The sequence below is a fragment of the Engystomops pustulosus genome, chromosome 3, assembly GCF_040894005.1.
Source record: "Engystomops pustulosus chromosome 3, aEngPut4.maternal, whole genome shotgun sequence".
NCBI lineage: Eukaryota > Metazoa > Chordata > Amphibia > Anura > Leptodactylidae > Engystomops > Engystomops pustulosus.
The window spans coordinates 128,582,847-128,727,025 of record NC_092413.1 but is presented as its reverse complement, the minus strand read 5'-3'; the positions used below and the strand labels follow the sequence as shown (position 1 = coordinate 128,727,025).

Sequence of the window (144,179 nt, the reverse complement as noted above, 5' to 3'; positions counted from 1 at the left end):
CGGAAGACCTGAGGCTACCATGGAGACGGATCTCCGCCCCCCGATGACGTCACGGGGAGCGGCGATCCCAGGTAAGATGGCGGCGCCCATGCGCCGCTATCTTTTTGAGGCTGCCGGCAGCTGTGCGGGTGTTACCGGTAAGCCTTTGCTGCAATATGCAGAAAAGACTTACCGGCTATGGAGAGGGCTCAGCCCGTGAGCCCTCTCCATGCAGCGCGACCAGGTGGGGGCCGCAAAATATTGTCCCGCGGGCCGCAGTTGGCCCGCGGGCCGCGAGTTTGAGACCCCTGATTTAAAGTTTTCATGTGAGAACAATGGAACAAATTATAACCTGACATCTACTGGAAGAATGAAGAGACCATCACACAAGTCTGTGATTGGGTGAAATCAGCATGGCAATCAGTAAAGGATGAAACAGTTGTGAGATCTTTTAAAAAATGAGTCTGAAGATGGTATTCTATATGAACAGAGTGAAGACAGTAAGATCAGTGGTAGCGAGCAATTCAGCATTCTACATTCAGAAGCAGTGATACAGATTTCTTTGGGTTCCCTGAAGACTAAAAGACTTTCCTAATTTAATGTCTCTCCTCATTTGACAGTATTGCTAGTTCTTTATGCTGCTCTTCATGTTTCAATTGTTGAAATTGTGTTCTGTTACTTTGTTAATTATTTTAGCCAATATTTGGAGAAAAGACATTTTTTTCTTATTTTTCCTCCTAGGTGTGTCTTATGGTCCAGTGTTTCTTATAGTCCGAAAAATATGGTATTGGAAAAACTTAAGTGATCACACATTGTTTTCTAAATTTGTTCTTCAGTTTATCTGTGCCTAACGTTAAAGGGGTTTTTCCAGTTTTGGCATATAAATGGTGTACACTTGTATATAGAATTTTCTAATATATTGTGTGTATTAATTCCTCACAGTTGCCTAGATCTCTGCTTGCTGAATTCAATAAAAAGATTCATTGCTAGCTTTTGATGGATACAAATTTCCATAGTCATGTGACATCACTTAGGTGTGACGCTCAATCAGAGCTGTGTATCATAAAGAGATGTGCACCTATGTGACGTCGTAAGACAAGGTTTTTATCCACAGGAAGGAAACAGTGAAGCTTCCTAAAGAATGACAGCAAGCAGAGATCCAGAAACCCATAAGGAATTGTTTTAGAAAGTAGATGGGAAAATTGTATAACTTTTCATCATATAAACACTAACACTGATTTGTTGAAACCAGACCACCCATATGGTTAATTTTGGAAAAGCAGATGTTGGGATCACTGCAGCCGCTTATAGTTGTTACTATAAATCTGCCTTGCAAAAAAGGTGCAATTTAGGTAATAAAAATATAATAAATAATTGTTCATTGAACAAGCTCCTTAATATCCTGCAAAGTTAAATATGAATAAAATGAATGCAGTAAATGTAAGATTAACAATTTCTGTGTGTCACCTTCAGATTTATTACAGTCAAGATGACAATGGAAATTTTTCAGAGCTGTGAAGCATGACAGCAGAAGGAATTTGGCAATTTCAAATTAAACAGGTATACAATCATTTTAATGTTGTCGTGAAAACAAACAGACACATTCATGCAGCTCCTTTGAACAAATGTATCTCATACAATAACAAACTTTTTTTCCAGGTGCAATTGGGTCATTGCTCAGACCATTATAGCATAGAAATAATTTTCCCAATAACAAGAACTTTTAGCAATGCCACTAATGTGTCATAGTACCGCACTCCCACAAGAAAACATCTTGACAGTTAGTTATTCTACATTTGACAAGTTACAGAGTTCATCTTCCTATGACGTGCACATATCATATCATTGCTGTAATTAGAAGTGAGTTGCTACTATCTAAATGATTAATTTCAATCTGCCCTTGTGCTACAGATAATTCTCCTTACAATTTATCCTATGTGGTGAAGCAAGGAGGAGAATGAAAGTATAAATAAAGTTTGCCCAATTAACATATTTTAATAAATAAAGGTTGCTTTTTACAGTGGATGTGTCAAAACATTTGTGGGCCCCCCCTCCCCCCGTCACCGCTGACTCTGCCCCACCTGTGCTGGGACTTTAATGCTGTAGGGTAGGGCCAGCAGGCTCAATGTGATGATGTCATCATGTCTGCCGGGATCACTGCATACAGCAGCAACAGTGGAAGAAGAGAAGATGAGAGCTGCTGGGGAATGGGGATAGAAGAGATTTTGTCGTTTGTTATTGTTTCATTATGCTGAAGCAGGGAAAAGAGAAAAAGGTGGGACCACAATATAAAGTGAAGATTAGGGTGAGGGTGGCATAATCTGAGAGGAAGATGAGGGGCCACAAATTAAGGTGGGCACACAGGGTGAAGGGGAGATGAGAGGGACATAATATGGGGGGTTGAAGGTGGAACAATATGGGGCAATGAGGGGACACACAGGGTGAAGGGGAGATAAGAGGCACCAATATGAGTGGGGGGAAGGTGGTACATGACATGAGGGAGAGAAGAGAGCCACAATATGAAGAGATGAGTAACCACAATAAAAAGGGTAGATCTGTAGCTCCAATATCGGGGGGAGGGGGGAAGTGCAGTTTGCACTGTTTATAGTAAATGTGCCCCATTTTGAAGTCTGCCTAAGGCCCCTTTCACACTGGCCATATATTCAGCCAGATACAGATCCCCATATATGTCCACTGTGCACCGCAGTGGATATGTGTACCGTATTGTGCACGAGGAAAAGATAAAACATGCTCTATCTTTCCCGTATGTATGGTTGTGTAATGTGCATCGCTATGGAGAGGAGAGGGGCTCCACATTAGTGTGGAAGAAGTTTAAGAACAGGTAATATTTCCATGTAGCATTTGGTGGTCCCCCAGAATCAATTTCCCTAGGAGCCCCATTCTGATACTGATGGTTTCCTATGTAAAGACAGCATGTTGCAAGGTTAGGCTTATTCTTTAATGCTGCTTCATTATAGGAAAATAAGAGCTTAGACTACTAAAGATCTCATAAGGTGTCTTACATCTGAACAACATCAAAAGTGCAACACATCAATTGCAACAACCCCAAATGTAAAACTGGATTCAGATCTAGGAAATCTGGAAGCCAGGTTTACTCCTTAAAGGGAACTTGTCACCAGGGACCTAATTTTCACTAAAGACAGGTTGCAGAAGCCCATCACACATGCAGTGCAAATCTGCCTCTCTGCCTTTTCTAAGCATTTGCATTACAATACAATTGTGTGTAATAATTTACCTTGCACCCTGATAAAATCCTATGTGTAGTCCCAGGGGTTGGGCATTGGTTTGGCATTTTAAAAAAACAACATGTGATATTAACTCCTCAGTTCTTGGCCTCCACCTTTGTGCTCCTGTACAGCTCCTCCCTCCGGCTCCTTCACAGATGTCACAGTCTGGTGAGCTGACATCTGTGGGAGAGGGAGGAGCTGTACAGGAGCACAAAGGTAGGGGCTAAGAGCTGAGCAGTCTGCAGCACAGACAAGTCACATTGATTTTTTAAATGAATCCAAACCAAAGCCCAACCCCTGGTACTTAACAGAGGACTTTGTCAGGATGGAAGGTAAGTTATAACACATAATTATATTGTAATGCAAATGCTTATAAAATTGAGAAAGGCATATTTGCACTGCAGGTGTGATGAGCTTCTATAACCTGTCCTTAGTGAAAATGAGGTCCCTGGTGACAGATTCCCTTTAACCTCTTGTTCCTAAAAGCATTCTTTGACAATTTTCAAAATATTTGCAAGGTGTTTTATATTGCTGAATGACGTCAATGCTGTTAAAGGGGTTGGACACTTTTTAATAAATCTATTCTATAAAAAATATGTCTGCACATATATATAACTGTGTTTTTGCCTCCTTTTCATAGCTTTAGGCTGTACTTGTTCTCAGCATGCTGCCCTCTGCATATAGTAGGATGAGTCATAACCTATACAGCAGAGCTCAGGCATGTAAACAATGAATCACAGAGTGTGCACACAGTACAGAAGTAATTAGCTGGAATGCTGAATTACTTGATGAACATTCAGGGATTATCCACAAGGCAGTACAGGCACATTGGCAACTTATGTAAAATAGTGGCCAACCACTTTTAGAAATACTACTGCCATTAAAAGTCTACTTCATCTATGACAATGTATCAGGCCTCCTGCACACAACTGTTTATTTCCACAGCCAGAAAAAATGTCTCTAATGGCCATTTTTTAGGATTGTATGTCAACCGTATTTCCCACATGTGGTTGCAAACCAGGCCTGTTTGTATTCAGTGTGTCATCTGGTTTTCGGACCGCATAAAAAAAAAGTAAAGGTTGTTTACTAGCAACCCAGAAGACACATGGATAATACACTGGGGCCCATTTACTAACGGTCACGCTGCTCACTTTTTTTGGGGATTACACAACTTGCACAGGTATTTAACAAGTGTCTGCGCTGGGTTTCTGGTGCCCGCAATCCTTATTTAGCGCAACTGTGGTGGCTTCCAAGCAACGCAAATTGGGGGGTGTGCTGTCAGATGATCCGATTGATTTGGACTCAAAACGGGATTTAAATTGTGTCGCAATGCCCAAGCACTTACATGCACCACTAAAAAGATGGTGAACTCTGTCAGACCTGAGTGGGGAAGCGACACATGCAGGATATCAAAGGCCTGAACTCAGCCTGATTAATGCCGGACAATGCAATTGCGGTGAACTCCAGCGGCCAGGTATGTAAATGTGCCCCACTGTGTGTCACAGTCAAAGGATGCAATTAGGATACAATTCTGGTACAGTAGTTTATCAAAAAAAAACTAAGAATTTTCCATGGCTAGTAAATTAATTACAGCAAAGATAATTTTCCCGGCTAATGTTTTCACAAATTTGTTCTGTCCTTTTCCACAGAGATCAAACAATGCTACTGATATTATGGATGTGCATCACAATGTTGATCAACAAATTCCTTTCTATGTTGTGTCTGTGAAAATCTCTTATAGCAAACAGATGCTGTCCATGTGCTGTCTATTATTTCCTATATACCTATATTATTATACCTATATTATTTCCTATATACGTTAATAGCAGTAACTGATTTGTAAAAAGGAGGCACTTAGAACATTTTTCATGAACCTATGGTCATTTGATTCTGAATGAAGTAGAAAACACATAGTAGAAAACGCAATTCTATGCAGAAATAAAATGACACCAAAACATTAGAACATCTATTAGCATTTTGTGCATGCCAAATAAAATGGAAAGAAACTGATGCATTTTAAGTATGACATATGTTTAACTATAAAATATGAATATTAAATTATTCAGTTCCAATATTCTTGTTATTTTTCCTTATGAAAATTAGGTACTGTAATGCCAAAACGATAAGTTGAGATTTCATAGAGAAAAGGTATTATGGAAAGATTAGCAACTCTTCTTTGGGATACATTTATCTGAGCTTGTACGCCTGAAATCTAGCATTCAAGTCCTGTAAAAGACCCAATTCCTAGCGCACAGACAAGAATCCTGCTTATTTCCCTCTTTATGCCAATCAATGCCAATGTCAATGGCGGGGCTTGAAGGGGGGCACGAGTGGTGGCGAAGTGTTCCTGGCGCTGGTGCTTCAATAATAATCTTGCCCTGAGTGGGGCCCTCTCTCGAGTACAATCCTAGGTGGAGGGGGGGGGGGGGGCTTTTTCAGCAAATAAATGTGATGAAAGGTTTGGCTTATACTCAAGTATTTGCTGTATTTTAAATTTTAACTGTGGTTAATTGTAGCTTTTTTGACTTTACCACTTAATCTTCCAGAATCATTTTATTAATTTGGATACATATTTGTATCTCTTTAATTAGTTTTCATCCAAAACATACTGGTAGGTTGTTTAGATTGTGAGCCCCATGGGGACAGGGACCAATTTGCCATGCTTTGTGCAGCGCCGCGTAATCTCTAGGTGCTATATAAATAAAGAATTATTATTAAAGAATTATTATTATTGAATACCCTCCATGTGTATATAATAAAAAATCCTCTAATGAATTGGAGATTTGCAGAGCATATATTTCAACTTTTCTTTAGTCTAATAAATGATCATTTGTTTTTGCAGATATTGTGGCACATGCACCTTTGTTTTGACTTGGCGTTTTCTTCCATGCATGTGCACTTCTGAAACTTTTCTTACTCCTTAGATAATCTCCCTTATGATCTTTGCCATTGTATAGTTGTCTGCAGTGCCGTCTGAGATATCGCCAGATGCAAAATGTTAAAGTTGTGACTTTTTGTAGAAAATCACAAACCCATACCTGCTCTTGTCAACTGTAGGAAAACTGTTTGTGACGTTACTAAACTTTTATTCAAAAAGTTGGAAACTCACTTAAAACCTTAACTCTGAATTATTAGGGGAAAACACCTGACCAGCAGGTGTAAAAAAAATAAAAATAAAAAAATTAGGGACAAAAGGCAAATAAAAGGGACATGTGCCCGAATGCCTGTGTCATGTGTCAGCTCCTGTTTCCAAGCCGTACTCCTGCTGTCACCACCAGGCTCGGACTGTGTCCTGCATCTCTGTTACCTTGGCTGCCCTGTGGGCCTAGTCACACCTGTGGAACGACCTGGTGGCACCCCACCGTGGCAAGACCACTTTGCGGCGGGCTCTGGTGAAGTCCAGGTGCTACTTAGACTCCTGTCCTGGGTGTCGGCTAGTACCATCTTCATCTCCCGTGGTGGTCCAGAAGGTCCACAGACTCTTCCCAAAGCGACTGAGACAGTTTGTCCCTACGAACATTGTGACACTCTGCCATGAAGCTGTATGAGAGGTCCAACTCTCTGTAGAAAAACATTACCCAAAACATGACACTTCTTCCACCATCTATCACTGACACACTTTGGGTTCAGTCTATCCCCAATTTATCGACAAACAAAATGTTTTTTTTTATCAGATCCAAATAAATTAAACTTGCTTTTATTATAAAATGAATTGTGGATATGCTCTCCTCTGTCCACACAACATGGCCCTCATAAAGGTGAATCAAGCCTTTTCATTCTTTCTGCCAATGAGAGGTTTGGTCACTGCAGAGTGGGCTTTCATTTCAAATGCTCTTAAATGTTGAGACACTGAGTGATGAGACACTTACCTTGCTCAGTGCTGAACTGTAAAACAATTTCAGCAGCCATGTTCAAATAATTACCCATGAAGATTCTATGCAATATTCTGTCCTTTTTGCATTTGTCTTTCGAGGGTGAGCAGCCATCTTGGGGGAATTTAATTAATTTGTGATTTTGTAAAGATGCAATATTCTAGAAGTCACAGACTTGGAATGACCAACTTCTTCTGCTGTGGCTGATAGGGTCACACCTTTCGCATTCATTTGGACAACCTGCTGCTGGAGGTTTTTGACAGACTTTTTGCAAAGTTAGTAAAAATGAGAACGTTAGGCTGCCAGCTGAAAGGGGTTTGTCAGATAATTAAGGAAATTAGCACCAGGTGCTAGATTAACAACAATAACTTGTAGTTTCTAAAAGTGTTATGTGCTTTAGAATATATACAGGCAGTCCCCGGGTTACGTACAAGATAGGGTCCGGAGGTTTGTTCTTAAGTTGAATTTGTATGTAAGTCGAAACTGTATATTTTATAATTGTAGATCCAGACAAAAAAAATTTTGGCCCCAGTGACAATTGGAGTTTAAACATTTTTTGCTGTAATGGAACCAAGGATTATCAATAAAGCTTCATTAGAGACACCTTACAGCTGAGCATTGCAGTCTGGGACTATAGTAAAGCATTCAGAGAGCTTCACCAGAGGTCAGAGGGGTCTGTCTGTAACTCTGGGTTGTCTGTAAGTCGGGTGTCCTTAAGTAGGGGACCGCCTGTATCCAATTTAGGAAAAAAAGCTCAAAATATTGCTTTTTACTCTTGTTAGGATATATTCACATAGGACTACACAATGACATTGACACTTAGAAAATGATGTATTGTTTTCTAATTTTCATCTTCAGCATAGATGACTACGGTGCCCCGAAGTCCTGCTCCCTGCACACTGTTCAGTCCAGGAAACATGGCCAACCACATGGTCTGTATTTCATGAACCAAATATAACATGCAGAAATTTTATACATAACTTGCTGTTCTGAAAAACAATAAAAATTTATTAATAAAAATGTACACTGTTGTTTACCTCCAATTTCAGGGACTACACCCTCAGAGACAATAATGATGACATTAACATATGTAAATTTAGAAATAGTTGATAAGCTATTGTAGTTTTATATGCCAAGACATTGTAAATATTATATTCTACAAAGTTTTCCTTAATATTGCCTTCAATTTCAGCAACACAAGAAATACAAGTTTAATTACTTCATTGCTTAGTCATGATCACACCTCTCTAAATCACCATGCATTGTGAAATGTCTCATTCTGAAATATTTACAGCCCCCCTTGACATACTGATGTTATGCTCATTCAAGTATGAAAACACATTTTCCAATTTGGCACAAGCAAGGTCAAATGAAGTATATTAACAGGTTAGCTCTATGTTCACTTGACCATGCCACATACACTAATGAGGCAGCTAATAACAATGTAAAGACCTTGGATTTTAATGATGCACACCATTAAAGTAGGCATGGGGGCAGGTTTATAAATAGTCAAGAATTGCACTTTAGTTTTTTTGAGTGTCTTTGGAGCTTTGTTCAGTGAATTTAGAACATTGGATATATTATTGTGCCTTGATAATTGTAGTTAAATGATGTTGCAGTCTTTGGAGTTGCATAAAAGTCACAACCAGATCCTACGCCACAATAAGATGGTGAGATGAGGGGCCATTATATGAGGATAAGATGACAACGGCCACAATATGAGGGTAAATTGAGATGAGTGGCCCAATATGAGGGAGGCCACAATATTAGGGGGAGATGATAAGGAGCCGCCAGATATGATGGGGATATGAGAGGGGGCACAATATGACTCACTAATAATAATAAACATGAATACCTTCATAGAAATTTGCTCGCAAAATCCGTCATGATAAACCAGGGGCATGTACTTCTAGATCCAGACAAATTGACTGTGGTAATCTTCTTATATTTGTTATCTATGGCCTCCTTCTTTCTAATGTCAACATTTAAAATTATGTTAAAGAGCATGCAGGGGTGTGCCCCTGCGACCCATGTCTCGGGTAACAGGTGCACCCATGCTCCCCTGTGTGCCCCTTCACGTCAGTTACCTTACCAGCGGCAGCTTCCTATGATCCGGTGTGAGCTTCCCCACCTCCTAGTGTGCGTGAGCCGCCTCTGCGAGACTTTAAAAGCCAGCACACCGCTAATTGGTGCTGGCCATCCGATGACTTAATAAATAGCCAGACTCTTCCCTTTTGTCCTGCCGGATTGTTGTGCCTGTTGTGCCTTGTGCGCCTGACAGAAAGCTTAGACTCCGCTCCCTGGTATTAGCTTACATCATTGTCTGCTGTGGTACAGTGCGTCCAGTACCCCTGAATCCTGACAGGGACAGCATAACAACAGGATTAGGGATCTTTCATCATGTACTTCCCCATGTGGTCAGCAGCTACTGGAGCAGAAACATTTAAATCAATGTATAAATGTGTGTGCATAAGTCTATAAATGCTATAAATGTGTGTAAGAGTGTATAAACATGTGAGTATATAAATATGTATATTTTCTGAATGGGTAGGGGATCCCATTTAGAAGTCTGTCCTGCCTCTCCTAGTTATGTCCCTGGCTGTTACACTGTGTAGGAACACATCTCACCCTCCCACTGCTCCTTCAGCACTTCCCCCTTCCTGTGCCTGATGTAATCTCACTGCAGCAGAGGGAGGGCACAAGTGCTCCTTGTGCACTGTAAAAGTCTGTGAATATGCAGCATGGAGGTGGTCTGATAGCACGCCTAGGAGACTCATTAGCATCATTTTAAAATTTGATTTTAGAAGAAAGGAGGCCATGTATAACAAACATAAGATGATTACCAAACTCATGGTGCTTGGAGCTTGGAACAAGTGCCCCTGGTTTGTCATGAGCGATTTTAATGGTAGATTTTTTTCAACCTTTCCTCTCCCACATTGTGCTTAAACTTCCTCTGCTGCAGTGAGATTACATCAGTCAGAGAGAGGGAGAAGTGCTAAGGGAGCAGATGGAGAGGGAGATAGTGTAACACTTTGTGAAGCAATAGCACAGAGGGGCTCTGGTAACACCCCAGGAGCAATTCTGGCTCATAAGCATAAAGTTGATTTTAGAAGGAAGAAGATAAAATAAGACAAAAAGATGGTAGATTTCCTTAATATGAGGGGAAGATGATGGAGCCACAATATGAGCAGGGAAATGAGGGGCAACAATATGAGTGGAAGATGAGGGGCCAAGATATGAGGGTAAGATGAGAGGGGCCACAATATGAGTGATGACAGAGGTCACAATATGAGAGATGCGCTTGAAATGCATTTTAAAGCACAATTCTATTGAATCAAACATGGTTGTGGACTACTTGTGAGCCCCTGAAACAGAGGCAGCTTTCTCATACTTGAAATTCTGATGTCTCACTTGTGCCCATATACAGGAGACTGGCTGGCTATATACAGGGGCTGACTGGCTATATACAGGGGCTGGCAGGTCTTACCCTGTGCAACTTTTCTAAGTGCGACTATTTAAGTGCACATAATTATTCCAGAATGTAGCTGTAATGGCAGGACACAACAAGGACGGTGAGCCCTGACACCAAGACCCCCAATCTGTCCCTACCTACTTATTGGGTCCCCACTAAATGGAGGCCAATAACTGGGCGTGAACACGAGTGAACATGTAACAATACAGACAAACAAACACAATAAGGCAAGGTATACAATCCGAGTCAGCAGCAGCAGGGAATAACAATAACCAAATCACAATCCAAATAGAGAACACAGGCAAGAAATCAGAATCCAGATATATGCAGTTCCCAGACTCGCCTCCAGCAGCACACTAGAGGAACTGTCAATCAGGCTAGTAATCCTTGCTGGGCAGGGCTAAATGCAAGGTGCAGGGTGTGGATCAGAAAATCCAAGCCCCAGTTCACAAACAAATCAACACCACCTATTCTTCCAACTGCGGATAGTATGACGTTTAGGCATGGACGTCACAGTAGCATTATAGAATATGGCCTTGTATTTCATCATCATCATCATCATCATCATCTTCAATATCATCAATGTTCTTATTGTGCTGGTGTTCAGGATGAATGTCACGTCACTTCCGCTTGTCTGTATGTCTGTTTGTTGGCCAGCAGGGGAATCCGGGAAGTCTGGAACGCCGTGCTGTGCCATGTCTATGTCCCAGTATCTGCCCAGGTTCTGTAAAGATGGATCAGTGAGGAGGTCGCTGTTCCGTACCGATGCCTATGCTCTGCTCTCGGAAGAGCTTTACCTGATCAGAGATTTGTCTTCTGGTGCTCGTGCTTCACAGCAGACTCACTATCACAAGGTTCTTCTGCTGCAGTCATCTGAGGGACCTTGTTTGCAATCCCGTTGTAAAGGTGGTCAGAGGGAGCAAAGGAGCTGTCTTGACTGGGAGCTTCGATTTAGCGATATGATGGCTGCCCATCACTATACAGAACCTGCCATTATGCAAGGGCTCTCTAAAAGTCTTTTGGTGCAGGATTATATGTTACCTGGGCTGAATATTTACACGCTTTAATGATTCTGAGTAACACCAGGACTAGTGTTTTACACCAGGATGTGCACGGGTGGCGACTAGAAGATTCATCGTGTCCACACAGCTGTAGGCGGATTTTGGATGCGAGACATGTCAGAAAAGGTATGGGTCCCTGGGGACTCCAGAACCTTAGCTCCAGAACAGCTTTCCTGTTATGCGGTCAATCAGCGGGTGTCATGCAGTCTTTTGGTTCCCAGATGGGGGTGTTCCCAGCATGGATGGTGCAGGGTGGCCCCCATCAGGTTACAGTCGAGTTTGGATATGCATTGGTGAAACTTACCTAAGAGGTCAGAATGGGCACCGCCTGTACCAAAGCAGGTGCAACATCCCCCACCGGGGCCGTTGGAGGGAGCCACAGGAGGGATCCTCAGCCTGGATGCAATGGCAGGCTGTGAGATAGCTGTGTCCTAAAAGGCTGCTTCAGCTTGTCCTGGGTTGCTTCAGGTATCACCCTGGAAGGTATGATGATACCCCTTTCCTCTCTCTGTCTTACTCACTACACTCTACAGTCTCACTGCTTGGTCTGACTGGCTAGTCTTTCTGACTGAATCCTGTCAGACTCACTTCTCTGACTGAACTGACTGTTGGAAATCTCCAACCGTCACTTTTTCTCAGCTCTTGGTCATGTGGTGGTTACTCCTCCAATTACATCCCAGCTTACAATACCCTAGGATAACACATGTGATTGGATGACACATCTTACATCACATCAAAGAATTAACTCCTGCCTTGCCAGGCAGGATCTACCACTGCAGTACTCATCTGTGTTATCTAGTGTTATGTAGTGACATGCTGTGGGGCTGATCAGACCCTACACAGGCTGCAAGCTACATGGTGGGACGTATTCGCAAACACAGCTCTGCCTTGCATCGGCGAGGGTGTTGCACAGGTTTATGGTGTAATCTCCAACTGTGGGTCTCCTCCGTACCTCTGCTGATGTCCTACCTGTGTCTGCGTTTCTAAGCAAAGATGTGCTTAGGAGGAGTGCTGACATCCTGCCAGTACTTTGGATTTTAAGTGAAGACATGTCTAGGAGGATTGACAATATTCACAGCTGTTCTTCTGAAATAAGTTAAATTCTTAATCACACTGACGTTGGTAAAGTCAACTTGAAAGTGTGTGATAAGCCCAACGAAGTTGTTTGCACAATTGATGATTAATTTCATTGTAACAGTAGGACAGTCAATCAAAAAGTCCTCTACATGATACTCGCTGATCGACGAATGAAAGTGCGCAAAGTAGCAGAGGCTGCAGCTGTGTCGACCGGAATGGCAATTAAAATTTTACATGATAAGTCGGCAATGAAAAAATTGTCGGCCCGATGGGTGGCGCGATTGCTCACAGTGAACAACAAGTGGCCAAAACAATGGATTTCTCCTGGTGAATCTGCTCCAAAGAAGGCGAAGACGGTCCCATCGGCCAGAAAGGTATTGGCGACGATTTTTCGGGATGCAAATGTCGTCATCCTCATCGATTTTTTAGAAAAAGGAAGAACAATCACTGGACGAAACTACAGTGAGTTATTTGACAAAAAATTGAAGGAGACACGGCCACATTTGAAAAAAAGAATTTGCTGTTTCAACACGATAAGGCACATTCATCCGGAGTTGTCGGCGCCAAACTGCATGAATTGCGTTATGAATTGCTGCCGTACCCTCCGTATTCACCCGATCTGGCTCCCTGCAACTTTTTCTTGTTCCCTAACATGGAGAAATGGCTTGCGGGAAAAGGTGATGAGACCATTTAGGGGATGCAGAGGTGGGAGGAAGTGTAAAATGTCAAAAAGGGGTATGAAACTGTTCATCCCATCCATATTGATACGGATTGTTCAGTCTATAGTGAACAAAATGCATTAGTTGCAAGGCATGGTTATGGATAAAAAAAGCTACTTCCAACTGTTGTTTACTATGTTTCTCTGAAGCATTTGCAACATCCCCCACCGGGGCCTAGCCTTTTCTTGGGGCCTGGAGACAGCCTGGGCCCGTAGTACCTGAGTGGCTGGCGGTTGCGGCCTAAGCACGCTTGTGTCACGGTGCTTGGTATGGGGAACCGGAGGGCTGTCCTACAGCCTGGCAGGTCTCCAGTAGGGTGGTGTTGGCAAGAAATGATGAGGGAGAGGCTGCTATAGCGGATCTCCCTGGGGCAACCCTTTGGTGTCTAGAGTATGAGTCTCTGTGTGGTGGACAGGGTGCCCGTGATGGTGACAGCCGTAGTAGCAGGGACCAGACGGAGGCAGACGTTGAACAAAAACAACTTACAGTTCTTTATTGGAACCGATAGGAACCGCAGCAACGTGCCTTAACAAAATGGTGGAGTGCTGAGATGCATTTGGAGGGATCCACAGGAGGGATCATCAGCCTGGATGCAAGGGCAGGCTGGGAGGTAGCTGTGTCCAAGTAGGATGCTTCAGCTTGTCCTGGAGTGCTTCAGGTATCACCCTGGAAGGTAGGATGATACCCCTTTCCTCTCTCTGTCTTTCTCACTACACTTTACAGTCCCACTGCTTGGTCTGACTGGCTAGTCTTTCTGACTGAATCCTGTCAGACTCACTTCTCTGGCTGAACTGACTGTTGGAAATCTCCAACCGTCACTTTTTCTCAGCTCTTGGTCATGTGGTGGTTACTCCTCCAATTACATCCCAGCTTACAATACATTAGGATAATACATGTGATTGGATGACACATCTTACATCACATCAAAGAATTAACTCCTGCCTTGCCAGGCAGGATCTACTACTGCAGAGTTCATCTGTGTTATCTAGTGTTATGTAGTGACATGCTGTGAGGCTAATCAGACCCTACACAGGCTGCAAGCTACATGGTGGGACGTATTTGCAAACACAGCTCTACCTTGCATCGGCGAGGGTGTTGCATACCCCCGGGGCAATTGAAAGAGCCGCCCTCGGCTCGACTACAGACTGATTGGGGCGCAGAGGTAGATAGGGGCACTTCTGTGAAGTGCAGGCTACATGATCTGTAGGGACAAACCGCCCATGGTCCTGGAGACAGGCACCTGGGTTGGTGTCGGACTAAGACAAGGACATGTGTGACAGTTGGTTGCTGACGCCATTAAACCAAACTGTACAGCAGGAAAGGTGTGGTGTCATGTACTGTAATCCACTCCTTGCACCGGGGCCTGTATATTTGTTATATAAACACTTCTTCCCTGGCGACAAATATATAGTGTATATATGCATTACATTGGCATATGTGACACAATAAAACATTGTACAATGTACAAGTACCTGCCGACTGACATTCTTACCCTTGTATGAGTGGCATCCAGGTGCTATCTCTGTAACACCCCCGGTCCCCTAAGGACCCGCAGTTTACGGACTACCCCCACTTGCAAAGCTTTGGTTTGAGGCATAAGATAGCGGTCAAGGTTTACAGATTAGACGGTCCGACACAGCCACACTACAATCTGAAAAGCCTATAAAAGGTTAGTGCAAACTACTGACATAAATTGACAGTGTGCAAACATGTTGTGAACTCACATTGGCTTAGGAGCCCAATGGGTACATATCTTGAACGTTACAAACGTTACAGAGGTAGGCTACTCAAGGTAGCAGAATAAAATGTCTCTTTACCTGACAAGGAAAAGGCATAAAAGTGCAGGCATAATGTCCATACCTAAAAGGAAGGCATTAAGTGCAATATAAGAAGTCAATAGCAATGACATAGTAACTTTTCCCTGGTAGTATCTGGCAAAAGTCTCACAGAAGGTCTCTAATGACAAAGTCCATCTTCTGGGTACAGCCCTTGATGTGGGGAAAAGTGCAATAAAGATGCAAAGGGTCTCCTCTATGTGTAGAGGGACAGAGTCCTTTGTAGGAATCTTCTGCTGTGGCAGAGGAAGGGGTGCTATCATAGCACATGACAGTAGGCAGTTCAAGGAATGTCTCTTGACTGAAATAAATAAGGGTGAGAGTCCCAGGAAAGTCTCTGGCTCTATAGGGTTAGTGGGCACTCAGCCCAAATGGGATAGCAATAATAAATATACATATGTACAAGATACACAACACCTGGTAAGGCTTTCAGCCCATCAGGGGTTACTCAGAATCTTCTTCGGTGGTAAGTACTTCGGTGTCAGAAAAGCGTACCTGCCTCCTCCTTCTGTGTGACACCAGTTGGTACTCCTGCAGGTACGCAGGAGCTTTACCTTTTGTCTCCCTTTGAGACCTCCGAAGTTCCGGCCTGGAGAAGATAACAACCTCCTCATCGTCTTCCTCTGAGTCAGGCGCTGGAGTCGGAGTCTCAGCTGCCTCTGATGCTTCAGGGGTTGCAGACACTGGAGCCGGATCATCCTCTACAGGCAGCAGTATTGGAGACTGTGGTGGGGATGATGGTCTCTCTGGGGTACCTCTTACTGGAGTGGAAACAACAAAACAGAGTTGAGGCACAGTCACAAGTTCTAAGAAACTGGGGGTAGGTGAACACAAGGAGGTCTATAAGTTGGGGGTCGAGGTGAGAGGTGTGGACATAGGGGCAAAAGGACGAAGACATCTCTTCAGCCGGTTCCTATGTACCCGGAGTAGTGGACGGTCTCCTCTTGAAATCTCGTAGACTTCAGGGGAGAGACTGTCCCTAACTAGGTATGGCTCACGCTCCCAACGCCCATCTAGCTTACTGGTGGGATGGTTGTTGCGCAGCCACACTCGATCTCCTGGGGCAAGAGGCTCAGCACAGGCATTACGATCGAAGTCTCTTTTTTGTTTCTCTCGGGCCTCTTCCAACCGCAGATCCACAACTTCTCTGGCATCCGCCAGGCGCCTCTGGAGTTCGTGAACCCAGTCAGTCTGCGGGAGTAAAGACTGGGAATCAGGGGACTCCATGTCCCAGGTCATATCAGCAGGGAGATGGCCGTGTCTCCCGAACATCATATAATACGGGGTGTATCCTGTGGAGCAATGAGTGGTATTGTTGTACAGGTACACTAATTCGGGCAACAGTTTTGGCCAGTCAGCCCTTTTTGCAGGGGTCAGAGTCCTCAGCATGTTGATTAGAGTCTGATTCATCTTTTCACAAAGCCCGTTGCCTTGGGGATGATAGGCTGTGGTCCTCAGCTTTTTGCAGCCATATAGAGTGCACAGCTCCTGGAAGACTTGGGACTCAAATGCTGTTCCTTGGTCCGTAAGGATCTGGTCCGGACAGCCATAGGGGAGGATGAAGCTCTTCCACAGGGCCGCTGCGGTGGTCCTTGCAGATAGATCTCTGACAGGTACTGCAACCACAAATTTGGTATAGTGGTCGATGATCGTGAGAGCATAACTGTGACCAGATCTGCTGGGCTCCAACTTCACATGATCCAATGCCAGGATCTCTAAGGGCCGTTGGCTCACAATGGGATGTAGAGGGGCCCTTTGATTGTGTCGCTCTCCTCGAGCGATGGCGCAGGCTGGGCATTCCCGACACCAGGCTTCGATGTCGGGCTTCATGTTGACCCAGTAGAAGCGCCTTCGGAGGGTGGCTTCAGTCTTCTGAGCGCCAAAGTGTCCGGACTGGTCATGGTACATATCCAGTACTATCTTGGCGTCCCTCCTGGGAATCACAATCTGGTACAGCCGGTCATAAGTGATAGGGTCCAGAGTTCTTCTCTGTAGCAGACCCTGGTGCATGTTCAGAGTCTTTCTCTGGCGCCACAATTGTGACAGTTCTCCATCAGCTCTTCTGCGGCGGATTCTTTCAGGCACTCGCCCACTAGAGAGATAGTCCATTACTTCTCCTATGGCGCGGCTATCAGCCTGAAGACTTATCCAGAGGTCCTTTTCCGCAGGGGGCTCTGACTCTTCTCGAGGAGTAGCTGGCGCTGCCTCTGACGGTAAGGAGTAAACTCTCTGGGCATCTTGACGCACAAACCGGGCATAGAACGCTGGCATCTCGACATCTTCCCACTGAGCATCCGTGGAGGGTCCCTCCCACTGGTCAGGGAGACGGGACAGAGCGTCGGCATTGTCATTGGTCTTACCAGCCCGGTACTTGATGGTAAAGTTGAAGTTGGCAAGTCTGGAGGCCCACCGTTGTTCCAGTGCTCCAAGACGAGCGGTGTTCAGATGCGCCAAGGGGTTATTGTCTGTGAAGACAATGAAGAAGGATGCAGCCAGGTAGTCCTTGAACTTTTCGGTCACAGCCCAGACTAACGCCAGAAACTCCAACTTGAAGGAACTGTAGTTCTGGTCGTTTTGCTCCGGTTCTCGGAGGGAACGGCTGGCGTAGGCTATGACCCTTTCAGTTCCGTTTTGGAGCTGGGATAGTACAGCCCCTAGGCCTTGCTTGCTGGCATCAGTGTATAGGGTGAAAGGCAGACTGTAGTCTGGATATCCCAACACCGGAGGCTCAGTCAACCGTTGCTTGAGCATCTGGAAGGCAGCTTCTCGTTCGGCTGTCCACTCAATGGATACTCGGGAACGTTGGCTCTCTTTTGGCAGGCCTCTTAGAAGTTCTTGCAGGGGAGCCGCCAGCTGGGCAAACTTCGGGATGAAACGCCTGTAATAACTGGCAAATCCCAGGAAGCTTTTGATGTCCCGTATGGTTGATGGGGTAGCCCAGTCGTGGACAGCTGCAATCTTCTCTGGATCCGGCTCAATTCCATGAGCGCTCACCACATGTCCCAGGTACTTGACGCTAGGTTGTAGCAGGTGGCACTTGGATGGCTTGACCTTCAACCCATGTTGGGTCAGGATTTGGAAGACTTCAGCCAGATGGTTGAGGTGGTCTTCATAAGTCTTGGAGTAGATGATGATGTCGTCCAAGTATAGCAGGGCGGTCTCGAAGTTTTGATGACCCAAACATCTCTCCATCAGCCGTTGAAATGTGCCTGGGGCGTTGCATAGTCCGAACGGCATGTTGTTGAACTCGAACAGGCCCATTGGGGTGGTGAAAGCCGTCTTCTCTCTGTCTTCCGGCGCCATGGCCACTTGCCAGTAGCCACTGGTCAGGTCCAGGGTAGAGAAGTAGGCAGCTGACCCTAGGGCTGCGAGGGATTCCTCGATTCGAGGCAGAGGATAGGCACCCTTGTGGGTGATATTGTTGATCTTCCTATAGTCAACACAGAATCGAAGGGTTCCATCCTTCTTTTTCACAAGGACCAGCGGGGCAGCCCATGGGCTGTGACTCTCCCGGATAACGTTGGCTGTCTTCATCTCTTGTACCAGCTTTTTCACCTCTTGGTAGCGGGCTGGAGGTATGGGCCGGTATCGTTCCTTGATAGGAGGATGAGAGCCAGTAGGAATGGTATGTTGGATCAGGGTAGTCTGCCCAAAATCCAGTGGGTGTTTGCTGAAGGCCTGGTGGTGCTTCATAACGACATCCAGGACACCTTGCACTTGGTCTGCAGGAGTAAAATCGTCGTCTCCAATATTGAGCTCAAGCCACCAGGATTGCTCGGCAGGCTCACCTTCAGCACTTTGCTTCAGTTTCAACTGTTGGGAGGCAGACAGAGAGGTTTCCACCAAGTCTTCAGGATGGACGCTGAAGAGAGTGACTACGGCCTGGTACTTTCTCAGATCCACTGGGGAGTCTCCCACATTTAGTAGTCGAATGGGTACTTGTCCTCGGGATACAGTGACTAGGCTCCGGGCGGCTAGAATGGGCAGGTCTTCATCAGCTGGTAGAGGTTCTACTATCGCCTGGTAGTCTTGACCTTGGACGCCCATGCAGGCTCGACACCATACTAACGTCTCAGTCCCAGGTTGAAGGCGGACAGGTTGGGGATCCTTGATCCGGGCTCTGCAGATTTCACCATTAGGGCCAGCAAACTTCTGTTGCGCCGCTAGAACCTGCATAGTCTCCTGAATTACCTTCCGGGAACCGTTGGGCACTGTTGGCAGGGAGTCGTGGAGAGCCTTCAGCACTTCAGGGTAGCAGTGGCGGAGGACATTGGTACCCAGTACCAGGGAGAAGTTACCGTTTTCGGGCACTCGTGTCACCACTACGCCCTGTCTGGTTAACTCAGTGTCTCCGATGGTTAGCGTGGGCTCCCAGTAGCCATGGATGGGTACGGGTTTTCCGTTCGTAGCAATAATGTTCAAGTAAGCCTTGGGAGGCTGGACTAAGGATGCTCCTCCTCGGCATTTCTCGAAGGCAGCACTCCGGAGGGTGGTCACTTGAGAGCCGGTATCAATTAAGGCCGGTAGGGTAACTCCGTTGATTGTTACATGAACCATGGGGCGAGTCCCCACGAACCTGGGCATCCAGTTAGCATCTCGGGGACTTACAGGTTCTTCCCTTGGAGGTCGTCCCTTAGCTCCAAGGGTTTGTCGTTTAACTGACGACATCCATCCTCTTCATGCCCATATTTATGGCAGTAGCTGCACCGCTGGCGGGGTTTCTTCTGACTCCAGGTGCTTAACGACTTCGCTTCTCTTGGTCGCTGTTTGGCCGGAGAGTCACGAGGGGTAGCTGACCGTACAGAGTTCTCTGGAGGTTTCTTCCTCATAGCGGAGACAGTCACTTCCAACTGGGTCAACCGATCGAGTATTTTATACAGGGTGTCCGCCAGATTAGGGATCTGTCCTGCTAAGCCAGCAACTTCCGTAGCCGCAGGAGTAGGTGATGTTGACTGCGTTGGATGGCAAGCTAGAGCAGAGTCCTCCATTTCCACGGATTCAGGCTCTTTCTGCGGTCCAGTAGGCGGTCGGTCCCCTAATATGTCAATGGCAATTTCCTTAAACTCAAGAAAGGAGGCCTGGGCATGTTGAGAAGAGATGATCTTTAGTTGACACCTTTGATTTCTATCAACAAGTCCATTAATGAATTGTTCTCTCAGGGTTTGATCAGAGGTTTCAGCGTCTTTGGGATCAAGACGGGTTATGGCCTTCCATGTCTCCTGTAGGGAGAGGGCAAAGTCTCGGAGGGACTCTTGGGGCTTCTGTCTTTTCCCGAAGAATTGCTGCTTCAACTCTGAGGCAGTACACTTGTCAAAGGTGTTGCGCAGCCTATCAAGAATTTGGACCACATTCTGACACTGTTCTTGGGGCCAAGACTTGACTTCCCGGAGAGCGGGTCCTTTCAACTGCCCGGTTAGGATGCCCACTTTCTGTTCCTCTGTGAACGGGTACAGGGCGAAGGTGGCTAACAACTTGTCCCTGAATTCAGGGAGAGTGTGTGATTCTCCCTCGTAGTGGGGTAACCAGGGGGCCCCTGGATAGTATGGCATAGTCAGAGGCATCATGGTGGGGGTCCCAGGGACCCTGACTGTAGCAGGGGTGAAAGGACTCTCTGGAGGGCTTAACATGCTCCGGTACCCTGAGGAGGGACCAGGGGACGGGACCTGCTCCAGTCCCGTATCTTCGTCCTGGGCGGACATGACTGGCCTAGCTGAGGGAAGTCTGTAGGGTTACACAATGTCCGTTGCTATGGGCGATGGCTAGAATGGGACGTGGGCACTTTAAGACACAGTCACTATTCCCTGGGAGGTGAGCCAATAACCTAGCATCGGAAACAATCTCTACCCCCCTTTAACTTCCCCAGCGGTACTCACTCAGGATCAGCCGCGGTGACAGGACAGCTCCGGTGCATGAAGGACTCCGTTCCCCATGTCCGGCAGGCAGCAGGGGCTCGGTGATGCTCAGCGGTGTTCTCCTCCAGTCGCAGGACACGTGCGCCGGAACTCCGGATGAGGCGCACGCTGCTGGCAGGCTTCAGGCGCGGCCTGCGCCGAAATCCAAGATGGCCGATTAACCCTCTTCGTTGCCAGCCGCACACGCTCCAGCTCCTCCTCCACGGTGCTTCGCGCCACTCGCGCAGGGGGCGGAGCCTAGTGACGACTCTGGAGTTCCCACCAGTGAGGATTTGGCGGGCTGGAAATACTTGCTGCGCCACAGCCTTGTGAGGTAAATGCTTCAACCGCTCTGCACCAACTGTAGTTGAGCTAACAGAGTCCGTTGGCAGGGATTAACCCCCTGATTGCTGGAGTGATGCTTGACAGCGCTTGGCAGCAGTAATAAAGTCAATGTGAAATATAGCACAAAATCACTTGGGCCTATACCCGAATGGTAGCAGGGTTAGGCAGCACAGTAGTTTTTCAATAAAGGATAGTCTCTAGTGCCAGAATAAGGCACAGAAGTAATGATCCTGTGTTCGTGACGCCACTTGCAACATCCCCCACCGGGGCCTAGCCTTTTCTTGGGGCCTGGAGACAGCCTGGGCCCGTAGTACCTGAGTGGCTGGCGGTTGCGGCCTAAGCACGCTTGTGTCACGGTGCTTGGTATGGGGAACCGGAGGGCTGTCCTACAGCCTGGCAGGTCTCCAGTAGGGTGGTGTTGGCAAGAAATGATGAGGGAGAGGCTGCTATAGCGGATCTCCCTGGGGCAACCCTTTGGTGTCTAGAGTATGAGTCTCTGTGTGGTGGACAGGGTGCCCGTGATGGTGACAGCCGTAGTAGCAGGGACCAGACGGAGGCAGACGTTGAACAAAAACAACTTACAGTTCTTTATTGGAACCGATAGGAACCGCAGCAACGTGCCTTAACAAAATGGTGGAGTGCTGAGATGCATTTGGAGGGATCCACAGGAGGGATCACCAGCCTGGATGCAAGGGCAGGCTGGGAGGTAGCTGTGTCCTAGTAGGATGCTTCAGCTTGTCCTGGAGTGCTTCAGGTATCACCCTGGAACGTAGGATGATACCCCTTTCCTCTCTCTGTCTGACTTCTCACTACACTTTACAGTCTCACTGCTTGGTCTGACTGGCTAGTCTTTCTGACTGAATCCTGTCAGACTCACTTCTCTGGCTGAACTGACTGTTGGAAATCTCCAACCGTCACTTTTTCTCAGCTCTTGGTCATGTGGTGGTTACTCCTCCAATTACATCCCAGCTTACAATACATTAGGATAATACATGTGATTGGATGACACATCTTACATCACATCAAAGAATTAACTCCTGCCTTGCCAGGCAGGATCTACCACTGCAGAGTTCATCTGTGTTATCTAGTGTTACGTAGTGACATGCTGTGAGGCTAATCAGACCCTACACAGGCTGCAAGCTACATGGTGGGACGTATTTGCAAACACAGCTCTACCTTGCATCGGCGAGGGTGTTGCACATTGCTTCATGAGAATATTTTAGATGCACTGGTATCTCTGCCAGGGTTTAGTCTAGGCCGGGGTGGGGGTATTATGGTGTATATTAATGACGCCTGGTGTCCAAAGGGACAGGTAAACATACGTGTTCAGCACTGCTGTAAAGATATTGAGATACTGGCAGTAGAAATTAGACCTATATACTTGCCTTATTTACGGTAGTTGTGATGATTGCAGCATATATTCCTCCATCTGCTAATCAGGAATTTGCTGGGAAATACCTTGCTTCTATACATGCTTCACAGGGTATACTTGGATTTGGATGATCCAGGGTCTCTGATCAGGATATTTTTTGATTTTGGAAACACGTTTATTAGAATAATCCCAGAAAAAAAAACATTTTTTTGGCGCACATTTAACTTAGGCCGCGCGACACAGTTCTGTCAGACTCTGCATGATAAATGTGTGGCATGGTCTGACTGTGCACCAGAACACCCCTTTCAGTGCAGAATTTTGTGTTGGGTATAGTCCAGCCACAATACATATGAGTTGCAAGCGACACATATGTGGCCTGGGCACTTCTTAAATACATGTGCAAGCAGTTAGCACATAAAAGTATGCGCAAAGTCTGACAGAAAACTGGTGCAGGGGCTTTCGTAAAAGTGGCCCAAAGTAAATATGCAAATCCAATCTGCAGTGGGAATGGAGAGGGCTCATGGGCTAAGCCCTCTCCATACAAGGTGGGCGTTTGCTGCATATTGCAGAAAACACCCACCGTTAACACCCACGGTCGGTATTTGCACCGATCGCGGGTGTTAACACTTTAAATGCCTTCCGCAAAGCTGCCATCTTGCATTTGATCGCCATAACCCCCCTCCCCCACATGATGTTATCGGAGGGGGGGGGGTTGTGGCAAACAGTTGCCATGACAGCCTCAGCTCTTCTGAAGACCCAAGTCTGTCTGTTTTTAACCTATTTCACATTGTAATGAATGAGGAGGAAATTCCCAATATACTGCCATACTGTAGTATGGCAGTATATGGTAGGATCAATCAGACAACCTACTGTTAAAGTACCCTAGGGGGTCTGAAAAATAGTAAAAAATTAAGTTTTAAAAGTTAAAAAAAATTATATCAGAAAAACCTAAAAATTCTAATCACCCCCTTAAAAAAAGTAAAAATGATAAACGTTAGGTATCAAAATATAATAATGGTTTTTCATGGCGTTAAACCCCAAATGAGTTGCAAGCGACACATACGTGGTCTGGGCACATCTTAAATACATGTGCAAGCAGTTAGCACATAAAATCATGCGCAAAGTCTGACAGAAAACTGGCGCAGGGGCTTTCGTAAAAGTGGCCCAAAAACTACAGTAAACAACTGTGTATAAAATGTAAATAAGCAAATCCAATCATAATATTAACGACAAGTGACACACTACTACGTCACTTGTTGGCTGCAATGGGAATGGAGAGGGCTCACAAGCTAAGCCCTCTCCATACAAGGTGGGAATTTGCTGCATATTGCAGAAAACTCCCAACGTTAAAACACCCACGGTCGGTATTTGCACCGATCGCGGTTGTTAACCCTTTAAATGCCTACGACAAAGCTGCCATAGTTTTTCATGGCGTTTAACCCCATATCGGAAAATAGCGCCCAAAGTCAAGAATACCACTTTATTGCCATTTTAAAAAATTATAAAAATGTCATAAAAAGCTATCAAAAGGCTGTACAATCCAAAAAATTGTAGCATTAAAAATGTCATCAAAAGTCACAAAAAATTACACCACCCACAGCTCCGTACACCAAAGTTTGAAAAAGTTATTAGTTAAAAGTTTGGCATCCCCATGATCGCACCGAACCAGAGAATGAAGTATACATGTCATTTGGGGGGCACAGTGAAAGCGGTAAAATCCAAGTCCACACGAATACTGCGCAAATGCGGGTTTCACCATTTACACTGCATTTGGAATTTTTTTAACGCTTTCCAGAACATGGCGTGGAAAATTAAATACCATCACTATGAAGTACAATTTGTTATGCAGAAAAGAAGCCCTTTACAGCTCTTTACATTAAAAAAAGTTATGCATTTTTGAAGGTAAGGAGTAAATAATGGAAACGCGAAGATGAAAAAGGGCCTAGGCGTTTAGGGGTTAACTTTTGTCCACCAACACATTCAGGGGCACTTCACCATTCATATAGGTTATATAATGACAAAAGCAAACATTACTGAGTAATAAGATAATCATCTGGTTACAAAGCAAAATGTTTCAATCTTCAAGTCAATAGGGGTGACACAAAAGGTAAGAAGTGCTTTCTTCATAATACCCTGCAATGTTTTATAAAACAAGATTCATAAGCCAGTACCTAGCTTGTGTCTGTCTATGTACAAAGTGCATATGGGTGCAGGGATTGTTGGGGTTAAAACACAATATACTATAAAGCATTTAATGACTACTATTATCTTGCATAAATACACTTAGACTAGATCAGTGATGGCGAACCTTTTAGAGCCCGAGTGCCCAAACCTCAACCAAAAGCCACTTATTTATTGCAAAGTGCCAGCACAGCAATTTAAGCAGGAATTTATTTCTCCTTGTTCATTGACAACTTTCAATCGTTCTGCCTCCTTAAGACACCAACGCAGTTGAAAGGAGGAGGGCAAATTCACCTATCATTGAAGGAAGGTTCTGCAGGAAGATTCTTTTGAGTTCTGTCTGGTGAGCTTCATGTTGGGGTGATGGCCTGGGTGCCCACAGAGACGGCTCTGAGTGCCACCTCTGGCACCAGTGCCATAGGTTCGCCACCACTGGACTAGAGCCTTATTTATTCATGTGATCAGGAAAATTTCTATAGTTCATATCAACATCCATAATAAATGCCCATTCAACGACTATTATGACTAGTACAGAATGATAAAAACAATTAGGTGAAGATTCAATGTGAATATTGAATCCGTAGACAACTGTATACTGTAAAAAAAACACATGTCATTGGGCTCATTAAAATGAACGATGAACAAAACTGAATTTGAAAAACTGAATAATATGTTTAAATAAACGGTTAAAATGGGTCTCAACTAATCTAAAATACTGCTCATAAAAAGCTCACACATTGCAAAATAGATATTGATTTTCATGTAAGTCCAGAGAGCCGTGTGCTGTATGTGGCTACAGTTTTAATAGCCTCTACTTTGCAAAGGCCTCGTCTGAAACAATTGTTGTCAATTTCTGAAAAATAGAATTACAGAACAAAACAGAACCAGCAGAGGAAAAGCAAATATGGCACTGACTTTGAATCCGGCCAGAATACAGGAGTGTACATACTGAGCAAATATAAAAAAGCTAAATACTAAAGTAATGTCCTGGAGTTGGGCCATTACAAAATCTGGTCCCTGTAGTTCCTGCCCAATGGACCTTGTGATACTGATCACCTCACTGTACTTCCCCACCTCAGATTCTCTGGTAAAGAGGCCTTTTTCCTATCCCAGGATCCCTTTAATGGCAAACTTCTTCCTCTGGTTAAGCTGCATTCCACTACCACAGTGCCACCAAGTGGCTAAAACGGGACATTGGGTTTGCAATGTTGTTACTTTTTACAATTAAAAAAGGGTTAATCTTTTATGTATGTAAACATGTATCTTCCTGTGAGTTACCAGGCTTGTGATAGGCTGGCATCCAGGAAAGTTCCAGATTATAAATTTGCTCACTGTCTGGACTTCAGTGTCTTTTGAACTCTCTGAAAAACTACAGTACAGATTGATGTCATGCTGCTAATTCAGCAGAGCCAAACAGGCTGCATAAGAGATTCTCCCCAGCAAAGTTGACCATTGGTCCATGCTGATGTTCCTGCATGCCACTGGCACTCATTATTGGCAATCTACATCCCTGCTATCCTCCATAAAGAGCTGTGCAAAAATTTGTTCTTGGTTGGTTGTACTTGGTTGGTTCAATCAGGGGAATACAAAATGTATACATGTTTTAATAAGGTTTAATACATTTAAAAAAAATTCAACCTAAAAAAACCTTTTTTGCCATTTTATAATACTTAGTTGTACTGACCTGGGTAAGGTATAATTTTTTGCAAGCCGAGCTGACATTTTCATTATTACTATTATGAGGAAGGTATGACCTTCCGATCACTTTTTATTACATTTTTATGTGTTGTAAAATTGGAAAAAAGTGGCGTTTTGGGAATCTTGGTGCTATTTTTCGTTACAGGATTCAACGCTGGGAATAACCATATTAAAATTTTGACATGACGATACCTAACATGATATGATTTTATGATCTATGATTTTATTTGTTTATTTTTATATCAGTTCTGGGGAAAGGGAGTGATTTGAACTTTTAGTTTTTCTTTTAAACATGTTTTTACTATTTTTCAGCCCCCTAGGGTACTTCATCCTGATTGCTCCTACCATAAACTGCAATACTACTTGTACATGAACATGTACACATCACATATGTAAACATGCAAACCCAAACAACATACACACATTACATACACATAAAATACCATAAACAAGCATACAGTATATACACACCACACATAGAGCATATACACATGCAATATCCCAGATGCCGTGGCATCCTGATACTGTGGGCCCTTTAGCAGCTGCTATAGATGCTATCTTTAGTTACAACTCTTCAGAGAGCACATTAAATGTGTTCCCTGCTGTTTTCATATACAGATCATGTATAGAAGTCATATAATGATAACAGCCCATTATATATATATACCGTGTTTCCCCGAAAGTAAGACAGTGTCTTACATTCTTTTTACCCCCAAAAGTCCCACTATGTCTTACTTTCGGGGTATGTCTTATATTGGGAAAAATGTCGATTTTTGTTTTAACCATAAAATTAACATTTATTAACAACCTGAACAGTGTGGGAGGTTATACAGTGTAAGGGGGGGGGGGGTATTATACAGTGTTGGAGGTTATACAGTGTATGGGGGGGGGGGCATTATGCAGTGTGGGAGGTTATACAGTGTAAGGGGGGGTATTATACAGTGCAGGGAGGTTATACATTGTGAGTAGGGGCATTATACAGTGCAGGGGGGGATGGGTGTTTTAACACAAACCATAGAACTGTGAAAGCAAACACACTGACACACACTACATGCATACATTATACATGTAAATAAACATGCACACAATGTTCAAATATAGATCAGACATCACACCTACCTACACACTACACAGAACATACATACTTTTCAGTGTCACTGACTGCAGGGCTGAGTTGAGGCTGGTCCAGGCTGACATGTGCTCCCCTGCTCCTCTCCCCCTCCTGTTCCGACTGATGTAGCAGAGTTTAGCAGCTACACAGGAGGGGGAGGAGCTGCTCCAGTAACACAGACGGCAGCAGCCAGCACAGAGCAGGAAGCTTCTCCCTCCGCTCCATGCTGCAGAGTCCAAAGAGTGCAGTGCTGTCTCCTCTCTCCTCATGTGATCGGAGCCTGTGCGGAGTAGCTGAGCTCCAGTCACATAATCTTCTATCCGGCAGGAGCTACAGCAGTGACATGAAGAGGCTGCAGCACCCGGCTCCGTCAGCTCTAACTATGTCTTACTTTCGGGGTACGTCTTACATTAGCCTACCCCCCTAAAACACCCACTATGTCTTACTATCGGGGAAACACGGTATATACACTCACCGGCCACTTTATTAGGTACACCATGCTCGTAACGGGTTGGACCCCCTTTTGCCTTCAATTCTTTGTGGCATAGATTCAACAAGGTGCTGGAAGCATTCCTCAGAGATTTTGGTCCATATTGACATGATGGCCTCACACAGTTGCCGCAGATTTGTCGGCTGCACATCCATGATGCGAATCTCCCGTTCCACCACATCCCAAAGATGCTCTATTGGATTGAGATCTGGTGACTGTGGAGGCCATTTGAGTACAGTGAACTCATTGTCATGTTCAAGAAACCAGTCTGAGATGATTCCAGCTTTATGACATGGTGCATTATCCTGCTGAAAGTAGCCATCTGATGTTGGGTACATTGTGGTGATAAAAGGATGGACATGGTCAGCAACAATACTCAGGTAGGCTGTGGCGTTGCAAAGATGCTCAATTGGTACCAAGGGGCCCAAAGAGTGCCAAGAAAATATTCCCCACACCATGACACCACCACCACCAGCCTAAACCATTGATACAAGGCAGGATGGATCCATGCTTTCATGTTGTTGACGCCATATTCTGACCCTACCATCCGAATGTCGCAGCAGACCAGGCAACGTTTTTCCAATCTTCTACTGTCCAATTTCGATGAGCTTGCGCAAATTGTAGCCTCAGTTTCCTGTTCTTAGCTGAAAGGAGTGGCACCCGGTGTGGTCTTCTGCTGCTGCAGCCCATCTGCCTCAAAGTTCGACGTACTGTGCGTTCAGAGATGCTCTTCTGCCTACCTTGGTTGTAACGGGTGGCGATTTGAGTCACTGTTGCCTTTCTATCAGCTCGAACCAGTCTGCCCATTCTCCTCTGACCTCTGGCATCAACAAGGCATTTCCGCCCACAGAACTGCCGCTCACTGGATGTTTTTTCTTTTTCGGACCATTCTCTGTAAACCCCAGAGATGTTTGTGCGTGAAAATCCCAGTAGATCAGCAGTTTCTGAAATACTCAGACCAGCCCTTCTGGCACCAACAACCATGCCACGTTCAAAGGCACTCAAATCACCTTTCTTCCCCATACTGATGCTCGGTTTGAACTGCAGGAGATTGTCTTGACCATGTCTACATGCCTAAATGCACTGAGTTGCCGCCATGTGATTGGCTGATTAGAAATTAAGTGTTAACGACCAGTTGGACAGGTGTACCTAATAAAGTGGCCGGTGAGTGTATATATATATATATACAGAGGTCGCACTAACATTTTTCCAAAAGGGTAAAAATACTCCTCTCACCATTTTTGAGGAGTATTTTTACCCGAGGAGGAGTATGAAAATTTTGGTAATACACCGCACACATAGCACACTCACAACACAGCACACACTGCACAGCACGCACACACTGCACAGCACGCACACACACACTACACAGCACGCACACACTACACAGCACGCACACACTACACAGCAAACTCACAACACAGCACACTCACAACACAGCACACTCACCGCTCACAACACAGCACACTCACCGCTCACAACACAGCACACTCACCGCTCACAACACAGCACACACTACAACACAACACAGCACACACTACAACACAACACAGCACACACTACAACACAGCACACACTACAACACAGCACACACTACAACACAAAACACGCATGGCAATTATTTTGGGGGGTAATGGTGCCTCATCACGCATCTATGACGCGTGATGAGGCGTTAATGCGACCTCTGTATATATATATATATATATATATATATATATATATATATATATATGGTTATATATATATATATATATATATATATATATATATAGTTATATATATATAACCAGTGATCTGTACCATTGATTTGTACATACAGACATGCAGAGAAGATGCACATGGCATCTTCCCTGCGTGCCTATTAACCCCCTCTGCTCTGAGAATCCAGGTGACATATTCACTGACATCACTGGATGCCCAGGATAATGGGGCATCAGGGGACAGATTGTATTGGTCTGTGTGACAGCCCAATCGGAATCCTGCCAAAGGCACCATGTTCATGCAGTGCCAAACAGGCAGTTCATTCCTGTGGCCGGAGCTATACTGAATTATTGAGCTCTGGTCACATGATCTTCCATCTGGCCGGTGTAGCCTCTTAATGTTCCTTCACTGCTGCAGCAGGTGGGACAAAGCCATAGGTTTTTTTTTTTGTGGGACAAACTGTACTCCCTAGTAATATCATTTAACCCCTTTCCGCTGATTTTTTTAGCATTTCCATTTTTGAGCGCCTCTCCTTTAAAAATTCATAACTTTTTAAAAGGGTAAAAGCACTTCATAAAAAATTCTAAATACACCACCATTTTATTCTGTAGGTTGGTACCATACCAAATTTGTGTAGGTTTTATTAAATATTAAAATTATTTTTAAAATTAATACCTTTTCTACAAAATACATTTCTTTGTTTTGTCATAGACACTAATAACGTTTTCATACATGTTTATGATTTTGTTTATTTATTATTCATATCAATTTTAGGGGAAGGGTGTTATTTTAACTTTTTACATTTTTTAAAAATGATTTATTAGGCCCCCAGGGTACTTTAACCCTATGGTTCTATGGATCTGAAGGACCCTATGGATCTGATCACTAATACTACTGTATTGCAGCCCATGGCCTTATAGTAAATGATCTGTATTGGCCAAGTGAAACTCCAGGCTGTCATCGAAACAGATGCTCGGCCTCCAATGACACGGCTGCAGCTGCAGTCTGTCTGGAGAGAGCTCAGCGCATGAACCCTCCCCATACTCCCTTTGCTTATGCCATCATAATATTATGTCCATTTTCAGCAAGGAGTTAAAGGGGTATTCCCAACTAGTCATTCCTATTTAATTTACTTCCTCCTGATGCCCTGCTTGCCTGCAGCCATCCTGGTCCAAAAAACGAGCAGAAGCTAGGCTGGTTGGAAACTGTTTTTCTTTGGACCTGCATGGCCATCACTGCCTAAGTGTAGCACTGGCCAAAATTTAGGATAGACTATCATATGTTTTATTGTTACCAACAGTAGATGGTGTGATGTAAAACCTGTTGTGATGAATCAGCAGCATGGGACATTACTGAAGTAGGAAGGTACATCCCAGGTTTTCTCCCCCATAACCCCTTAAAGGATGGCATAAAATGTTCCAAATTCTTATTCTGCATGATGCTAACTGTTCCAGAATATAGAAGAGTGCAATCACCCCCGGTCTTTGTATGTATACATAGCGCTCCCTGTGCGGCCTCTGTCTGTGGCCTGTGTAAGCATTACATGGACCACATCCAGGACCTGCAGTGGCTGCCGCTCTGGCTGTGATGTCACTGCTGCGCTTATGTAAAAATACAGACCGGGGGGGACACACAACTGCCCTCTTGTTCCCATGCCAAACCCCCAGCGCGTCCGGGGGCCGGCTTCACTTACCTTCCCCGGCTCCAGCGGCGTCCTCCGCGCGCCGGCTCGCTAAGATTTAAAGGGCCAGCGCGCCATTAATTGGCGCTGGCCATTTCACTAATTCTATATAAGCCTGCCTCTTCCTGCAAGCCCTTGCTGGATCTTTGTGCCTCACAGCCTGAGAGAAAGCTACTCTGCGATTTGTCTGCGATTCCTGTGTCTTCTGCGTACCTGAGTCCCTCCGTGTTCCAGTGTTACCTGACCGCCTTCGTGTTCCTGTGTTACCTGAGCTCCTCCGTATTCCTGTGTACCAGTGTTCCTCCGTGCTGCTGTCCTGTGTGTTGTGTTCCCGTACCCTTCTGCTTGGACCTCCTGTTGCTGACTCCGGACCGGAGGTGACGTTGCACCTCTGCCGCCTGCCCTAACCTTGTGCCTGGACTTCGACCACGAGATTGTCTGCTGTCTCTGTACTTCTACCTTGGCCGCCACTGCAGACAAGTTACGCCTGAGGAACGACCTGGTGGTACCACGCCGCAGCTTGTCTAACCCGCTTTGCGGCAGGCTCTGGTGAAAGCCGGGTACCACTTAGACTCCAGTCCCAGGTAGTGGCTTGTGTCTAGTCTGCAGTGGTCCAGAGTATCCACACCTGCAAGCCTGACACCCATGCAGGGACACATAGACACCTATGCCGCCTGGTGGCGGGTCGATGACCACACATGTGTGGCACCGTACCATACCGTGCACAGGGAATAGATCAAGCATGCTTTATCTTTCCCCTTGCTTACGGCCAGGCGCCATGCAGCACTTCCTCCTCCTCTCCAGCGCACGTAGTGTGAATGGAGCCTTTTGTTTAGAAATGCAATTGGTGCATCAGAGTTTCTCTCAATCACATGTGCACAATGCAAAACTTGTGGTGCATTTTCCCAATCACAAGCATTTCAGTGTAAACAAGATTCTACTGGGCCCTGGTGCAAATTTTGGATCAGGGCCTCCATATACCTAAACTTTCACTGCCACACATGCCCTGCACATTACACTTGAGAATACACATACATGTTACACAGAATTATACTCATAGAACCATACTCTTTATATACCTTATATGTAGTGTCCAGCACATTCCCTTATTCCAGCAGCCCTGTTAATGAAATGTCCGCAGAGACCCCCTTAATGAAATGTCAGCAGAGATCCCCTTAATGAAATGTCTGCAGAGACCTGCTTAGTGAAATGTCAGCAGAGCCCCCTTAATGAAATATCAGCAGAGACCCCTTAGTGTTATGCTTACAGCAGCCCCCTTAATTAAATGGCAGCAGAGACCCCCTTAATGAAATGTCAGAAGAAGCCCCCTTAATTAAGTGTCCGCAGAGGTCCCTTTAAAGAATTGCTCATAGCAGCCTCCTTAATGAAATGTCAGCAGAGAGCCCCTTAATGAAATTTCAGCAGAGACCCGCTTAATGAAATGTCAGCAGAGACCCCCTTAATGAGCTGTCAGCAGAACCCCCCTAATGATATGTCAGCAGAGACCCCGTTAATGAGATGTTAGCATACGCCCCCTTAATATTTCAACAGAGGCCCCCTTAATAAAATTTTAGCAGACGCTCCCTTAATGAAACCCCCCCCCCCCCACAAAACTCCGTACTCACTTCACCCAGTGATCCCATGGCTTCCTCTTCTCTCTGGTAGTAGAGAGGGCAGATGCACAACCATCCGTGCACTGTAGCCGCACACACTGTTGGATGCGGCGGTAGCGCTGCGGATGCCATCTTCAGTGTGCGCAGGTATGGCACATAGACTTGTATCTGCCTGCCTGCTCTGGTATTTTAATCAATAAATCAGTGATCCAATTGTATGAATGTCAGACTACGGGCCAGGTCCATCGCCGGGCCTGGTCGCACCTGCTGCAACCGCGATCATTACGCCACTGACTCCACTGTGCTGAAATTGTGTTCCTAAACGTAATTCGAATGCAGCCTAAAGCAGTTTTTTTTTAATCTAAAGCTAGCAGTGAATCATTGGAGAGACTCCACCTGGGTCCAGTGCTGCTCTTTACTAGTGATGTGCTGGTGGTTGTGGGCAGTGGCCTTAGCTTGATGGCACCAATAGTAGGCATTGCACTGAGAGTGCCTAGGGCAGCATCAACACAAATACGGCCCTACTATTGCCAAGAGATAATTAATGCTAAGGATTTCAGGAAAAAATTAGAGAACTTGCCATGTCTGGCAACCACCCACAATGCACTGTTAAGCTCATTGATATACTGTTTGAAACTGATTCTCTTTAACCACTTGTGGAAGAAGCCTTTTTCAATACCGGGTTTTTGTTTTTTACTCCCTGCATTCTAAAATCCATATCTTTTTATTTTTAGGTTTTCAGAGCCATAAGAGGGCTTTTTAGCCATAATAAAAACTAAGCGAAAGTAGATTCTTGCAGTCTGCTTAGATAAAAATATCTGTACTGTAGATCAACTATAAAATTTTCCTTTTAAACAGAAAAGCACTTAACCAGGAGGAGAGCATCCTACATTCAAACCAAAATCCATATGGAAGGTTTCAAAACTGCAATGTGTTTCGGGATTCAACAGACCCTTTTCCAGGCTGTTTATGGTTCAACAGTAGTTTGTCTGTTTTGAACATGCTATGTGTGTAATAACTGATAAAGTCACAATTATTGTAGTGCATATACAGAAAAATGAACATTTTGAGGGCAATAGTTCATGCAACAATCAGGGTGCTGTTCAACTCGGATAACTATGGAAATGTAGAATAAAAATTAGATGGCCAAACAGGGTCAACAGTAACTGCGGAACATGGAACAACAAATAGTGAGACAGACAACAACCAAACGAAAAAGAAGGGGGGTGTTTCAATGAGATATCGAACTGGAACATATTGGGTGCGGTTATCCATTTGTCAGGGTATGACTACTGTCCACCACAGAAGAGGAAGTGCCAGCAGTCAACCAGGTGGTACCAGGAACACATCAAATGTGCCATCATTGCCAGCTCATAACTCATCCATATGTCTAATTTAGTTTTTTAAATTTAATAGCATTTTTATTAAAAAATGGAAAAGTCTATTTTTATAATTTGTAGTACATATTTTTTTTAATTTTCAAATGAACTCAAAATGAAGATTATTAATTCATTCGTTATTTTGTTTTGGTCGTTTTGCAATATAATATGTATAGTCTCGGGCAAATAGGGAGACTATGGCGGTGCTTTTTGTAGTGTAGTGGGGGGGGGTCATTATATGGGGAAATGTGAATGTATTTTTATATATAATTATGTATTTATATTTTTTGTGAATGTGTGTTTTTACTTTATATGTCCCCCATGAGGTCAGAAAAGATATGTAAGGGATATTTTTCAACTTTTTTTTTACATTTTTCTTTATTCTTTTACAAGTTTTCCCCTGTAACTGGGGCATCTATAAGTTCCAGGAAGAACTGACTAGCTGTCACCGGTGATGCTGATCAGAGCTGTACTGGGTCTAATAAGACCCAGCAGCTCTGATTAACTCTTTAAACCAGGCGGTCACGTGGTCACGCTAGCATGGAAGCAGTAAAAAACTGCAGTACAAAACTTTAGACGTCCCTGCAGACTCCGGACTACATAAGCGGGCGGCCTGAGAAGAGTTAAATGTCTTAAAACAACAACAACAACAAAAACAACTAATGACAAAACTGTATAAACCACTGTGATTGTACTGACCCAAAGAACAAAGGAGGTGAAACACCCCTGCCAATACATAGGCAGGCTAGTAGTTGCGATCAGCGCCCCCTCCAGGTCAGGAGCATTTGGGGGGAGTTGCGAACCCTCTATGAAGGTTCTAGAGCAGGGGTCCCCAAACTCGTCCCCGCAGGCCACATGACCGTTTCTAACCGGCGCCTGATGTTTGGAGCGCCAGCACCAGGGCCTTGCGCCCTTTGACAGTCGGGAAGGGGCTTCCATCCGTCCGGACAGGAAGCTCCTGCCCGTCACTGTATAGTGCTCGATGCGGCTGGAAACGGCCGCTCGAGCACTATTACTGTAGCGATGTGGCCGGAAGACCACCCCAGCGCACATCGCTCTGTGAATTAGGATGCGCGGCCGCGCACCCCTTCCTGCCCGGGCGCAGCAAAAAGATAGAAGAAGCGCGGAGGTTGAGGTGAGTACACCTAAAACGGCAAGAGAAAGATTGTGGCGGCAGGGGGCCGTAATATATATAACATTAATTATCAGGGGCAGCATAGGAAATAATTAGTTATGAGTGGCAGAATAGGAAATAGTTAATTATTAGGGGCAGCATAGGAAAGAATTAATTATGAGGGGCAGAACAGGAAATAATTTTGAGGGGCAGCATAGGAAATAATTAATTATTAGAGGCAGTATAGGAAATAATTATTAGTGGCAGTATAGGAAATAATTAATTATGAGGGGCCGAATAGGAAATAATTAATTATGAGGGGCAACATAGGAAATAATTAGTTATGAGGGGCAGAATAGGAAATAGTTAATTATTAGGGGCAGCATAGGAAATAATTAATTATGAGGGGCAGAACAGGAAATAATTTTTAGTGGCAGTATTATTAGTGGCTCATAATTAATTATGAGGGGCAACATAGGAAATAATTAGTTATGAGGGGCCGCATAGGAAATAATTAGTTATGAGGGCAGAATAGGAAATAATTAATTACAAGGGGCAGCATAGGAAATAATTAGTTATGAGGGCAGAATAGGAAATAATTAATTATGAGGGGCAGCATAGGAAATAATAAAAGGTGTGGGGCAGCATAGTAATTAATTAATGGTGGGGGGCAGCATAGTAATTAATGGTGGGGGGGCATAAGAAATAATTAATTATGAGGGGCAGTCTAGTAATTAATGGGGGGGAGCATTATTCAATAATTAATGGAGAGGGGTTCCAGTATATTTAATTAATCGACCCATTAATTAATTAATTGGGCCAATATATAAAAATGGTTCACAAGGGGGTGCAGCATATTAAATAATTAATTGAGGGGGTCCCAGTGTATTACGGCCCTCCAACGGTCTCAGAGGGACAGTGAACGGCCCCCTATGTAAAAAGTTTGGGGACCCCTGTTCTAGAGCCTGGACATTATGTAATTGCAGCTGTAGCCTATGTCTGGAAAGGCAATAGTTAAATGGGTACAAGTTGTTATCCAATTATTTGGCTGTATTGTAAACTGGAGTGTGATTGGAGAGCTGCTACCACCTGACCTGGGGGAGTATAAAACCCATGTGCAGGGGGAGCACATGGTCTTAGTTGGTCTAATCCCAGAGTGAACAGAGAGTCAGTGCACAGCACACCTTCAGTGCTGTCAAAGAAACCGATCCCAGGAACTGAGTCAGGAGACTCTAATCCAGAGCTTCAGCTTCCACAGTTTGGACGCAGCTCCATCTAAATTCTCCCCGCCTGCATCTGCCATCAGGCTGGTGAGCTATTCCTGCGGACTACTCTCCATGACCACTCCAGTACCAGAATCCATATCTGCTGTTTGACCATTTTGGCCCATTGCCTGCTACCTGTTGTTCAATAAAGAACCGAGAGTTGATTTGCACAAAATTGCCTCTGTCTGATCCCTGGATATGGCTGCCACCACCAAGGGCTCCCCATCCATTACGAAAGGACTTATCTATCCTACAGACACGCAGGAGTTGCCCAAGGGAGAACCAGTACATCAGCCTCTCCCTCCATATTTCTTACACACACCACCTGCTGGAGACCTGCCAGGTTGCAGGACAGCCATCCCGTCCCCATACCAAGCACAGTGACATCAGCGCGCCCTCAGCTGAAATCGCCAGCCATTGTGGTATTCTGGGCCCCAAGAAAAGGCTAGGCCCCGGTGGGGGATGTTGCAGGGGCATGTTATATGATCCACATAGCAAAAAGTTATAAATACAAAGCTTGCGAAAATATAGCTATTACGTTTTTAAATCAAAGCTTTTTTCCAGCCTCATACATCTCTGTAAATGGGAAAATAAAAAAGTTATAGCTTTTGGAAGAAGTGGAGTAAAAAGCAGAAACACAATAACATAATAGGAGTCCTGTAAGGTTTAGTATGACACAAGGTCCATATTTCTACTTGCACCAGTAGAACCACCATGGCCCAGTTCTGTGTAACATGGGAAGAACTTCTAGAGATTCTGAATGAGTCTGCTCTATAGTGCAACCAATGTTATTGGGGCACAAGGGGAAGAAAGTCTGGTACCTTGCATATGCTACACATTCCTACCACTGTGAAATAAACCTAAGTACTATAAATAATAGAGGCTCCTGAAGGTTCACTACAGGCATTCTTATCCTCTCTATAACATGTACAGACAATTAATTAATTAATATAGCAGGGTGTATTCAACAACAACCCTCCCTAATAAAAGTGGTATGCTCCACCAAGCAACCATTACAGCAGCAGGTGGACAGAGCACACATCAGTGAGGTGAGGGGATTATCTATTCCTCTGTCTGTCAGGGAAATTTAACTCCTGAAACATCTAGAAGTAGAATATAAAATGAGAAATCTTATCTATATAGAGCACAACATTGAGGGGAGAGAGGGATCTTCTTACCACATGAGCCTGACAGGATGTAGTAACCATGTCATGGAGGGAGGAGACATGCTTACCACATGATGGGGCTGTCATGTAGAGAGGGATCTGTATATTACACCAGCCTGTCATGTAGAGAGGGATCTGTATATTACACCAGCCTGTCATGTAGAGAGGGATCTGTATATTACACCAGCCTGTCATGTAGAGAGGGATCTGTATATTACACCAGCCTGTCATGTAGAGAGGGATCTGTATATTACACCAGCCTGTCATGTAGAGAGGGATCTGTATATTACATCAGCTGTCATGTAGAGAGGGATCTGTATATTACATCAGCCTTTCATGTAGAGAGGGATCTGTATATTACACCCGCCTGTCATGTAGAGAGGGACCTGTATATTACATCAGTCTGTCATGTAGAGAGGGATCTGTATATTACACCAGCCTGTCATGTAGAGAGGGATCTGTATATTACATCAGCCTGTCATGTAGAGAGGGATCTGTATATTACACAAGCCTGTCATGTAGAGAGGGATCCGTATATTACATCAGACTGTCATGTAGAGAGTGATGCTTATCTTACGCCAGCATGTCATGTGGAGGGATCTGTATATTACACCAGCCTGTCATGTGGAGGGATCTGTATATTACATCAGCCTGTCATGTAGAGAGGGATCTCTATATTACAACATCCTGTCATGTAGAGAGTGATCTGTATAATTACACCAGCCTGTCGTGTAGAGAGTGATCTGTATATTACACCAGCCTGTCATGTAGAGAGGGATCTGTATATTACACCAGCCTGTCATGTAGAGGGATCTGTATATTTCACCAGCCTGTTATCTACAGAGAGATCCTTATATTACATCAGCCTGTCATGTAGAGAGGGATCTGTATATTACACCAGCCTGTCATGTAGAGAGGGATCTGTATATTACACCAGTCTGTCATGTAGAGAGGGATCTGTATATTAAACCAGCATGTCATGTAGAGAGGGATCTCTATATTACACCCGCCTGTCATGTAGAGGGATCTGTATATTTCGCCAGCCTGTTATCTAGAGAGAGATCCTTATATTACATCAGCCTGTCATGTAGAGGGATCTGTATATTACACCAGCCTGTTATCTAGAGAGAGATCCTTATATTACATCAGCCTGTCATGTAGAGAGGGATCTGTATATGACACCAACCTGTCATGTAGAAAGGGATCTGTATATTACACTAGCCTGTCATGTAGAGAGGGATCTGTATATTACACCAGCCTTTCATGTAGAGAGGGATCTGTATATTACACCAGCCTGTCATGTAGAGAGGGATCTGTATATTACACCAGCCTTTCATGTAGAGAGGGATCTGTATATTACACCAACCTGTCATGTAGAGAGGGATCCTAATATTACATCAGCCTGTCATGTAGAGAGGGATCCTTATATTACATCAGCCTGTCATGTAGAGAGGGATCTGTATATTAGACCAGCCTTTCATGTAGAGAGGGATCCTTATATTACATCAGTCTGTCATGTAGAGAGGGATCTGTATATTACACCAGCCTGTCATGTAGAGAGGGATCTGTATATTACACCAGCCTGTCATGTAGAGAGGGATCTGTATATTACACCCGCCTGTCATGTAGAGAGGGATCTGTATATTACACCAGCCTGTCATGTAGAGAGGGATCTGTATATTAGACCAGCCTTTCATGTAGAGAGGGATCCTTATATTACATCAGTCTGTCATGTAGAGAGGGATCTGTATATTACACCAACCTGTCATGTAGAGAGGGATCTGTATATTACACCAGCCTGTCATGTAGAGAGGGATCCTTATATTACATCAGCCTGTCATGTAGAGAGGGATCTGTATATTAGACCAGCCTTTCATGTAGAGAGGGATCCTTATATTACATCAGTCTGTCATGTAGAGAGGGATCTGTATATTACACCAGCCTGTCATGTAGAGAGGGATCCTTATATTACATCAGCCTGTCATGTAGAGAGGGATCTGTATATTAGACCAGCCTTTCATGTAGAGAGGGATCCTTATATTACATCAGTCTGTCATGTAGAGAGGGATCTGTATATTAGACCAGCCTTTCATGTAGAGAGGGATCCTTACATTACATCAGTCTGTCATGTAGAGAGGGATCTGTATATTACACCAGCCTGTCATGTAGAGAGGGATCTGTATATTACACCAGCCTGTCATGTAGAGAGGGATCCTTATATTACATCAGCCTGTCATGTAGTGAGGGATCTGTATATTAGACCAGCCTTTCATGTAGAGAGGGATCCTTATATTACATCAGTCTGTCATGTAGAGAGGGATCTGTATATTACACCAGCCTGTCATGTAGAGAGGGATCTGTATATTACACCAGCCTGTCATGTAGAGAGGGATCTGTATATTACACCAGTCTGTCATGTAGAGAGGGATCTGAATATTACATCAGCCTGTCATGTAGAGAGGGATCTGTATATTACATCAGCCTGTCATGTAGAGAGGGATCTGTATATTAGACCAGCCTTTCATGTAGAGAGGGATCTGTATATTACACCAGCCTGTCATGTAGAGAGGGATCTGTATATTAGACCAGCCTTTCATGTAGAGAGGGATCCTTACATTACATCAGCCTGTCATGTAGAGAGGGATCTGTATATTACACCAGCCTGTCATGTAGAGAGGGATCTGTATATTACACCAGCCTTTCATGTAGAGAGGGATCTGTATATTAGACCAGCCTTTCATGTAGAGAGGGATCTGTATATTACACCAGCCTGTCATGTAGAGAGGGATCCTTATATTACATCAGTCTGTCATGTAGAGAGGGATCTGAATATTACATCAGCCTGTCATGTAGAGAGGGATCTGTATATTACATCAGCCTGTCATGTAGAGAGGGATCTGTATATTAGACCAGCCTTTCATGTAGAGAGGGATCTGTATATTACACCAGCCTGTCATGTAGAGAGGGATCTGTATATTAGACCAGCCTTTCATGTAGAGAGGGATCCTTACATTACATCAGCCTGTCATGTAGAGAGGGATCTGTATATTACACCAGCCTTTCATGTAGAGAGGGATCCTTATATTACACCAGCCTGTCATGTAGAGAGGGATCCTTATATTACATCAGCCTGTCATGTAGAGAGGGATCTGTATATTAGACCAGCCTTTCATGTAGAGAGGGATCTGTATATTACACCAGCCTGTCATGTAGAGAGGGATCTGTATATTAGACCAGCCTTTCATGTAGAGAGGGATCTGTATATTACACCAGCCTGTCATGTAGAGAGGGATCTGTATATTAGACCAGCCTTTCATGTAGAGAGGGATCCTTACATTACATCAGCCTGTCATGTAGAGAGGGATCTGTATATTACACCAGCCTTTCATGTAGAGAGGGATCTGTATATTACACCAGCCTGTCATGTAGAGAGGGATCTGTATATTACACCCGCCTGTCATGTAGAGAGGGATCTGTATATTAGACCAGCCTTTCATGTAGAGAGGGATCCTTACATTACATCAGCCTGTCATGTAGAGAGGGATCTGTATATTACACCAGCCTTTCATGTAGAGAGGGATCCTTATATTACACCAGCCTGTCATGTAGAGAGGGATCCTTATATTACATCAGCCTGTCATGTAGAGAGGGATCTGTATATTAGACCAGCCTTTCATGTAGAGAGGGATCTGTATATTACACCAGCCTGTCATGTAGAGAGGGATCTGTATATTAGACCAGCCTTTCATGTAGAGAGGGATCTGTATATTACACCAGCCTGTCATGTAGAGAGGGATCTGTATATTAGACCAGCCTTTCATGTAGAGAGGGATCCTTATATTACACCAGCCTGTCATGTAGAGAGTGATCTGTATATGACACCAACCTGTCATGTAGAGAGTGATCTGTATATTACACCAGCCTGTCATGTAGAGAGGGACCTGTATATTAGACCAGCCTTTCATGTAGAGAGGGATCTGTATATTACACCAGCCTGTCATGTAGAGGGATCTGTATATTACACCAGCTGTCATGTAGAGAGGGATCTGTATATTACACTAGCCTGTCATGTAGAGAGGGATCCTTATATTACATCAGCCTGTCATGTAGAGAGGGATCTGTATATTAGACCAGCCTTTCATGTAGAGAGGGATCTGTATATTACACCAGCCTGTCATGTAGAGGGATCTGTATATTACACCAGCCTGTCATGTAGGGGTCCTTCTTACTACACCTGTAGCTGGCACAAGCACAAAGGGTTCCTGTGTCTGGCACACACTCATAGGAGCACCTATATCTTTTTCACACTCCTAGGGGTTCCTGTGGCTTTCTCACATTTGTTGGGGGTACTATCGCTGGCACTCACAAACACATAGGGGCTCCAGTGACTGGCACATTCTTAGGCTAGATTCACACACATGTATGGGGGACATATATACGGCCGACGTATGAATGGCCGATATACGTCCCCCATACACTTCTATGAGCTCACGGTACAGGAGCGGTATGGTGCAGCACACGTGCGGCACCGTACCGCTCCGTAGCCCATAGAAAGATAGGACATGTCCTATCTTTCTATGTGATACAGGGCCGTGCGCTGTATATGCCTATGGAGAGGGCCGGGGTGAGCTGCGCTCATTCCCTGCTCTTCTCCACAGCGCCGATGTATGCCCCATATACCCCGTGTGCATGTAGCCTTACAGAGACACCTGTGGCTTTCTCACACATGTAAGGTTACTTGTGACTGGCACACACATAGGGGTTCCTGTGGTTGGCACGTACTTGTAGGGGTACCTGTAGCTGCCACAAACATTGGGGTTACTGTTTCTGGCTAACACTTGTAGGGGAACCTGTCGCTGGCACACACACATAGAGGTTCCTGTGGCTGACACACAGTTATAGAGGCACCTGTGGATGGCACTCACACATAGAGGTTCCTGTGGCTGACACACAGTTATAGAGGCACCTGTGGCTGGCACAAACTTGTAGGGGTACTTGTAGATCGCAGACACTTATAGAAGCACCTGTGGCTGGCTAATACATGTAGGGGACCCTTGGCTGGCACACACACAGTGGTCCTGTGGCTGGCACACACATGTAGGGGTACCTGTAGCTGGCACACTCAGAGGCACCTGTGGCTGACACACAGTTATAGAGGCACCTGTGGCTGGCACACACATGTAGGGGTACCTGTAGATTGCAGACACTTATAGAAGCACCTGTGGCTGGCTAATACATGTAGCGGACCCTTGGCTGGCACACAGATAGTGGTCCTGTGGCTGGCACACACATGTAGGAGTACCTGTGGCTGGCACACACATGTAGGGGTACCTGTAGCTGGCACACTCAGAGGTTCCTGTGGCTGGCACACAGTTATAGAAGCACCTGTGGCTGGCGCACCCATGTAGGGGTACCTGTAGATCGCAGACACTTATAGAAGCACCTGTGGCTGGCTAATACATGTAGGAGACCCTTGGCTGGCACACACATAGTGGTCCTGTGGCTGGCACACACATGTAGAGGTACCTGTGGCTGGCACACACGCATAGTGGTTCCTGTGGCTGGCACTCACTTATAGAAGCACTTGTGGCTGGCACTCACACGTAGGGGCACCTGTGGCTGGCACACACTTATAGAAGCACCTGTGGCTGGCACACATTGGGGGCACTTGTGGCTGGCACACACATGTAGGGGCACCTGTGGCTGGCACACACATGTAGGGGCACCTGTGGCTGGCACACACATGTAGGGGCACCTGTGGCTGGCTTACACTTGTAGGGGCACCTGTAGCTGGCACACACATAGTTTCCTTGCACATTGCTGGTGTTGAGCCTATACATATTGGTGTAGTCAATAGTAGTCATATGTATTGTGGTACAATCACTCCTCCCCTTCCTGTGACCCCGATGGTCAGAACAGAACAGATGCAGTTGGTGAGGTCAGCATGCCACTAAACCTGATGATAGTGGTTAGATATCATGTCTATTCTGTTTTACAGGAGAATATGATGGATATGCAAAGCTCTCTTCAGATGACAGCAAAAGTGGCTTTGGCAATGGCGATTATACGGAATAAACCAGAAGGAATGAGCAGCCGGCAGTACACGGAAGAACTGGCCAAAAGTCTGTCCGATCAAGGGGTGAACCTGAAGGTGAAGGTAAAGGAGCTCGAGGCTGAAGTCTTACATTTGCGGCAAGAACTACTTTTACACAGGATTCACAAGGAACAAGTAATGGAAAATGGTAAATAACCAAGGACCATTGCTATAATTTAGTTTATTAACTTTCTTGTATATTAACGATTTGGAACGACTGACTGTTCTGCTTCTTGGTGCAGTGGGAGGATAGAGATGGAAAATATGGAAACAGTTGGAGGAAGGGTAAAGTCTCTCATGCCTTGTGGGTGTATACGTTGGTCAATGTACCCCTGATATTGACATAAAATTACTTTTTATATTCCAAAACTGTACGTAATTCATATAAGGCATGGAGAATCTTCCGTGCCATAACAGGATGGTTGCCAGATGGCAGGCTTGACAACTTTCTGTGCTTTGCTTACATGTATTTCTAATTATAGATATAACATTTTAACCCTGCACTGCTTCTAGGAGGGAAGAACTATGTAAAGGAGCACTATACACAAATCCCTGAATGGGAATCGCCCATTCACCAAATTCACCAATTTTTACCTAATTAGACTACCAGCCCCCTCAGAAAGGGTATATCACATATATTATACTATAAGACAATACATAATTCTTGTCCGTTTAACTATACATATTGGTTCTATGGTACTGAGAAATAGGTGGGAACAGAATTTTTATATGGTGTTCGCATCCCCAGATAATTAACTGCCTGTATCTCTGGTTCTGTAGCTAACAGAACCGCAAGCCTGATACCATTTGAAAGAGTATATTATTAAAAGTTTAATAATAAGGCTTTAATATCTAATGTGACATTCCATCTGTCAGAAAAAAAGGGAAAAGACGTCAGCTCACCCTGATGATGTATTTCATAGCACCTGGAACCATCCGAGCATGGGATCACTCCGGCTTGGAGAGGTATAAAATATAAAACGAAAAACACGATCCAGCTTCAAAGGATGCAACAGGAATCCATATAAAATTTTCAAGGCTTTATTCCATCTCTTTAAAAACCATAGATTCGGCCATGGGATACAACAGCATAAATCGTCACAGCATGAATCGTCTACGCGTTTCAGGTGTTAGACACCCTTAATCATGACTAACCTTGCAACGTGTTTTCCGGTCATATAAACCAAATGCACTAGGTCACATGACCAGATGCAATCAATTGCAAATGTGTTAAAAAAACTACAAAGACATTGAACATCAAGGCATACATAAAATAAGAAAATACAACTTGAAACATGGAAATCTGGAATGCAGAATGGTGATTAATAATGACATATCATATCTAATCTTTTATTCATCCCTTTTGGAATTCTAGTGTCAAGGGTGAAGATCCAGTATGTTTTGCGGTTCAAAAGTTTCCGCCTATGGTCTCCACCCCGCACTGGTTTCCACACCCTTTCAATGCCGGTAAATACAAAAGAACTGCAGTCCCCATTATGCACCACTTGGAAATGACGAGATGCCATCGATACATTAACTGTGTTTACATTTGTGGCCTCAAGCAAATGTTTTCTGATGCAAACCTTTAAAGGACCTCCAGTACAACCCACATACTGCACATTGCATGTTTTACACATGATAACGTAAATCACATTTACGGTGTTACAATTTATAAAATTACCAATATTATATTGCATGTTCGTGCTGCAAGAATGGATAGTTTTTGAAGAACTTGCAGCAGAGACACACATTATGGCCACACTTGTAAAACCCTTTCGTAGACAACCAAGTGTTCTTAGGTTTCTCAGAACTGGAGGAAAAAAGGCTGGGGGAAAGAATGGAACCCAAAGTTGGGGCTTTTCTAGACACAAAATTAACTCTATTTTCCAAAATTTTTGACACACTTCTATCCGTGTGTAATAAAGGTAAATATCGTTTAACAATACCTACGATGTCTTTGTATTGATTGCTATATGTCGTAGAGAAAGTTATTGTTGTCTCCTGTGATGCACGGTTTTTCCCAGAATTTTTATTTTTGTTTTTGTATACAAGGTCCTCTCTATTTATGTTACCTACAATATGTCGTGCTCTGTTTAACATCCAATTCGGATATTTTCTTTTGTGGAGCTTGTTGCACACCTTTTTACTTTCCAACTCAAAAAAGGTATTATCTGAGCAATTACGTTTAGTTCTTATTAATTCCCCAATGGGGATATTTTTTATGACATGTGGTGGGTGACAGGATGTTGCCTCTAGAATGGAATTAGTGGCTGTGGGCTTCATGTATGGAGATATATGCACAACTCTGTCACCTCTAAGACTGATGTCCAAAAAATTGATAACATTTTTATTATAACTAAATGTGAATTTAAGATTCATATTATTCTCGTTAATATAGTCGACAAAGGCAGCTATACCCTCCCATATCAGGAGGAGATCGTCGATATAACGACCATACCACCTGATATGGGATAGACACAGGTTGGCAGAGGAGAAAAGGAATAATTCCTCCCAGTAAGACATGTATATGTTCGCCAGGGAGGGAGAACACCTCCCCCCCATGGCTGCTCCACACTTTTGGATGAAAAATCTTTTGTCAAAAAGAAAGTAGTTATTTTTAAGCAAGAAATTCACTTCACTTGCACAGAATAGTTGCTATATTTCTCTAAATGGTAACCTAAAGATGTCAAGACCATGTTGTGTTCTAGAGAAGGATAAAGACCAATTACATCACATGAGAGCCAATATGACACAGAATTATTCCAGGGATGACCATTCAAAAGAGAAACTACATGTTTCGTGTCTTTGAGGAAGCTGGGTAGGGAAAACACCAAGGGTTGCAATAAGTGGTCAACCCACATGCTAAGTTTTTCACTGACCGACCCTATACCTGCTACAATGGGTCTCAAGGGGGGAGGGAATATTTCCTTATGAATTTTTGGGAGGGAGTGAAAATGGGGACCACCGGATTTTTAACCAGTAGATATTGTGCTATTTTTTCAGAGATGGCACCCACTTCCACTCAAAAGTTTCTCCAACAAAACCTGGATGTTTCTAGTAGGGTCATGGGAGATTTCTCTATATACAGAAATATTTTCTAATAACTCAAAGTTTAATTTTCTGTATAATCCTGCATTGATAAGAACAATTCCCCCACCCTTATCCGCCTGGCGGATCAGTAGGTCACTATTGTTTTTTAGTTCTTTTAATGCTAATTTAGACTTAAATGAGAAATTCCCATTGCATAACGATTTCCCTTCTACAACATTCCTATTTAACGCTACTAAATCTCGCTCAATTTTATCCTGAAAATCATTTAGTATGTCTGGACGAGACTGTATGGGATAGAAGTCAGGATTAGACATTTTAAAGGTAATGTTAGGATCAGAAACGGCATGTGTAAAATCACAATTTTCCCCCTCTAGTTGTCTCAGGGTAACTAAATGTAATTGGTCCTGGAAAGAATTCATGTTAACATTAAGACTTAGTATATCACCGCTAGATGTATTTTCACTTATATTAGTATCACAGAGTGTGTCATCAGTAAGCATTACATGATCAAAATGACTATGCAACGTAATGGCTCTTGCAAACTTATTGACGTCCAATAGTGTGGAAAATAGGTCAAAATTACATGAGGGAAAATAACCCAAACCCTTGGACAACACTGATATCTGTTCTGAGGATAATACATAACTGGACAGGTTATACACTGGAACCTCTTCTATTTTTGTTGTCTCAAGGGATACCGTTTTTTTATGTTTGAGTCTGGCTCTCCTCCGTTTTTTGGAGGTCTGCTCTTTTTATTATTATTTGCACCACTCAAATTGGCACCCTTCTTTGGGGTTGGGGGGTTGGGGTTTTGTGTGAACCCCACCGATGAATCCGAAAAGTCCTCCGATGTTGCTGGGGATGACATCTCAACGTCTGAAAAGCTAACTTTGCTTTCAGAACATTTTTTCCATCTGCATCCTATAAAAGTGACTCATCACAGGCAAATATGATTCTTCTCTGTTTAATTTCACATGACTTTGATGGAAATTATAGAATGGACAATTTATACATGAGGGTGGTAAAAGTTTATATTTGGCCCTGTGTTTATACTGCATGTTATAAAAATATGCTTTTACTTAATATATGACAATTTTTTATCTTAAATTTATAAAACCTTGGAAATGGTATTATAATTCTTATATGCATTACAGTAGCTTGAAAGGTCATGTTCATAGAGTTATAAGGGATAACGGGGCTCATTTACTAAGGGTCCGGATCGCGCATTTTCGCCGGGTTTCCTGAAAATTTCCGATTTACGCCAAATTACCCCTGGATTTTGGCGCATGCGATCGGATTGTGGTGCTTCGCCCCCAGCTTTCACGCGTCAGAAATGGGGGGGCGTGGCCATCGGAAAACCCGACGGATTCGGAAAAACCACGGAATTTTTTAAAAAAATTTGTGTCGCAAGAATAGCACTCACATACACCGGGACGAGGCAGGTGAACTCTGGCGGACTTCAGCGCAGCAGCGACACCTGGTGGATATCGGGCGCACGACCTTAGTGAATCCCGGCAAAACCCAAATCAACGTCGGACAACGTGCCGCCGGATCGCAAATGGACCAGGTAAGTAAAAGAGCCCCAATGTGTTTGCTACAGGGGTTGTTGGTCCTAGCTGCACAAAGTATACAGTGAGCTCCCTCTATTGATGGGTGCAGATAACCACCATGTTACCTTCAAATTATTGGTGTTAATCTAGCACCTGGTGCAAATTTCCTTAATTAACTGACAAATAGAGATGGGCAAGTCTTTTCGAACGAAGTGGAATTCGGTCCGGATTTCAGGGAAAATGCTTTTCTCCTTTATTTTTGCGCGAGCACAATGGGGCAGATTTATCAAGCAGTCTGAAAGTCAGAATATTTCCAGTTGCCCATGGCAACCAATCACAGCTCAGCTTTCATTTCACCAGTGCTCATGAATATTTTAAAGGGGAGCTGTGATTGGTTGCCATGGGCAATTGGAAATATTCTGACTTTCAGACTGCTTGATAAATCTGCCCCAATGGGTTACATGGGACAGAGAACTCTGGGAAGAAGAAAGGAACACCCTTGATCACATGTGCAGACCTGTAAGCCAATCAGCGACCGGCAGGCTTATGTGATGTCACACAGCCCTATAAAAACAGGCGGCCATTTTCAATCGCGGCACTTGACACTGTATGTGCTGTTTTAAGTGTCTAGCTCCTTGTACTGTACTGTGCTGTAGCGATTTCTGCTCCAATCCTAGGGTGTCAGTTTTGGGGGATCTGTATACCCCAAATAGCAGGGGTTTTTTTTTGTTGCTGAAACGCATAGGAAGAAATTTGTGTAAAACCCACATAGTTTCTAGAGTGATTTCTGCTCCTATTCCAGGGTGTCAGTTCTTCTGTATACCCCAAATTTAAATTTTTTTTTGGTAGATAAAGTAAATCCGTGTCAAATCTACATAGTTGATTAACCAATACCCAGACAGAAAGGTGGCAGGTGGAGCAGGCAGAGGTCACAGCACAGTAAGGGAATGTTGCAGCAGGAGTCAGTCTGTGAGGCCAGGACTGCTGTTGTCCTCTAGCGGCATTGTGTTGATCAACAGCCCATTGTTGTTGATTGGTTGACTAGGTCATCCACTTCCTCCCAAATAACATCTGACAACCCCAGCCAAGAGTCTGTGAGTTCGTCAGATACAACCCTTAGTTGGCATGGCCCAGGAGCAGGTAAGCGGCGCTCACCTGTCCTCAACCATCCTCTGTCCTGTTCATTTCCCTCAGCCAGAGATCTACTAGGTGGTCTGGGCTCAGCGCCACTATACAGCGTGGATGAATTCTTTAAGGACAGTCAGCAGCTGTTTGGCAGTGAAGAGGTAGGGCATCCATCCACTGCTTTGTGCAGTAGGCGGGAATGTAGAGAGTGGCATGCGAGGTTATGTTGCACTTGCAAATAGTCAGGCTGTGCATACTAAAACCGTTGATAATAGCAGTGACAGGGAAATACAAATCGATAATGATGTAGCCGATCGGAGTTGGGAGCTGGGTGAAGCCAGGGATTCATCTTGATCGTCGAGAGATGAGCGTGTCAGCTTGTGAAGCAGGGAGGAAGTCGCTATTGTGGGGGTGGGTCAGCAGGGTGGCAGCAGTGCGAGGACGGGAGCCAAACGGCCGTGAGGTACAAACCACGCTTTGCAGGTCCAAGTAAGCAGTGGCACAGGGGCTCAGCGAGGCAGTGGTGTTAGTAGTCACTCAGTGCAGAGTGTTGACAGTAAAGTCACAACCTCGACGGTATGGCAGTTTTTTGTTATGACAGCAGAGGAGCCAAGTGTGTGTATGTGTAGAATCTGCGGGCAGAAAGTGAAGCGTGGCCAGGGAGCTATCCTTGGCACCACGGCCCTGCGTCGACGCATGCAGCGTCACCATCCAATGGCCTGGGAGAAACGTGGCTCAGATGTGGAGGTTCATCCTGCCGCCACAGCAGCAGCACCTAGTGGCACACATACCAATTCAGCCAGTCAAGGCTCCAGCACCTCTGCCGAAGGGAGCTGTTTATCTTTGACATCATCTCCCGGTCCAGATGCTCCTGCTCATCGCTACGCATGGTACCAGCAGTCGTTGAGCCAGGCGATTACAAAGAGACAACTGTTTGCGTGCAGCCATCCTCAGGTGCACAAGCTGACCGTGCCCATGTTCAATTTGTTGGTACTGCAGTCCCTCTCTTTCCAAGTCGTGGACTCTCTACCCTTCAGAGAACTAATGGCTTGTGCCAAACCAAGGTGGAGAGTTCCAAGCTGCAATTTTTTTTCCAAAAAGGCAGTGCCAGCCCTTCACCAATATGTACAACAGAAGGTGGGCCAGTCCTTGAGCTTATCAGTTTCTTCCAAGGTGCACGGCAGCGCGGACATGTGGATCTGTAACTATGGTCAGGGCCAGTACATGTCCTTTACAGCCCACTGGGTGAATGTGCTTCCCGCCCAGCCACACCAACAATTTCCACAAGAGACGGCGCTTTCTCCTCCACGTTGTCAAACTGCTGCTCCATCATACCACATGTGCAGGGTACAGCGGTGTCACCAGGTTTTACACCTGGTTTGCCTGGGCGAACAAAGTCACACAGGGGAGGAACTGCTTCGAGCCATGGTGACAGACAATGGGAGGAACATGGTGTCCGCGATGCACCGAGGAGGGATGGTCCATGCGCCCTTCATGGTGCACGTGTTAAATCTGGTTGTCATCAAGTTCCTGAAGTCTTCCACCTGTTTGCAAGACATTCTAAAAATGTCCAGGACACCGTGCATGCACTTCAGCCATTCTTACAAAGCCAAGCACACCCTCCTCGAGTTGCAGCGTCAGAACGGCCTCCCCCAACATAGTCTGATACGCGAAGTTTCCACCCGTTGGAATTCCAGCCTCCATATGTTAGACCGCTTGTATGAACAGAGTAAAGCCATTAATGTTTTTTTGATGATGCAAGCAGACCTGAGTACTCCCCTGTGTAACTTTGATGTCAGCCACTGGCAGCTCATGTGTGACACCTGCGTTTTGCTCAGGCCCTTTGAAGAGGCCACGTTATTGTCAGTCGCTAAGATTGCGGGATGAATAACTTCATTCCACTGCTTCATGTTCTGGAACACAAGCACAGTCTGGTGAAATCAGTGGTTTTTCCACTCAGGTGACAAGAGAGGAGTAGCAGGAGCATCCGGAGGAGATAGAAGACGAGGCAGATGATCCAGAAGCACTGTTGCAGTATACAGTGGAGATGGAGGCCAGGAGTCCCTCAGAGTCACTTACGCAGATGGCCCGCAGGATGCTGCTTTGCCTAATTAGTGACAGCCGAATAGTCAACATCCGGCATAGGGATGAGTTTTGGCTCTCCACCCTTCTGGACCCTCACTACCGGTCAAAAATGAGTGACTTTTTTCCAGCTGCCAAGAGGGAGGAACAACTGGTGTACTATAGAGAAATGCTGTGCAGACAGTTGGCTGCTGCCTATTTGCGCCATTGTCCATCCTCTGTCATGTCTGACCGACGGATTCGGTCACGTAGTACTGCCATGGCTGCTGTGGGGAGGGAGGGGGAGCATCCTCACCCGCCTAGTGAGGAAGGTAGCTGCCACCAGCAGCAGCTGGACATGGAGCAGACCCTGCCTGGTGGCCTTCTTGGATGGCACTTTACCACCCCAGGTAGAGGATCCCCTGGACTTCTGGGCAGCCAAACTTGATGCATGGCCGCAACTTGCGGAGTTTGCAGTAGAGAAGCGGTCCTGCTCGGCCAGTAGTGTGGCAACAGAGTGGGTGTTCAGTGCGGCGGGGGCGTTACCCCAAGGAGAACCTGCTTGTACACCCGTAATGTGGACAGACTGACCTTTGTCAAGATGAATCGGGTTTGGATCGGCCAGGATTTCAACACACCAATGCCTTATGCATCTAATTAGATCAGCCATGACGTTTCCCCCAAACGTTGAGAAATGAGTCTGAATTCTAACTATCTGCCTCAGCCACGATTCTGATGCTGCCGCCCGCCTGATGCCACATATCTACTGCCAGTTGCTCCTTCTGCCTCCCACCATTCCAGGGACTGCAATTGTCACCCGCCTCCACACTGTCATTCTGCCACTCTGTGGCTTACCATGTTGCTGCCACCTCCACACTCTGTAATTGTGCCACTCTGTGGCCTATCATGTTGCCGCCACCTCCACACTCTGTCATTGTGCCACCCTGTGGCCCCCCATGTTGCTGCCAGCTAAAAAATGTGTCATTGTGCCAGTCTTTGACCTCCTGCTGCTGCTTCTGATGCTGCCACCTCCACACTCTGTCATTGTGCCACTCTGTGGCCTCCCATGTTACTGCCAGCTAAAGAATTTATCATCATGCCACTCTCTGACCTCATGCTGCTGCTGGTGCCACCTTTGTAGTTCTTTTTTGGCAAAGACATAATAATTTCAGGAAAATATATTATGCATGTGGCGCCTCTAATATTCAAATTTAAATTGAAAATTTCAACTTCAAATTAACTTCAAACTTCAAATTCGTTTCAAACTTCAAATTCGTTTTAAACTTCGTCATTGTGCCACACTGTGGCCTACTATGTTGCTCCCACCTAAAGAATTTGTCATTGTGCCACTCTCTGAACTCATGCTGCTGCCGCCACCTCAACTACTGTCATTGTGCCACTCTGTGGCCTACCATATTGCTGGCACCTAAAGAATTTGTCATCATGCCACTCTCTGACCTCATGCTGCTGCTTCCATCTCCACACTTTGTCATCTGCTGCCAACTAACCGCTGTCTCCCTGGAATACCCTATGATGTCCATAATGCTGTTTTGCCTCCACCACTCTATGACGTTGCCACTATGTCTGGTTTTCCCCTTCATTTCATCTGTCAGAAGGAATGAAAAGCTTCAGGATTGATAGCCAAAAGCAGGAGTGGATACAGAACATAGAGGACACGCAAATATCCCATTTACTGATCATCTCTGTTTTGGATCCACTCCTGTTTGTTTTTGCCTTTAGCAATACTAATGATTGATTCTTGACCAATTGAAAGCGGACACTGACTGATGAAATGAAGGTGACGTCAATGCAAATTTACTTCCATCACCCTCTGCACTCTTTTGGGGGGTTTCTACATGTATCCGTGTTTAACAGAACAGGTTTTGTAGTAATCTATGGAATCATCTGATGCCAGTGTAAAAAGAGTGCACTCTTTGATGTTGTAGTGGGATCTTTGCCCTCAGCTCAGTCCTTTCGAGCTGGCACAGACGTTATCTTGTCAGGCTGCGTTCCTGCTTCACTTATTTCTTCAAGTTGGCGCCTGTAAGTGTCCATGGAATTGAAGAGTGAAGCGATTCTAAGAGCGGCGGCTGTCATGTGCATGTCATATTAAAACACAGCATTGTTTGAAGACCAAACCACGCTCCCTATGCATATTTAAGCATGGCACAATGTTCTACAGGCTCTCTGCAGCCAGGAAATACCTGTTTTTTAATGTGATTCGTCATGATTCAATTTGAGACAAATCAAATTTTTTCAAAGAATTCGGTGAATCGGGTCAAACCGAATTTCAACAAATTCGCCCATCTCTACTGACCAACCCTATTTAACTGGCAGCCCAACTTTCCAGTTTGCACTGACTGTGCAACAATGGTGGTCCATAGTGACTAAAATCCTCCGGCAGCAGGTTGTACCAAGGGGTGACCCTATAATCCATAGCCATAGACTGCATACTATAGCCCCCACCAACCTCCATGACTGGAACAGAGGACATCATTAAAAGTCTTTTTTTAGAAGAATGCTGACTCTAACCCTGTGGATAGAAGTATCAGTGGAAGGTGCTGTGGGTGATGTGTGATGGGGCCTTTAAAATACTCTTTATATTACATTGTTTAAAATGAGTACATTTCTGAAAGGACAAATACAGAAAACAGGTAATGACAGTTTTTTTGTAGTGATGTTTTCTTCCGTGTATTCTAAGAGCTGTAAACAATTTTTCAATATCTTTATTTTTGTATGTGAATGTCCTTCAAACTCTTCTTTCATTTGTGTTCTGCCCGTTTGTTGACCCCAGACTGTCTTGTATTAGCATGCATTGTTTTTGTGAGGTTTAAGATGTGTTATGATCACTGTTTACTTGACCTCATCTGAAAACGACTTGCAAAGGACAAATATTACACAAGCTAGAAATGTGAAGAATGACTAGGGAAACCCAAGAGCTGGGGAAGATAAAAAATGATTTTCTTGTAGAAGTCAGATAATACAATAGCCAGGGATACTGTATTCTTGATGCTAAATGAATAAGAAACATCACTTCACTTGTACAGTAGGTAAAGGAGACATCACAGGCCATAATGACATTAAACTGAAAAACAGAGGAGGTCTCATAAAATTAAAGGGATTGTATGAGAATAAATAAATTCTTGCCGCTACTGTCCATATTTTTGGGTGGTAGAAAAGAATATATTTTTACACTTTGCTGTTTTTTGCCATTGCATCGTTTATTAAATGGGGTAATAATTTTAATTCTTCACAGATGTGGTATTTTGGGTCACAGCGATGCCTACTTTGGTAGATTTATCATTAGGCAGAATCTTACTCCAGGGTTTAAAGGAAATCTACCACCAGGATAAAGAATTGTAAACCAAGCACACTGACATACTGGTGAGTGCCCCTCTGGCAGGTTCAGCTTTTCTTTTAGCTTCTTAGGACCTTGTTTTTGCAATAAAAAGGCTTCACAAATTATACAAATGAGCCCCCGGGGCTCCAGACTCTATAGATGTCAATGGACCTTGGTGCCCCGAAGGCTCATCTGCATAATTTTTAAAACCTCTTTTTCTTAAAAACAAAGGCATACGAAGCTACAAGAAGAGCAGCTTCTGCTGTAGTGGGCACACACCAGTATGTCAGTGTGCTTGGTTTACAATTCTTTGTCCTGGTGATAGATTTCCTTTAAAGAATGACTTAATATTTATTTAGCTTTCTTATAGACAGCTTGATAAATGTGGCACATGTGGTGTTAATGTCTGTATTGGATATGCAACATTTTGGTTAAAAAGTCACAAATTTGGCACACACAACGTTTTCCTACGCCACTAAGGACAGTAAATTTGGGCCTAAATTTGCCACTTTTGTAAAGTCACACTTTCTGAAGGTGTCTGAAATGAAATGTGGAGCAAGCTAGAAAAAAGTTGCAGATTTGGCGCAAATCAGTAGATACAACAATTGTGGGACATGTGAAGACTTGTGTAACTGCATTGATACTTCACCCACTGAGTTTATGACTTTATTTACAGGCAGTACCCCTACTTAAGGACACCTGACTTACAGACGACCCCTATGACCTCTGGTGAAGCTCTCTGAATGCTTTACTTTAGTCCCAGACTGCAACAATCAGCTGTTAAGTGTCTGTAATGAAGCTTTATTGATAATCATTGGTCCAAATACAGCCAAAAACTTTGAAACTCCAATTGCCACTGGGGAAAAAAAAAATTTGGCTGGATCTACAATGATAAAATATACAGTTTCGACTTGCATACAAATTCAACTTAAGAACAAACCTATGGAACCTATCTTGTATGTAACCCGGGGACTACCTGTATATGTGTGTTTTAGGGAAAACACATTTTTATTTTAAGGGAACCAGTAATCAGCAATTGTCCTAGTAAACCACTACCAGTATGTTGTCAAACAGCTTAATACCTTGTAGTACTCCCAGTACACCACACCCAGTGTGGTGGAATCATCCAGAAAATCATCTTTGAAGTGAGATGTGAATTGGTAGTATAAAGTCAAGGAGGAGGAGAGTTTAAAACTGTAGTCTCTGATCGTCTCCTCCGCTGTGATTTACATCAGGCCTTGGGCTTCAGGAGATCTGGTTAGTGATGTCTCTGGTTGCAGGACATTCAATCTAATAAAGAGAGAGCTTTACTTCACTGTTAAACTCTCCTCCTCCTTGACTTCAAAGTGAGATGTAAACTGGTTGTATAAAGGATCTGGATGATGCCACCACACTGGGCCATACAATCTACAGAGACAGTCAAACAGACTGGTGGAAAATTATCTTTGCAAAATGTATCTAATCTTTATGGTCGCCTTACAGCCATTGCAAATCAAATCACAGCCTTGCTTTTTCTTTAAGATAAAAAAACAGCAACTGCTCAGTATTCTTCATGTGTGATGATAAAGGTTATAAATGTGACTTGGGTGTCATACAATGATTGTCAGTTTGAAATACTGTAGTGCTTAAATGTTTTTTGAGATTATTTTTCCTTAAAATGTCATTAATATGTTTATATTTTTCTTTACAACTTTCAGCAAACATTAGTTTGACACCAGATCTGCAGGAACGTACAGGGGATCTGGAACCAGTGAACCTATTACAAGATGATTCAGGATGTGATATTTCTAATGAAGATGGGGTGGACGCATTGACAGCATCTCAGAGTTCTAACAACTGTGACCAAACGTGCAGAAATCTGTCATTTTCTGCATCTCCTTTAAATCATCTTCCAATTATAAAGAGCTTTTCATTTGGGGAGGAACAGCTGTCTAACCAGATACAGTTTCTTAATCATCTTCTTGGTCTTGGAAAACTGACAACAGCACAAAGCCATGTAACAGATTTTACAAAGTTTGGAAATGACTGCACTGTGGTAACGGATTCAGTTTCTGGATTATTGAATGGTTTACTTAGCTTTTATAAAAATCCTAAACCATCTGTTTTAAGAGTTCAAACAGAAGCCTTTAAAACTATAACAAACCTCCTTACTAATTCACACCTGCCCAAAAATATTTTCCAAGTGTGCATGAACAGTTTAGAGGATTTTGAAAGGCGTCTAATCCAGAGCATTTTATCAAATGACAGCATTGACCGGGTAAGTGATTCTGTTATTATATATACTGTATCGTGTATAATTTATGCGAAAATATTGATCAGAGAGTTTTCTGGGTACATAAAGAACATGCCTAGAACTTTAAAACAAAGCAATTGAAACCTGTCGAGCACAGGCTATGCATTGGTAGGACACTGGAAGGGTTCCTATGGCACCGGCAATGTACTGTAATGGAGGGAGCCTGGTAGAACCACAGAACTATGGCTGTAATGCACAGCTGAGATTCTGCTGAAACTCCTGGGGTCATAGTTTACTCTAATCCTGTCCGTTTAACCACTAAGGTGCCATGGAGAGCCACTATGACATTTAAAGGGAACCTGACATTTAAAGGGAAACATTACCACTTCAAAGCAGTTTTCAAAGTATATTAATGTTTGGCTGGTTAAAGCCAGAAAACTGCATTTAGTCACCAGAGTCCCTGTGTGATCATAATAATTATCTCCTCTCCCCTCTTTTAGCTCTCACCCTCTCCTCCCTCCCTCCTTCCAACAGACGTGTGCTGACAGAGATTTGCTAGGAGCACAGGGTCAGCTAACAACTGCATATGGGAGTGAGGAGGGATGGAAAATGAGAGGAGATAATGATGATGATAACAACGGGTCTCGGATGCTCCTGTGACTCATGGCTGGCAGGGAGCAATGTATAAAAGTGAGTAGCATCATTTATGTTTATTATAAAAACAAGGAACCTGTCAGCAAAAATTGACTACCACTACTAGGATTTTGTCATGTAGTGTAATACCATCCCGATCATGTTTCTTTCATGGTCCAGTGTGGTGGCATCGTTTAGGAAATCTACTTTGAAGTCACGGAGATGGAGGGTTTTATTATTTTAGAAGGTCTGATTGCTGGAAAACAAAAGCTGCAATGATATTACAGTCATGTAAAAAAGGGGTTAGAAGAAAGTTTTCTCATAAAGTAGTCCTAATCTATGTTAAAGAACATTTAATGCTAATGTAATTAATTATACTTATGTGACTGGGAAAGTGCTATAAATAATGATTTTCTTTGAAGTTTGATAAAGCTGTACTTAGAAATACTGTCCCAATCTCTTCTAATCACTTTCTTATAAGCGATTATTTCTGTAAAAGCTAGCCTGAATATGCGGGATACATTGCACTGAGATCCTTAGGGGGTGAACAATGTAATAAAACAGACGTAATCCTTTATATTTCATATTTCTGCCTTTTAGAAAAAACTCCAGTGTAGCATAAAATCAATGCTTTCCACCGTATTGAAATATAACTCTGCAGCCTGAGCCGACATACATTTTTAAAAAGTATATATTATTCTACTACTGGACGGTGTATGTTCTTTCCTCTGATTTGTAGACTTGTCACTGGAGCTGCTCTAAAGGCAAAGAAAAATGGCAGATTATCTTTAAAGAAATGATTATTTATGTCTCCATGAAAATAATTTCCTGACAGTCACAAATGTGTTATCCTGGTGCTTCATGAATGAGCATGACAGCACTACTGGCATTGTATCTGATCTGTGCTAGGATACCTTGTATTAAGTCATCGTGAAATTTTACGTCCCTTATTATGGTAGCATTGAGAGTATTACTACAAATCTAGTCTTTTTCTTAAAGGAAATATATCATCAAAATCCAGCATGATAAACCAGGGACACTTACTAATAGATCCTGGCATCATGACTGTGGTGAGGTGATCATCTTATATTTGTTGGCTTCCTTCCTTCTCAAATCCACTTTTTAAATTATGCTAATGAGTCTGAAGGGCTCTGGGGGCGTTACTAGAGCCCCCTCATTGCAACAGATTCACAGGCTGTTACAATGGCAGAACATGTCTAGCCCAACCCCCTGCTCTCTCCCTTCTCCCTCTGCCTGCAGTAGCAGAAAGTGCAGGGTTAGGGGAGACCTGCTGTGCTCAGTGTTAGAGCCTGTGAAGCTACAGCACAGTGGGGCTCTAGTAACGCTTCTTAGAGCCCTTCAGACTCATTAGAATAATGAAATAGAAAGTTAATTTTAGAAGGAAGGAGGCCATGGGTGACAAATATAAGAAGATTACCACAGTCACAGTGCCTGCCTGTTTATTTTTATGACCCGGGAAAAGGTGTGATGTTTCAAAATGTTCAAGAAGAAAGAATCCAATTTGCTACATTTGCTGGTAGAATCAATTTTACATTCAAAGCCATTATTTTATGACTGTATCATAGTAGTTCTTGTCTTTATTCCTTGGCAGAATTCCAGTAAGATGCCTGTCTTATAGCGAATGCATTATTTTCTTTTCTTCCGTTATATTCCAGTGTGCTGACGTCATGTTACAGCTTTTGCCTTTAATATTCAGTAATATTCAAGTGGGATGACATCATACTGGTATTTTCTTTCCTAGAAATAACAAATTTGTTATGATTTATACATTATTTATCTTTATTATCTTGCCAGAATATTGCATTAACATTGCCACAGCAGGATTTTCTTTTATGTGTTTCCTTCAGGACTTGCATTAATTTTTTTTTATGCTGCCTGAAAAAGTCCACGGACCAATAAAAGTCTATGAATCGTCCATACAGACCTATATAGATTAGAGCTGACTGTGGGAGAGTTAGGCTAGATGCCAAATGATCGATACTATTAGTAGTGTTCCAATTTATGGACACTCACGGTGTGCACCACCTATAGATTTGATAACCACAGCAGGGAAAAGGGGGGAAAAATTTGGGGGAAAGGAAAAGGGATAGAAGGATAAAGGTGTGAGTGTAATTTTAAAATTTCACTTTTATTAATTTATTTAAAATACTTGAGTACATACTCATACTGGTCTAATAACTTCTAATATAACAGTGTTATAAACTACCTTGTTTATATCCACGTCACAAGGGTGATATGTGTACACCCCGGGTCTTGAAAACGGGTATGGGTGCCCTTATAATTTATTTTACCCTCCCGAGTTTTAATCTTTATCCCGTTTGTCCCTTGTGTGGGGATCAGGGAATAGGGACAGGAGTTTAGAATTAGACAGCTCCAGTGTTAGCTCGCAGTCTGATATGCTGCGGTGATAACATCTGTTAGGGTTTTCAGAAGAGCGATCGTGATATTATAAGAATGTGTCGCTCCCTGACTAGCGGTGCTGTGTCGCGCCAGCAGTAGATAGTGATCGGATCGCGGCTATGTTGTATATGTGCCGCGTCTCCTTTACTGCTACAGCGTTGACCAGTCGTCTCAGCTGGCGTGTGCTCACGCCGTTGAGGCTGACAGCTCTTTGGTACACTGGTAACCAATTTCTACTATTTTTGATTTGCTACTGTCCCTAATAGAATCTGTCCCTAAACTGTGATCGTGGATAAATTAATAGCGTCCCGACACGTGTTTCGCCGGGGAGACGCTATTCAGGGAGCGACACATTCTTATAATATCACGATCGCTCTTCTGAAAACCCTAACAGATGTTATCACCGCAGCATATCAGACTGCGAGCTAACACTGGAGCTGTTTAATTCTAAACTCCTGTCCCTATTCCCTGATCCCCACACAAGGGACAAACGGGATAAAGATTAAAACTCGGGAGGGTAAAATAAATTATAAGGGCACCCATACCCGTTTTCAAGACCCGGGGTGTACACATATCACCCTTGTGACGTGGATATAAACAAGGTAGTTTATAACACTGTTATATTAGAAGTTATTAGACCAGTATGAGTATGTACTCAAGTATTTTAAATAAATTAATAAAAGTGAAATTTTAAAATTACACTCACACCTTTATCCTTCTATCCCTTTTCCTTTCCCCCAAATTTTTCCCCCCTTTTCCCTGCTGTGGTTATTAGATGCCAAATGAGCCTGAGGAGCTCCAGGCTTGATTAACAGCTATAGAGCTGTTAAAGCTCATTTGCATAATTTTTAAAGCCTCTTTTTTGCAAGAACAAGGGCATAAGAAGCTAAAAGAAGAGCAGATCCTGCCAAAGAGGGCACACACCAGCATGTAAGTGTGCTTGGTTTACAATCCTGGTGGTAAATTTTCTTTCCTTTTAAGTCAATGGGGCTCATTTAGTAAGGGTCCGCGACGATTTCCGTGTTGCGCCGTATTTAACGGGTTTTTGGCGCACGCGATAGGATTTTGGCACATCGGCCGTGGCTTTCACGCGACACAAATTGGGAGGCGGGCTATCGGGTGATCTGACGGATTTGGACAACGCGCAGGATTTAACATTGCACATTGTGTCGCAAGACATGCACTCACATACACCAGGAAGAAGAAGGTCAACTCCGGCGGACCTGAGGGGGGAGGGAACAGATGCAGGATCTCGGGCGCATCATCTTCGTCAGGCCATCCGGATCTGGGATCGTGACAGGACTGGGCAAGTAAATGTGCCCCATTGTATTGTAAGTCACACTTAGGACAAATGCAATCTCTCACATTCCCACATTCCCTTTAAAGGCAGCCAGTCTTCTGATCTTATTTTCATATTCCTATCCTAAAGAGAATAACACAGGAACTGTAAGGAATTGTTATGCCATTAGGGATGCACTTTTTATTGGGTTCTGTGATTTGCTCAGTCCCTGTTGTTTGTTATTGTTCCCCATGAAGCTTTATCATGTCACTGTGTATACAGTTTCAGATAATTGTGTCATTTTGCTTGTAATGCCGGGAAACACACAAGTGACTTTGTGATAAGAGGCGTACATAGCGTCATCGCCGCGTGTTTTTGCTAATCTTTTGTGTGCAATATAGAACAATCTCGGGATGATTAAGTGCAACTCAATGATAACCACATTTCCCAGAACCTCTTTTCTTCATTGTGTATTTCTCTACTAAGCAACCATGCATCAAGGTGTGTTTGCTATCACTCAAACTGAATCCTAGCTACATAGACAACCATCCATGGGGACAAGGCTTAATACATTTTCAGAACTTTTTTAAAAGCAACTTTGATTTCTTGTTTCCAAAATGTCAATGTGAAATACATCATCCCAGGCTTGTAAGGGGCCCAGGAGTTTAGCCATTCCTGTCGGGCCAGTGAACATGTAACTTGGAATTTCTGATGCCTAAAGTTTGGGGTATAACAATCCTCACTTAGAAGCAAAGACAACATAGTAATTAGGTTTCTTTTTAATCTGATAAAGAACTGATTTTGTGTTTTTAGTGCATTTTATTCATTCTTTAGTTTGCATGACATAAATTGTTATACTGTCATCCTAAAATTAATGTTTGTAGCTATAATTAATAATAATTATTATCCGTCTAGCATAGACATTTTCAAAAACGATTTAATTCATTTAAATGACTTAGGAAAACCTGTTAGCGTGTTATTAACTAGATGTCAGTCCATAGATTGTCAATCCCTTTTCTTAAAGGGGTATTCCAGGATTCAGCATAATTCATATACAAATGGGTAGTTAAAATATAAGCTAATATGTCATTAGTTGTTATTTAAAATTTTGCTCCCCTTAGCAGAAAATGCTGCTGACGTACACCGTAATGGGGAAGTAAAATGCTACTGGCCCTTTAATCAGTCCTGTTATGTTGTCCCTGAGGAGGAGACACAGGACAGAAGATGGCTGCTGGTCACATGTCCACATCACATGTCCTGCACCTGCCTGGGCAGGTCATGTGATCACCACTATGTTTGGCTGTAGTCGGTTGGTTGCAGTGCATCCAGTATGGCCAGTGTTGTGGTGAGATGTCATCTCAGTAAGGTAATGTGCAGTGGGGGCAGTTACACAGATCATTACTATGTTAACAGAGCAATAAAGTCTGTTATATCATCAGTGGGAGCAGAGTTATAAGAGGTAGAAGGAGTTACTGAAAACTAAAGGATCATGGGACTTGTAGTTTCCAGTGGCGGCCATCTTGGTGATAACTTCGCATACTTTAGAAAGCCCATAACATTTTGTGAATAATAAAATCAAAACTATTTAAGATCCATTTTTTTACTAATGACATTGACGTATGTTCATTTATTTATATCATCATGGTTTTTTGTATCAAACGTTCATATTCCCAGAATACCCCTGAATTTCTTTAAAGTCTTGTGTGCAACAGGGTAGAATATATGCCATGTCTGATAAATGCAGATTCCACTTCTCTCAGGGTGACCCAACTGATGCTCTTCCAATGTCTGACATGTGCCAGGCTCATATTTGCAGTTTCAAAAGGGACCAACAAATTGCCTCAAACCAATATCAGCAGAAACACCAGTTAAATGGTAATGCTATTTGCTCAGTAAATTGATCTAGATCAGGGTTGCTGCTCGAGAGACCAATTAGTGCTGCCATCGCTGATGACAAAGCTCATTGGTGCAGGAGGCCGGGCTCATTGCTCCCGGTATCTCCCGGTATCAGATCAGCACCCGCAGCAAGAGGGGGTTATAGAATTCTATATCATGTATTACAGGTCTGTTCTAGGGGTCTCCACTGTTATACGTCTGCTCTGGCGAGTCTCCAGTATAATAGGACTGCTCTGGGGTCTCCAGTATTATACACCTGCTTACTACATGTTTGGTCTGGGAGGTCTCCAGTATAATAGGTCTGCTCTGGGGGTCCCCAGTATTATACATCTGCTCTAAGGATTGTCTCCAGTATTATTATCGTCCGTTTGTTCACTGTATCTATTGTCTGCTCCGGGGTCTATTAGTGATATTACAAATGTAGTATTTGGTTTCTGCGGGCATTAATGTACATTAATTTGCGCCCATTGAAGTTGAGCAGTATGACTCCTGCTCCAGATAATGTTCTTATGATGGGCGATAGGTCTATCCTCATCGTTTTCTATTCTCCAGTATAGCTTGGATAACTATAATGATTAGTCTGATGGTTAAATTTCTAAAAACTGCTTAAAACATTGAAAAAAGTATAAACTATTTTAAAAAATCCAAATGTGTGGAGAGGGCTCAGGGTGCGGTCACATGTTGCGTTTAACGTATGCGTTCAAAAGCGAATTGCAACAGCTGAAGAGAGATTGGCCTAATTAACCCCTTAGTGCTCTGCATCCAATATATTGGAAGCTGAGCACAGTGACTTACCGGACTTATATCGGACGCAGAGCTGATGCCGATTCAGCTCAAGATCTGAGCCGAACGGGCATCGGGAAACACAGGGTGCCGGCTGTGACTGATAATCGACACCCCGTGGGCTGCGATCACGGGTGTTTAATACTTAAAATGCAGCGGTCCCGCCGTTTTCGGGGGCGCCAATCGTTGCTATGGCAACAATGGAGTCCGATCACGACCCCAGAGCTGCCTGTAAGAACTGCCTGAAAGATGACATCTCTGACGTCATCTTAAAGGCAGTGTCAGCCTATGCATGTGCATAGGCTAACACTGCTAATTCCCTGCGATACATCGGTATTGCAGAGTATTATCATGTACAAGCAATCAGATGATTGCTTGTTCATGTCCCATGGTGGAAATAGTGAAAAAGTAAAAAAAAATAAAAAGCCTATAAGCCCCATAACATATAAAGAGTGACGTCAAAATAAATTATCCAGACATTTAAAAAATTATAAAAATGTGAAGTAAACATATGGGAAATGTTATTCAGCAATTTATTTAGGAGGTAAATCTATCTGCCTAAAAACGCAATGATTTAGAATTTCAAAAATGGCAATTTTTTTTTTTTAAATCATCATTTTTTTCTTTTTTTTATAAATTAATAATAAACGCAAAACTTATCAGCCAACATTTACCACTAAAATGAAGCACAACATGTGGGGAAGAAACCATCTCAGAATTGCTTCGAAAAGTAACATTGTTCAAAAGTTATAACCATGTAAAGCAACGCAAGTCAGAATCTAAAAATGGGGCCTTAAGCTACAAAATGGCTGCGTCCTTAAGGGGTTAAATACCTGTTAACACTTGCATTTACAAAACAACTGTTAACGCTTGTGTTAACACGTTTGTTATCAAACACCTGCATTAAAGTGATGTTGACGTATGTGTTAACAATTCATTAACGGTTGCGTTTTGTAAAAGCAAATGTTAACAGCTGTTTAATTAGCAAATCTCTCTTCAGCTGTTGCATTGTGTTTTTAAAGGCATGTGTAAAACACAACGTATGACCGCACCCTCAGGGACTCTGTAAATTGAAAAATTAAAAGTTATGGATTTTGAAAGACGAGGAGTGAAAGCACAAAATGAAAATTGGGTGTTTTCCCGCCAATCCCATCTTGCCGAGGTTTGTCACTCCCTGTGACGTCATCTTCCAAAGACCCGAGGCTGCTTTGTGTTAAACCTTTCATTACAGTGCGCTACCAGCACATTGTAATGAATGAGCTGGAAAATCCCCATATACTGCCACACTGTAGTATAGCAGTATATGGTAGGATCGATCAGACAACCTAGGGTTATAGTACCCTAGGGAGTCTGAAAAATAGTAAAAATTAAAATAATAAAAGTTACAAAAAGCTTATAATAAAAAAACATAAAAATTAAAATAAATAAACAGTAAAAATCATAAACACATTAGGTATCACCGCATCCGAAAATGCCCGATCTATCAAAATTTAATAACCGTTTTTCACTGCATTTAACCTGTAACGGAAAATAGCGCCCAAAGTCGAAAATGGTACTTTTTTGCCATTTTAAAAAATATAAAAAATTCCCTAAAAAGTGATCAAAGGGTCGTACAGTCCTAAAAATGACTAAACCTACTCAAAAGCGAATACCAGATATACACAGAAACTTATGTTATTGGAAAAACATATGACAAAATTTTATTTAATCAATTATAATGACATCATACAAAAATGCACAATAAAAAAACATGAAACAGACGTTTTGTACAAGGGAGGTGGTAGCTGATACTGGACAGGTAACATAAAACATCGAGGTGGCATGGTGACGTAAAGACGTCAATACAAAGTAACATATAATCTATCTACTGGGACTATAGGGAAGCCATGATAAGGTAGAAACAATGGCATGATAGTTAAATGACAAGGTATAACAAACCAATATTTGTATTACCTAGGCACCTGGATACCCGTGACCAACAGGATGAACAAGTACCCCGATGCGCGTTTCGACACGCTGCCTTCGTCAAGGGCAGCGTGCCGAAATTTGTTACTTTGTATTGACGTCTTTACGTCACCATGCCACACAGCTCTGTACATGGAAAAATAAAAAAGTTATACATGTGATGTATATATGCTGTATATGCATCTGTTATGTGTATATGATATATGTGTATATGGTGTGCGTATATACTGTATGTGTGTGTATATATGTTGTACATATGTATATGATACTGTATGTGTGTATATGTGATGTGTATATGTGTGTGTTTGTAAGTAATAATGTATAAATGTGTGTGTGGAGAACTGTATGGTTATGTATACAGTTATATAAATGTGTGTGTATATATCAGTGTAATATGTCTATTTTTAAGCTGGAAGAGGGGCCCCATTCAAAAGTCTGCTATGGGCCCTCCCTTTCCTAGTTGTGCACCTAGCCCCCCCCCCCCCCCCCCCTGACGCCAGGGAATATAAGATAAAGTTGATTTATGGGGATGTAAGGGAAATAATTCTTAGTTAAAAGAAGGGTTAGTTAGGTAATAGGGCTCTATGGGTCATTAGCTGTATTTGTTACAATGTGCAGACAGGTTCCCTTTAAAGCCCCTGTCTATGTCATTAGCATACAATTAATAACCCTTCCAGCTGTTCCATTAAAGATCACTGTTCTGTTTGTCTTCTAGTATATTGTCAATTTAAAGGGTAATTAAATGCATCATTCGCAAAGCTCCAAACCAAAGCAGTGCTCTGCTACAATCCAGGCAGTCTTCAGATCAGCTCCGTTCAGCCATCTGCCTATAATACTGTACAATTACCACATAATTGGTTTTATATTAATTGAGCTTGCAGTAAACTAATAAAATAAAATTGGTGGGATTGAACTGTGATCCATTAAATTAATTCAATTCAGACGGTGATAGCTAAAAGGCGAATTAAATATTTGCACTTAATAGAAGACCAAAGTGCTAGTTGCTTGTGCTGAGGTTAAGTAAAATGGTGACATTTCAACCGTCACCATCAGCACAACAATTATTTCTCATAGTTGCAGGTTTAGATGGTCAATAACTTCCCACAAATTTATTAATTTATTAATCATTAGTAAAAATGAATTTGGGAACATTTGTAACAGGGGTGTAACTAGTAAAGCAAGGGGCACATAGCAGATTTCTGAATGGGGCCCTCCTTCCCCCCTTAAAAAAATATACATATATACATATTTGTATACTCATATATGTGAGTGTCAATAACAAACATTTATACACTCATATATACACACACATTTATATACTTACATACATATAGATATACAGCATATACAGACCTTATACACACATACAGAATAAACATAGATACAGCACACACCACATATACATACATACAGCATATACACACATGCATACAGTATCATATACACCCATGCCGCATATACATATAGCATCTATATACACATACAGCAGATACACACATACATACAATACCGTATAAAGACATGCAACATATACACACCCAATACCCCAGATGTCGGGGCCCCATCACACTGCTGGCCCCTTATCGGCTGCTATGGCTGTTACTCCTGTAGTTACGCCCCTTATTTGTAATATATCTTATCTGAGGACAGTCCTGCCTTGTCCACTTTTTTGCCCCTAATATCCCCCCCTACCTCTTTTACCTGTCAGAGAAATTTCTGCTGAGAATGGAGAGGGAGCAGCTACAGATTGGTGTAGTGTAGGTTTCACCACAACAGTACAACAGTTTGAGAATTGCAAACTACAGATACAGACAGCAGATATGGAAACTACTGGAAAAGGAAGCTGAGAAGGAACTTCTGAACATGATGGTCAGAAGTAGTGTTAGGGCTTATTCAGATGGGCGTGTCCACTGCACGTCCGCGTTTGATGTCTGCCTTCAATCCGGATTGTATCCACATCTGTAGGTCATTGTTTTTTTCTCACATCCGCAAAAAAATGTGAATGGTTTTCTAATGTATTTTTTGCACATCCCAGCTAGTTGCATGGCAACATTTGAGACAGGTCGGACTACAGTTGTCATTTGTGTGCCGTTCGTGGTCTGGATGCTAGCAAAAGATAGTGCATGCTGCTATTTGTTTCTCACTTTTTGCACATCCTTGAAAAAAATGGATGTGTGAAGAGACCCATAGGAACAAATGGGCGAGTATGCTAAAAGAAAACGGCATACTCCTTATATTTACTCATTGGACTACTTCTCTAAGAAGTCTGTTAAAAAGTGAGGAACACTTAATGTTATACTGCTATAAGTGGATAAAGATATGCAACACCCTCGCCGATGCAAGGCAGAGGAGTGGTTGCGAATACGTCCCACCATTTAGCTTGCAGCCTATGCAGGGTCTGATTTGCCTCACAGCATGTCACTACATAACAATAGATGACACAGATGAACTCTGCAGTGGTAGAACCTGCCTGGCAAGGCAGGAGTTAACTGTTTTATGTGATGTCATATGTGTCAGCCAATCACAGGTGTTATACTTTGTCTCTGTGAGCTGAGATGTAAGCTGAGATGTAATTGGAGAAGAGCCACCACAGGACCAGGGGGAGTAACAAGACCCTGTCAGGAAACTTCCAGAAGAAGTGAAGTTCTCTCTGAGAAGAGAGTGCAGAGTGAGGAGAGAGTTCACTCTCTCAGATTAGAGACTCTGAAGAGTCTGTGCAGCTAGCACACCAGACCAAGAGCAGGTGAGCCTAGCCCCTGCCTGAAGAGTGGAACTAATAGCTAGTATAGTGAGGAAAGGGGTTTCATCCTACCTTTAAGGGTGATACCTGAAGCAACCCAGGACAAGCTGCAGCATCCTTCCAGGACACAGCTACCTCCCAGCCTGCCCTCTGCATCCAGGCTGGCGCTCTACATCCTGTGGCTCCCTCCAACTGCATCTCAGCACTCCACTACTCTGTTAAAGGAAACCTACCACTTTAAAATGACCCCTCTGACCCACAAATACCTTAAGCTAGCTCAGGATGAGCTGATGCCGGACCATATTTTCAATTAAACCAGAAACCGCTGTATTTGTAGAAACATTATTTTCTTGTGGTAGTAAAATCTCTCTTCGGCGCTTCTATAAGCGTCATACAGCGCGCACCCCGGACCCTGCTCCGCGATCACGCTGTCGTCAGCGCCGCTCCCGTCACTAATTTTGCTGTGCCCGAGAGCCGGTGACGTCACCGAGCTCTCGGGCACACTAGCGCATGCGCACCACCTCCTCCTGGCGCGTCGCGGCCGGATCCCATTGCGCATGGGCGAAGTATAGCGGCGAGCATAGTGGAGGTGGTCTTCTCGGTCTTCTCTCCGAAGCCTCGCGATACTACGAGGCTTCGGGACTTCGCCCATGCGCAATGGGATCCGGCCGCGACGCGCCAGGAGGAGGTGGTGCGCATGCGCTAGTGTGCCCGAGAGCTCGGTGACGTCACCGGCTCTCGGGCACAGCAAAATTAGTGACGGGAGCGGCGCTGACGACAGCGTGATCGCGGAGCAGGGTCCGGGGTGCGCGCTGTATGACGCTTATAGAAGCGCCGAAGAGAGATTTTACTACCACAAGAAAATAATGTTTCTACAAATACAGCGGTTTCTGGTTTAATTGAAAATATGGTCCGGCATCAGCTCATCCTGAGCTAGCTTAAGGTATTTGTGGGTCAGAGGGGTCATTTTAAAGTGGTAGGTTTCCTTTAAGGCACGTTGCTGCGGTTCCTGTCGGTTCCAATAAAGAACTGTAAGTTGTTTTTGTTCAACCTCTGCCTCCGTCTGGTCCCTGCTACTACGGCTGTCACCTTCACGGGCACCCTGTCCACCACACAGACTCATACTCTAGACACCAAAGGGTTGCCCCAGGGAGATCCGCTATAGCAGCCTCTCCCTCATCATTTCTTGCCAACACCACCCTGCTGGAGACCTGCCAGGCTGTAGGACAGCCCTCCGGTTCCCCATACCAAGCACCGTGACACTAGCGTGCCTAGGCCGCAACCGCCAGCCACTCAGGTACTGCGGGCCCCGGCTGACTCCAGGCCCCAAGAAAAGGCTAGGCCCCGGTGGGGGATGTTGCAGATATTTTTTATAGTTTTTTAATGGGTCATGTGTTTTAACATTTAATGATGCACTCATACATGTGTAGTATGTAGTAATGATCTCTGTATAGAGAGGGCTACTAGGCTGACACGCATTCATATAGGGAGGCACAGCAGCCAGTAACACTTTTGAAAGGTGCTGGCAACCATTGTGGCAACCATTTACCATTTGGGTGCTACAATTTAATCATGGTACTTAAATAATGATCTTGAACTCTATCTATCCCCCGGCGATGTCATGGGGTAGTACCAATCAGTTCCTATGACAGTTGGGATCCTCAGAGAGGCTCTCAAAGCTCTCATTCTGTGATTATTATTAAAGCAATATACTGCAAAATAACCTAAGGACCTAAATAAAAGTATACAAAAAATGAAATCAAAATCCTGTGGGTTTTCTTGGGTTTTGCCTTTCTAGTCTGCTTATTCTCTGCTGTTTACCATAAGTACCAACTCCAGCCCTTCAGACACCACAGGGATAACATACACACTCCACTATTGATTTTATATTAAAATACTTTATTTACTAAACATAAATGTGACATAGATAAATACATAGATAACACAACCACCCCCAATGGCCTGGTTTTCTGCCCCCTCCTAGATTCCCAGTAACTATGCCAATCCTGGATCCACCACAAACAACGGGAGTCACATTCGGTACCTTTCCGCTTACATGTAAAGAGACTTAGAGCAGCATACAGGGGGTGCAGAAGTTAACAAGTGTGAAAACATTGTTGAATCATTTCCAAGAAGACTCACGGCTGTAGCAGCTCCAAAACTGAGCAAAAGGTCTGAATACTTATGATATTTCAGTTTTTATTGTTTAATAAATTAGCAAACATATTTACATTTCTGTTTTTTTCTGTCAAGATGAGGTGCAGAGTCTACATTAAAGGAAACCTACCACTTGAAGTGGCAGGTATAAGAGGGAACTACCGAGCGCCAGCTCAGGGTGAGCTGGTGCCGGAGCTTATTTTTGTTAGTGTTTTAAACCGCAGTATCGCGGTTTAAAACACTTTTTAAACTTTATGGCCGGAGCTGCTTTGGCGCAGGGAGGTACGCGCTCGGCGCTTACCATGCGCGCGACCGTGCACCGTACCTCCCTGCGCCGAAGCAGCTCTGGCCATAAAGTTTAAAAAGTGTTTTAAACCGCGATACTGCGGTTTAAAACACTAACAAAAATAAGCTCCGGCAGCAGCTCACCCTGAGCTGGCGCTCGGTAGTTCCTTCTTATACCTGCCACTTCAAGTGGTAGGTTTCCTTTAATGAGGAAAAAAAATTACCCCTGCCAAAGCTGTTTGTGGCAAAACTAAACTCCCCATATATGCAATAGGAATCTTTGAGCTTGATCACCTCTATAAAGGATAATTCAGCTGTATATAATCTTATGTTATTTATTCTGACCAATTGAATGTATTGTTAATCACCTGTGTAAGAAAGGTGCTAGTTGGAAGTTTATAGCCCTTTTGGTGGAAAGTTCTAGTCTCTTTGTCCTGAGGTCTCTGCAGGGAGAGTCCAGAGAGTCACAGCACTTCTCACCACATAACCAGCAGGCCCCTGCAGGACTCTGCCTTGGAGTACTGCTTATCAGCTCCTCACCTCCAGCCTGAAGCTACTTATACCAGACTGTGAGCAACGTCTGCCCAACGCTATCCAACCTGCAAACTTGAACCAGTGGAATTGTTTCCTGTTGTTGATTCAGTCGCTATGTTCCAGAATAAACAAACTATGAGTTTAATGCTTGAAATCCCTTGTCTCCGTTTGATCTCTTCCTAAAGCTGCATAACACCAAGGGTGTCCCATTTACCATCACCCTAGGACCCTGACATTGGGTTTTCCCCAGGGAGAGCTATCCTACATCTGCAGCCTCTCCCTCCTTTCTTGCAAATCCAGCTGTCGGATACCTGCCCAGTGTGTAAGAGGCCTGTTCCTCCAGTACCCAGCGACCTTGATCCAGATGAGCGCTAGGCTGCGCTCAGCCAACCACTCAGGTATCAAAGGGAATTCAGCCGCCCCCAAGCCCAAAAAGTCTAGGCCCCGGTGGGGGATGTTGTCGCTGCCAACCTTGGCACACAGTGAGTTATAGGATAGAGGGAATCATTTAGAGACAGTGACACAACATGAGAGCTAGGCATAAAGGAGGATTAAAATCCACCAGCTTCACTGTCACTACAACTACCATTGTCTCATAACCGTATGCTTTATACCATTTACCCTCTGGGCTGCTTTGAGGTATTTTACATCTTTACTAGGCAGAGGGATGGTGGCCAGTGGTGGATTAAGTGTTTTATTGGCCCTGGGGTGTTCACACGACTAGGGCCCCCCAGCGTCCAAACTAACATGTGCACCGATGTTAGGACTTAAGTACTACTCCATATCCAGTATATATTCTATATCCTTCATCTTGTGCTGTTCATAAAAGTAATTTAATGATGAACTTCAAATGTGCTCTTATAACCCATCTATCTAGCAAAGCCAATTACATTCCTTAACTGCATGAAACTCTCCAGCCTGACTATTGTCCAGCCCAGCTCTCCCAGACAGTGTAGGAGATGTGGATGCTGCCCCTGGCTGGCATGGTCTCTGTGCACTCTTCCTGCATTCACACACATGGCCGACGTACATACGGCCGATATACGTCCCCCATACACTTCTATGGGCTCACGGCCCTGTACGGGAGCGGTACGGTGCATCTTTCTACGGAATACGGTCCTGTGCGCTGTATCTTCCTATGGAGAGGGGCGGGGGTGAGCTGCTCTCATCCCCTGCTCCTCTCCGCAGCGCCGATGTATGCCCTCCGTACTACAGTACGGCGGGCATACATTGTGTGAATGTAGCCTTATACTGTAAATACTTGCGTATAAGCCAAGGCTCCTAATTTTACAACAAAAAAAATGGGAAAAGGTATTGTCGAGTATAAGTCATACAGTAGAGCCACCTTTTTAGAAATGACCCCAGCAGATGCCCCTTTGAATAAAATGTCCAGCAGATGCCCCCTTTACAGAAATGTCCACAGCAGAGCTGCCATTTTAATGTAAGGTCCACAGCATATTTCCCCTGTACAAAAATGTCCACAGCAGATGCCCACTTTACAGAAATGTCGTGATCAGAGCTCCCCTTTAATGAAATATCCACAGCAGCCGTGTCATAGTTATGTGCTTGAGCTGGGAGGAGAAGCCGGAGCCGCGGGGCCGTGAAGAAGAAGCCGGAGCTCATGTTGGATCTTCATATAAGGCCTGGGCACCCCCATCCCCCATACCGCCTATATGAAGATCTGCCATTGATGGCGGTGGAGAACAACAGGAACGTTATTTTTTTTTAACTCCTTACCTGCAGAGTTTTTAATAAATTTGGACAAGATATTGTGAAGAGTTTCTCTCTGCAGAAACTGAGACTCTCCTCCCCATCTTTCCCTCTGTGTGAATCGTTTCTCTGTCCTTTTTGTCCTTTCTATCCCTCTTTTCTTATCTATTTTGTTAATTTATCTGGAGTTACTGAATGCATTATTTTTGAGTTCCATATACTGTACCGTTGTCTGTATACAGCATTACTATTTGTTATATTTGCTATATTCTGTTGCCCTCCTATACACTAGTGTGGGAGATTTATCAGAAGTGTGTGAGCGCAGAACTGTTCTAGATGCCCATGGAAACCAATCAATGCTCATCTTTCATTTTATGAAACAGATGTGGTAAAATGAAAGCGGAGCTCTGATTGGTTGCCACTAGAACAGTGGTGCTCTCAGATACTGGTCATAAATCTCCCCCAATGCCTCTCTTTCTGTATTTGCATACATCATGTTCCAGAGCTTACACTTCTTTGTTTGTTTTTTTAACTCTTTTGCTTTTAAAACAATAGAAACCTTGAATAATAAAAAACCCATCAGACTGACATGTCAGATTTAACACCCACTAACATCTTTCAAACCTCAATATGCCAGTCTTAATAAGGTGCTCGGCATTGGGTTGCATATTTGTCATTATCCAATATTTAAAAATCCTACAAAGGATTTGGAAAATTGTAGCTGTAGCATGGAGAAATAGTAGGAGGTGATTTGATCTGATGGATCATGTTTTCTTCTACATAGGAATGCTCAGGTAAATGTCTCCTACTTGGGGAAGAATAGATGACACACCAGAAAGGGGCAATGCAATACCTGCTATAAAATGTTTGATCCAATGGGCCTATGGATATTATATGTACCCGGTGCTGACAGCTGTCCATTAAATTCTGGACAGTTCATAAATAAAATGGACTATTTTTCTTATGTTTAGAGAAAGAATATACTAGCTATAGTGCTACATTATGTAGCTAATAATCTTTGTCATTTATTATCAATGCTGTCCATGTTATCTGGATAAATTACTTAGAAATTGCAGCCTACCTAGACATCATTGTATGAATTTATTTTCCTTTCCATTTCTAGTTCCAGATGCAGCAGTTCAGAATAGATACTTTAAACCAGCTGGGGAAATGTCCGGTTTTCCAAGGATCATTAATAAATCTGCTTTTTTTAGAAGTAAAGAATTGCGTGGATGATCTTCTTCAGCCAGAGGTTTGCTTATTCGTATTTGTCAATTTGTAAAAAAAAGGAAGATAATAACTCATTTGTATAGTATAGAAACTGATATTTATTTGCTAGGACAGGGGATCATCTAGGTGTCTGGTCAATGTGGTAGGATGTCATCAATTACCAGAACAGTCCCATGTCTCTTTTTGGAATTGGGTGTATGTCGATCATGTACACTACCACTCCATTCAAAGTCGACCATGTAGAATGAGCAGGATGCAGTTTTAACCTGCTCCTACCTGGGCAATTCAATCTAAGGCCATCCTTGTCCACTGCAGGCCATGTATACATCTGGGCAGTGTCACATTGCTGCTGCAAGCTCCACTGTGACCTGGGAAACATTTTGGGCCTTTTTCTCAACTTTCACCTAGTGCGGCCTATATTGCTTCCAGAAGCAGGGGCCTCAATTTTTGATCGTGCCCAGCGGCGCCGCTATCCACGGCTTTGAGTGACTACCCTGCAGCAGTTTTAAGCCATCCTGCCTCCAGGTCACCTCCTGAGGACCTCTGACTGCTGCTGCCACCATCCCTGGTGGTTTTGGAGTGACAGGAGAGCTGGAGCAGCCTGTATCTACTTGCGGCCTACCACCCAGGAGAAGCCCCAGCCTAAAGTAGTGGAAGTGACCCTCATCTGAGACCTGCTCCAGGAGGCCAGGAACTACTCCCAAAGGGAATAACATCATCAGATTAGGGCTTAACACAGACTGAAAAATCTCAGCTGCCCTAAAGGGGCCTCTCCTTTCAGACCTGACTTTGATACCACCCTCTCAAATGCCACATTACTGACTTCTGGAAACAGACAGTGGGATACACAGGTTCAATCAGTACTTTCAGTACGCTCTCACCTAGCCAACTTCAACGCGCACAACATAGTTCTCAATGTAAGGCGAGGTCACAGCCACCACAAGAAAGAGGACAATAATCTGACCCTGCAGTGTTTGAGGCCAAAACTGCTGGTCCCCCAAGTCCCTCCTCTAAAAGATCTCTTTTCCAGCATGATAGAGGCTGTACTCCTCCAAACCATGCCAAAGCCTATCACCGTTCTCCTCTTTGGATGAACTTTTGTATCCCCCTCGAACTAGGATCCCAAATCAAGCTCGTCCTCCGCATGCTGGAAATTTGAACCATCATGCTTCCTCTCCTCCAGAAACTGTCCTGACCCTAAAAGATCATTCGGAGCTTCAAGCTTTGCTTGCCTTATTACCATCTAAGAAACATATGGATGTTCTGGCATCGGATCTCAAGCGGGCATGGAGACTGGATCTAAAACAAGTTAGAGAGGAAGACTCTGACTCTTTTTCTTCTACTTTGAAAGACATTCAAAGCACCACCTCTAATGCCGCAGTGGCCCACAATCAGGTGGTGACTTGGAAAATATCGTAGAAGACAAACTGATGCTCCACATTCACGTGGTTTTGAGCGTTCAAAGATACTCCGGACTCCCGATATATTTTATTAATATCGGATATTTATTAATTAAAAATTCTGTTGCGACGCGTTTCGGTACGGTACTTGGGGTATTCCCTGAAGAAGGTCCAAGTACTGGACCGAAACGCGTCGCAACAGAATTTTTAATTAATAAATATCTGATATTAATAAAATATATCGTGAGTCTGGAGTATCTTTGAACGCTCAAAACCACGTGAATGTGGAGCATCAGTTTGTCTTCTACGATTGAAATACCATCCCCGGTAACCCTGGAACACGAAGAACGGGTTATAATCAAGCTGCCGCATACGTTGGACTAAAACTGCTATATGCTGATATTGATCACCAAATAGGTGAGGGTCCAACTGGACAAATTTTTCATTTTAATTTGATTGTCTCGTGTAATGCACTAAGAGAGCGCTCCTGTCTGTTTTTGTCTTTTGTCTCTCTTCTATCGATCTGGAGGGAGATTGTATTGTGTGCACGATCCACTCTGCTCCCAGGTTTAATATATGACTTGGAAAATAGAAATAGGAGTGAAAATATCAGGATCAAGGGCCTTCCTGAGGCCACACAGGTGCAGAACCTTCTGCTGACAGATCACAGAGTGCATAGGGCATTAAGGGCAAGAACTGCATATCCCAATTATCTGCTATGTTATCTGCTGGGTGCACTTGTACTTGCTCAAAGAGGAAACCATGCAACAGGCACGGCGTAGAGTTGATTTTGATGGTACCACTCTCTGTATGTATCCTGACCTGCTAGGGGTACGTTATGCCTATGTGCTGCTCTTTGACCATTGTTTAACATTTTACAAGAATGCAACGTAATGTATAGATGGGGCTTCCCGTTAGTACAACTCCCATAGTGGAGGGCGATTTTGCATCCCTCAATGACTACTATGACGACGGGATCATCATGGGATGTTGACTCGATTCAGCGCCCTCAATAACAACATCTTCAGAGACACCATTCCCACTCAGAATCAGCTCATCTGAATTTGTGCGGTCTTCTAGTTGCTCGCTGGGTATACCTGGAATGGGACGACCAAACTGAAGGATTCCTCTTCCTGCTCCTCCAGCTGGGTATAACCCTTGTGGGGCTTGTTACACGTTGATATGTTTTTTCTTATTTTGTATTTTGAATGTTCTCCATGAATGTTCTTTTTCTTTCCTGGTAGCTACTATCATCATATGGTTCTTTCTGTTGCTCTCTCTAGGTTTATGCTCTTTTATTAGGCTGAATCACAATTTTAATCATCATTAAATGAGCCCTCCGTGCTCTCCATTAGTTTTCTCTTAAGTTGAGAGGTAGCAGAGCCCAGGATGACATGTAATCTTTACTTCCCACAAAGAAGTTCCGAGGTGTGACGCTCTTTGTCCCATGTCTTATTTGTGAATAGCGGATTTGCTATACTTTCTGCCTTTTTAATTTAGACCCATTACCCTTTATAGTGTTTCCTTTTATTTTTCTGTCTGCCTCTCCCCCCTCCCTCATATTTTTCTTCTCTTTCATTATAATCCCTCTCTTCTTTTCTTTGTGTTTCTTCCCTCTCAAAAGAGGTCTCAAATTTTTTTTTATGCATTCAGAGGGTCCAGATATTATAAAAATACATGTCTCTGGCCAGCCAGTTTAGTGTGTGAAAGTAGTCCATAATGATCAAAATATTGCAAAAAATATATCACCAAACTTTATGATTTATTTAAGTGTACACCACTTCAAAACACCTAAAATGCAAATATCTCCAAAGTCGCGTGTATGATCATAATGGTCATGGTATATGACCATTATTAATGACATTTCAAAGACATGCATACAAATATACATCCAATAATACAATAATGTGCATATATTCAAAGTGTCCTGTGCTTAAATAAAGATTAAAGTAAGCACAAGACACTTTGAATATATGTACACTGTGTTATCGTATGTATATTTGTATTTATGTTTTTAAAATGTCATAAAAATTGCCATATTTATATATTTGCTACCATAGGAATATATAATTTATTTGACTTTGATTTGTAGATATAACCTTTTCCCTATGTAAATACCTTCTTGTAAAACAATGACCATCCCTGTATCCAATCTAGCATTAGATAACATCCTATTTGCATTGACACCTATTGCATTGAGATACAAGTTGACACAGCGGTCCTCTCGTAATCGTTGCAGGGTCCGCGCATGTGCATCTCCCCTGAGTTGGAGGAGGAGGTTTGGGGTGTTCACACAAACATAAGGTAAAGATAAGAATGCCATACTCCATTGGCGGTCATACTGATTGAATACACATACATATATATAATATACACTCACCGGCCACTTTTCCAACTGCTCATTTACACTTAATTTCTAATCAGCCAATCACATGGCGGCATTTAGGCATATAGACATGGTCAATACAATCTCCTGCAGTTCAAACCGAGCATCAGTATGGGGAAGAAAGGTGATTTGAGTGCCTTGAACGTGGCATGGTTGTTGGTGCCAGAAGGGCTGGTCTGAGTATTTCAGAAACTGCTCATCTACTGGGATTTTCACGCACAACCATCTCTAGGGTTTACAGAGAATGGTCCGAAAAACAAAAAACATCCAGTTAGCGGCAGTTATGTGGGCGGAAATGCATTGTTGATGCCAGATGTCAGACGAGAATGGGCAGACTGGTTCGAGCTGATAGAAAGGCAATAGTGACTCAAATCACCACCCGTTACAACCAAGGTAGACAGAAGAGCATCTCTGAACGCACAGTACGTCGAACTTTGAGGCAGATGGGCTACAGCAGCAGAAGACCACACCGGGTGCCACTCCTTTCAGCTAAGAACAGGAAACTGAGGCTACAATTTGCACAAGCTCATCGAAATTGGACAGTAGAAGATTGGAAAAACGTTGCCTGGTCTGATGAGTCTCGATTTCTGCTGCGACATTCGGATGGTAGGGTCAGAATTTGGCGTCAACAACATGAAAGCATGGATTCATCCTGCCTTGTATCAACGGTTCAGGCTGGTGGTGGTGGTGTCATGGTGTGGGGAATATTTTCTTGGCACTCTTTGGGCCTCTTGGTACCAATTGAGCATCGTTGCAACGCCACAGCCTACCTGAGTATTGTTGCTGACCATATCCATCCCTTTATGACCACAATGTACCCAACATCTGATGGCTACTTTCAGCAGGATAATGGGCCATGTCATAAAGCTGGAATCATCTCAGACTGGTTTCTTGAACATGACAATGAGTTCACTGTACTCAAATGGCCTCCACAGTCACCAGATCTCAATCCAATAGAGCATCTTTGGGATGTGGTGGAATGGGAGATTCGCATCATGGATGTGCAGCCGACAAATCTGCGGCAACTGTGTGATGCCATCATGTCAATATGGACCAAAATCTCTGAGGAAGGCTTCCAGCACCTTGTTGGATCTATGCCACGAAGAATTGAGGCAGTTCTGAAGGCAAAAGGGGGTCCAACCCGTTACTAGCATGGTGTACCTAATAAAGTGGCCAGCTAGTCCAGCTACTATATGTACATTTATTTTGTTATTGTTGCCTAAACACTATACGGACGAGGGGAGATTTTGATTGGGAAATATTTTGGTTATATTATGACCATTTCCTTATCATACACTTAATTTTTGCATGCATTATAAGTGTTTTTAATGGTGTACAAATAAAACTTGATGATATATTTTTGCAATATTTTGATTTATGTGGACTACTTTTACACACCATACTGGATGGCCAGAGACACTTGCATTCAAACATACTACCGAAATAGATATTTTCCACATCACTTTCATGCCGCAAATCAAGAAGGTAAAACGAAAGGGGTTTCTATTCTAATACACAAGTCAGTCCCATTTAAATTGATTGATACACTTGTTCATGACTCTGTATGCTTTATCTCAGTGGTGGCGAACCTATGGCACGGGTGCCAGAGGCGGCACTCTGATCTCTTTCTGTGGGCACCCGGGCCATTGCCCCAGGACACAAGACAGGGCTCAAAGAATTTTACTGCAGTTCCAAGCAACTTAAAGATGCTGCTTGGGACTGTAGGAAGAGGGAGAATGTGTAGACAGAGAAGAATTATCTTTGGAGAAGCTACTGCTGGCCCCATTGGTTCTCTGTGTAGAGAGGGATACTGGATAGAAGCTACAATGGTGCAAATTTTCCCTCTTTCTTTCTACTGTGTTGGTGTCTTCAGGAGGCCAGTATGATTGAAAGTTATTCAGCAATAAATTACTGTTTTAATTTTTGGTTGGCACCTTGTAATAAATGAGGGAGGTTTGGGGTTGCAGTTTGGGCACTAGGTCGCTAAAAGGTTTGCCATCACTGCTTTATCTTCTTAAAATGTGATATCCAGGCTACATTATCAGCAAGCTATTGGGAGTCCATCTTGAGAATTTGCCAGCCTTAGCTTTACTATCCCTATTTTTAGTCCCAATCAGGCGCTACCTTCTCGTGGCGAGACTGTGGAAATCTGCCATTCCACCTTCTATTTCAATTTGGTTCATAGAAATAGAACATATAAGAAGAATGGAGGAACTAACTGCTGAACTCCACTCCGCTGGTCATTCTGACTTTAAATGCTACGCCCCTTGGCTTGATGGTCTCCTGAACACATGCCCTCTACTGTTTTTTTTTTTTTTATATACTTTGTCAAATATTTCTCATGATGTGTCTTCTTATCTTCTTGTGCTATGAAAACCATGGACTGTTCTCACATTACTATATGTATTGGCATTCCATGTCTTAACTGCAATTTTCCCTAGCCATAGCCCTTTTTCACCACCTTCCCCCGTCCCTATATGTTCTGACTATGTGCTTCATGCTTGTTACTCAAAAGTTGTTTGACATACACTTTAACAAAAAAAAATGTTAGCCAACTACAGTGCTCGATTATCCTATATTAAACAACACTTTTAACTTTACATAATAAACTAGTGTCTCTGTAATGACCCAGAGGTCCTTACTAAATTGAAATGATTCATGTACTATTAGTTGTTTTAGTTGTATTATCATCTCTATCGCCCCTCAAAACTCATGACTAGTTGCTGATTTCATCCTGCTACCTTATGGAAGCAAGGTATAATGAGCACCCCGGAAATTTGTGAATTAAAGAATCAGTCATTTTTTATTTTTGCACTAATGTGACTAAAATGAAAAGTTGAGAAAAGTAAAAAAAAAAAAACATATAAAAACAGAAAATATTTTAATAGAAAGACATAAAAACTAAATATAATTAACACTCTGGGGAGAAAACGTATATATATACTTGAGTATAAGCCGAGTTTTTCAGCTCAAAAAATGTGCTGAAAAACCCTAACTCGGCTTATAAAAAAAGTGTACTCACCTTCGGATGCCCCCCACCCCCCAGGAGGTCTTCTTCTGCCCATTGATGTGAGATACATCAATGGACAGAAGAAGCTAGCTAAGTTAGGGTTTTTTCCAGCACATTTTTCGCACGAGCGGCTCGCTGACATCACAGTGTGTGCTGATGGCAGCGCACACATTAGAACGTCAGTGAGCCGCTGACGTCACAGCTCAAGCGACGGCACCGCATGGAGAGAGGGAGCCAGAACATTGATGGACAGAAGAGGGGGGGGGGTTGTCGTCGGGAGGTGCATACACCTTTTTTTTTTCTTGTAGGCTGGGCATTCCTCATATGGGGCTGTATGCTGGGGGCTGCAGGCTGTATACTAGGGACAGGGGGCTGCTGGCTGTATAATGGGAACAGGGGGCTGCTGGCTGTATACTGGGAACAGGGGGCTGCTGTCTGTATACTAGGGAGCAGGGGCCTGCTGGCTGTATACTGGGGGGCAAGGGCTGCAGGCTGCATACTGGAAGGCAAGGGCTGCAGGCTGTATGCTTGGGGGGGGCAGGGGCTACAGAATAAATATTCGGGGGACAGGCGCTGCAGGCTATATACTGGGGGGCAGGGGCTGCAGATGATATATTCCGGGGGCAGGGGCTGCAGGCTGTGTACTGGGGGGCATGCGCTGGCTATATACTGGGGAGGCTGGGAACGATGCATTTCCTACCCTTGGCTTATACTTGAGTCAATAGTTTTTTCCAGTTTTTTGTGTTAAAATTAGGTACCTCGGTTTATCTGCGTCTATGGCTCCTTTCACACCTAACGTATGCTTGCCAATCCATAGGCAGGCGAACATACGGCAGCTCGCTAGAGAGGAGGGGGAGGGGGTGAGCAGCGCTCCACAGCGAAGCATGACACCCTGCTGTAGCTCCCTGGGAAAAATATTACATGCTCTATCTTTTCCCCGTGCATCTCGGGCCCCTATAGCCGTCTATGGGGACGAATAGATAGCAAGTTAGCGGACGGATATAAGTCCCAACATAGCAAGTATGAAAGGGGCCTTAAGCTGATACATAAACTGCAACTCGGGTTTTAGTTGCTATTTGGGGTGCAAAATCGCTGAACTCCTTTGCTGGTGTATGTCTCATGGGTTGTGCAAAAAATTGCAACCATTTTAAAACGTGGCATAAATCACCAACTATAATGCAAGATTAAACACAAGCTAAGGTCAATTTTACAAAGCTAAAACATTGGGAACAGACTAATAAAAAACAAAAAAACACTCAACAAATGTCTCTAATGTTGCTACTTTTTGGTGGTAATTTTTCAAGTATTCGGAAAATACTTGAAGTCATTAATAAAGTTTCACTGGTTATGATTATTTTGAAGGATTATTAAATGTACTTTGACATTTCGGAAATAATTAAACTACTATTTATTTTGTGGTAATTTAGAATCATAAACAAACGTTCTTCAAGTGAAAACAAAAAAATCAAACATTCCGTTCCAACTGAGCCATTTCTAGAAAACCTCCAGGACTTATTTTTCACCTTTGGGAAATACCTCTGATTAATATAAGTCTTAATGAATGCATAGAAGGTTGACTAATACATAAAACATTCTGAGACATGAGTTTTGTTGATTTATTATGCTCAATATGTAATAGCTGGGAATAAGAATTTTTATTGACAGATTGCAATATGTCTATATCCCCTATGTAAACCCTTTCTTCAAAAACACATTTGATTTTATGAGAAGTGCATCTTGGATGCGTATATATGTTTGCCAAAAGAGTAAAGCCAAAATTACCTAACTTGGGCACTGATCAGTCTCGATATTAGAATAAGCTAGCTAATCTTGTATACTGCTCTGACCTGGCAAGGCCTCCTCAGGACATTTAAAGGGAAGCTGTCCCCCCATTTTCACATGTACAGCTAGTGAGAGGTTTCTATTAACTAACTGACACCCTTCTTTTAGCTTAAAATTGTTTCCTTCACATTCCCATGAATCAACTTCATGTTATATTACCTTACATCAAAGGGGGTGTGTCCTGTTCCGCTGGCCCTCCCATCTACTCCTCCCCGTGCCTTATGCCTTCTTATTATTCATCAATTAATGTCACGTGACAAAGCTAGAAGGCATGAGTCAGAAAAGCTCATTTGAATATTCGCGAAAGGGCGTTAATTAAGGTACAGTGCCTTACTGTCAGCCAATTTCAGATGATATGTGGAGTACTTGTAACCCTTTATCAGCAGGCATTGTTAGTCAGGGTGATAAAATTATGGTGACAGTGTATATTATGTCTGTGATAGCAGAGCTGAGAATGTCATGTGTTATATGCATCTCATGGATCTCATTATCTCTCATCTCTGATCTGTCTCATCTCTTTCTATGTGTCAGATACGAGTGAATGCTCAGAAGATAAATGAAAGTGTATATAATCATTTACCCTGATAATCTAACCGCATTTTAAGCACACTGTATCTCACACAGCACTAGATAATTCATGAAGTGTCTGGTTAGAGAATCCCTGCCCACACCCTGGAATGAAACACTGACCAGCCTAAGGAGTGATAGGAGCTAAAACAGCAATAAAGCTAAGTAAAATTGTGCAGTAAAGGGTTAAAATTATCTTAATTGTGTAAACATCACTAGGGGATTGAAATCTTGAGAATTTTCTTTCATGAGCAAACCCCTTTATAATATGCTAATTGTATGCAATTTGTAGAGAAAGAGAGTCTCGGCTATTACTTTTGTGTCCTTAAAAAAAACATGGCCCACATTTATCAAAATGATTGTGGTCTGTACTATGTGCAGTTTGCCTGTGAAGTGTGCACCAGTTTATCAAAACTGGTGCACGGTCTTCATGAATCTGGCACCCCCTGTACTGCTCTGGAAGTCTGCACCACTTTTTTTTTTTTAGTGCACTTTGTTCATGAAGAATTCTGGTGCAGACAGAATTGTGGCGCATGTCAGTGATAAATACTTTGACTAGGCACTAAAGAGCCCCTTGGCGGACACAGCGCAGTCGTGACACAAAACTTGGAAAAGAAAAACAAAAATCACCAGTCTGTATCCACAGTAAGCAGCTTGTCTCACTGTATGTGCTATGTGTGCATTACGGGGGATACTTAGAGTGCCATTAATTCCATGGTGCTATACAATCAGTAAGGGGTTCACATACATGACATTAACCCCTTAACGCTCTGCGCCGTAGCTCTACGGCGCAGAGGTATAAGGGATGTATGAAGAGGGCTCACGGGCTGAGTCCTCTTCATACAAAGGTGGGGGTTTTTGCATAATGCATAAAACCCCCACCGCTAATAACCGCGGTCGGTGCTAGCACCGATCGCGGCTATTAACCCCCCCGTTGCCGCCGGCAAAGTCGCCGGCGGCATTTAAAAGACGGCGGCGCGCGGGCGCCGCCATCTTTTTTTCGATCGCCACGCCCCCGAACGTCATCGGGGGGCGCCGATCGGTTGCCATGGTAGCCTCAGGTCTTCTTTTGACACGAGGCTATCTGGCAGCTGCAGATTCGTTACAATGAGCCAGTGACTCATTGTAATGAATGTGCTGCAAAAATGCCACATATTGCAATACAGAAGTATTGCAGTATATGGTAGCAGCGATCTGACCATCTAGGGTTAATGTACCCTAGATGGTCTAAAAGATAGTGAAAAAAAAAAGTTAAAAAAATAAAAAAAATTAATAAAATATTAAAAGTTCAAATCACCCCCCTTTCCCTAGAACGGATATAAAGCATAATAAATAGTAAAAATCACAAACCTATTAGGTATCGCCGCGTCCCAAAATGCCCGATCTATCAAAATATAAAAACGGTTATGGCCGGCGGTGACCTCCGAGGCGGGAAATGGCGCCCAAATGTCCGAAATGTGACTTTTACACCTTTTTACATAACATAAAAAATGAAATAAAAAATGATCAAAATGTCGCACAGACCTCCAAATGGTAGCAATGAAAACGTCGCTTCATTTCGCAAAAAATGACCCCTCACACATTTCCGTGCGCCAAAGTATGAAAAAGTTATTAGCGTCAGAAGATGGCAAAAAATTTTTTTTCTTTTTTGTACACATTCGTTTAATTTTTGAAAATATATTAAAACACAATAAAACCTATATAAATTTGGTATCACCGCGATCGCACCGAACCAAAGAATAAAGTAGGCGTGTTATTTGGAGCGAAGAGTGAAAGTCGTAAAAACTGAGCCCACAAGAACGTGACGTTCCATGTTTATATATACAGGCAGTCCCCGGGTTACATACAAGATAGGTACTGTAGGTTTGTTCTTAAGTTGAATTTGTATGTAAGTCGAAACTGTATATTTTATCATTGTAGTTCCCGACAATTTTTTTTTTTGCCCCAGTGACAATTGGAGTTTCACATTTTTTTGCTGTAATGGGACCAAGGATTATCAATAAAGCTTCATTGCAGACAATTTTAAGCTGATTATTGCAGTCTGGGACTATTTTAAAGCATCCAGAGAGCTTCACCAGAGGTCACAGTGGGCAGAGGGGTCTGTCTGTAACTATGGGTTGTCTGTAAGTCGGGTGTCCTTAAGTAGGGGACCGCCTGTATATGTGTGAAGAACACATTGCAGATGTATTTAAACATCTGCAATTTGTTCTTCACACACATATATATTGTTCTTCACATGCTATTTTGGGCGCACCGTTCTGCGCGTATCTCCCGACAAGTAAGCAGATGTGCCGAACATCTGTAATCTATTCTGCACTGTGTTCTGCACTGTGTTTTTCTCTTAAATGATCCTGTGTTCACTGTGTTCACTGTTTTTATTCTATTCTTCACTGTTCTTCACATCTGCTAACTTGTCGGGAGATAATATACACGGGGAACAGTGAAGAATAGATCGCAGATATTTGCAACTTATCAGAAGACATTATTTTTCAATTAAATAACACATTTTAATCCCAAACCATGGTCCCTTTGAAAAATGCTTGAGTCTCCCATTGACTCGCGCGTAAAAAATGCGCCGAAAACGCAAAAAAACGCTAACAACACGCGCGTGAAAAACGCAAAAACGCTAATTACTCCAAGGAAAAATGGAACAAAAACGCAGCCAAAAACGTCAGTTTTTCACGCATTGCACCCTGACGTGAAACGCAACGCTAGTGTGGAAGGGGCCTTAGTGTGTCAGTATTTGTATAGGTAGATCTTGTGCTCATCCTGTTTCTTATGTAATGGCCCCTTATTCATACTGGACATCTGTATGAAATAAAATCCACAAAATAAGGGGAATAAACACCAAAAGGTACTTAAAAAGTACTTAAAAAATACAGTACATACTTTCTTCGAGACATGCAGACAAAAGAAAAACCAAAAAAAAATGCACACCAGATTCATTCAAATTACAAAAATTACAATATACAAGACAATGGGGCACATTTACTTTTTAGGGGCGTGCAAACTGCTTGCACATTTATTTAAGAAGTGTTGCACGCACCCAATTTGTCTTGCGGCTGCACTATTCTTCACATGACACAAATTTCTGCACTGAATGGGGTGTTCCTGTACTCAGTCAAACCGTGCGCCAGATTTAACCTGCAAAGTCCGTCAGATAAGTGTTGCACGTCCTATGTTAAAGGTGCACCGAAAAAAAAGTGGTACACTCTGTCAGGGGGGCTCCAGATTAATGAATTAATGAGATTAAGATTAATGATTAATGCAGGGGGCGCCAGATTAATGAAGAACGTGTGCCAGAAATCCTGAATCTGGCGTCCTCTGCACACTACACAGGCAAACTGCACATAGTACACACTGCACTGTTCTTAGTAAATGTGCTCCAATGGTCCAGATATATTATTTTTTTGCACCAGAAGAAGCGTCTTTGGAGCTTGCAAATGTATTAATGAAAAAATGTTTGCAGCACTTTTGTGTCCTGTTAGCACTTTGTTCGCAACTTTAGAAAACTGTGCACCTAAAGGGGCGTGGTAGAGCTTGGTTGGAGTTTTTGCCACATTTATTACTGAGCTCCGTCACAATTTTGCAGCAGGAAGCAAAGTGCAAATCCTGAAGTCAGACGAGATTTACTAAGATTATTGGACTATCTGGCGCATTACTAAGGCAATCTGCACTAAGGCAATTCGCATAACATTGGGCCAATAGGTGTGCACAACTGGTTAAAAAGGAAAGGTACAGTATTAATAATGGGGGGGGGGGAGTGGTACACAATCAGGAAAAATACCCCAAAATGAATCAAAAGGAACTCTCTGCACTAAGTATTATGAGCAATAATCAGTATTTATATATGTGTAAAATGAAGACAATGAAGTCTATGGAGCGTGATTCTTAAAAATGACATTACAAACAATAGGTTACCTATTGTGTACTCAGCACTCCGTTCCCCTTCGCCCCAGAGCGTGTTTCACGTACAGCGAAGTATAGTACAGTATAATAAAGGTTTAGTGGCACAGATTGGTATATGCTCCTAAAGGTTACTATACGGTATATGGAGTGGATCATGAATCCAGTAGTTTTCGGTGAAGCTTATTAGTGTAAATCTGAATTCCATGTTCCAAGTAATTGTGGTTCTACTGCCTGGAATAAAAGCTGACAGGTCACTATACTAGCTCAGGGAAATAGGCTCGGACATTTTCTTATGATAATGAATTTTATTGCGGTTGCAGAGAGCTTGAAATTCTGTTTCATACATTGACGGCTTCAAGCCCTCACAGCTCAGAAAAATCAATAAATTGGCTAGACAGCATTCAGCGGGAAGTAATAGTCTAATAAGATGTAATACTAATGCGTTCATTGAGAATACTGTAGTAAGCTCCTTTGTGGATTCTGTTCATTACAAATGCGTATGTTCATCGCTGATAAGCCTCGCAAGTTGTGAAGGAATTTATCATGTTTTCTTTTCTTTATGTGATTTCTAATCAGAGGTATGTAGAAAGTCTAACGATTTTAATAAGACACTGAATAAATCCAGTAGTGTGCAGAACATCACTATTCACACAGGTATGGGAAAATATGAAGGCAAATGAGGAATAGAATAATAGACAAGCAAGAATTGACCCAGAAAATAGCAAAGCACAAGAAACTCTTCAATACAGGCAGTCCCCAGGTTACGTACAAGATAGGTTCCTTAGGTTTGTACTTAAGTTGAATTTGTAAGTAAGTCGGAACTGTATATTTTATCATTGTAGCTCCAGACAAAAAAATTTTGCCCCAGTGAATTGGATTTTCTACTTTTTTTGCTGTAATGAGACTATCCTGTAAAGGTTTATCAATATCAACACTTTACAACTGATCATTGCAAACTATAGTAAAACATTCCGAGAGCTTCACCAGAGGTCACAATGGGCAGAGAGGTCCGTCTGTAACTAGGGGTCGTCTGTAAGTCGGGTGTCCTTAAGTAGGGGACCGCCTGTACCTGTGTACATTATTTTTGGATAGTTCATGTATGTGCATGAAATTTCAGCCTCTTCTATTTTCTAGGAATCCGTAGCTGGGTAAAATTGTGGGGTTTTTTTTAATCTCAGCTCCCATTAAGGAGGATATATACTCTGGAGAGCAATGTATGATCACTTGATTTTTTCAGAGATAATGGGGGTTTATTTTGGTCTTTAAAAAGGAAAACTGGCTGTATTTTTTTATACCTTTCTGCGCTTCTTGCGCCTTAATTTATGAGGAGTCAGTGCCACAATTTATCAACTTGTTCTATTTTGGGGTGCTAAATTTTTGTGCCGTTTGTGAAATCACCAGTTTTCTGATGCTTTTATTTTTCTGACTGTTTTTTGGTACAATTTGTGGCACAAAACAAGGGCAGCTAAAATCTGGTCTACAAAGTTCTAAACATTTTAGTCCATGCGCCAGTTCAAAATAAAGCACGGTTCCATCTTGTCGCGGATCGCCGCTCCCCGTGACGTCATCATGGTAGCCTCGGGTGTTCCGAATACCCGAGGCTACTTCGTTTTAACTAGAGATGAGCGAGCACTAAAATGCTCGGGTACTCGTTATTCGAGACGAACTTTTCCCGATGCTCGAGTGCTCGTCTCGAATAACGAGCCCCATTGAAGTCAATGGGAGACTCGAGCATTTTTCAAGGGGACCAAGGCTCTGCACAGGGAAGCTTGGCCAAACACCTGGGAACCTCAGAAAAGGACGGAAACACCACGGAAATGGACAGGAAACAGCAGGGGCAGCATGCATGGATGCCTCTGAGGCTGCTTAAGCGCACCATTATGCCAAAATTATGGGCAACAGCATGGCCATGACAGAGTGACAGAATGAAGCTAGATAGCATCTTAAACATCCAATAATTGACCCTGACACTATAGGGGACGGCATGCTGAGGCAGCGGCAGCAGGCTAGAGAGTGTCATGGCGACATACCCTAAATGGACTCAGGCTTCAAACCAATGGGTGGCAGAGAGGAACCAAAGGAGGTGAGCAAGAAGCGCTCAAATAATATCGGTACATGATAAAAGTTTGCCAGTATATTTTGTGGATTACACAGCAGGGTGGCGACAAAGTTAACAACTTTGATGTGGAATCCATGAAAACAACCCAAATTTGTGCCTGACACACCTCGTTTGATAAGGGGACGATGTATGGAGGCAGCTATATGGACGACTTTTGGAGGTAGCAATGGAGACAACGTGTGGAGGCTGCTATGGAGACAATTTAATTTGGATAGTGCCTGTATGTGGCAGTCCAAAAAAGTTTTCAAACCAGAGGAGCAGGTAGGTGGCCCTCCAGAAAAATGAAATAGATTGAGTGCCTGTATGTGGCAGTCCAAAAAAGTTTTCAAACCAGAGGAGCAGGTAGGTGGCCCTCCAGAAAAATGGAATAGATTGAGTGCCTGTATGTGGCAGTCCAAAAAAGTTTTCAAACCAGAGGAGCAGGTAGGTGGCCCTCCAGAAAAATGAAATAGATTGAGTGCCTGTATGTGGCAGTCCAAAAAAGTTTTCAAACCAGAGGAGCAGGTAGGTGGCCCTCCAGAAAAATGAAATAGATTGAGTGCCTGTATGTGGCAGTCCAAAAAAGTTTTCAAACCAGAGGAGCAGGTAGGTGGCCCTCCAGAAAAATTGAATAGATTGAGTGCCTGTATGTGGCACTCCCAAAAAGTGTTTAAAACAGAGGACCGGGTAGGTGGCCCTCCAGAAAAATTAAATGCATAAAGTACTATAGCTAGAGCCAGTGGGCCCTGTCAAAAAATAGCCAGTTTCCTCTGCTTTAGTGTACAAAGAGGAGGAGAAGGAGGAAAATGAGGAGGAGGAGGAGTGCATAAATTATTCAGGTTGAGCTTCCTTCACCTGGTGGAGATTGGAAATTATGAGAAATCCAGGCTTTATTCATCTTAATAAGCGTCAGCCTGTCAGCGCTGTCAGTCGACAGGCGTGTACGCTTATCGGTGATGATGCCACCAGCTGCACTGAAAACCCGCTCGGACAAGACGCTAGCGGCAGGGCAGGCAAGAACCTCCAAGGCGTACAGCGCCAGTTCGTGCCACATGTCCAGCTTTGAAACCCAGTAGTTGTAGGGAGCTGTGTGATCATTTAGGACGATGGTATGGTCAGCTACGTACTCCCTCACCATCTTTCTGTAAAGATCAGCCATACTCTGCCGAGACTGGGGACAGGTGACAGTGTCTTGCTGGGGTGACATAAAGCTGGCAAAAGCCTTGTAAAGCGTACCCTTGCCAGTGCTGGACAAGCTGCCTGCTCGCCTACTCTCCCTCGCTACTTGTCCCGCAGAACTACGCACTCTGCCGCTAGCGCTGTCAGAAGGGAAATACTGTTTCAGCTTGTGCACCAGGGCCTGCTGGTATTCATGCATTCTCACACTCCTTTCCTCTCCAGGGATGAGAGTGGAAAGATTTTGCTTGTACCGTGGGTCCAGGAGAGTGAATACCCAGTAATCGGTGCTGGAATAAATTCTTTGAACGCGAGGGTCACGGGATAGGCAGCCTAGCATGAAATCTGCCATATGCGCCAGAGTCCCAACGCGCAAGAATTCACTCCCCTCACTGGCCTGACTGTCCATTTCCTCCTCCTCCAACTCCTCTTCTTCTGCCCATACACGCTGAACAGTGAAGGACTGAACAATGGTCCCCTCTTGTGTCTCGCCAACATTCTCCTCCTTTTCCTCCTCCACCTCCTCCGATATGTGCTGAGAGACAGACCTAAGGGTGCTTTGGCTAACAACAAGGGAATCTTCTTCCCCCGTCTCTTGTGACGAGCGCAAAGCTTCCGACTTCATGCTGACCAGAGAGTGTTTCAACAGGCCAAGCAGCGGGATGGTGAGGCTGATGATGGCGGCATCACCACTGACCATCTGTGTTGACTCCTCAAAGTTACTCAGCACCTGACAGATATCAGACATCCACGTCCACTCCTCATTGTAGACTTGAGGAAGCTGACTGACCTGACTACCAGTTCTGGTGGAAGTTGACATCTGGCAGTCTACAATCGCTCTGCGCTGCTGGTAAACTCTGGATAACATGGTTAATGTTGAATTCCACCTCGTGGGCACGTCGCACAACAGTCGGTGAGCGGGCAGTTGGAGGCGGCGCTGCGCTGCCCTGAGAGTGGCAGCATCTGTGCTGGACTTCCTGAAATGCGCACAGATGCGGCGCACCTTCGTGAGCAAATCTGACAGATTGGGGTATGTCTTGAGGAAACGCTGAACTATCAGATTTAACACATGGGCCAGGCATGGCACATGTGTCAGTCTGCCGAGTTGCAGAGCCGCCACCAGGTTACGGCCGTTGTCACACACAACCATGCCTGGCTTCAGGTTCAGCGGTGCCAGCCACAGATCAGTCTGCGCCGTGATGCCCTGTAATAGTTCTTGGGCGGTGTGCCTTTTATCGCCTAGGCTCAGCAGTTTGAGCACCGCCTGCTGTCGCTTAGCGACGGCACTGCTGCTGTGCCTAGAGCTAGCGACTGATGGCGCCATGCCCACGGATGGTAGTTCGGAGGAGGAGGTGGAGGAGGGGTGGGAGGAGGAGGAGGCATAGTAGGCCTTTGAGACCTGGACCGAGGTAGGCCCCGCAATCCTCGGCGTCGGCAGTATATGACCAGCCCCAGGGTCAGACTTGGTCCCAGCCTCCACCAAGTTAACCCAATGTGCCGTCAGCGATATATAGTGGCCCTGCCCGGCAGCACTCGTCCACGTGTCCGTGGTCAGGTGGACCTTGTCAGAAACGGCGTTGGTCAGGGCACGGATGATGTTGTCTGACACGTGCTGGTGCAGGGCTGGGACGGCACATCGGGAAAAGTAGTGGCGGCTGGGGACCGAATACCGAGGGGCGGCCGCCGCCATGAGGTTGCGAAAGGCCTCGGTCTCTACTAGCCTATAGGGCAGCATCTCCAGGCTAAACAATCTGGAGATGTGGACATTAAGGGTTTGGGCGTGCGGGTGGGTTGCACTATATTTTCTTTTCCGCTCCAGCGTCTGGGGTATGGAGAGCTGAACGCTGGTGGATGCTGTGGAGGATCGTGGAGGCGACGATGGGGTTTTTGTGCCAGGGTCCTGGGCAGGGGGCTGACTATCAGCTGACACAGGGGAAGGAGCAGTGGTGTGCACGGCCGGAGGTGAACGGGCTTGGTGCCACTGATTCGGGTGTTTAGCATTCATATGCCTGCGCATACTGGTGGTAGTTAAGCTAGTAGTGGTGGAACCCCTGCTGATCCTGGTTTGGCAAAGGTTGCACACCACAGTCCGTCGGTCATCCGGTGTTTCCTTAAAGAACCTCCAGACTTCTGAAAATCTAGCCCTCGCCGCGGGAGCCCTCGCCACGGGAGCTTCACTAGTTGACACATTTGGCGCTGATGCACCTGCTCTGGCCCTGCCTCTCCGTCTGGCCCCACCACTGCCTCTTCCAACCTGTTCTGCTATAGGACTCTCCTCCGTCTCAGAAGCACTGTGTTCACCCGGCCTCTCAACCCAGCTTGGGTCTGTCACCTCATCATCCTCCGATCCCTCAGTCTGCTCCCCCCTCGGACTTCCTGCCCTGACAACAACTTCACCACTGTCTGACAACCGTGTCTCCTCATCGTCAGACACCTCTTTACACACTTCTTCCACTACGTCAAGAAGGTCATCATCACCCACAGACTGCGACTGGTGGAAAACCTGGGCATCGGAAAATTGCTCAGCAGCAACCGGACAAGTGGTTTGTGACTGTGGGAAGGGTCCAGAAAACAGTTCCTCAGAGTATGCCGGTTCAAATGCCAAATTTTCCTGGGAGGGGGCAGACTGGGGGGGGAGGAGGCTGAGGTGCAGGAGCTGGAGGAGTGCCGATTTCGGTGACATGGGTGGACTGCGTGGAAGACTGACTGGTGCACAAATTGCTCGAAGCATTGTCGGCAATCCACGACATCACCTGTTCGCACTGTTCTGGCCTCAACAGTGCTCTACCACGAGTCCCAGTAACTTGAGACATGATGAACCTAGGGAGTGTAGCTCTGCGGCGTTCCCCTGCTCCCTCATCAGCAGGTGGTGTCTCACCCCACCCAGGACCACGGCCTCTGACCCCTGCAGTAGATGGACGCCCACGTCCCCGCCCTCGTCCTCGTCCTCTACCCCTAGCCCTCGGGTTAAACATTTTGAAAATGAAAGTTATATAACTTTAATTTTTTTTTAAACTTTTTTTTGTGTTTTTTTGTGTTTTTTAGGTTTTTTTTGTGTTTTTTAGTTATTAAAACCAAACAATGCTATCCTATTGCTATGGCTATTTTCTAGCCAAGTATGAAAGCACACTGCTATGCCAGATGAGATGACGCTGAGTTATGTGCGTCACTAAGCGCTAAACACAGCGGTCGCAAGTCTCACTCCAAATTCCTCACAATTGGCTAGTATATGCACTGCAGCAAGGACAGCCACCAGCCGATCAACCAGAAATAAAATATATATAACGCTATTGTAGGCGTAAGTAAGCCGTTTGGATTCTCCTTTGGCTATTTTCTAACCAAGTATGAAAGCACACTGATGAGATGACGCTGAGTTATGAAAAAATAAACATAAAATAAAAAGGAAATGGCAGACTGTGCCTAATTGAAATCCAACCCCTAATAAATTATCCCACTTCGGTCTTTGCGATGGATATGTGCGTCACTAAGCGCTAAACACAGTGGTCGCAAGTCTCACTCCAAATTCCTCACAATTGGCTAGTATATGCACTGCAGCAAGGACAGCCACCAGCAGATCAACCAGAAATAAAATATATATAATGCTATTGTAGGCGTAAGTAAGCCGTTTGGATTCTCCTTTGGCTATTTTCTAGCCAAGTATGAAAGCACACTGATGAGATGACGCTGAGTTATGAAAAAATAAACGTAAAATAAAAAGAAACTGCCAGACTGTGCCTAATTGAAATCCAACCCCTAATAAATTATCCCACTTCGGTCTTTGCGATGGATATGTGCGTCACTAAGCGCTAAACACAGCGGTCGCAAGTCTCACTCCAAATTCCTCACAATTGGCTAGTATATGCACTGCAGCAAGGACAGCCACCAGCAGATCAACCAGAAATAAAATATATATAACGCTATTGTAGGCGTAAGTAAGCCGTTTGGATTCTCCTTTGGCTATTTTCTAACCAAGTATGAAAGCACACTGATGAGATGACGCTGAGTTATGAAAAAATAAATGTAAAATAAAAAGGAAATGGCAGACTGTGCCTAATTGAAATCCAACCGCTAATAAATTATCCCACTTCGGTCTTTGCGATGGATATGTGCGTCACTAAGCGCTAAACACAGCGGTCGCAAGTCTCACTCCAAATTCCTCACAATTGGCTAGTATATGCACTGCAGCAAGGACAGCCACCAGCAGATCAACCAGAAATAAAATATATATAACGCTATTGTAGGCGTAAGTAAGCCGTTTGGATTCTCCTTTGGCTATTTTCTAACCAAGTATGAAAGCACACTGATGAGATGACGCTGAGTTATGAAAAAATAAACGTAAAATAAAAAGGAAATGGCAGACTGTGCCTAATTGAAATCCAACCGCTAATAAATTATCCCACTTCGGTCTTTGCGATGGATATGTGCGTCACTAAGCGCTAAACACAGCGGTCGCAAGTCTCACTCCAAATTCCTCACAATTGGCTAGTATATGCACTGCAGCAAGGACAGCCACCAGCAGATCAACCAGAAATAAAATATATATAACGCTATTGTAGGCGTAAGTAAGCCGTTTGGATTCTCCTTTGGCTATTTTCTAGCCAAGTATGAAAGCACACTGATGAGATGACGCTGAGTTATGAAAAAATAAACGTAAAATAAAAAGGAAATGGCAGACTGTGCCTAATTGAAATCCAACCCCTAATAAATTTTCCCACTTCGGTCTTTGCGATGGATATGTGCGTCACTAAGCGCTAAACACAGCGGTCGCAAGTCTCACTCCAAATTCCTCACAATTGGCTAGTATATGCACTGCAGCAAGGACAGCCACCAGCAGATCAACCAGAAATAAAATATATATAACGCTATTGTAGGCGTAAGTAAGCCGTTTGGATTCTCCTTTGGCTATTTTCTAGCCAAGTATGAAAGCACACTGATGAGATGACGCTGAGTTATGAAAAAATTAACGTAAAATAAAAAGGAAATGGCAGACTGTGCCTAATTGAAATCCAACCCCTAATAAATTTTCCCACTTCGGTCTTTGCGATGGATATGTGCGTCACTAAGCGCTAAACACAGCGGTCGCAAGTCTCACTCCAAATTCCTCACAATTGGCTAGTATATGCACTGCAGCAAGGACAGCCACCAGCAGATCAACCAGAAATAAAATATATATAACGCTATTGTAGGCGTAAGTAAGCCGTTTGGATTCTCCTTTGGCTATTTTTTAGCCAAGTATGAAAGCACACTGATGAGATGACGCTGAGTTATGAAAAAATAAACGTAAAATAAAAAGGAAATGGCAGACTGTGCCTAATTGAAATCCAACCCCTAATAAATTTTCCCACTTCGGTCTTTGTGATGGATATGTGCGCCACTAAGCGCAAAACACAGCGGTCGCAAGTCTCACTCCAAATTCCTCACAATTGGCTAGTATATGCACTGCAGCAAGGACAGCCACCAGCAGATCAACCAGAAATAAAATATATATAACGCTATTGTAGGCGTAAGTAAGCCGTTTGGATTCTCCTTTGGCTATTTTCTAGCCAAGTATGAAAGCACACTGATGAGATGACGCTGAGTTATGAAAAAATAAACGTAAAATAAAAAGAAACTGGCAGACTGTGCCTAATTGAAATCAAACCCCTAATAAATTTTCCCACTTTGGTGTTTGAGGTGGATATGTGTGTCACTAAGAGCTAAACACAACGGTAGCAAGTCCCCCTGCAAATTCCTCACAATATGGTACTAGCTGCACTACTAGTGCCAGCAAGCCCAGCCACAAGCAAACAAAAAAAAAAAAAGTATAACGTTATTGTAGCCCTAAGAAGGGCTGTTGGGTTCTTGTTGAATCACTCCTGCCTAACACTATTCTAATAGAACACCCTAACGCTTTCCCTGACCAGCAGCAGCTCTCTCCCTAGCGGCATCCAGACACAGAATGATCCGAGCAGCGCGGGCAGCGGCTAGTCTATCCCAGGGTCACCTGATCTGGCCAGCCAACCACTGCTATCGACGTGTAAGGGTACCACGTCATGCTGGGTGGAGTGCAGAGTCTCCTGGCTTGTGACTGGCTCTGTTTCTGGCCGCCAAAAAGCAAAACGGCAGGAGCTGCCATTTTCTCGAGCGGGCGAAGTATTCGTCCGAGCAACGAGCAGTTTCGAGTACGCTAATGCTCGAACGAGCATCAAGCTCGGACGAGTATGTTCGCTCATCTCTAGTAAAGATGTAATATTCTAGAACTCACAGACTTGGAACAACCTATTTCTCATGCTGTGGCTGATATGGTAACTGCTTTGGCCTTTGGCACACCATTTTTGGAAAGAAAGTAGAAACTGTAAAATTAAGCTGCCCTCTAAATAGGAGATTAGAACCATGTTCCAGATTAAAGGGAACCCGTCACCACTATTTACACAAATACAGGTAGTATCCCCATATATTCAACTTTATAGTTTTATCTGGTAACTAAGCATGGCTACATGGAGTCCAGGTGGGCGTGGCCTCCTCGGGCTGAATCCAGCAGCTTCTCTCCATCCGTATCTCTGTATGCTGCTATAATGTCATGTAACCAGGGTGACATCATCGCAGGTCCTATAGCTTTTGTAGCATTAGGAACAGTACACTAAGCATATATGTCATGAAATCACAGCATATTTTATCACATAAAATCACAGCAGCCTGCATGGAGAGGAGTAGAAGTCCATGGAGACTGCTGTGATCTTATGTGGTCAGATATGTACATGGAGTCCAGGTGGGTGTGGCCTCCTCAGGCTGAATCCAGCAGCTCCTCCCCATCTCTATCTCTGTATGCTGATATAATGTCATGTGACCAGGGTGACATCATCGCAGGTCCTATAGCTTTTGTAGCATTAGGAACTGTACACTAAGCATATTTGTCATGAAATCACAGCATATTTTATCACATGAAATCACAGCAGAAGCATGGAGAGCAGTAGAAGTCCATGGAAGCTGCGGTGATTGTTTTATGTGGTCAGATATGTACATGGGGTACAGTTTTCATATTAAGTAGCTCAAGGTCCTTTGATGATGTCACCCTGGTCACATGACATTAGGCCATGCCCCCCGTGGACTCGCTCCAAAGCTGCATAGATACCAGGCAAGATTATAACTCTGATTTTAAGGGGATCTGAGGGAAACTACTTTTAGCTACAAGCAGGAGGTCAGATAGTTATTAGAGCTCTATAGAAACCTGTCACTACCTGTATTTGTGAAAATAGTGGTGACGGGTTCCCTTTAAGGCTGTCTTTACAAAAACGTGTTCTCGTTCGGCCATACCTTGGAGAGCACACGCCAGGGCGCTGGTGAGGAGGAGGGAGAAGCATTGCTTACCCCACCCCTCACCATAGGAAATAATGTTGCATGGCCGTTAATACAGGGTAAAAAAGAGTATAGAGGCTTTATCTTTTCCCCGTGTACAGGTTGCTACAGCCGTGTATGAGGATGTATATCCATATGCTCCCACACAAATAAATTGCAGGTATCTGAAAATATTCTCTAATTTTGTTCTTTTAAAATTATCTCATTCACATTTTTATTCTGAGATTTAGGATATAAATGATGAAATATGCTTAAATACTGCTGTCTTATGTTAGGATATGTTTACATAGGACTACACAATGACCTTGACTTATTTTGATCTCCAGTGTAAATATATATATATTAACCCCTTAACGCTCTGCGCCATAGCTCTACGGCGCAGAGGTGTAAGGGATGTATGAAGAGGGCTCACGGGCTGAGTCCTCCTCATACAAAGGTGGGGGTTTTTGCATAATGCATAAAACCCCCACCGCTAATAACCGCGGTCGGTGCTAGCACCGATCGCGGCTATTAACCCCCCCCCCCCCCGTTGCCGCCGGCAAAGTCGCCGGCGGCACTTATAAGACGGCGGCGCGCGGGTGACGCCATCTTTATTTCGATCGCCGCGCCCCCGAACGTCATTGGGGGGCGGCGATCGGTTGCCATGGTCAAAAGAAGACACGAGGCTATCTTGCAGCTGCAGATTCGTTACAATGAGCCAGTGGCTCATTGTAATGAATGTGCTGCAAAAATGCCATATATTGCAATACAGAAGTATTGCAGTATATGGTAGCAGCGATCTGACCATCTAGGGTTAATGTACCCTAGATGGTCTAAAAGATAGTGAAAAAAAAAAGGAAAAAAAAAGTTTAAAAAATAAAAAAAATTAATAAAATATTAAAAGTTCAAATCACCCCCCTTTCCCTAGAACAGATATAAAACATAATAAACAGTAAAAATCACAAACATATTAGGTATCGCCGCGTCCCAAAATGCCCGATCTATCAAAATATAAAAACGGTTACAGGCGGCGGTGACCTCCGAGGCGGGAAATGGCGCCCAAATGTCCGAAATGCGACTTTTACACCTTTTTACATAACATAAAAAATGAAATAAAAAATGATCAAAATGTCGCACAGACGTCAAAATGGTAGCAATGAAAATGTCGCCTTATTTCGCAAAAAATGACCCCTCACACATCTCCGTGCGCCAAAGTATGAAAAAGTTATTAGCGTCAGAAGATGGCAAAAAATTTTTTTTCTTTTTTGTACACATTCGTTTAATTTTTGAAAATGTATTAAAACACAATAAAACCTATATAAATTTGGTATCACCGCGATCGCACCGAACCAAAGAATAAAGTAGGCGTGTTATTTGGAGCGAAGAGTGAAAGTCGTAAAAACTGAGCCCACAAGAACGTGACGCACGTGCGGTTTTTTAAAAATTTTTCCACATTTGGAATTTTTTTTCAGCTTCGCAGTACACGGCATGTTAAAATAAATAAAATTACGGGAAAGTAAAATTTGTTACGCACAAAATAAGCCCTCACACAGGTCTGTACACGGAAAAATTAAAAAGTTATGGATTTTTGAAGTTGGAGAGCGAGAAATGAGCCGAAAAACCCTCCGTCCTTAAGGGGTTAAAGCCCTTTAAAAAATCTGTTTGCAATGTTCTGATGCTATGTTAGTTTTCTGTGACAGTTGCAAAAAGGTGCACTATGAACTATTCCTTATGTCAAAAATATCTTTAACCCCTTAACGCTCTGCTCCATAGCTCTTCGGCGCAGAGGTATAAGGGATGTATGAAGAGGGCTCACGGGCTGAGTCCTCTTCATACAAAGGTGGGGGTTTTTGCATTTTGCACAAAACCCCCACCGCTAATAACCGCGGTCGGTGCTTGCACCGATCGCGGCTATTAACCCTCTCAAAGCCGTCATCTTTTTTCCGATCGCCACGCCCCCGAACGTCATCGGGGGGCGGCGATCGGTTACCATGGTAGCCTCGGGTCTTCTTTTGACACGAGGCTACATGGCTTATGCAGGTTCGTTACAATGAGCCAGTGGCTCATTGTAATGTATGACCTGCAAAAATGCCATATATTGCAATACTGTAGTATTGCAGTATATGGTAAGAGCGATCTGACCATCTAGGGTTAATGTACCCTAGATGGTCTAAAAAATTGTGAAAAAAAAAAGTTTAAAAAATAAAAAAAATTAATAAAATATTAAAAGTTCAAATCACCCCCCTTTCCCTAGAACGGATATAAAACATAATAAACAGTAAAAATCACAAACATATTAGGTATCGCCGCGTCCAAAAATGCCCGATATATCAAAATATAAAAACGGTTACGGCCGGCGGTGACCTCCGAGGCGGGAAATGGCGCCCAAATGTCCGAAATGCGACTTTTACACCTTTTTACATAACATAAAAAACGAAATAAAAAATGATCAAAATGTTGCACAGACCTCAAAATGGTAGCAATGAAAACGTCGCCTCATTTCGCAAAAAATGAAACCTCACACATCTCCGTGCGCCAAAGTATGAAAAAGTTATTAGCGTCAGATGATGGCAAAAATTTTTTTTTCTTTTTTGTACACATTCGTTTAATTTTTGAAAATATATTAAAACACAATAAAACCTATATAAATTTGGTATCACCGCGATCGCACCGAACCAAAGAATAAAGTAAGCGTGTTATTTGGAGCGAAGAGTGAAAGTCGTAAAAACTGAGCCCACAAGAACGTGACGCACGTGACGTTTTTTTTTAATTTTTCCACATTTGGAATTTTTTTTTCGGCTTCACAGTACACGGAATGTTAAAATAAATAACATCACGGGAAAGTAAAATTTGTTACGCACAAAATAAGCCCTCACACAGGTCTGTACACGTAAAAATGAAAAAGTTATGGATTTTTGAAGTTGGAGAGTGAGAAATCGGCCGAAAAACCCTGCATCCTTAAGGGGTTAAAGGGGTTTTGGCACGAACACAAGTTAGGCCCTATCAACAGAATAGCGCCTTACTTGCTCATCAGTGGGGGTCTCAGTTATGAGACCCCCGCAGATCACGAAAACGAGGAGTCTGATGGGGTCCCATGTACCACCATTGGACCCCTCGTTGCTCTGTGAAAGTAATGGACCAGAGTGCCACACATGACCGTTCTGCTCCATTAATCTGTATGGAACTGCCGTAAAATTGCCGAACACCGTGCTCACCGATCTCTGTCAGCTCCTTAGAGATTATTGGAGCAGAACAATCATGCACAGCCGTCTACTCCATTACTCTGACAGAGCAACGAGGTACTGACGGAGGTACGTTGGACCCCATCGGACCCCTCGTTTTTGTGATCTGTGGGGGTCCCATCACTGAGACCCCCACCGATCAGCAAGTTAGGCCCTATCCTGTGGATAGGGCCTAACTTGTGTTCATGGGAAAACCCCTTTAACCAGTTTTATAAATTTGTTGGAAATAAGGTCTACATCAAAGTGACTTTGCTTTGGTCTATGTTCATTTGGAAGGTTGTAAAACTGCAACTACACCACAACTGCGCCAAAACAATGCCATACATGGACAGATCACGGTACATCACCCCACTGAACTGATGAAAGCTGATGCAAAGCTGTAGTGTATAAGTTTAGGGAATGTTGGACCACTCATACAGCTACATGCAGTAAGTGCAAGTGTGTATCAGGACCTTCTTCAACAAAACGTGGTTCCTTCTTTTCATTCATCGATCAATCAGTCAGATGTTTTCATGCAGGACAATCCCCCTGTCACACAAAATGGGTGAAAAAGTTCTTTGAAACAGAAAACACTGAAAGAACTGTGGAAGGGTCTGGAAGAAGAGAGGGCAAAAATCTACTAGTGATGTCCTGTGGCTGCAGATGTGCTGAAATCAACTTCATTTGGGATCCCAAATCCCCAGGTTCTGATGTGTTTTATCCTACAGGGAGAATGACTGCAGGGGTGTGGAGGTCAACTTTTGCATTGCAACTGCTGCTTTCTGTACCATGATCCTCAGAAATATGTGACATGTTGTTTAATTGTTGTGGAGCATGAATTGAATTTCTTCTGCAATCTGTGTATGGGATTGTCATGAACCCTATACACTACACTGCTATTGTATCAAGCTGCAGATTTACCGCAAATCTTCAGGTAATACGCAATGTGGACAGGTACTCTGTTTTGTGGCTTGAAAAAACCCTTTGATGGAGGGGGCCCCAATCATAATCTTGCTGTGGGACCAGCCTTTCCTAGGTACACCTCTGATTGTAAGAGGATGTGCCACTAATTGAAAAAATTGTGCCAAAATTGTGGTACAGTTTTCTGGTATTAACGATTTCTGGGGCTATAAGGTAAGAAAGTCTTTAACTGCACCCATTTTATCACATGGGTATTATTAAAAAAGGAGAAAAATAAGGTGAAAAACTTCTCACCCAATAACCAGGCAATGCAAGGCCGGTCCAAAGACTGCTGAGCCGAGGTCAATGGTAGATTCCAAACATGGGTCCACATTAATTAAAAACAGAGCAAACTGTACTATATATGTGAGGTGTGCAGAGTGCGCCAGATTCATGAATTGTTTTACACGGTTTTCATGAATCTGGCGCACCATGCACTGCACTGGAAGTGTGCAATATTTCTTTTGGTGCACTTTGTTCATGCTGCAGAGTTGTGGCACAAGCAGAACTGTGGTGCAGGGTCTTGTCGGACACAGCGCAACCACGGCACAGAAATGGTGCAAACACTTTATAAATACATGTACAGCAGTTTGCATGTTCTTTGCAGAGCAAAGTAAGACAGAAAACTGGCACAAACACTTTAATAAATGTGGGCCATGGTGTTCCTTAAATTTTATTAGTTGTTAACTATATAAAGTTATGTGATATATGTGTATACACTGCAACGGGAAACACCACATTTAAAACTATGGGCTTTTACGGATTAACAATTAGTAGAGAGCATATTTCCTAAGGTGATGGCCTTTTTACTGGAGAAATAAGGCATATGTATCAGTCTGGCTTTGTCGTCTGTTTATTTTCTTGGCTTTTCTGATGTCAGATGTATCTTAGCATTTTCTGCTAAGATATCTTCTGCTAAAGTATCTTCTGCATTTGGTCTTTAGTGAATTTGCACATTTTTAAAACAAAAGTCTCCAAAAGACGCAATCAGTTCTAAGCTTATTTCTTTCCTTTTTTTAACTGTTTTGTTGAAAACTATACATGCAATAAAATATCAATGACCGCATGCAAGCGAGATATCATTTTGCACAGGATATGAATACAGGATTACATGTAATTGTAGAGACATTGTGGGACATTAATCATAGTGGGGGTCATTTACTAAGGGCCCGAATTTTTTTTTTTCATCGGGTTTCTCAAATGTTTCCGTTCTGCGATGATTTTCCCTGAATTGCCCCGGGTTTTTGGCACATGCAATCGGATTGTGGTGCATCGGCGCCAGCATGCATGCGACAGAAATCGGGGGGGGGATGTTCGTCGGAAAACCCGACGGATTCGGAAAAAACGTGGAGAAGTCCGGCGGACTTCAGCGCAGCAGCGACACCTGGTGGACATCGGGCACACTACCTTAGTGAATCGCCGGAAGACCCGAATCCTCAACGGAGAACGCGCCGCTGGATCGCGACAGGACCGGTTAAGTAAATGTGCCTCAGTGTGTGTCAGGTTCGCCTATTTTTGTGCCTGGTTTGTTCCTTTTCCTGTTTTGAAATTTATGGGGAACATTAATAATAGTTTTTTAGACAGCTTTTGATGTTTTTGTGCGCAAAAATCTGGCGCAGTTTGTTAAGTTGGCACATTTATGCGCCATTTTCTGCCACAAAGCAAAGTCCGGCACTTAGTGCTTTTGAGTGCCTGTGCCTTATCTGACATAGTGAGTGCCTGCTATACAGATGTTTGTGCGGCATCTATCACTAATTTGATGAACCTACTCTGAGCAGGTGCACTTCCAAAAAAATCTTCACTTTTCATTACTAAAAACACAGTTTTTCGTTTGCCAAATGAAAAATTACCTATATGCAACTTAAAAAATCCTTCAGCTCAGTTTTAAAATGTAAAATTTCACCAGTCTCCATTTCCTGTAAATTATAATAAAAAAGGCAAAGACTCATTTCAGCAAGATTTTTTTTATTTTTACATATCTGTAAATTTTAGTCCCTGCATTTGCATCACAATGATACCTTTCTGTGAAAAAATGAAGCCCTGAACGTTCTGTCACATTTGTTGAATCTTGTTCCATTATTAGTCTCAAATGAGATCTACTTTGAAGGGTAAAAATTAGAGACAAATTTGGCGCAAAATTAGGCGCTAATGAATCGGACATGTGACAATTCCAAACGCATTTACTAAGGCAGAACTAGATCATTCATAGATCACAAGCCAAAAAATGAGCAAACCAGGCGCAAAAATAGGTGAACCTGACACCCACTATGATTGATGTCCCCAGATGTATGTTGTTTTTTTTTCCTTATTAAATGCGTTTTGAATTTTCATCTGACCGATTCATTTGTGCCTAATTTTGAGCCTATATTGTCGCAACTTATTCACCTATAAAGTAGAACTCATATGCGACCAATAAGAAAGCTAAAATGAGAAAAGGTGACAGAAAAGTCCTAGCTTAATTTTTGCACAAAAAAGGGAATTCTTGTACAATATCCAGGCATCAGAAAAAGGGACATACAAGTGAAGCTGACCGCCAGGCTGCCCTTGCCACTTTAGGAAGCCGATGAACCCGCTCAACTCGACTCGCTGGGTTCTCTGCCTAGTTACCAGGTAGAGAATAAAACTAAATTTTCAGCTTTTGTAAGCATCGCTGGTGTAAGTTGAAAAAGGGGAGCCCTAAGGACTAAAGGGCGCTATGGGAACCTGTGTCAGATTACAGTAATTTTTTTGAAACAGCGGTGACAGGTTCCCTTTCAGACTGACTATCTAACAACACAGTATTAGCAGAACTGCCCCATTCGGGTGTATAACATGATAGAGGGTAACATGAGTCTGTATTTCCCTATCTATATAACCCAAATATTTTTGGATAGAGGAATCTAGTACTGTCACAACAAATCACAGATTGAGAAGCTTTCTATTCAGTTCCAGCTCAAACATGTTAAGAATAAATGAGTTGATCTTGGGTATACTAACAAATGCATAAACATACCTTTCATCATTAGGAAACAGAGTCTGATAACCTCCAGTGGTCCAGTTCTGATGCATTCCGTCTAAGGCAGAAGTATTTTCAAAACCTGCTATTCCATCTGTGCATTTCATGCTTTAGTATTGCCGCTGGCGGTTCTGTTCCCTACAGATGGCTTTAATAACTGCTTCTCTTAAAAAAAAAATTTGCTTCCTTCTGATAATACTGTGAGTACGAATTCAGTTTGGCCATTTTAGTCTGTAGTTTTTCCTCTTCTTCCCCTAGGGTTGAAGTGAGCATTCAGCTGGGGTGGTAAATGAATAATGGATGCCCCGTTATTGAAATGAAATTTATCTGTTGCCTTTCAGCATTTTGATGCAGCCGCTAGTTAAAGGTTTTTAGTTTGTTGAAGGGCGATTGTTCCTACCATGCAGTTCTCAAATACCTTAGAGGAGAGGAAATATTATTATCTTAATGTCTGCATCCCAGAAGAAATTCACTTTCTGGACTTCAGCTGATGAGGTTGAAACAGAATCAGTGTTTCTTTTTTTTCCCTTTTTATTTTCTCTTTGATTGTCTCGTTCTTAACAATGTATTAGTAATGTTCAAACATTTTTCTGAACTATAGACAAAGAACAAATTCCTTAGCTGCACAAAGCACATGTACTGAGTCTCCAGGCAAAAGGGTCTCTAATACAAGCACATAATTCATTTTTATAAAGGACTTTTTTTCCAACTGTTTAAATAGGAAAACCGTTCCGTGCATTATGGTCGTCCTATCTATTTAGTCAGAATCTCGCCCATTCGCATGAGACAATTAAATCTGGGGATCCGTCCACATGTCCCTGTCAATGTGTAGCTACCCTATTATTTGTGCGTAAATCTCCTGCATGTCATGGGTGCTCCTGCGACCCACGTTGCAGGTGCACCCGTGTCCCTCTTCGCTGCCCGGGACCCCTGCCATCTTCTTTAACTTGCCGTGTTCCAGCGCTGGCCGGCCGTCTTTTCTGTTAAATGTCCGGCCCTTTCCTGTATCCCCTGCTGGATCTTTGTGCTCTGTTCCTGAGAGAAAGCTGTATTCCTTACCTTGTGCGTTTAAACTGTTCCTGTGCTACCCGTCCTGACCTACCGCTACGTCCCCGACTCTGATCCTGTGTTGCCTGTCTCGATCTTCTTCCTCTCCCCGACAACACTCCTGCCTCACGTACTATGCCTTGGCCGCCACCACAGACAAAGTCACACCTGTGGAGCGACCTGGTGGCACTACGCCGCAGCTTTGTGGCGGGCTCTGGTGAAAATCGGGTACCACTTAAACTACCAGTTGTCGGCTTACATCATCGTATGCGAAGGTTCACTACCCCTGGTGCCTGACACTGCAAATTATTATACAATTATAGTATATGAAATTTGCCATATATTATATATATGTATGTCAGGCTTGCAGGTGTGGATCCTCTGGACCACTGCAGACGATGACGTAAGCCACTACCTGGGACCGGAGTCTAAGTGGTACCCGGTTTTCACCAGAGACCACCGCAAGGCAGGTTAGACAAGCTGCGGCGTGGTATCACCAGGTGGTTTCTCAAGCGTGACTTGTCTGCAGTGGCGGCCAAGGTAGAAGTACAGAGACGGCAGACAATCTTGTAGTTGAAGTCCAGGCACAAGGTGCAGAGGTGCAACATCAGAGTCCGGTCCAGAGTCAGCAACAGGAGGTCCAAGCAGAAGGGTACGGGAACACAGCACACAGGACAGCAGCACGGAGGAACACTGGTACACGTGAACACGGAGGAGCTCAGGTAACACAGGAACACGGAGGAGGTCAGGTAACATTGGAACACGGAGGAGGTCAGGTACACAGGAACGCAGGAATCGCAGGCAAATCGCAGAATAGCTTTCTCTCAGGCTGTGAGGCACAAAGATCTGGCAAGAGTCTAAGGAAGGTGCAGGGTTTTTAAAGGGGAAGTGATCAGCCAGTGCACCAATTAGCGGTGCACTGGCCCTTTAAATTTCCTGAAAATGCCGCGCGTGTGCGCCCTAGGACACGGGGACGCGCACGGCCGGAACGTGGCAGCGATTCCGGAGCGGGGAGAGGTGAGTCGCGCCGGCACCGCGCCTGCGAGTCCCGGGGAGCACGGGTGAGCCCGCGACCCGTGATATGTGTCGCGGGACCACCCGTGACAGTACCCCCCTCCCCCTTCGGCCTCCCCCTCTTCTTGGGTTGTAAAAATCTCTGTAGTAGATCATGGTCCAGGATGTTGTCTTCAGGCTCCCAAGATCTCTCCTCAGGCCCGAACCCCTTCCAGTCAACCAAGAAGAACCGCTTACCCTTTACTGTCTTCATGTCAAGGATCTCCTTTACCTCATAAATATCCGAGGAGTCAGCCACTGGAGCAGGAGGAGGTACTTGCCGGGAGAAGCGGTTCAGGTTTGAGGCGTGATGACTTGTTTCGGGCACAGGATATACAGGAACCCACAAAATCCTGCACATCTTTGGCCAGATCTGGCCACCAATAATAACGGGAAATAAGGGCTATGGAACGCTGCACCCCAGGGTGTCCAGCCACACGAGAGCAATGTCCCCATGTCAGGATCCTCTTCCGAAGGGCAGGTCTGATGTACGTCTTGCCTGGTGGAAGCTGCCGAAGGTCCACTGGAGCTGCAAGGACCAGACGTTCTGGAGGAACAATATGACTAGGTACAGGGTCTTCTCCAACCACATCCGAGGCACGGGAGAGAGCATCGGCCCTCACATTCTTCTCTGCAGGACGGAAATGAATGAGAAAATTGAAATGGGAGAAGAATAGAGACCAACGAGCCTATCTTGGATTGAGACGCTGGGCAGTCTGGAGGTACAGAAGGTTTTTATGATCGGTGTAGATATTAACTGGAAAACGAGCACCCTCGAGAAGATAACGCCATTCTTCCAAGGCAAGTTTTATTGCCAGAAGCTCTCGATCACCAATAGGGTAATTCCGTTCCACAGCTGAAAAGGTCTTGGAGAAGAATCCACAAGTGAACCCACAATCCCAGGAATCTCTTGATAGCTTGTAGCCCTACTGGACGTGGCCAGTGCAGTACTGCAGACACTTTTGCAGGGTCCATCTGTAGTCCCTTGTCTGAAATAATATATCCAAGGAACGGGAGGCTCTTCTGATGAAATATACACTTCTCCAGCTTAGCGTAGAGGCGATTGGCCCTTAGGCACCTGAGAACCTGCCGTACATGGGCCTGATGGGATGCAATGTCCGCAGAGAACACCAGAATGTCGTCCAAGTATACCACGACACAGGCATAGAGTAAGTCTCTGAAAATGTCATTAACAAAGTCCTGAAATACCGCCGGGGCATTACAGAGACCAAAGGGCATAACAAGGTACTCAAAGTGCCCATCTTGAGTATTGAAGGCGGTCTTCCACTCATCACCTTCACGTATGCGTATGAGATTATATGCCCCTCGCAGATCTAACTTGGTGAAGATCTTGGCACCCCGTAGCCGGTCAAAAAGTTCAGTGATGAGAGGCAAAGTCACCGTGACTTTGTTGAGTCCGCGGTAATCTATGCACGGACAAAGGGAACCATTGTTCTTGGATACAAAGAAGAAGCCAGCACCCGCGGGAGAAGACTTTGGGATGAATCCCTTCTGCAAATTTTCCTTGATATAGGCAGACATAGCCTCCGTCTCCGGCACCAACAAGGGGTATACTCGTCCTTGTGGAGGGGTTGTGCCCGGCAGTAAATCAATGGAACAGTCATAGGGACGGTGTGGAGGCAAGATCTCTACTTGTTTTTATGAAAAGACATCGGCATAGTTGTGATAGCATGCTGGTAGACTCCTCAGAAGCTTCTCAACCAAGTTAGTTGGCAAGACAGACACAGGGCGAGGAACTTCCAAGCAGCGAGACTGACAGTCCAATCCCCAACTTAGAACCTCTCCCGTCCTCCAATTAAGGACTGGTGCGTGGCATTGCAACCAGGGAAGACCTAGCAGGAGAGGTGAAGTAGAACGTGGCAGAACCAGGAAGGACAAAATTCTCCTTGTGCAGAGCACCAACCTGCATAGTTATTGGCCTAGTGCGGTATGATACCGGATCAGAGAGAACTTGTCCACTGACAAATCACCAGTGGCTTGTCAAGTAGAACTACTGGAATATGATACCGGGTAACCAGTGCAGAGTCCATGAAATTCCCCGCGGAACTGGAGTCTAGGAAGGCAGAGATCTGGATCTGGTCGCCGGTACCAACGCTGAGAAGCACCGGAATCATCAGGCGTGGAGAAGCACTGCTTACACGTAGGGACGCTTCTCCAAAGAACCCTAGGTGCTGGCGTTTCCTGGACGTTGGGGTCGGACAGGACAAGAGGCAAGAAAATGGTCAGGACTAGCGCAATAGAGACAGAGGTTTTCCTGGCGTCTTCTGTTATGCTCCTGGGATGACAATTTAACTCTATCCACCTCCATGGGCTCCTCTGCAGATGGAACAACTGAAGGCTCCTTGAATGGTCTTTGGAAAGCTGGAGCTAAGCGAAAAATGCGTCGTGGGCGGACTGGAAGTTGCTCAAAACTTGAGTGGCTAGGAAAATGAGACCACTCAGAGAAGATGGTATTTCACGAGCAGCCAGAGCATCCTTAACTTGAGATGATAAACCCTTCTTGAAAGCGGCAGACAAGGCAGCGTCATTCCAGGAAAGTTCTGACGCCAAAGTACGGAACTGGACCACATACTCTCCCACGGAGGAATTTCCCTGGCGCAAGATCAATAAGGCAGACCTGAATTCAGACAAAAAGGCCACGAGAGAAGCCGTAACTGGGTCGCTTCTGTCCCACAGGGGTGTAGCCCAGGCCAGAGCTTTCCCGGAGAGTAGGCTGATAAATGCCACATTCGACCGCTCTGAAATAAACTGGGTCGGCATAAGCTCAATATGCAGGGAGCACTGAGTTAAAAAACTTCTGCACATCTTAGGATCACCATCATATTTGCTGGGCATGGACAAGCGTATTCTGGGTTCAACAGCTGGAAGAGGAGTCGGAGCTGGAGGAGTCGCTAGAGCAGCCTCAGGTTGCTGGTTGGCTAATAGTTGCTGCAACATGGCGGTGACCTGCTCCAGCTGATCACGCTGCGCAGCAATCTGCCGGGATTGATGGATCACAATAGTAGCGAGGTCTGGCTTACTAGGAGACGGAACCTCGGCGGGATCCATGGCCGGATCTTACTGTCAGGCTTGCAGGTGTGGATCCTCTGGACCACTGCAGACGATGACGTAAGCCACTACCTGGGACCGGAGTCTTAAGTGGTACCCGGATTTCACCAGAGCCCGCTGCAAGGCGGGTTAGACAAGCTGCGGCGTGGTACCACCAGGTCGTTCCTCAGGCGTGACTTGTCTGCAGTGGCGGCCAAGGTAGAAGTACAGAGATGGCAGACAATCTCGTAGTTGAAGTCCAGGCACAAGGTCAGGGCAGGCAGCAGAGGTGCAACGTCAGAGTCCGGTCCAGAGTCAGGACAGGAGAGGTCAGGACAGGAGGTCCAAGCAGAAGGGTACGGGAACACAGCACACAGGACAGCAGCACGGAGGAACACTGGTACATGGGAACACGGAGGAGCTCAGGTAACACAGGAACACGGAGGAGCTCAGGTAACACTGGAACACGGAGGAGGTCAGGTACTCAGGAGACACAGGAACACAGAAGACACAGGAACGCAGGAATCGCAGAATAGCTTTCTCTCAGGCTGTGAAGCACAAAGATCCGGCAAGAGTGTAAGGAAGGTTCAGGGTTTTTAAAGGGGAAGTGATCAGCCAGTGCACCAATTAGCGGTGCACTGGCCCTTTAAATTTCCTGAAGATGCCGCGCGTGTGTGCCCTAGGAGGCGGGGACGCGCGCGGCCGGAACCTGGCAGCGATTCCGGAGTGGGGAGAGATGAGTCGCTCCGGCACTGGGCCTGCGAGCCCTGGGGAGACAATTTTTCATACTATGTAGTTCTTCAGGTTAGTGGTAGATTGTGGTTAATATGCTTTGCATTCAGGGGCGGACTGGGAATTTAAAATGGCCCTGGAAAAAACTACAAAAGTGGCCCCATTTTATGGGCGGAGTAAAAACAAGTGGGTGTGGTCAGATTATGTGTGTGGAGTTATAACAGACAAATTGTTGGTAGATGGCCTTACTAGCAAAAGATGTTCTTGTTTTGCATTAATGGGAATCTAATGTGCAAAGAATGTTGCAAACACACGACCCGGTAAGCCTTAAATACCTTTCCCCTGTGCCATACATGTACAATTCAGAGAGAGAATATATTGATACTGCCTCCTTTGTACAGAAATAATGCTACAATAACACATTTAGAATAACACATTCAATCCTGCCTTCTATATACAAAATAAAACTACTACAATACCTTCTCCCATATACAAACCAACTACTATAATACTGCCCGCTATGTAAAAGGATATACCGTATATACTCGTGTATAAGCCGAGTTTTTCAGCACAAAAAATGTGCTGAAAAACGTCCCCTCGGCTTATACACGAGTCAATCCTGACTAAAATTGACTAAAAAAATAATAAACTTATATACTCATCCTCCGGTGGCCCCGATGCGCAGCGCTGCTCCCAGATGTCATCGCGGCTCCTCTTCTGGCTTCCCGGCTGTTCTTCTTCCTTCAGCGTGCTGGGCGCCGCCATGCTCTTCTCGCGGGCGGCGCCTAGTATGACGTCAGCAGCGGCGCGTCATACTAGGCGCCGCCCGCGAGAAGAACATGACGGCGCCCAGCAAGCTGAAGCAAGAAGAGGAGCCGCGATGCCATCGGGGGAGCAGCGCTGCGCATCGGGGCGCACGGTGAGTATATAACTTTATTTTTTTATTCTGCTGGGGGCACGGCTGTATACTACTGGGGGCAGGCTGTGCTGTATACTACTGGGGGCAGGCTGTGCTGTACACTACTGGGGGCAGGCTGTGCTGTATAGTACTGGGGGCACGGCTGTATAGTACTGGGGGCACGGCTGTATACTACTGGGGGCACGGCTCTGTACTACTGGGGGCACGGCTCTATACTACTGGGGGCAGGCTGTGCTGTTTACTACTGGGGGCAGGCTGTGCTGTATACTACTGGGGGCAGGCTGTGCTGTATACTACTGGGGGCAGGCTGTGCTGTATACTACTGGGGGCTGGCTGTGCTGTATACCACTGGGGGCAGGCTGTGCTGTATACCACTGGGGGCAGGCTGTGCTGTATACTACTGGGGGCAGGCTGTGCTGTATACTACTGGGGGCAGGCTGTGCTGTATACTACTGGGGGCAGGCTGTGCTGTATACTACTGGGGGCAGGCAGGCTGTATACTACTGGGGGCAGTCTGTGCTGTATACTACTGGGGGCAGGCTGTGCTGTATACTACTGGGGGCAGGCTGTGCTGTATACTACTGGGGGCAGGCTGTGCTGTATACTACTGGGAGCAGGCTGTGCTGTATATTACTGGGGGCAGGCTGTGCTGTATACTACTGGGGGCAGGCTGTGCTGTATACTACTGGGGGCAGGCTGGGCTGTATACTACTGGGGGCAGGCTGGCTATATACTGGGGGGTCTGTGACCAATGCATTTCCCACCCTCGGCTTATACTCGAGTCAATATGTTTTCCCAGTTTTTTGTGGTAAAATTAGGGGTCTCGGCTTATACTCGGGTCGGCTTATACTCGAGTATATACGGTAACTACTATAATACTGCCCCCTATGTACAGGAATATAACTACTATAATACTGCCCCCTATGTACAGGAATATAACTACTATAATACTGCCCCCTATGTACAAGAATATAACTACTATAATACTGCCCCCTATGTACAAGAATATAACTACTATAATACTGCCTCCTATGTACAGGAATATAACTACTATAATACTGCCCCCTATGTACAGGAATATAACTACTATAATACTGCCCCCTATGTACAAGAATATAACTACTATAATACTGCCCCCTATGTACAAGAATATAACTACTATAATACTACATATATACACAGAAGCGAACATGAAAAAAAATCAGTATTTATCATATACAGCTACAGAAAACACATGAGATCCTCACCTATTGCATCCAGTGACATCAGGTGACGTGTCCACGGATTGTTCTCGTTCCTCATCTTCTCCTTTAGTTCCACTATCACCTTGTCTCTTCCTTCCGCCTAACAAACTCAGAACCCAGCCACCGTAAGTTACCTTATCATATATTATTTATTCACACCCCAAAGGGCTTTTTAGATTGAGCTTAACTAAAATAGCCACATTACTATAATATGACTGATTTTTTACCTATGAATTATTCCCTATCTATGAATTGCATGTTGATCTTCTATGATTTATTATAGAGCTTGGTCCATATTACTACTAATATCATTTACTATTTATTATTAACAATTATTATTATCATCTAATTGTAATTATTTTATTTTATTTAAAATCTGTCCATAAACTATGTATAACTATAACTATATAATAACTTTAGTCTTAGGCATATAAGAATGATTTATTATCATGATTATGGTCACTACTACCACTAATATTATATTTTTTATTCATATATATTTATGTTCCTATACATTTTATATTTATAATTATTTATAATCACCTACTTTTAAGTATTCATTGAATATATTTTTTTAATGTTGCATAGAAACTATTCTCCATATTGTACTTGAAGAAGGGCTTCCCGCCCGAAACGCGTCTACTTTTATTTGGAATAAATAAATTCAAAACCCATAGAAGACTCTCTCTGCAACAGCGCCGTGCCAGCTTTCTTTCTGGTTTTTCCAAACCCCATTTCGTGCCTCCAGGTAGAAAGCATTCCTGCAAAGTTTACCACACAGACATCTTATGTTCTACACCCAGACATATAATTAATGCCCCCCCCCCGGCCCAGACATATAATTAATGCCCTCTGCCTGCCCCATACATAGAATAATGGCCCCCACCCCAGACATAGAATTAATGCCCCCTGTCCGCCCCAGATATAGAATAATGCCCGCCCCAGACATATAATTAATGCCCACCCCCTGCCCCAGATATAGAATAATGCCCGCCCCAGACATATAATTAATGCCCACCCCCCTGCCCCAGATATAGAATAATGCCACTGCCGCAGACATATAATTAATGCCCCCTGCCCGCCCCAGATATAGAATAATGCCACCGCCCCAGACATATAATTAATGCCCCCTGCCCGCCCCAGATATAGAATAATGCCACCGCCCCAGACATATAATTAATGCCCACCCCCCGCCCCAGATATAGAATAATGCCACCGCCCCAGACATATAATTAATCCCCCCTGCCCGCCCCAGATATAGAATAATGCCCCCCTGCCAGCCCCAGACATATAATTAATGCCCCCTGCCAGCCCCAGATATAGAATAATGCCTCCCCAAGCCCCAGACATATAATTTATGCCCCCCCCTGCCAGCCCTAGATATACAATAATGCCCCCCCTGCCAGCCCCAGATATACAATAATGCCCCCCCCCTCACATATAATTAATCCCCCCTGCCAGCCCCAGGTATGAAATAATGCCCCCCCCCTGCCAGCCCTTGATATACAATAATGTCCCCTCTCCCCTGCCCCAGACATATAATTAATGTCCCCATTCTATAATAAAAAAAAACATAATACTCACCTCTTTGGCGCAGGTTTCTTCCTGTCCCTGGTCCTCGGCAGCTTGGTGTAGAGGCGCGGGATAGTGATGTCACTGCTCCGCGCCTCTTACACCAAGCCGCGGAGCTAAACGGAGGCAGGCGACAGCTGACATGGTAAGTGTCAGCCTCCTCCACGCTACACAGGTCACGCAATGACGTCATTTGCGTGACCTGTGCAGCTGCGTGTACACACAGACGCAGAAGCAGCGGTGCTGCGCTGCGTCTGTGTGCTAATTACTAGTACCTGCATTGTACGATCGTACGATGCAGGTACTATACATTAAATGAAAATTTATAGGGAGGGAGTGCGGGGCCGGACCAGCTCCGGACCGGCCCCAGACCGGCCCAGGACCGACCGGCCCACCGGGAAAATTCCTGGTGGGTACAATGGCCAGTCCGCCCCTGTTTGCATTTATTTATAGTAGGCTGTACATAAAGTTCCAGATCCTGCACTATTTGTCCTCTAGGATGAGAGGAGGGGATCAGGCACCATGACTGTAGTAATCTTCTTATATTTGTTATCCACAGCCAACTTCCTTCTAAAATTACCTTTTAAAATGATGCTAATAAGCTAGAAGGTCTCTGCGGGGCATTACCATAGCCCCTCCGTGCTGCAGCTTCACATGCTGTTACACTGTGCAAGAGCACTTCTCCCCTCCCACTGTGCAGCAAGCAAAGAAAAGAGAGAAAAATACAGAGGAAAGCAAGAGCGGAGGCCTGCTCCTGCACAGTGTAACAGCCTGTAAAGCTACAGCAAGGAGGGGCTCTGGTAAAGCCCCCAGAGCTCTTCTTCTTTATTAGCATCATTTTCAAAGTTGATTTTAGAAGGAAGATGGATAACAACTATAAGAAGATTGCCACAGTCACGGTGCCTAAATCTATGAGCAAGTGCCCCTGGTTTATCATGATTGATTTTGATTTCCTTTAATGCATGACCTGTGCTGTACCTTCAGCTCATATATAACTGTACTTTTGCTGATGTATGTAGAGGTTGTATGGACAAGCTCACATAGCCAATATACCTTACAACAATGACAATTGATTTGGCCACACAAGACCTTTTTGAAGTGCAAGTAAGTGCATGCACTTTAGGAATAGTAACAGTATAGCAGCGGCAGATTGGGCTTTATACTCTTGTACAGCTGAAGTGGAAAGACAAAGGAAAAACTAAATACACGTATACATTATTGTGACTTTTACAGTAGTCGGCATACATTTGTTTAGAGTGGGGAGTTGCCATTGCCAGTCTATAATGTTTTTGTTAATAGTTCACCAACAGTTATGTAATAAATTGATTGAATTTCAGCCCAGTTGGGCAAGACATGGCTTATGTTTTCCCTAGCCATCTGTGTATGTAAAAACAAAGTATTACATGTACTCAGCAGAGCTCCAGTAATCTAGCAAAAGTTATTTTCCCATTCAGTCACCCATTTATATTAATGGATGGTTGCTGCTAAAACAAAGGATGCATGAATTCACCTTTTAAAGGGTTTGGATGATCAATTCTGCTGAACTGTTCTCAAAACGTTGTACTCTGAGTTCTTTTATCCTCTTTTTAGTAAATATCATAGTTTATAGTCTGTAGTGAATAGTAAATAGTATTTATTCGATATTCAAGGGCTGTTCAGCCAGACTTTGCATTCCCATATAATATTATGGCATGTTCTCATTCATAGGATTGCACTAAAGGTTTCTAAAGATCCCAATGGTAGTCACTGCAACTACAGCATTTGCTTTAAAGTTTTCAGACTATTTCATTTACCAGTTTTATTTGCATTTAAAATTCTATGGAGAACTCAAAACTGCTGTACAGTCAGGGGGATAAACGTGTTCTAAGATGCCTAGAAATAATTTATAGTATATATTCGAATATACGCCAAGTTTTTTAACACAATTTTTGTGCTGAAAAAGACCCACTTACACCGCATGTACTTAAGTAAAAGCCAACTCAAGTATAAGCTGAGGTACCTAACTTCACCACAAAAAAATGGGAAAACATATTGGGGCACATTTACTTACCTGGTCCGTTCGCGATCCAGCGGCGCGTTCTCTGCGCTGGATTCGGGTCCGGCCGGGATTCATCAATGCAGTTCCTCCGCCGTCCACCAGGTGGCGCTGCTGCGCTGAAGTCCGCTGGAATGCCTCGAAATACACCGGCCTACCCAGGATGAAGGTGAGTGAAGTTTTCGCGACACAATTTTTTTTTTAAATGCGGCGTTTTTTCCGAATACGTCGGGTTTTCGTTCGGCCACGCCCCCCGATTTCCGTCGCGCGCATGCCGGCGCCGATGCGCCAAATTCCGATCGCGTGCGCCAAAAACCCGGGGCAATTCAGGTACAATCGGCGCAAAACGGAAATATTCGGGTAACATGTCGGGAAAACGCGAATCGGGCCCTTAGTAAATGACCCCCATTGACTCGAGTATAAGCCTGGGGGGGGGATGCAGTCACTACTCTCTAATAAAATGTTCAGTATTCAACCCTTGTTAATAAAATGTCCAGCAGAGCATCCCTCATTAATAAAATGTCCAAAGCAGAGCACCTCCATTAAGAAAATGCCCTTTGCAGAACCCCCATTAATAAAATAATCATAACCAAGCCCTCCATTAATAAAATGCCCATAGCAGAGCACCCCCCAGTAATAAAATGTCCATGGCAGAGCTCCCCCATTAATAAAATGTCCAGAGCAGGAACCCCTTTAATAAAATGTCCAGAACAAAGCACACCCATTAATAAAATGTCCAGAGCAGAGCCCCCTTAAACAAATAAATGTACTACTTGCCCACCAGTGTCCCTTTTCTCCCCGCAGGAAGTTTTCGGGTTCCAGACATTGCTGGCAGATACACGTCTATATATCAGCAGGCAGCAACTTTGCGACGTGATTTTGTGTGCACTGGCATCATAGGTTTTATACATTTACAAAAATTAAAACCTCCTGTACAAATTTTTTTTTTAATTTTGCCATCTTCTGGCGCTAATAACTTTTTCATACTTCGGTGTACGGAGCTGTGGGAGGTGTCATTTTGTGTGACTTTTGATGACGTTTACAATGCTACAATTTTTAGGACTTTCTGATCACATTTAATTAAATTTTTTATATTTTCGACTTTAGGCACTATTTTCCGTTACGGGGTTAAACGCAGTGAAAAAACGTTATTATATTTTGATCGGGTGTTTTTGGACACACCTAATGTGTGTATGATTTTTACTCTTCATGTATATTTATTGCAGTTCTAGGGAAAGGGGGGTGATTTGAATTTTTATGTTTTTTATTACAATTTTTTATTTTTTTTTATTTTTACTATTTTCAGACTCCCTAGGGTACTTCACCCTAGGTTGTCTGATCGATCCTATCATGTACTGCCATGCTACAGTATGGGGATTTTCCACCTCATTCATGCAAATCTCACATGAATAGGTTAATCCGAGACAGCCTCGGGTCTTCTGAAGACCCGAGGCTGTCATGGCGACCGATCTCTGCTCCCCGATGAGGTCTAGCATGGGCGCTGCCATCTTTTTGAAGCAGCTTTGCCAGCGGTGATTGCGGGGATATCACCCCCGATCAGTGCTAGCACCTGCGATCAATGCTGATTACCGGCTAAGGAGAGGGCTCAGCCCGTGAGCCCTCTCCATGTACCCGCACCCGACACACGCCGGTAAGGACTTTTATCTATTTATCTATCAGAAAAACAAGTGTGTTGACTTGCACTTGTGTGTATAGAGACCAGTCATATGTTTATTTATACATGCATAGACATATTTAAATATATATTGGGAGATGTGTGGGACAGGATATTATGTAATTTACCAATACACAACTATAAAAGTTTTGCTCCGCTTTCTTGATATGTAAAGTAAAGCCTAACTATACTACCCCCCCCCCCCCCCACACACACTTACTAACACATTTCAAAAAACAGGTAAAGTGGCCAACCCCTTTAAGCCTTTCATGACCGATGGTCATTGCTGGTTAAATGTCCAGCTCAATTTTTGACATTCTGCTTATATCTCTCTGTAAAAGCATTACATATCATAACAAATTTTACTTTATTTTAAAGACATGGGAGACTTTTTCTTTATATTATCTTTTAATAAGTTTTAATATTAATTACATATTTAATATTTCCCAATAATTGACTACAAATGTGAACATTATAAGATTTTTTGTCATTTTTCCAATTAAAGTGTTTTTATATAAATAGTACCGGTAATCATCATTTAATAAGAAAGGAAACATTATATAACTACATTGTTCTAAACAGTTTATAAACCAAAGTGATGAAAGAAATTGGGACAGTACAATGTGCCGGATTGCTCCACTAAACTTCTAGGTAGGTAGTGTTTGTCTTTTTCATTTTCAGCCTCAGATCGAGATGATATAGGGCCATTTGGGGCACTAAACCACAGGTAAATAAGGACACAGCATTTTCTATGAGCTCTGGTGTGTTCCTTGGTTTACTTATTGGGAAACTTCTAAACCTAATTAGAAAGGATTTGTTGGGGATATCAGAGTTCAGTGGACCACACTTTCCAATTTTTTTTATTTTGCATACATTTGGAAAAGCATATATCTTTTTTTTAACATTTCTAAAATCTGTGATATTAAGTGTTGGTCTGTTCCATGAAATTCATAAAGTTTATATGTATAAATGTATGTAACATTAAAAATGAGGAAACCTTCTTTTAAAAATGTCATTAGATGCTGTGTTATCTAAGGGGTTAAGTTCTCAGGATCTGAGTTTCACAGTTAAAGACACCTTCCTCTTCTTCCTCTTCTTTCTCATGATAGGATGAGAGGATGAATTTTTTTTCTTATACTTACATGTAAAGAAACCCCTGGATGACTTTCGAACTCCTGGATAACCTCCTTAACAGATTAAGGAGGTGGCAGGCACACTTACTGTATTGTTACTATCATGTATTATAAGTGTAAATAAATTGTTTGCGGAAGAATGTGCTTACAATGTCATTTTATCATTTCATTTTTATTCATTAAGGAGTATGTTAGAAATATCTTATGAATAACACATAATAGTAATAATTCATAATTCTGGAGATCAGTGCTTGGAGAGTGAATTTAGTGAATACTTTAGAACATTAGCAGTAACCCCTTTCATAAGAATGGCATTTATAGTTTGATCACCTGCTTTCTCCTATGGCTGGTAACAGTTAGCTGGACTACTGTGACCAGTTTAGAATAATCCTCTGGCTTTTAAAACCCCTTTGCAGGTTTATTTCATAAATAAAATGAATGTTGTCTGGTGTTGTGTTATGTTTCCCTGGATTGCTACAACTGCATAGTATGGTATATAGCAGCGGTGGAGAAGCTATGGCACGGGTGCCAGAGGCGGCACTCGGAGCCCTCTGTGTGGGCACCCAGGCCATCACCCCAGAATGAAGTTCACCAGACAGGACGCCTTCTTGCAGAATCTTCCTACAATGATAGGCCAATTTGCCCTCTTCCTTTCCAACTGCAATGGTGTCTTTAGGAGGCTGAAGGATTGAAAGTTGTCAATGAACAAGGAGAAATAAATTACTGCTTAAATTGCTGTGCTGGCACTTTACAATAAATAAGTGGCTTTTGGTGGAAGTTTGGGCACTCAGGCTCTAAAAGGTTAGCCATCACTGGTATATAGGATACTGTGCCCCCTACAACACAGCATTGTAATTCCTTATTTAATCATTCAATATTGTTCTTGACAATAGCTTCATTTTTACTTTATGATGTTCTCATTTCCTTCTTTGCTGATCTGATTCTTTGATAATATCGAAACATGTTTTGCTCTTGAACATTGTCTGTTTCAAAACTGCCATTGTGACTTTCTAATATCCTCTTTTATCATTCTTCTAAGAATACTATTTCTGTACATTTAAAGATCAATGTCTTTTCAAGATGTAATATGATATTAAACAATATTTCTCTTCTTTTTGTTTAGTCATTTTATGGTAAAAGAGACATGACCTTTTATGTCTGATAAAAGAAAATTGGGCTCTTTTTTTAAAAAAAAAAAATAAGTTTGGGAAATTTAGTAAAAGTAAAACATAAATCAAAAATTTATTTTTTGGTGCACCTTAAATACACAGCATGCAACCAGTTCTGATGAGTCGCAGTAATAATTGTGTTGCAAACTCAGACCAAGCACTACCACACCTCTTTAGGTGCACATTTTTGTAAAGTGTTGAACACCGTGCAGTTGAGACACTTCATAAATACATGTTCAAGCAGACTGGACATTCTTTCAGTGCAAAGTCAGACAGAAAACTGGCACAGCCAATTTCACCCTACACCGAAACTCCTACGTAACATGCCAGCTGGAGGTTTATGGAGAGGGCTCACCGCCTGAGCCCTCTCCATACAAGGTGGGCGTTTGCTGCATATTGCAGAAAACACCCACCAGTATCACCCACGGTCGGTGCTGGCACCAATCACGGGTGTTAACCTTTTAAATGCTGCGTGGACTCCGCCATCTTGGATAAGATTGATTGCAGACTCTCATTACGTCATCGGGGGGGGGGGGGCAGCGATCAGTTGCCTTCAGTTGTCTTCTGAAGACAAGGCTATCTGGTTTTAACATATTTATTACAATGTGTGATTTGCACATTGTAATGAATCATGAGGAAAATATGGCAGTATATGATAGGATCAATCAGACAACCTAGGTTCAAAGTACCCTAGGGGATCTCAAAAATAGTAAAAAAGAAAGTTAAAAGAAAAAATTATATAAAAAAAAATAATTCAAATCACCTGCCTTTACCTAGTAATATTAATATATATATAAACAGTAAAAATTATAAACATTTAAGTATCGCCACGTCCAAAATGTGCGACCTATCAAAATATAATAACAGGTTTTCACAGCATTTAGCCCCATAATGGAAAGTGATCAAAAGTGATTATAAGGCTGTACAGTCCTAAAAATGGTAGCATTGAAAACGTAGCTATTAGCTCCAGAAGATGGTGAAGAATTCTTTTTTTTTGTACAGGTTTTAATTTTTGTAAATGTATGAAAACATTATAAAAACTATACAAATTTGGTATCCCTGTGATTATACCGACCCAAAGAATAAAGTAGACCTGTCATTTTGGATGCACACTGCAAGCACTAAAATCCAAGTCTAGAAGAATACTGTGCAAATGCTTTTTTTTTCACCATTTTCACTGCATTTGGATTTTTTGCCAGCTTCCTAGTACATGGCATGGAAAATACCATCACTATGAAATGCAATTTGTTACCCAGAAAACAAGGCCTCATACAGTTCTTTACATGGAAAAATAATAAAATAGATTTTTTAAGGTGGGAAGTTAAAAATGGAAATGCAAAAATGAAAAAGAGCCTCGGCGTTTAGAGGTTACTATATCTGGGCCAATGTCTTGAGTCATGTTAATTTTTCAGGGAGGACCTGAGAAGGTTGTCTGAACTGTTAAAAGTGTCTTTGAATGTGTGTAATATGCTATTTAAAGGAAATCTACCACCAGGATCAAGGATTATAAATCAGTCACACTTACATGCTGGTGTGTGCCCCCTCTGGCAAGATAAAAAAGAGGCTTTAAAAATAATGCAAATGAGCCTGAGTGGCTGTAGATGTTAATTAAGCCTCGAGCCCATCAGGCTCATTTGAATAATTTTTAAAGCCTTTTTTGTGAAAAAAATAATGTAAAATCAAGAAGAGCAATGTCAAGAAGAGCAGATCCTGCCAGAGGGGGCAGGCACCAGTATATCAGTGTGCTTGGTTTACAGTCCTTCATCATGGTGGTAGATTTCTTTTAATTTTCTTTCATTATTATACTAAAAAAAATAATTTATTACTTATAATTCTTTCTTTTTTATTTTTACTTTTATAGGTCCAGTCCAAATACAACATAACCAAATATGAGAATATGTCTTTCCTATGTACATTGTTGGAAAGTATTCTGCAGCACAGCAAAGAAGCTCAAGAAGCATTGCATTGTGAAGTTTTAGACAATAAGACTAAATTGTTTGTGCAAAACCTTGACCATACGATACTCCAGATCTCAGATGATTTTCCTTTGCTTGGCTTAATGCTATGGAGATTAAAAACTTTAGTTGCATACTTTGTATATAAAGAAAATTGATTCTGATTTGTTTCAGATATTGTCTGACTATTCTCTCTTATTTAAGAATAATTGTAAAAAAAATATATACATGTTTATTTTAAATCTTAAAATATTAAGTGATTATGATTACGTAATTGGAAGTACACATAACAGCTGTTTATTATTTTCAAGTGATATCATGACATGTTTATGTCTTTTTTTCATATATCGTTTGATTTTGTTTTTTCAATATGCTTTCTGGAATTTTTATGTCAAAACCCTAAAGAGGATCGAAGACCACTCCTGACTTTATTGTTTTAAATAAATAACTGCATTCTCCATAAAATACAACTCTGATGTTGCGCTGTTCCTTTGATATACTTAACAGAAATGTAGACAGGTGGGTGCCACCAATTAGGGTGTTGTCCCTGCAGAGTATGATGCTGTCAGTGCTGCCTGGGAAGTTGTGCAGGGTTACACATACTGGGGCACATTTACTAAGACTAGTGCAAAGTGCACCATGTGCAGTTTGATTGTGTAGTGCGCCGAGAGCGCCAGATCAAGGATTTCTGCCTCCCATTCTTTATGAATTTGTCCCATGCATTGCTACGACAGAGTGCACCACTTTTATTTTGGAGCACCTTTAACATAGGCCACGTGACACATTTCTGTGGGACTTTGCATGTTAAATATGGTGCACAGTCTGACTGTGCACCAGAGCGCCCCCTTAAGTGCACAAATTTGTGTTGCATGATGCCTAGGGCAGTTGTGCCACAAAATGGTCGCGTGTGACACAAGTGTGTCTCGGACACTTAACCCCTTACCGAAGCACGTCGTAATAGTACAGGGCGCGTCGGGTGCCAGTGCATGCAGAGGGCTCACAGGCTGAGCCCTCTCTATAGCAGGTAAGTCTTTGCTGCATACCACAGTAAAGACTTACCGGTAACACCCGCAATCGATGCTAGCACTGATCGCGGGTGTTATGTCGTCGATCGGCAGCTTTACCAGCGGCTTCAAAAAGATGGCGCCGCCCATGCCGAGGATCGCTGCTCCTCATGACATCATCGGGGAGCAGAAATCCATCGCCATGACATCCTTGGGTCTTCCAAAGACCACAGATTGTCCCCTTTCATTACAATGTGCTATCAACACAATGGGGCTCATTTTCTAAGGGCTCCGCAGCCGCACTTTCGTCGGGTTTCCATTTTGCTCCGAATTGAAAACTGAGGAATGGATAAATAAATTATATTGGAAAATCGTATAACTTTTCATTACACAAACCATATTGATTATTTTCTGAAAGTGGCCAACCCCTTTATGAGCAATAATAATTTATTGATATCTTCCTAAATTATGTAACTAATGAACTTAAAATTCTGGAACAGAGACACTAAAAATTTAGTGAAATGCAAGCCCTTTTGGAATTGGAAAAAAAAGTAGTATAGTAATTAAGACCTCAGAAAAGAGCAGTAACCTTGTGGTTCTGGATGCCCTTCAATATTACAGACAAAGATTACTATGAGGTTTTACGCAGTGATCTTACTATCAAATATCAAGAGGAAATACAAATACTTGTAAGCAATGCCTTTAAAAATCTACTCATTGATAAAAATTAATGACTTCCTTGGCTGAGTGGGTAGCACTTCTGCCTTGCAGCACTGGTGTCCTGGGTTCGAATCCCACTCAGGTCAACATCTGCAAAGAGTTTGTATGTTCTCTCCGTGTTTGCGTGGGTTTCCTCCGGGTACTCCGGTTTCCTCCCACACTTCAAAACATACTGTTAGGTTGTTTAGATTGTGAGCCCCATGGGGACAGGGACCAATTTGACATGCTTGTGCAGCGCTACGTAATCTGTGTGCGCTATATAAATAAAGAATTATTATTATTCCCTTTGAATCCTCAGGTGGACACTTTCTATGGTCTTCCCAAAGTTCATAAATATTATGTGAAAAAAATCTTAAATCCCTTGGCCAAGTCCAAATGTTTCAAAGTTATTACTGTCACGTCTGCGCCTGCTGTCTCCTCTATCCGTGCTGGTAGGATTAGGAGACACTGAGTTTTTCGTCATCATGCAGTCTGAACTAGGTTCTATGGCTGTCTGACCTAATGTCTGCCACTCCCCTCACTGATTCTGTCTTGCAAGGGTTAACACTGTGGATCTGTAATTCCTTACTCCTACCATATGTGGGAGGGCCTAGGTTCCCTATAAGTGTCCAGTTTAGCTTTGACTCCTTGCTGGTCAAACTGTATCTTGCTGTGTTTCTAGCTTCTCTTGTATTTCTGGTTTCTGAATTCTTGCCTGTTTATGTACTTGTCTATTTGGATTGTGATTTGGTTGTTTTTTTTTCCCGCTGTTGCTGACTCGGATTGTTTGTCTTGCCTTATTGTGTTTGTTTGTCTGTATTGTTAAGTGTTCACACCTTACCCAGGGAGGGAACCTGGCCCATTTATTGGCCTCCATTTGGGGGGGTGGAGGTGGGGGGGAAATTGGGCGTCTCAGTGCCAGGGCTCACTGTCTTTCTTTGTGTCCTGCCATTAAAATTACCACGCATTATGTGTGGAACAATTGCCAATAAGTATTATTACAATTTCCATAATCACTGTTTGTCATAAAGTGGGCACTATGGATGGTACTAATATTTTCCGGAGGCACAGTGTATGTCACATTCATACAATGTTTCTTGTATAGAAGAGTATGAGATCTCCTTTCTAATATTACCTCTTTTATGTAAAATTTGTGACAGACCCGGAGGCTGGATTATGTTTTATGCCTGTATCTTGGGTTCTAGTCTCTACTATGAATTTACCTGCCTATATCTATCATTCTGAAGATCAAAATACTACAAGCCTGATGCATCTTTAATGCAACACAAGAACTATGGTTCTAGCTGCTACAGAACCCAATCATTTTATTTATGTTTGCCTGTATGGATTCCTTGTTTTCTTTTTGTTGTGCTGCACTACTTATCCACAATGATCCTGCTTTTGCCAAGCACTCTGGGTTCAATTTGTCATGCCTTGAACACCAGTATTCTGACACAAGAGTAATGAGAATTTCACAATTTCTGCTGCACACCATTGAAATTGCAGTGTTTTGGCCGTTTTGCACCACATTTGCAATGTTTTTAAAAAAGTAGGTGTGGCAGAGTGGGCCAGTCTGAGGATGCCTTGGCTAGCCAAATTTACTAAAACCTTCGCAAGGGTATAGCTGAAATCTACGCTAACCCGGGTATGAGGGCCACACCAGAATTGTTATGAGGTAAGACCATGTAAATTATTCTGGTTTGGTTCACACCAATAATTATTTAGACTGACACACAAAGCTCCAGCTTTGATTCAATGGCCCCTCTGTTTTATGGTAATCCCTTTAAATAACAATTGAAGTTCAATTTCTTATGCTTTAGATTCCCACCCATTTTCTATATTATGTACAGAATCAAATATTATCAATTTGATGCTATGTAAATATGTTTTGCAACCCGAATTTTTTTTAAATGCAGAATTTTCCATTTTTTTCAAGTAGCAAGGGACCATAAAGTAAAGGACATATCTCATTAATCTTCCCGTTTTACTTGAGAACAACATTTGAATTAGAGTGTTGGAGGCAGCAGTGTCGTATATTTTATTTCTGGTTATTAAATATAGTTTGTGTTGCTTTACTTAACAATACCATGAAATGCAAAAATATTTTGGCAGGTGCTTCACAGCCACCCTATGTAGTTGAGTAGCAGTTTGCATTTTGAAACGTTGATCAGTTATTGTTCAAATATTAACATATTTATAGCTCTCATCGCTCAGTTGAAACTGCAGTACAGCACATAATAGAATGTAGGATAGGAACAGGATTTCTTGTGAAAGAGAACATTATTATGTACACAAAATTCAATAGTCTATATTGTAGGGTGAAAAGATGGAAAATGTAAATAAAGTTGCAGATTTATAGCTGCTAGTTTTACAACCCTTTACAAAGTAAAGTCTTGAATAAGAATGTATTTCTCGGAAAATAGACTGGGTGCTTATGAGGGTGCCCTCGGCGTAGAACAAATTAATGTGAGTTAATTATGAGTGTCACAGCAAAAAGTCTAAATACTTATGACCATGTGATATTTCAGTTTTTCTTGTTTAATAAATTAGCAAAGTATCTACATTTCAGTTTGGGGTGCAGAGCAGACATTAATCAGCCAAAAAAAATAACTTTTTCCACCACGTCCCCCATGACGGCCACCTGGAGGACGCCCTTTGACCTCTGTGGGAACAGGACTAAGCCACGCAGGTCGGGTCCACGGGTGGCTCCGGCCCTCCCTGGACATCCCCTTCCGGCCTGAAAAAACACCACTCGTCCTGCTGGCATCCGGCGCCTAAGGGAGAGCGGTGGCACTCCGTGCGCCTTAAATCATTCCCGGTGTGTCGCGCGGAGGCAGATGATGACTTCCGGCGCGAACCAGAAGTGACACTCCGATGCCGGGTCTCTGACCATGAATGCCAGCTGCAGCCTTCAACAGGGGGATGGGCTCCCCTACAAGGTATTTAAGCTCATATTATTGCGGGTACACGTTGATCTGAGGTCTAAGTTCAAAGTTTGTTCTGGACACTCGTGTAGCCGTGTGTTTTTGTCTCCCTGCCGTCACAATAAACAAAGCATTGGAGAAAAGTGAGTGTGGTACATGATAAAATATAACTTTTAATCTAAAACTTTAAAAATTCAAGGTATATCACAATTATGACAGTGTGTCACATGAATACCTGCTTGCAGAAATGCTACACATAAATCCAAAGGCTTCAACAGGTAAAGTATTACACACTAGATACTCTTACCGTGGTTCAGACGTAAGCCCTACCCGAGGGTGGGTGGTCAGGGGTACCAGGGGGAATAAATTGTCTATCCCTAGATAATCCCCTTTAAGACTCCCGCGGGATAGTTCAATCAATCACCATCATCTTCTTCTACACAGGTCACCATCTGGCAGGAGGTCCAGAACCTGCTACAACTGGGGGCCATCCTGAGAGTTCAGGTCAATCAAGAAAAACAGGGGTTCTACTCCCCTCTGTTCACAGTGAGGAAACCTAACGGATCGAAACGCCTCATAATAAATTTGAAAGGATTGAACCGCTTCATAATATACAGACGCTTCAAGATGGAGTTGGTAAGATCTGCTATACCCCTCATCCACCAAAACTCCTAAAGGACGCTTATTATCAGAAATATTGAAGATTTTCTAATCTTTCCTTGGAAGGGGAAACTCACCACTTTCAATTTTGTACACTACCCTTCGGAATCTCTTCCGCTCCCAGGGTATTCTCCAAACTGCTGATAGCTTTCTTAAGAGATCAGAACGTGTCTGTCGTTCCCTACTTAGACGACTTCCTGATTATAGTCAGTACCAGCTTAGACCTAGTCAGGTCTCGGGATTTCACAATTTCTACACTCACAAGTTTGGGGTGGATCGTCAACTTTCAAAAGTCAAATCTTTCCCCCCTTACCCAGATAAAATTATTGGGGGTAATCTTAGATTCATGTCGTCAAATCTCTTCTCTTCCACAGGACAAGAAGGACAATATCAGACACCTCATGCTATCATTCAGGAAAAAGCCAAGTGTCTCAATCCGGACAGCTATGAAGCTCTTAGGACAGATGACAGCCAGTATCCCAGTGGTATCATGGTGCCAAAACCATTCCAAGTCACTCCAGAGCTGGAAACTTTCATCCTGGGACAGGTCACCAAGAGGTTTAGAGAAAAAAGTCCAGACCCCGCTGAGTGTGAAACGAGATCTTTTGTGGTGGCTAAGTACAAAGAACCTAGGAAGGGGCATCCCATGGATCCAACAGCCCTTGATTACCATCCAGACGGATGCAAGCAAGTCAGGTTGGGGCACTTGTTTCCAGGATCAGCTGGTACAGGGTCAATGGACACAAGAAATCAGTACCAGGTCCTCCAACTTCAGAGAGTTACGTGCGGTTTGGGAGACATTGAGATCCAACAGGTCTCACGACCAACTGATCAACCTATGGGGGCAGCCACTCATAGATTTGTATGCCTTAAGAGAGAACACAAAGTGCAACCATTTTTATTCTCTAGACACAAGAGAACCACGATTCTTGACGCATTCAGCCATACTTGGGACCAGCCACTAGCATATGCCTTTCCCCCTATTCCCCTGATTTCAAAGGAGGAAGAAGAGTTGGTACCCTCACCTGAGATCTCACCTGGAACCCATCCTACTTCCTCCGGAGAACGACCTTCTATTTCAGGGCCCAGTCCTTCATCCAAGACCGAGCTATTTCGACCTATCGGCATGGATCCTGAAAGGGAACTCCTGTTAAGGAAAGGTCTTTCCTCAAAGGTGGTGAACACTCTACAGGCGAGTAGAAAACCAGTGACATTTGCCATATATCATAAAATATGGAAAAAATTTGTATCCTTTTGTGGAGATAAACCTCCATCACAAGATAACCCTAATGTCTTTCAGGTGTTGGAGTTCCTGCAAGCTGGACTAGAAAAGAGTCTATCCACAAGCACTTTAAAAGTGCAGGTGTCTGCCCTGGGTGCCTTTCATGACTGCTGCTTTATGGACAATAGGTGGGTAAAAAGATTCATAACCGCCTCTTCTAGAATCCGTCCTCAGGTCCTTACTAGAATCCCTACCTGGGATCTTACTTTGGTTCTCAATGCCTTAACTAAAGGTCCATTCGAACCAATAGAAAGTTCTGACCTCAGAAACCTGACTTTAAAAACAGTTTTTCTGATAGTTATAACCTCAGCCCGAAGACTAGGAGAACTACAAGCCATCTCTATACAAGAGCCTTACCTAAAAAACTCTTCACTCTGCTTTTCTTCCTAAGGTGGTCTCAGATTTCCACAGAAATCAGGAAATTGTCCTGCCGTCATTTTTGAATAATCTGACATCCTCCAAGGAGGCTGAATGGCATACGCTTGATGTGCATTGTATTAAAATACCTTCAATCCACCGAGGAATGGCGAGTAGATAATAACCTCTTCATTCAATTCCAGGGGCCCAACAAGGGAAAAAGGCATCTAAGGTCACTATCACTAGATGGCTCAAGATGGCAATTTCAAAGTGTTACAGTCTACAGAACAAGCCAGTACCATCGAACATAAGGGCTCACTCCACAAGAGCCATGTCTACTTCGTGGGCAGAAAGAAGGGGAGCTACCTTAGACCAAATCTGCAGGGCAACAACTTGGGCTTCCCAAAATACATTCTTAAAACACTACAGATTGGACATTCCAAAGAATAAAGATCTGGCCTTCGGAAGGAAGGTGCTCCAATCGATTATCCCATCCTAACATATGATCTCATTTGATAAGTCTCCAGGTGGCCGTCATGGGGGACGTGGTGGAAATTCAGATTCCACTAGTCCACCATGACGGCCTATTTATTCCCTCCCTAATATTAATTGTTTTGTTTTATTCTTGTGTGTGACTTAACATACTAAATAAATACAGTTGCATCCATTCCAGGTGTGGTTATTTGGTAGACACTGGTGGGAGGATGCTGGGAGGGGACTTTTAACCTCTCTCCTTCCTGTTCCCACAGAGGTCAAAGGGCATCCTCCAGGTGGCCGTCATGGTGGATAGTGGAAACTGATTTACCGGTAGGTTCTAAATCTGAATTTTAAGGCTACCAATTGTCTGTAATGAAATAAAGAGTGAAATATTTGAAGGGTTCTGAATACTTTCCATACCCACTGTAAGTCTTATTTCATCCGCACTAACTATGTATCTTTTCAGAGCTTTTTGTCATTTACTTAATTGTCAATGTGTCATTTTTGGCCCAAAATGAATGTACTTTCCAAAAAAATTACATTTTCAAAATTGTACCTCCTTTTTGTTTAAACCCCTGTGAAACGCCTAAATGGCCTGCAAGCTTCTTAAATGTTGTTTTAAATACATTGAGGGATCAAGTTTATATAAGGGGTCATTATTATAAGCCACCTAACTCTCTAGTAAAATGAGAGGATGTCTAAAAAATCATGCCAACATAAAGCAGACATTTTGAAAATGTTTGTTATTAAGTTATTTAGGTGGTATAACTTCCTTGAAAGCAGAAAATTTATTTATTTTATTTTTAACCCTAAATTGAGAATTTTCTAAATTTTAGCCACATTTTTTCTGTCTTGTCGGCAAAGTGAAGTTGCGACACAAAACTGGCAAATGTGCAAGTAGTTTGTACATTCTTTTCAGTGCAAAGTCAGACAGAAACTGGGGCAAACACTTCAATAAATCTCAAAATTACCTGAATATGTTACAGTGTTCCAAAGTTATAACCACTTATAGTGACACATGTCAGATTCTAAGTATAGGGCTTGGTCAGTTCTAAACTGGCTTTGGGTCTTCTAAAAAAAAAAAGGAAATAAAACGTAGGGTAGTATTATTTGAATCATTGATTTATTATCAAGTTTTATTGAAGTTTTTACTTTATATTTTTGCACGATTTATGGTCAATTGGTTGTGGTCCTATTGATTGTATTGGTAATTTGGATGCGTCCCAAATTTTTGTTTCTTTTTTAAAAGATACCAAATTACTGTTATTATTTTATGCTTATCCACCATAGTTCTAAACTTCTCTAGTAAATATTCAATCATTTCAATGACAGTATGTATATTCCATTTTTGTATAATATTGCCTTAAATGGTTAAAGGGTTGCCTGAGGTTGATAAATATGGCTACTTTTTTACAAAAAGTGCACTGCTTGTCTCCATGGGTAATGCGTGGTATTGCAACTAAATTTCAATCATCTCTATACAGCTAAACTACAATACCTTCACAAACTATGGTCAGCTGTGGCACTGTTTTTGGAAGAAAGCAGCCATGTTTTTCAAAATCTGGACAAACCCTTTAAATATTATACACCAAGTTGTGTCACATGATTATAAGAAAACCATAAAGTAAGAATCAGTTAAAAATCTTACCAATGCCACTTTTCTTTTGTGGTGAAATAGTTCCATCTGTTTTTCTCTTTTTTCAACAAAATTACTCTAAATCTTCTCTGCTGTGCTGGGGGAGATGATCTTAGCAGGGTTGGCGGAATATTTGAACTAGGATTGAGGGAGGAGAACTAAAGGGGTATACAGGTCAGAGAGCGGGAAGGCTATGTTGATGGGTGTCGAAGTGGGCAGTGAACGGGGGAGTAAGGCAGTACTCAGGGAGAACTGCATGTTACAAAAGAATAATGGGGATGTATGTGCCATTAATAATTATAGAAATTAAAGAAAAATGTGGAAATTGTCAGAAGTATCTCAGGCAAAATGGGTGAGCTTAAAGGGATATTCCAGGAATAAGCATAAATCATATACAAATGGGTCCTTAACATATAATCTAATATGTAATTAGTTGTTATTTAAAATGTTGCTCCCCTTAGCAGAAAATGCTGCTGACATAGACTGTAATGGATGGGTCAGCAGCGCACCTTCTTCATTTGGTACAAGAATTAAGCTTCTTGTGGAATGGAGACTGTGTCCCTTTGGCTACTTTTAATCTGAGGTTTCAAGACCTTTGGAGACATTCAAAGGTCCTGTAATGGCTCTTGTGTAAGGTTTTGTATTGAGAGCAGGAACAGATGTACAAGGATTTTAGAGGTGAAGGTCCTTCTGAGTATAAAATTTGGTGGGTGATTTATGTGGCCATGGGTCTGCTAGTTGGCTTGGGTCTGGGCTACCGCCCAAACCGCCTGTATTACAATCCACTGCTGCATATAACTATATTATTTATTACTTTTCATTTGAATCCTACAGTGAAAAACTTCTATACAAATTTATTAACTTAAGTTTTGTTCCCATGCTCTGTCATCATGTGCCTTATTTGGTGAACACCTATCTTGAGGTAAAGTTACCATATGTACTCGAGTATAAGGCGAGTTTATATTCGGTTAAAAAAAAAGTGTACTCACCTTCTGACGCCCGTCCAGCAGGTCCTCTTCTTTCCATGGATGTTCCGGCTTTGTCTCTGTGTCTCCACGCAGTTCCATCGCTAGCGTCATAGCATCAGCTGCTCGCTGACATTGTAGTGTGTGCGCCGCCATCGGCACATACTATGATGTCAGCAAGCAGCTGTGTGACGCACCGCACGGAAACAAAGCCGAAACATTCATGGAAAGAAGAGGATCTTTGGAAGGTGAGTACTCATTATTTTTTCTTATAGGCTGGGGGTTCCTCTGGAAGGGGGTGTATACTGGGGACAGGAGGCTGCAGGCTGTATACTGGGGACAGGGGGCTCCTGGCTATATACTGGGGACAGGGGGCTCCTGGCTATATACTGGGGACAGGGGGCTCCTGGCTATATACTGGGGACAGGGGGCTCCTGGCTATATACTGGGGACAGGGGGCTCCTGGCTATATACTGGGGACAGGGGGCTCCTGGCTATATACTGGGGACAGGGGCTCCTGGCTATATACTTGGGGGGCACATGGTGCAGGCTATATACTGGGGACAGGGGGCTGCAAGCTTTATACTGGGGACAGGGGCTGGCAGGATGTATACTGGGGGCAGGGGCTGCAGGCTATCTAATGGGGGAATTGACTGCAGGCTACCGGGGGGCAGGGGCTGCTGGACATATACTGGGGCAAAGTGCTGGCTGTATACTGGGGGCATGAGCTGGTATCTATAAACCGGGGACAAAGGGGCTTGTGGCTATATATTGGGAGCATGAAGTGGCAGGCTATATACTAGGCTTATACTCGAGTCAATAGGTTTTCCCATTTTTTTGTGTTAAAATTAGGTACCTCGGCTTATTCTCAAGTACCGTATTTTTCGGCCTATAAGGCGCACCAAAAATCCTTTAATTTTCTCAGAAATCAAAGGTGCGCCTTATAGGCCAGTGCGCCTTATATATGAACTTATACAGAAATGTACTACAGACAAGATGTACTGTACATTTACCAGTGTTTAATAGCTCCATCCCCAGAAATTTCCTGCACATTCCCACACAGTATACAGGGTCCCTAGCTCCTGAAGTGCCCTGGCACCACAACTAACATTGTGCCCATTCTGCCCTCCCATAGTGCCGACCATCAGTAAATAATCCCCCATAACTGACAGCCCTGTAACAGGGGAAAGAGAAGGAGCCACAGGGAACCCCACAGGAATAACACCCTGGCTGAGGAGGGAAGGAGAAGGGGCAGAGGGAGACCACTTAAAGAGAACCCGTCATGCAAAATAACCCCCCTAAACTAAATATATTTTCATAAACTGCCATTAGAGAGCATTGCCTCTATCCCTTCATTGTCCCTCTACATGCCTGTAAACCTAAGCAATGAGGTCCTAAAGCTGTATGCAAGTGACCTGTGAAATGTCCAATGAAGCATTAGCATATTCAAGCTGTCCACTCTATTCATGAGTGGGAGGCACAGCCACACCCCCAGTGCATGACTGACAGCCTGTATAATGGTGTGAGGCTGTATAATGATGTGCTTCCTGGTGCTGGTGGCCACGCCCCCTGCAGCCTGTGTGTGTGTGTGTATAGGAGAGATACAGCAGCTCCAGGCAGCCATGTTAGAGCAGAACATGTCAGATTCATGTGTAGCTGATGTCTGTGTCTCTCACCTGTATATTAGGAGGATGCAGCATGTCAGCAGATGACATACACACACTAGTAATGCTTTACTATACATTACACACAGACATGAGCAGGGGGAGGAGATGGGAGGGGTAACAGGGGTGACATCACTACCTCTGACCAGCCTCATTTACATAATAAAGAATAGATTATTTTATAATGATTTAATGTATGAAATAACTAGATAAAGGCTGGGATGGGATCCTTGCTCCAACAGGAAGAGGTGACAGGACTAGTGACACAGACCTGATGACAGGTGTCCTTTAACCCCTGCTGCATCACCCTGCATTAACCCCCAGCAGCCCATACCTCTGAGATCGGAGCTCTCTGACACGCTGAAGACAAGTTTCCTGGGAAGTGTAGCTGGCTTGAACTGTGCACAGGTCTGCCACCTGCTGGTCATTTTTAGTTACTGCATTTGATCCTGCGCCTTATACTCCAGTGCGCCTTATATATGAACCTAGATGTCTTAGCAGACATTTATTAGAGGTGCGCCTTATAGTCCGGTGCGCCTTATAGGCCGAAAAATACGGTATATACGGTAAGTAAATTGCAAAGATAATATAACTTTTGTCACCTGGAGTCATAATTCTTATATTCACAAATACTACTGTTAATATTCCAGCATCTTAGTTCTAACAATTCCTGTAGAAATATATCCAGTAAATCTTTTTCACTAAATTCTGTTTTGTTTATTTCCTAAGTTTTATTATACAATTATGCTGTTTTATTTTTCATTCTTGTAGTCATTCTGCCAAGATTTACATCAAATGATTATACAGGCACAAAAAGGATATTGGTTTGTTCTTCTGCTTATGACCTATAACTATTATGACACCATAAATCTTTGGGTGTCTACTTTTAGAGTTTTATGAACCATCACATACCATAGATGTTTAAAAAATCTATAATACCAACTTGCCAATTTATTATTTTTCATGTAATATGAAAAGCATGACTTGCTTTAAGTGTTCATATTTCATCCTAACCTTACACCAGTCTTTCAATAAATCACGTTTCCCTGCATAATCCTCTGGTGTGATGAGATGAGCATTATTTGATATGATATTTTGAAAGCAAGCTTTTCCTCAAAATATAGGTCATGCAAACACATTTTTATTGTGGTCTTAGATTGAATATATACTTTAATTAAAATCCTTTATTGACTTACATTAGAAAGGCAGCCTCATGAATGTGATTTCATCAAACATAATCCGAATATAATTATCATGTTAACTTGGGCATGGGTATAAATATTGGGCTTTGTAACAAGGATAGTAAAGGGAAATGTTTAGGTTTTTATGTATGATGGATAGAAGTCTTTAAATTTTATATTGGAATTTGAGTTTCTCTCGTTCCCAAGATGAGGTTGTATTGTTTCATTGCACAAATTGACCTTGAGAATGTTCGGTTTTTATGTGAGTAGTTCTGATAAAATGTGTGCAGAATAGTTTTGATAAATATAAGCTGCTTTTTATTTTATTACCATTTTTTTTATTTGCACAGTCTCTACTAAGACTTATTGAAAAATATATAGCAAATTTTATATATCAAGGCTCCTTATTGCTAGCACTTGCGAATATTTCTCACTTTCCACCACCTCCACGCTAGGGTGGTGCGAAGCTGTAGCGGGGGCTGCGGCTACCTGGGGGGTGGAGAATGGGCCAATGTAGTGTGTTCCTGTCCCCGTGCCTGTGCACTCGCTGCAGTTGGCAGATTTTCATATGTGAAAATTCGCCAGCTGCGTTTATTTCTACAGCAGCCAGCGTCTGGTGTAGAAATTAACGCTTTGCAGGCCCCGACCAGATACACCAAGAAGACGGGGCCTGTCTGCAGGAAGCAGGAACTGCCAAAGTCCTATGACCAACCCTTTCGCTGCCAGGGATCTCTAATACTTTGCACCTCCAGTTACCAGAGAGTTTTTGACATGTATGAATAAAACCTATGCTACAACATAAAGAATCATACTTAAACCCTATTATTGTATTCAGCAGTTTACTAAATGTAACATGTACAGACCAAAAGCGTACCACATAGCCCCATATATCATAATTATATCATTTAAACTATAATTTTGAAAACAGTCACACACAATTAGAGTGATTACACATTAAAATATGTAACTCTGAAACCTTCATAAAGTCCAGCAAACAGAGCAACCATATCCAGACTTGGTGCAATCTGTTAGTGGTGGTGCACTAACCCTCCTTTGTCCTTGCCTACAGCAAATAATACCGCCCAAATAAGGACAAACCCGCTATCAGGAACTTGCTAGCAGACCGTGACAGGTGACACGGAAACCTTTTTCCATCTGGCAGCTGCTGGATGGTGGAGCTAACAGGCAACAAGAGGTTAGAGACAGGGTACACAACTACACCAAACAGTAGTCAAGGAAAGCAGGGTAACATCAGGAGAGGACAAGACACAGAGGAACAAACTATTCATAATACCAAAGTGTCAGGACTTGAACCAGCAGACTCTGCTGTCCCAGACTGTAGCTCTATTGACCGAGTTATGCAGCTCCCTGGACAGCTCCAGTGCTGCTCCTTGGCCTAGTTCTTGATCTTTCACTTTCCAGTTCCTTTTTCCCTGGTTTTGCTCCACCCTTTCCTTGGTTGAACTTCCTATTCAAACCCAGCATTGCTTATCCTTCATTGCAAAATTATTTTACTCCCGGCCTGTAATCTAGCAATCTAACTTGTATCCTACTCTGATTGACATCCTGTGTTATACAACCACCTACTTTCTCGTAATTACAATACCTGCCTGCTCCTCTGTACTGCTGAGCTTCTACTGTGTGCTGACCTCTGGCATCACCGACCAAGATTCCTGCCTGCAATTAACCAAGTAAGTTGCAAAACTTAGACTCTAAAACCAGAGGTCAGCACTTTGTTACACAAAGTCAGATAAAAATCAGGAATTAATAGCAGTGTGTCTATCTTTTCAGATGACACCAAGCTGTGTACTGTAATACAGGCTATGGAGGATGTTTGGTCATCCACTTGGAAAATGAGGTTCAATGTGGAGACATGTAATGTTATGCACCTGGGGCTAATAATCCACATGCAACATATGTCCTTGGGGGAGTAAATCTGAGAGCGTCTCTAGTTGAGAAAGACCTGAGTGTACTGGTAAATCATAGCTTAAATAACAGCATGCAATGTCAATCAGCTGCCTCTAAAGCAGCGGTTCTCAACCTGTGGGTCGCGACCCCGGCAGGGGTCGAACGAGCAAAGCACAGGGGTCGAGACTCTATTATGTTTTTGCCATGATTCACGGCAAAAACGGAATAAAACATGTGTGTAATAAGCACTCACTGCTTGAGGACCTGTGGCTGCTGTATACAGGGGAAGCTTGAGGACCTGTGGTGATGTCATCATCACATGACCCTCTGGCTTCTCCTCTATACAGACTCCCGCGGAACAGGGCAGGAAGGGGGGCACTACAACTGGGGCAGCAAATGGAGGAACCAAAACTCAGGGCAGGGTGGGGGTTGGAACTGGGGGCAGCAGGGGGGGGGAAACTGGGGGTAGAAGGGGGTGGGACAAAACTGGGGGCAGGAAAGGAGCACTACAACTGGAGCAGCAAACGGAGGAATCAGAACTGAGGGCAGCAGGGAGGAGACCAAAATTGGGGCAGGAGGGGAGGGGCACTAGGGGAGGGGCACTAGAAGCGGGTGGCATGAGCGGTGAACTAGAACTGGGGGCAGGAGGGGGGCAAAACTGGGTGCAGCATGGGGGACTAGAGCTGGACGCAGCAGGGGGGAAACTGGATGCAGCAGGGGGAGGAATAGAACTGGACGCAGAAAGGGGGGCCAAAACTGGACGCAACAGGGGGGGGGGACTAGAAATGGGGGCAGCAGGCGGGGACTATAAATGGGGGGCAGCAGGGGGGAACTAGAAATGGGGGGCAACAGGAAAGGAAGGGACTAGAACTGGATGCCGGGGGGGGGGGGGGGGACTAGAACTGGGCGCAGCAGGGGGGCGGGAATAGAACTGGACGCTGCAGGGGGGGGAATAGAACTGGACGCAGAAGGGGGGGGGCAAAACTGGACGCAGCCGGGGGGACTAGAAATGGGGGCAGCAGGGGTACTAGAAATTGGGGGCAGCAGGAAGGGAAGGGACTAGAACTGGACGCAACGGGAGGGGGGGGAATAGAACTGGATGCAGCAGGGGGGGAAGGGACTAGAACTGGACGCAGCAGGGGGGGAAGGGACTAGAACTGGACGCAGCAGGGGGGGAAGGGACTAGAACTGGACACAGCAGGGGGGGGTCTAGAACTGGACAAAGCAAGAGGGGACTAGAACTGGACGGAGCAGGGAGGACCAAAACTGGGGGCAGGAAGGAAGGGAACTAAAACTGGGGGCAGGTAGGAAGGGAACTAAAACTGGGAGCAGGAGGGGGGCACTACAACTGGGGCAGCAGGAGAGGAACCAAAACTGGGGGCAGCAGGGGAGGAACCAAAACTGGGGCAGCAGGGGAGGAACCAAAACTGGGGGCATCAGGGGAGGAACCAAAACTGGGGCCAGGAGGGTGGGACTAGAACTGGGGGCAGGACTAGAACTGGGAGCAGCAAGGGGTGGGTAAACTAGAACTGGTGTCAGGAGGGGGGGGGGGACCAAAACTGGGGACAGGAGGGGGGACTAGAACTAGGGGGCAGTATTATAGTAATTATATTCTTGTACATAGGGGGCAGTATTATAGTAGTTATATTCTTGCACATAGGGAGCAGTATTATAGTAGGGAAACAGGTATAAGCGCTCACACACCTGGACATGTAGTCTGTAATCCAGTCTCCACTCCTCTGGGATGCAAGAGAGCCTAGTCCGCCGGCCACGGACACAAATAGTGAAGATTCAAATGCAAGGAATAGCTCAGCATCAGTAGTAAAAATCCATTCTTCTTTATTTCATTTAAATTAAAAAGTCCATAGCAAAGACCAACGCGTTTCAGGAGAATAATCTCCCTTAATCATGGTTACCAGGGATTAAGGGAGATTATTCTCCTGAAACGCGTTGGTCTTTGCTATGGACTTTTTAATTTAAATGAAATAAAGAAGAATGGATTTTTACTACTGATGCTGAGCTATTCCTTGCATTTGAATCTTCATTATAGTAGTTATATTCTTGTACATAGGGGGCAGTATTATAGTAGTTATATTCTTGTACATAGGGGGCAGTATTATAGTAGTTATATTCCTGTACATAGGGGGCAGTGTTATAGTAGTTATATTCTTGTGCATAGGGGGCAGTGTTATAGTAGTTATATTCCTGTACCTAGGGCGCAGTATTATAGTCGTTATATTCTTGTACATAGGTGTCAGGAATATTGCTCAGGTTAAATCAAATTAAAATAATAGCAAAGTCAGACAAAACTGGGTCAAATCCAAGGCACAGAATTGTTTAGCGATAGAATGGTTGATTAAACGTAGTTAAGGTCGAATACATAGTGTGGCAATATAGCAATATCACAAGCAAAGGCAAGAGGAGGACTGCAATTACCAGCAACCTCTGACAGAATTGGACTCATTTATCGACAGCCTTCCAGCACTGACTGGTTCAGCCATCCGTCACTCAAGCCACAGCTGCACACAAAACGAGCTCAAACTCACACCCAGTTTTGCCTGAGGGAAGATCCTAAAAGGGAGCTGTCAATCAAGGCAACCCTGGGTGGGGTTTTCAATAACAGAAGCCTTATATCTGTTCCCTTTCAGAGCAATTAGTGAGTTCTGACGGTAATCCTTCTTTAAAAGGGGCTACTGGACCCTCAACTCAATCTGCACAACGGCAACGTACATAAATTCAATGATGGCTAACTGTTACCCCCTAAGCTTCCTTGTAATCAAATACAAAGTTCTTCATATACAGCTCAACCCCTAAAGTCTTGTTCTGAATGTCGAGTAATTTTAGGGTGACAGGATGGTGTTGGAGACAGTTTTATCCCTAACTTCTTACGGAGCTTACTCCAGAAACTCATAGATACAAATTGTACCGCCTTATCAAAATAAGAAAACGGACTCAGATACCCAATGCAGTTTAGGAACATTGTCAACAAATTCTTTGGCACTTGGCAACTTCTCTAGTGGAAAGAAATTACACATTTTAGAGATGAGGTAAACAACCAACCAAAATTGCTGTCACTCCCTGAGAAGCAGGCAGATTTGTGACAAAATTCATAGATGGCTTAGACTGAACAAGCAAAGGATCAGACGATTTCACAGGATCAGAATTTTGCAAATCACATAAACCGAGACTGATGTAATTGATGTCTCTGGCCCTAGAGTCAGTCTTGTTTGATACCATAGTCTTATTCAAGGAATCCCCAACTGAATCTAAGGTTTTGGAAATACCTGGGCCTATGGATAATACCACACTAATCAGGGTGAATCTGCTTTCAGTAAAAGATTAAAGATGGAAGATGCTGGATGATAGATGGACAGGTAACAAAAGGTCAGACAGGCCAGGGATCACACAAGAATACATAAAAACGTCAAGAAAAACCAAACAATAGTTAGAGAAAATGGGGTAACATCGGACAAGGACAATACAAAGAGGGACAAACAATAGATAATAGCAAAGTCAGACAACCTGGTCAAATCCAAGATTGCGGCTAGGCCCAGAACCGTATAGCGATAAAATAGTCAACTAAACATAGCTGAGGTCAGGTATACATAATAGCAATAGCACAAGCAAAGACAAAGAGTAGGAGTGCAAAAACCAGCAACCTCCGATGAAAGAAGCCATAGATGAGCAGGAGGTGAAATAGAATGACTATGCAGCAGGAAGAGAAGGAAAAAAGAGTGAAGAAGGAGATTGCAATGACACATCATCTACTCACTTGACCTTTGTGCTCTGAAACTCTAAAGTCATTGGACAATGAGTTTGCAGCATCAAAAGAGGTCAGCAATCTATCCAGCCTGATTTGGTCGACGTGTCACTGGATTCTTACTCAATTTTAAATCTTTATGAAAGGGTGTGAAATCACTTCCTTTAAACGGCTCCAAAATTATTTCAGTGGATGGTAGAAAACATGGTAGATTCAGAATATACAATGGGGTGTGGAGGTTGCACAAAAAGTAATTACTAAAGAGAGATCAAGGGATATGTACTGTAAACACACAACAAGCCATTCAAGAGTTAAAAGTACCTTTTCATCAAAGAACCTCAGATCTTTACATCATTCACCAAAAACTCTGGAGGGTGGTTCTGATATACATGATGACTAGATCTCTGTGGATATGACCCCACCGTTTCTCCTCTTACCTTCCATGGATGTGCCTATATGCAGGGAGGACAGATGTAGAAGGCATAAGATGCATTACACATTCTCTGCAATTTGTTAAAATACCACTACTGGTGAAGCATCACATTCTTTATAAATGGTTGCAGCAGACCATGCCAACTATACCATATTAGTTTTACAATAAATATTATTATTAAAAAATATATTTTCGCAGTGTATAATAAATCTGTTGGGTCAAGCCAGGTTCACTCCAGCTCTGCTTCACCAAGGACAGCATACATTAGAGATTAACAAATGTTTCTGGAATTTATAACCTTTGTGTCACCGGCCTTAAGCAGAACATCTCCATTGTCAAACAGAATAAAGTCTTCTGAATATCCAAATATTTAAAGTCAGCTTGGGCAATTGCCTTATGTCTTAATCCAGCTTCAGAAATCACATGTAGGGGTGTTTCCAATAATTGATCAGGGTCTTTTATGGTGCATTCGCACGTGCCGTTAACGCATGCATTTTGAAACTCATCACAACAGCTGAGAAGAGGAGATCTGCCTGTTTACAAAACTCACATGTTAACACGCTTTTATGTTAAAGGGGCATTTCCATTTCAGCAAGTAATTGATATTGTTTGAATAATGAAAAGTTATACAAATTTGCAATATACATTGTGTATCAATTCCTCTGGGCTTTCTAAATCACTGCTTGCTGTCTTTCTATAGAAAGCTGCATTGTTTTATTTCCAGTGACCATAAATCCGACCATGGTCACACAGGTGCACGGCTTGTAATATCACAGAGAGTGATGACCATGGTCAGATTTCTGTCCACTGGAAATAAACATAGAAGCTTTTCATAGGAGAACAGGAAGCAGAGATATAGAAAACTGCAAATTGAAACAGCATGTATATCAGAAAATTGTATTATTTTTCATCATACAAACATTAATTTGCCGAAGTGGGAAAAAACCTTTAACACTGAGATAAATCTCCTCATCTGAGCTGTTGTGATGCATTTCAGTATGCATGCGTTAACACCATGTGTGAATGCACCCTTAGTTTTTATTAAAGAATTGTAGATTCTCAGAAACTCAGATTCTCAGTGCAATTCATTATATCATTAGAATAAACTCACATAGTATAATACACAAGGGTTGAATTTGTTTTGAAGTATATAATATTGAGGACAATATTGAGGGCTTTAATAGAATGTTGCTTTTATTGAGTACAATTAGAACCTCTGCTTTACAGGTTGATCTTTTTCCACATATTCTACTCTGAATAATAATTCTAACATATATCTACATTTTCTTTTTACCTTTACCATATATAATTTTTGTAGTATTATTAATCTCAAAAGTATGGGTTATTGTGTGCTAAAATAACATCTTGTCTCTTCAGTTATTCTAAGGCTTAAATTAGGCTTCTTCTATGAA

General features: G+C 43.4%; 1 protein-coding gene and 1 long non-coding RNA gene across 2 annotated transcripts in view; both read left to right on the top strand.

Annotated features, from left to right (window-relative positions):
- The window catches only part of LOC140120556 (uncharacterized), a 21,481-nt gene extending 19,765 nt beyond the window's left edge, over positions 1–1,716 (top strand). The window contains exons 2-3 of the long non-coding RNA XR_011853867.1: positions 1,453–1,539; positions 1,639–1,716. This is a non-coding gene — a long non-coding RNA (uncharacterized lncRNA). The remainder of the gene's footprint in view (positions 1–1,452; positions 1,540–1,638) is intronic.
- Positions 1,717–38,113: 36,397 nt separating this feature from the next.
- MEI4 (meiotic double-stranded break formation protein 4) lies at positions 38,114–124,264 on the top strand. Its single transcript, XM_072139553.1, has 5 exons — positions 38,114–38,153; positions 44,269–44,512; positions 57,189–57,748; positions 75,251–75,379; positions 123,724–124,264. Exons 2-5 carry the CDS (start codon positions 44,275–44,277, stop codon positions 123,973–123,975), a joined length of 1,179 nt encoding a protein of 392 aa, XP_071995654.1. The 5' UTR covers positions 38,114–38,153; positions 44,269–44,274; the 3' UTR covers positions 123,976–124,264.
- Positions 124,265–144,179: the final 19,915 nt, after the last annotated feature.

Excerpts from the sequence above, each read along its gene's own strand:
- MEI4 (XM_072139553.1), top strand. The coding sequence starts at position 44,275 with ATGATGGATATGCAAAGCTCTCTTCAGATGACAGCAAAAGTGGCTTTG. Across the intron at positions 44,513-57,188 it reads GGAACAAGTAATGGAAAATG|CAAACATTAGTTTGACACCA; the intron begins GTAAATAACCAA and ends TACAACTTTCAG. Across the intron at positions 75,380-123,723 it reads ATGATCTTCTTCAGCCAGAG|GTCCAGTCCAAATACAACAT; the intron begins GTTTGCTTATTC and ends TTACTTTTATAG.